Genomic DNA, 140,907 nt, shown 5'->3' with positions numbered 1-140,907 from the left:
AGTGCGAGGGTAAGGAGAGCATAAGAGGAAGGGGAGAGGAGCGGAGAGCGTTTTCATAGAATGTCATCATGAGTGAGTCCTCGTGAAAACTATCAGTTATCCACCAAGACACGAGCCGACACAGTGAGTGTATGCACATTTCACACATTTAAACAGTGCCGCCAAGAAACTGGAAACGACAACCTCGGACCCCCATACCCTCCAGCCACCACCACCATTTCTCCATGGATATATTCTGAGCGACGTGAGTGCAGCCCATTAACACCAATAAAGCTTTCCCTCCCACCACACACTGACATTTTAGGGCCTCTTCATTTTTGGCTCTCATGGGACCTTATAAATCTTCTTGGCTCCGTGCCTGCCCACTTTAAGCGACCCAAAATAATGTTTTGAATGGGACTCTCTGCGGCTTTTAAATGCAATTTGAAAAAATGGTATAAACTGTGAAAATTCGGCTCGGGGGCTTGGTTTACACACACACACACACACACACACACACACAAACCACACACGCACTCAGCATGAACAACTTCCTGGGAAACGAGTGGGAGTGGAACAGGAAATAAAAGTCAGTCACGTTTGATGTGACAGAAGCTGGAGGACTTTACAGATTGAGACTTTTCTCTCCTCAGTAATCACCCTTCAGCTTGAAATGAATAAAAGGAGGTGCTTTTATCTGTGTTGCTCAGTCTGACACTTTGCCATTTCCTCTTTTTCTTACTGTTGTTTCGAAAGGTCTAAATGCTGCAATCCTTCCACTTTTTTATTTAGTTTTTACCAATAACACTAGAATCAGCCCACAGAGACCCACCATGACTAATAACTGTAGAATATAAACTCCTCCAAAGTTTGCTCAAAGCCTCTGCGCACATTTCCCTGCTCTGAAACGCCCTCAAATAATCTAGGCCTGATCATCAAATGGACACAAAAGACTGTTGTCATTGAACATACTGGTCATGGAAAAGGCCAAGCCAGAGGTAAGTGCTCAACATTCATCAGTGATTTCCAAGTTGTGATTAAATTAAAGATGGGGTATTATGCTGTTTCACATTTTAAGACAAATATATATAATTTTACAATGTTGGATGTCAGTCAGATGGAGTTTCAAATCTGTAGGTCAAAGTATGTTGGAGTAATCCCCAGGCTCGTCAAGTTTCATATAGTTTTTTCTACACTCTGGACTTTGTGACATGTGCAGTAGAGCTGGCCAATCAGGAGAAAGTGGGGCTTTTAGGGGCGGGGTTTCTTAAAGGGACAGAGGCGACTGTGTGGAGTTTTTTTAACTGTAAGTTATGCTAAGTTACTCCACAGGTATCACAGAGTGAAATATGAAGCTTGGAATTTGCATAACCCCCCCCCCAAAAAAAACTGTATCACCAGAGGCTGTTCTGTGCTATTAAATTGGTTGTTTCCTTGATTAATCATAAAAGCTATACATTTAGTTTGTTAATGCTTCTTCAGATAACCACAAGATGATTGATAATGAATAAACAGCAGTTTCAGTGAACACATCTGACTCCCCTCCTGTGTCAAACATTACTTCTTCATCACTGCAGTTTTTCTGACAGAAGACTTTGGCCAGCTTCGTGTACACCATCATCTCTAACTAACCATATAATTCACCTCTTGTGAACCCTAGTTCTGTGACCACTCGACGAGGCGTTTAATGACCTCTAAAGGCTTCACTGGCTCTCTCTTTGGGGCAGTGGCCTGAAATTTGCATATATTTGGCTTGGCCTCTTTTTTCTCCCAACAGTAAAGACCCTGTAAAAAACTGCATGACAAAGACTGTATTAAAAATGATTCACTGTGCTAACTGCATGTGGTTGATGACTGGGTCCTGGTCCCTGTGACCTACAGTCGTATTCAGCTGGAGACCAAATTGAGCACTTAAAGGTTAAAAGGTCACGTATGATAATTGTTTTGTTTTCTGCACCGCATAAGTGGCTACATTAAAAAGGAAAATGAAAAAAACTTTACTGAGAGTATTTCTGAGAGCACAAACCTCATTTGCAGGAACACCCTGACTACACTCACACAGCTACTGACATTCACACCTGGAGGCTGCTCAGTACAACCACAGTCTGCTCTGTTGGCCTCTGAGCAGATTCACAGGACTTTGATAAAGTACACCTCAGTGGTGCTAATGAAGGAGGCGGAAGACCTGCTGTTTCACTTTCCTTATTAAGATTTATCCTAGAAGTATGGTGGAGCTCCATCAGTGGTTCTGGAGACAGACCTTTCACACACCTCAGAACAATGTACTTGGCACAGGACACAAACAATGCACGATATTCTCCCTCTTACATCATGGGGGAGAAAAAGCAGTGAGCAGGACACGCTGTTCCTGAGGTAAAAATAATGCACTTGGCCTGAGAGTACCACGTCTCTACTCCCCTCAAATGAGCAAACAGCTCCAGTGGACTGATAGCACTGATAATGAAGTCATATCTCAAGGTCTTAGTGTATGTTTCTGCCATCATGCACAAAAAGTAAACTTTGGGTCATTTATATTTACTTAGCACAGTTTCATTCTTAATTGCTTGTTACAATTCACTAGATTATTGCTCAGTAATGAAGCGTTCAAGTTACCACCAAGTGTGGGAAAAGGTTTCAAAAATCTATCTCAAACTGTTTTGTAAGATGTGTTTTCAACTAGATATAAAAAGTAATTCCAATTCATGAATCTCACACCACAATCCGGTCCCGTTGGAAAACGTCCTCCTGTGACATCTGGGTCTCTCTTTTTGGCTAAATTAATCAAGTTCCACATCCAACCGGAGTCGCCAACAAACTGTCAACAACAGGGAGAGAGGGACCCAAAAAAGCAACATGCTTGGACGGAAAAGAACTCGCTTCTCTCTCTCCATCTGTCTGTTTTTATATTTGCATGGAAATCTCTGACACAAAGGCAAGCGACCTGTCTGCAGTCTGTCTTCATTTGTAATTAGGTGGAAGCGGCATCACAGACTGGAGTTGATTGACATGGATTAAATGTGTCATTGTTTTAAGGATGCACAAAATAATGTATGCCTGAAAATTAATAAATTGTCTCTCGGTGTCGTTTTGTAAATAATTATTCACTAACACGTTCTTCTGCACCATTTGGTTTTCTTTCATTCAAGATGAAGAGAGAGAAGAGCCAACAGGGCCACTTCACTTTGATAGATCAAAAACATGTGGTCTTACCTCTGATCCATTTGAATGAAGGGCTTTTGCAGAGCTGCTGACAGACTCTGAATAATATAACGCCACTTCACTCGATGCAGGAAAAACAACACTTAAGTAGAAAGCCGTGAGAGTTAAGCTAAAGAGCACTTAAATGGTTCCATTACTTTTCAGCTCATGGTCATTTAAATGGAGTAGGAACATGAATCTTTAAAAGTGGTAAGAATGAGGCGCACTATTGCAATTAGAGTCAAATGTTACATGTCTACAGAGTATAATGGAGCAAAATTGTGTCAACAGCAGGTAAAAAAAAAGAAGAGGACCATTATGAACCAAATGCATTATGTAAACACGTCTTTCAACCCAGTCTCAAGGAAGTTCAGGAAATGGTTATCTGTAGATATATCCATCCATCCATCCATCCATTCGTTATCTATAGCGCATCCCTGGACAGATCGCCAGTCAATCACAGGGCTACTACCGACAGACACACAAGTCACACCTACAGGCAACTTTAGAGTCACCTGTCAACATAACCAGCATGTCTTTGAACTGTGGGAGGAAGCCGGAGTACCCAGAGGGAACCCACGCATGCACAGGGAGAACATGCAAACTCCACTCCGAAAGGTCCACTTTGAACAAGCCACCCACCTGTCAACATGTGAAGTTTTTTTTGTAAAATAAGCAAAACTTGTCAGGTGATATAGTGTACATGGAGTGTGCCATGTGAAACCCTAAGACAATATTTATTTATTGTTTGAACGCAAGCCTGACCAAAAAATGGTCAATGTTTGGTTCGGTTAAATATTTAATACCAAAATGTAATGATCAAGTAACACTTTTACTTGATCAGGAAAAAAACAGACACACAGAGAGCCTTTCTATTTATCTATTTTTTACTAAAAGGAAAAGTTTTTTAATCGCAGTCCTTCCTTCAGCCAAAAACTCAAATTAGTGGACTTTACAGGCCAGGGAGGACAACAGGAAGTTAACAGATGACTAACACATTCTGGCTCCAGGCCACATAAAGGTCTGCACACTAAGCTACTGTGGGAAATAATACTTTGGTTTCTGTGATTAGTGGCTGAATTGTACATGGCCGGTAGCTGAGCTTAGTCATGTAAACAGCATTACCGTCATCAAGACTAAGGTCACGGTGTCGGTATATAAAAATATACAAAAGGCTCAGGCTGACTTTAATGAAGAGTTCAACATTTTGGGAAATTTGTTTACTTTAGGGAAAGAGATTGAAACCACTCTCATGCCAGTCTGTTTAATACTGTATGAAGCTACCGTTAGCAGCTGCTAGCTCAGACTAGCTTACTTGTCAAAATGTGACTAAATCTACCTGCTAGCATCTCTAAAGATCATTAATGAACATATAAGCTATTTAGTTTAATAACATGGTTTTGTAGTTGTGGTCTCCCTGTCTGTTACATGTAGGGATATGAGTCATCTAAAGGTACTGCTAGCTGCATGGCGATCAGAAGCTACACTGAGCAGCTGCTAGCTCAGACATTAAGTGGAGACAAGGGGTTTAAGCTAGCTTGGATGTGTCAAAATGTGACTAAATCTGCCTGCTAGCACCTGTAAACATTACTCATGAAAATATGTTATATTTGTTAAATAACATAAATAAAGTGTGAAAGTTTTGTAGTTGCGGTTCTCATGCATGTTACGCTTAGCTAACTAGCTAAGCTATACGACATACGACGACAACAATGATTTTTCAATGCCTTCCTATAGGAGGATATGCAGCGAAAACAGTCCTCTGAAGTTTGCAAGACAAATCATCTGTAAAACAAACCTGCCGCTAAATGTTTCAGGAATATAAAGGCCACTGTTCGCTGTGTGATGTTAAACGAGCAGAAGTGTCCAAGGCCGAGCCAATGCAGAGCACTCTCCAGAAATACCACAGCAGGGTTTCTCTGATCCTCTCTCGCTGAAAGAAATACTATACATATCTTTGATCTCAATGAAAAACTGTACTTATGACTTGCGACTTTAGCTCATGGTTATAATTTTGCTGTTACAGAGAGCTCTGAAATATTAATGTTATAATTCAAACCCACCCAGGAGAGAGAGACTAGAGGACTCTGAATGCTCCGGTGGAATTAAACATGCAGCACTAATGAGTTACTGCTCTACTTGAAATTTGACCATCAGGCCTACAATGAGTCAAACTTTTGTGTGTGTGTGTGTGTGTGTGTGTGTTTGCGTGTTACTCGGCAAAGTGAATGGGTGGTTGTGTGTGTGTTAGAGACGCCTGTGATAAAGTGCCCATTTATTTCTGATTGAGATCCTGAGGATAAACAAACACATTGTGCTGCTTTCCTTTCAGTAATTTGATGGATCATTTGGTCTGCCTTGTACGTGCGTGTGTGTGTGTGCGTGTGTGTGTGTGTGTGTGTGTGCGTGCGTGTGTGTTTCCATGTTTTGGTATGCTTGATTGTGTGCATGTGCATGTGATTAGAGGGCAATCCACCAAGAACAAATGAGCCGAGGAAAACTCAACCATGACTGCTGGTCACGACACAGAATGAAGAAGTCCAGTTCACACAGCCGAGGACCTACTGGGATTACCTATTTAAGAAAATGGGAACTTTAGTGAGTTGAAAAATAATAGACAACATTAAGGATAAGAAAAGATGATAATTGTAGTATGGTGTTCCTCTAAAGACCTTTAAAACTGGCACTTGATGCTTCTGTTGTCACATGCTGGCACAGCCGACTGTGAAAATCAGTGCTTTGCCAAGATTCCTGTTCCTGTTGCAGACATCGCCTGTTTTTATATCACAGGTTTTTTCAAAAGACTTGTTTTTTTCAAAGAACAAATGTACAATGAGACAAAAAAACTGCTGCTCGGAGTTGACAGACATATTTAAAAGGCAGAAGGACAAGAGCGAGTGTCTTTAAAAAGAGCACGGCTTTAACAAAGCCTGTTGTGGAGAAATAGTCCGACAAACCAGGAACTCTGTGTTGTGATAACAGGAAGTCAAATATATCAGACATTTCAGGACTCTAAAGGTTCAAATAAGCATTTCACTATCACACATTTTATGGCGGATGCACATTTGATTTTACGACTTAGTATCTTTGTGCTCCACTTTGGGAGACTGTTGGCAGTGTTTGACTTTCTGTGTTTATTATTAAAGATATTTGGAGCTAGTGGGCAGTAAGTAAAATCCAACAAAAACAAACATTGCACATATAAGTCACAGTTGGACAGGTCAGCCTATGCTGCCTCCCTTCAGCCAAGTATTTATCAGACTGGCTGAGCAGGAGGCGCTGCTGTTCATCCAAAGACAAAACAATAAATCAGAGTTTATGTTACTGACTGACTGCTGGATTGTGTTTCTTTTACTAAAGCGTTCTGGATCCTATATAGTAGCCTTCAAAACCGCCTTCTGTGTGTCTGATTTACAGCCAGAACTAACAGGACGCCGGACGTTAACCTTGGTCATTATTCTGTAAGTCGTTGTCACTCTCACTACAGAAACACTGCTCAGTATCATGGATTTTGGATCAAGCTAATCCGTCTTTTTTTCACATTAAAAGCCCTTTAAGAATCCTCTAAATCAGTTCCTTAATGGGTGAACCCATGATTAAATTCCTTTACATCAATTATTCTCACCCTCAGGTACATCAATCAATATGAGATGAATGTTCATTTAGTAGAGAACATTTAAGACATAAGCATTAAAGTTAATTTGGGTGATGTTTAAGACATATTTCCATTTAAATTAACTCCGAGTTGATGCGTTTCTTATGTTTTAACGCAGATTTAATTAAAGGCCCACAAAAGTTTAATGAAGTTATATTGTGGTCCGTCGTGCTCCAGCCGTCCTCCATCTTCTTCAACACTCACCAAATGACAAGGAGTGTTCTCAGTGAGAGCGACAGGTTTAATATTATGTGGCAGAAACATGAGTTCTCTTCACTTTTAATTAGGGACTTAATAATTTTCAGATTGGAGAGCCACCACTCAACCGTGTCATGAGCACGGGGTCGCTGAGTTCACGATGCAGCTCTTGTTAAACTGAAACCATCAGATACTTTCAGCTTCTTGGATGTGTTCTGTATAACATTTTTACCGTCATAAGAAGTGTGAAATGTGATAACATTATAATGAGAAATGTTTGAATTTAACTGTTCAGGTTGAGTATTTTATTGTTTAAGTCCAGGTTGGATTTACAGAATGAAAAGTAGCCTGATGTACAGCTACATGTCTGATTGGCCTGCTTGAAATCAACGTGGGTTTTTGTCTTGTCTTGTTGTCTGGAAACTTGCTGCTGGTCTGTTGTTGTTTTATACTTTGCCCTGCCAGTCCTGCTACTGATAACTGAGCAACACGAGGCTTCTCAGGCAGACTTTTCAAAGTAAAAGCCGACCTGTTATGCAGATTTAAAGGAGCAATTCGCCCCTGGAAAAAGCCACTGTCATTCAAAGCTGGTGTTCTCTGTAATCGATAGAAGCAATAATATTTCAAATTTCGCCCATTCTACATTCCTACAACACCCAGCATGCATTGCGCCCCTCCCTCTGAAGGAATGGCCCAGCGAGAGACGCTGGAGTGAAAAGCTACCGTTTCACACTCAAGGACATTGATTGCTGTAGGCGCGGAGCAGTACAGAATCTGAAATATAACGAGAATATACCGGTGGATCATCTCAAAAATCTTCAGGTCTGCAGTCTACATTTCAAACCTGACAATTTGGAACGAGACATGACATCGGAGGCGGGCGTCTTAGATTGAGGAAGTAAAGCTTAGCGAGCTCCCTGGCCTCTTCCAGATGACACGTTTTACGTAGCCTGGCGGAGGTTTTCCAGGGCCCACTGGAGAAGCAGATAGCAGATATCTTCTCATTAACTTCAGCTGAATTACTTGGAAAACACTCGTCTAATTTTTGTCCCACGTCATGCAGAAAGAAAAGCCCCCTGTTTGATTGTGGTTGTTCACACACCTACTCAGAATGTTACACGCTGGTTTTTGCTGCATTTTTATCTTCATGTTTTCTCAGCGTTTGCATGTCTCCTTGTGTAATTGCATGTTTAACGGGGCATGGAGGCCCCACCAAATAAACATTTGTATTAATGGAATGTATCAACACATTATGCGAGATTTATTGCCAACCTGATGCTTGATTTATTTCCAAACAGAGCAGAATTGCAAATGCCCCAGAGGTTATGACAATTCCAACTGCATGTACACACACAGAGCTCTGTTATTGTATCACTGACTCAGTGAATTCTCATTTTCATCATAGTGAGAAATCTATGAAATAGTTCCAGAATTATGAACCTTGACATGATGCAGCATTAAATATTGGTCACAAATCACTCAATGTAAGGATAATAGTGTAGCCTAACTTCCTGTTTAAACACACAGATTACACACTCTGTATTTAAGTAACTGATAAGGAATATGACTGCATTAGCTGGCATTCAGCACAATGCTTTAAAAACGCCCGTCACTGCCAGCCTGCACACAATATCAGCAGCAGCACAGACAGCATTAACGTGCATATTTAAAATCAACCACCCACCTCGCCCTGCAGGGAGAGAGCTTGTTTTGCCCCAAAACCTCCGTCCCTCTCTCTCTCTCTCTCTCTCTCTCTCTCTCTCTCTCTCTCTCTCTCTCTCACTTTAGCTCTCTTCTATTTCAGCTGCATTCAATACAAATGTGTTTGTGCTGCTAAGGAGGTAATTATGTGAGTGCAGCACAGATAAAGAGGGGTGCTTAAAACTCTGAGAAAGTCTTCTGTTCTGTGAAAGGTGTTTGGATTCACTCCGACACCAATCATTTATATTTATGAGACATTTTCAAACTATCTGAATGCTTTTTAAAACGATTTAAGTGAAGACAACTTTTGAAACTTCATGATTAATTTTTCTGTTTCACTTTAAATGCTAAAACTTTCTACACTGTTGTTGCAGAGAGAAGGGACCTGGATTGCACTGAGAGATGCTTTAAGTTTCACCTTTATTAAAAGCTATGGACACACCTCTCCTAATGCTGCCTCTTAAAGCACTATGGGCTTTTAGATATTACCCTGTAACATACTTTAATACATATTCTTTCACTCTGCCGAGGCCAGCGGGTTCTGAGCCTGTGGCAGTATGTGCAGGCATGCAGGTCATCACATGACGTTCATACAGGTTCTCATTCACATGCATCCTCACGATTCCATCAAGCACAGCCATACCTGAGTTATTAGAATAACAAATGCAAACACTTACAACGATACGTGCATTACATGGATATTACAAGTCATGAGCAGCTAACTGGACTCAGAGTAAACTGAGAGCACGACGGCTCAGGTTTGGGTAAACATGTCATCCCAGCAGGCCCACACAGCGCTGACTTCACAACAGCCACCGGCCATGAGAGAACAGTTTGTTTTCACAGCAGAGGCTGAATAATATTTGAATTTGAATAATGAATAATAATAATTTGAATAATGAATAATGATCTTTTTTTCTGTTCTGATACTGTGTTTAATCATTTAGTAACAATTAAAAGGTAACAAGAGCTTTTAGTTTTATTTTCACTGCTTTAATTTGTGAAACCTGCACGAATCAGTTGTTTTTGAATGAGTGGATCAGGTGGCAAATTGTTCGAAAGCAAGTCATTTCACATCTGGCTGAGTTTGTGGACACAGTGAACACGTTTACACCATGGTGCTTATCGAGAGCTTGCAGCTGTGTGTCTCCTCAGAATATTGTTCGAACAGTTACAATGTTTCTGGGTACAAAAAAGGGTCATTTTGTTGGACTTTAGGTCTGTGTAAGTTGCAGCTAAGAAGCTAAATTCAGTTTGAAAGAAACTGCATTTGATCTTTTTTGAAGAAAAGGCCATTTGTGAGAGCTAAAACTTTTTAATTATTCTTATTTGTGGAGCAACTGCTGGTTCAGCAGCAGTCTGACAGCCTGTGCTTTGTGTTGATGCTTGCTTTAGGCCATAAATCTTAATCCTTTAGTTGCTATAAGACAAACAGTAATCTAATGACTAATGCTGCTGCAAATCTTTTATTGCTGAAGCCATTTGTAATTATTGCTGAAAGTAGCATAGTCAAAACTTTTGATGCAAACATTGCCACCCAAAGGGAACCTTCCACCCACTGTTTGGTTTCAGGATATTGTAGATTTCCATTTTACTGAATGAACACAGTCTACAACGCTTTATCACGAAACTCTCAGTAATGATGTCTCCGGATCATAATTTTAATTAAGTAGAATCACTCTGAAACAATCTGACTACCACTGACACAGCAAGAAATGGCTGTTGTAAGATTATTGCAGCATCAGCATCAGAGTAGTGAAGCAAAATGCTTTGGAAGCAAAATCTGAGGCACTCGAGGGTTGAATGGGTTCATTGAAATAAGCTTTTGAAGAATGTGGTGTAACTTCAGCTCAACATGAAGCAAGTTGTGCTTAAATGGCAGACTGAAATGACTTTTTTAGTCTCTGCAGGGAGTAGCTGCAGGATTTACTTCCTCGTTCTGTGAAAACACAAACACTTACACATATAACCTCATGCCACCTGGAGAGGGAGGTACAGTAAATGAGTGTGAGTGAGTGTGGGCTGGGAAGTAACAGATTCTGCAGGGTTCACAATAACCACACGAGAAAAAATAGTCACAGATTTACAGATTCTGCATAAGTGACGAGGAAAGGTTATTTAGCATTATGTACATGTGAATCAGTGTTAATAAAATGCATTACTTTTTAATGTAGTGATGTAATAATGATGAGATGCATTGTCAAAATATTTGTCTAAACACTAACCCTACCCACCCTACCCCAACCCTACCCAAACACTACCCAGGCCTGAATCACCCCAACCCTACCCTAACACTACCCTACCCTAAACCCCCCAACCCTACCTTAACACTACCCTACCCTAAACCCCTCAACCCTACCCTAACACTACCCAGGCCTAAACCTCTCCAACCCTACCCTACCCTAAGCCCCTAACACTACACAGGACTAAACCTCCCCAGCCCTACCCTTACACTACCCTAGTCCCCTTTAACACTAGCCTAACACTCCTTAACCCCTCCACTACCATTACCATAACCCTATAGATGACAGCACAGACTCCTGGCAGATCCAGGATGCGAGGTCATTAAGGGACTTCGTCTCGACCACCAACAATCATCACTTACATAAACTCTCACTCAGAGAGTATTTTTGAGAGAAGTGCCACGGTACGTTCTTATCTTATTTCTATCTCCTCTCCCCTTCTTTCTCAGTCTGCTCTTGAATGCCTCCGGCGTTCAGATAAGACTCAGCAGGCTGATGCAAACTCCGTCCAGACTGCCTCGTCTGCTGTTGGAGACGATTGCATCTCATTTTAGGCGCTGAAACTTTAAAGAGCATGGCAGGAGCAGAGGAGTATGATGAGAGGACAAAGAGGACACATCATCACACTGAGAAGTCCTTTCAAGTAAGACACAAAGGAATGAACGTTTGTTTAAAAAAGTACTTTTTTTATTCTAAAAAACAAGCAGTGGTTTTTCACCAGAAAACAGGGTAGTTATTTCATTCATGGTCACTTTGATCCTGCTCGCAAAACAGCCTTCAAAGTGTCATTCTGCTGTCTGTCACGGTATAGAGAAAAAGACTGACATTATTCTCTCATTAAATCAAAAGACTTCAGAGACTCAACATTTACAAAAAAATGCATGATCAATTGTTCCAGTGCAACAAAGAAAAACACAGCACATATTCACACATTCAACAACACCTCCCGAGTATGCATAGTCTCCCACTTAGACAAGCAAACTAAACCAAACAATAGAGCACTCACACAATCACACACACACATACAACACATTCATACACTCTTTTGTAGATATCATAAAAGCTAATGTGATGATTCTTTGAATCCTTTGTTGTGTCTGTGTGTATTCAGTCGCCCACTTACACTTACATAACAAGTGAATACATGGTCTTTAACTCAATGATAGAACAATTATCTACACAGTAATGTTATTGTTTCATCAGCTGACTTTGGTTTGGTTTCCTCTCTGTTCTTGTAACAACACAAAAGGCATGACTGTTGAATCCTGGGAAATTTAAGAGCTATTAATGACTTGTCTTATACTTCATGTATATGACTAGAAACCCACTTACTGTGGTAATTGAATGATGGTTGACCTTTGCAAAAGCGTGTAAAGCTTGAGAGCATGGTGGCTGTTCTGTAAATGTCACATCTCTTGTAAATGATCCTCTTAAACTGGTTTATGAGCATATTTGTTGCAAGACATATTGTAATATTGGCTAATAAAGCTTCCGTGTAGAGTTTTTTTGAACACAAATATTAGTTAACGAGTAGTTATGTTTACATTACATAAATATTGGATTGTGTTAAATGAGTTTTGGTTGATGAAATTGCGTGAAGGCAGCAGAGAAATTTTGCCAATGTAAAGTCAGCGACTCTGTACAAACTAGCATCAACCGGCTTTTACATGCCTGTGCATGCAGAGGTTGTGTCCGTCAGGAGCTAATGGCCGCCACACTAACAATCCTAACTGTAATGATAACTTTAGTAGTATTTGAACATTTTGCCAGCAATTAAGTGTACTTATTGGAATAAACAACTTACCAAGAGGCTTTGGAGCCTAAATCACAGCAGACTGTAAATGTTGACCATGTCTTTGAAAGGTTTCATGTTTCTCTGTGTGCACTTTGCATTGGCAATGTTTCCTTTAAAATCCTGCCTGCTAGCTTGCCTTCTTCTTGACTCCTTTGTCTTGTTGCTGTGTAACTGAAATCAACTGTCAATCAGCGGTATTAAATGAAATGTGAATCTTGTTGCCTGCATGCACATACATTCAGGCAACAGAGGGACCGTGGGTTAATTTCCATAGCAATATAAAATGGCTTTATTAATTTCTTCTCTTGCCACAGTATGAAAAAATAAACAAGTAGAAAACACTCTACTGTAAGTTTGACTACAGTGGAGTGCTGTTGCACCTCTCTAACCCTTTCAATTTAAAAACCCTTACACCTGGTCTGCTCTCATCCAGGCAGTCCAGGACGGGGTTATCATAAGCCAGTTCTGCCTTCCTGAAGGTGGACACTTTCTTTGAGTCAACAGAGGCCGTCTGTGTCGATATTTGCTCCTCATCGTCTTGTCCCTGCCCCTCCTCGCATGTGGAGCTGCAGCAAACAGTTGCCTTGGCGATCAAACGGTCAAGCGGTTTGAGAGATCGCATCCACCGGGGCAAGAAGTCCCAAGTCTGGAGCTTAGTTGGAAGGCGACCTGGGCTTCGCGCCTGCATCACATTTACCATGGCAATGAAGACCGTGATACCCAGGAATGGACCACCAACGCCAGCCATCACCCGCCAGCCTGCCAGCGACAGACCCAGAACCAGCGAGGGCAGGAGCAAGAAGCAAAGGAGCAGGTACAAGACGGCAAACCAACGGTACTTAGCAGTGCGCTCACCCAGGACACGAGCCATCCTTATCGGCAGACGCATGAAGGGCAGAGGATACCACAGCAGAATGCCAAAGATGTTGAAGAAGAGGTGACATAGAGCAATCTGAAAAGAGAGGATAAAGAAATACAAATCCAGAAAATGCTACCCTGTGTGACATGGGCAGCTATCGTATTATTGGTGGTACTCAACGGCATCAACCCAAACCAAAGTGACATTTGTGGGTTGGTTTATATGCTTTTTTATGTGCTGTAGATTAGTAGCTAATTATCTGTCCTGCATAATGGCGTTGGTTGTGTACTTTTGTATGTACGTTTGGTCCCTCATTTAGCAAGCCATGGGGCTTCCTCAGATACTCACTTCACCACCTCATCCCTTTACTTCGACCCGTCGTCACAGTGTCTGACTCATCGTGTTTCTTTTTCACACCATGAAATTGTACGGTACGAAACAAAAAACTATACATTCCTTAGCTCAAACTTTGTTTTACTTCAAGGTCCAATCACCACTGAAATATTTTAGGCCCATTGGAAACTTGCAACTCTTTTAATCTTCAATTTTTGGACAAGTAGCTGTTGCACTTCCATCAAACACTTCTGCCTTCTACAATGGCGTATGGTAAGGTTGGGGGGGTTAATGTAGGGTTAGAGTAAGGGTAGTGTTACGGTAGAGTACTGTTAGGGTAGTGTTAGGGCAGGGTTAGGGGGGGTTAGGGTAGGATTTATGTAGCACCTTGCAGACAAACCAACTGCGACTCTAGCCTGGTACATAGCGCACATACATAATGTTTTCAGAGTGCGTCATACAGGCACACAGGTAGTTGATGCTGAAGGACGTTCTACATCACAGTCAATGTACATCCTTCGTAAACGTCCACATAGTTTTGACATCATGTAACACTTGTACCATTAACATAATCCTGTGACATGATGTGGTTTCTGATTTGTTCCCTAGACAGGACTAACAAACAGCAGTTTTTCCCAGGAGCGTCCACTTGGTTGCCATCAAAGCCCTTACGCATAAATCCATACTCATAAATATATATACAAACATTATTGTAATCCGCGATCTGTAGATAATTCACAGTAACTCCCCTGTTTGTTACGTGGCAGGGAAAAGTAAATCTACGCTCTCCGTTATTGCTGTCTCACATTCAGTGTTCATCCTCCTTCAGGGAGGCATATCAGTGGAAAATATATTCATGAGAAGGATTTCTCCCTCCAAAGAAGAGGGCAGCGGTGCTGTTGCTTCACTTTCCTGTACCTAACCCTTTTCCCTGCTGTTTTAAACTGGCTCTTTTATCTGATAAAAGAACTGGCTTACTTGTATGGCAGCTGCTAGCTTGTTCCCAGGACTGGCCAGAGCTGCCAGCAGGGCCGTGGCGGTGGTGCCTATGTTTGACCCGAGGGTGAGAGGATAGGCCCGCTCCAGACTGATAACGCCGATACCTGAGGGAGTCAACAGAAACACAGTGTGTGTGAGATAGGAGATGAAGTGTCAGCAATGACAAACTGTATCTTTTATCTGTGTACATTTATCCCATTAAAGTACATAAATCTATCTTTTTGATGCGGAAATCTGTGATTGGTATTCTATTTCTGAGCCTCTGATATAATCTTAAATTACTGCCGTCACAAGGACGAGAAGTAGTACAAAAGCTAAATGTTCTGAGAGTCCTGAAAACGATTCCCTCAGTAGGTTTAAAAATAACAGTTCTAAGCACTGTTATCACTCATATTTCGATCACACATAAACTGACTGAATATAAAATTCATTTGGGAATTAGAGTTAAAAATGAACAAAAGAAAAATATTTCACGAAGCAACAATAGAATTATAGACGGAGTAATACACCTTGGCCAGATAAGACGTCTAACGACTGCCAAATGAGTGGCTGCTTCTGAAAACCAAAGTAGGGCAATGCAAGTATACAGTATATATTAATGATACACTGACATGGTTACAGCAAGTAACAGACTGAAAAGGCTAAACTATGGTTTGTAAACAACACCTCATATGTATGTGCGCTTGCCTTTAGGCTGATTTAATTAGTCCCGTTTAGAATGAAGAAATATTCCACCTCACATTTATCACTGTGTAGCAGGCTGATGACTCACTCATCTCTGATTTTACATGCTTCATTTAGCCCGTGGCATACAGTCCCGGTTATGTAACATTTTCTTACAAACTCCACAAGACTCGATCAGTGGAAATAAGCAGGTTTATCTCCTTATTTGGTGCCGTTTAGCTCACAAATGAGCGATTAGCCGACAAGGAGCTGAGGTATCCTTTTATAATATGAGAACACATTTATTTTAATTAGCCATTAAATGCATGACTGTAGCAATCGGTTAAACTTTTACTCAATGTACAGTTAGAAATTTATCACTGTAGCAGTTAATGTCTCTAGAGGCTACAATTTATAACTTGGTGCATGAACCAGCGGCCTTGGAGGCAACAGCCCGGTTTACGAGCTGCCAGAGTACTGTGGTGATTCTTACTGTTTTGATTTACAGTGGAAAGTGTATGCCACATTCTCCGCCACAATTAAACGACACAAAAAACAACTAATCATATAAACTTTATCTCTAGTCTATAAATGTAAAACATGAAGAATTGTCTGGATACAAACAGGCAAAGGCTGTGATCTCAAATGCCCGCAGCAGAGTCCAGAGAGTACCGTGACTGACATGCAGGTCTGCGCCCACTCACGGGTAAGATCTGAATCTGTGCACAGTTAGAGTCGAGTTTAATAAGACATTACAGGAGACACTCTCCCTGAGGGTGTGCACCGAATGAAACAGAGTCATAACTGAAGGGTCAGGATCAGAAGAGGCTTCACATCGGTTCAACCTTCAGACTGGACAGATGCTGAGATCGCCCCCGGACTATAAACTGCACTTTCTCCGAGATCCCCTGACACGGACTGGAGAAGACTGAGAGAACAGTCAAGGTGGACGGTTAGAAGTGGGTGTGTTTGCAATAGAAGAAGAAGAGGGAATAAGAAAGGCTTGTTTTGATTATTTTGATTCGCTGTGAGAATAATTATTGTTTAAATGAGTTATGATCAGTGAAAGTTTCCAGAGCTCATTGGATTATTTCTCTGTTTACTGTCTAAGGCTGTGGGCAAACTGAATAACCAAAGTCATGAGGATTCATTGTGTGGGAAATATGACGACGGACGGAGATCAGAAGAAGAAGAATAAACTAGAGTATCAGCCTTTAAAAAGATACGCTCATAACAACAATGTAATCTCACTGCTTTGCCACAATGTGAATTATGTTTCATAATTTGCTTTGTCACTTTGTGTCTGTGAGGGGATCCAGCCATCTACAGGGCCATGACCTTTGATCCTACACCCATATAACTTATAAATAAGTTTTATATTCGATGTCTTTAAATCACAAGGAAAAATAAAAAAATATTGTGTATGATAAATTATATTTGGATTAGAGTTGGAATTTGAATATGCTATACTAAAGTATTACTAGCGAAAGCAGACCTTTGACCGATCAGGCTGCTACAATTACCTGTACAAAATAATTTCCTTTAATCAGTAAATTCAAAGAGCTGTAAAATGACGGCACAACAGGTGTTAGGCACAGTAAGAGGTGATGATAGTGTTTAAGGTTATGTTGATTTGATTCTATATTTAAATGGCTGTAGGTGTTACAATGTGCTGTCTGGTTCAGACTCCTGTGGTCAACATGTGGGTGGTGGATTAAGATACTCATACAGGAGAATCAAGCACACAGCAATGCCCTGCTCATACTGTACTCTATTAGCAATCACTTGTTAAATATGGTCACTGACTGTGAGTGCAGAGCCAACAAGTACTTTAGATCAACAATGATTTCAGAATTATTTATTCTGAGCCAGTCCGACAGCACAGAGCTGTGGCTGCACCAGTTCACCATGTATATACTGCAGGATACTGGTCATTGGTGGTAACTGATAGGCGGTGACAGGTATCAGCGCGTCTAACTATAATTTTGCTCTGTATAACTTGTTAAAAAGGCTGTTGGAAAACCCCCCACAAATGTTCCATGTTTACACTGTAATGTTTAATTTTTTAATCAGTTGTGGTGTTTTGCAATTTCGGTGAAAGTAAGGCAAGGAAGTGTTGATAATATACTTAAGTAAACTTAAATTAATTACAATTTATAAAACTAAATTACGCTATTTTTTAAATTTCCGAAGCAACAGCTGTCGTGTCACTGATAACAGCTGCTGGCGTTGTGTAACACTTTGCAGAGTACTGTGTCGCCGGATGTTTTTACTGGTGCAAAACTAGATGTCACTCACCTACAAGGGGAGTCATGGCTGAAGTGAAGACGGAGCTACTCTGGACCACAAATGTCACACCTGCTCCCACAAACATGGCCATGTATCCTGCCAGCCACCCAAACGGGTAAGGCAGATCTACAGAGAGGAAGAGAGAGATAAAAAAAACCTTACCATCTCAACACGGCAAATGTGTGTAATTTGCATCCAAAGCAGCCTGTAACTGTCTTGTTGTTTGTTCACATCCAGACTGCTATGAGCTGACCTGCTGTGTAAAAGCCCACCTGTGTTGATGACTTTATGGATGACCTGTGCTACTTGGCCTTTAAGCAGAGAGTTGAGCAGCTTGACCAGAAGCAGCAGACAGGTACAGAGGACAGCCATGGAGCCTGCCAGGAGAATCAGGCCCACTGAGAGGTCTGACAGTTCGGTGGACACAAACAAATGCCCACCTGCAGAGAGACAGGACAAATCATCAGGATAATATCCCCAAAACAAGGAATTTAATTACACATTAAATCCTTCTTCTCGCCTACGCAGGCACCACCATGTCTTAAAGCGCTCCCAGGATGCAGGCCTGCTTGTGGTGCCTAAAGTCTCTAAGAGTGGAGGGAGAGCGTTCAATTATCAGCCCCCTCTTCTGTGGAATCATCTTCCATTTCTGGTCCAGGAGGCAGACACCCTCTCTACTTTAAAGATTAGGCTAAACTTATAGTTAGGGTTGCTATTGACAGGCCGCTAGTTATGCTGCTATAGGCTTAGACTGCCAGGGGACTTACACAGAGCTCCTCTCTCTCCGTACATGCAAGTTACTAACTTTATATCTTCCCTCGAGTTGTTGTGCTTTCTCGTCTCACACTCCTTTTTTTTGTTGGTGCAGCCTACCTGCCGCCATGGGCCTGACTCCCACTGCTACTGTTATTACTATTATCACTCATATTTCAATTATTATTATAATGAGTCTGATTCTGCTGGAGGTTAGGGTTATCCCTTGCCACTGTTGCCAGGTGTTTGCTCATGGTAGAAATAGTAAGGTCTGTACAAATAACTTTGTACAGGGTACAGTCCACACCTGCGCCACAGAAAGGTTTTGTGTTTAAAAAAAGTTGACAAGAGTGGGTGAGTAACAGATATTAGTTCTTGTTCTAGTTTAAACTCACATTTCACTGAAGATTGGGACAACTCATGTCTGGGGCCACAGTTTTCAGTGCTCACGTTGCTACCGGACTACAGAAAAAAGACAGAATAAAGAAACAAGTATGTGTGATTAAACACAAAGTCGCAGCACAGTCTTCACTGGCAGCAGTGACAGGCTCTATTTGGCGCCAGTGTGTGACACAATAGTCTGCATGTGCAGGAGACGACGGAGGAGACGATCCATTACCATAACACGGTCAGTCTGGCACCATTCTTTCACCAGGCTCCTGTTCCTCATGTCCTCATTTCCCATGGCGATCCCCATGATCACGCACTTGTCTAGCTGAGGATGACAGGAGGAATATTTTTCATCTTTCAGTCCAGAGAATTAAAGGAAAGCAAGATTGGAATATTAAACCTGAGGGTCTTCAACCTGATAGCCGAGGTTAAATTCCCATGATAGCTCCCTCAGGGAATGTCTCTGTGCAAGACACATGGGAACGCTAAAAGGCTGTTTGTTAGCGGGAAGCTAACTGACTGTTTTCGTTAATCCACCTGCCATAGTTCCTGTTGCTTCTAAGTTTCTCCATGGTTGCGTGGTAAACATGTAATATATTTTAACAGTGGCAGTCGATTTACCACTTGAAATTGTAACTAGTTTCTTTAAAAAATGGCCTCTTCATTTGGTAGAAAAAAGTAGACCTTACTCTTGGCCAGCGATAAATAAGCTTTAATGTAATGGACACATTCGCTAGAACATTTTGTCAGCTACAGCTAGGTAGCAAAAAGCAGACTTTAATGAGAATGTTGTAAAAGAGGTTTTATATGAACTAAAAGCTGTAATAGGTAACATTATTAAAACTAACCTTTTGTCATATTTGCTCAAACTGTCTCTTTAAACATGCAGTAGTACATGAGAGAGATTATCTGTGAAAAAATCCTGTTCATCATTTGTAAAAATCCACGCTCCCGAAACACATCAACCAATCAGAGCCGAGCAGTCTCTCAGGCTGCTGTCAATCACACGCTGCGCAGCACCACTACTCCACGCACACTCACACGGTCAAGCTCGATTTCTTCAGTGTGCGCAGCGTCAGCCGGTTTGTGTCCACAAAGGTTAAAAAAACAACCACCAAGAATGAAAAAACTGCCCATCCCTCCATTGCCAATTATGGCTTACACTACAAAGACTGTTAAACTGAAGAGGAGAAATGAGGAAAAGCAACCTAAAAAGAAAGAGTAGGACCGAGGCAGAAACGAGAGTAAACATCAGAGCGGCATGTCCGAGGTGCAGAGAGCTACGGAACCTGAAAGGATTATAAAGTGATGCTGAGTTAGACAGCTCAACTCGACAGGTAATTACCCCAGCTTAATTTTTGCTGTATTTGTTTTCAAAAGATGTCTCCACATTGCTAAGATGTCTGCGGTTACTGTGATGTTACGTTGGTGTTGCAGTCGGGCTAACGTTAGCTTGTCCTCAATGTGCTGTTCAGCGTTGTTTCATGGCAGTGTGGCTGAAAATATGTTTGTGAAGTGCCCAGGCAGTGTGACCGTTTCTGACTTTCTCCTGATAGTTCTGTGTGCCTGTGCTCTAATGATCTCAACATCAGTGTGTTACTGCTTAGTTGCCGCTGTTTTTTACACAGTTTCTGTTAGCAAAACACTGCAAAAATTTAATGAAATTTGATGTGTATCTGCTTCGATAGTGTTGGTGGTGTAATACAACGACTGCGGTTGTTGTCATTTCACGTTTTAACCCGCGTGTCTGCCATATTGTATACCTGGCTTCTTCAGTTGCCATGGTTACTAGCCTGCGCGCGCATGACAGCCTCCTCTGTGGGGAGGGCTGTGGAGGCAGGACTGAGCATCGCGGAGTGAGGGGGAGGGACCTGGAGGTTGTAATGTTTCAAATTTTGAAGCAAACGGACTGTACTTATATATACTTATATACTTATATATCTTTGCGACCAGTCAAAGCTGCTTTTACACTACTTATCACATTCACCCATTCACACACTGATGGCAGAGGCTGCTACGTAAAGTGCCCAACTGTCAATCAGATATCACATTCATACCCGTTGGCTATGCCACCGGGAGCAAATTGGGGTTCAGTGTTTTGCCCAAGAATACTTCGACATGTGTATTGTGCTTTTAGTTTTGGGAAGATAAAAAACGATACCACCCTCCAACTCTTTAAAAGTATTCTTCTTTTATTACAGATATCTAAATATTGGCAGACTTGCAGGTATAGTTTCTAAGCAATGATTGGACCATCACTTTTTTGCATAAGATCCATTTAAAAAATGCGATCCTGGTATTAGTTTTACCTTTATGATGATCTTGGTGACTGGCTCGGTGATGACTTTAAGCAGCTCAGGGGCCTCCTCCCCAGGTCGAAGGCTGAAGCTGGTGACCAGCAGGTGTGACAGCCGGGTCATGAGGCCACTCGCCACCTCCAGTGGCAGCAGGACCAGGACCGACAGCCAGTTGAAGCAGTCGTGGATTGTTGCCCCAGCAAACGCCCTGCAGTGAGTCACAGTAATTTTCTGGGTTAACAAGGTCAGCCATTAGCATGATCAACTACTCAGACTGATTGCATGTTAATCTGCTTTTTTGGTGGCTTAACTTTATTTGAATGTTTGTGATGTAATGAGCATTTTAGTTCTGACTAAAAGTGTGTGACTATTCTGTGAGAGATTAATTTATTGTTTTTAGCAGACACAGATTAAGTAACAATCCATCTGCTCAGTGCGGTATCTTTCACGGCAGAGGGTTACTGCTGTGGGATCAATGTGGAATGGTGCCATCATTGTCAGTGTTTTAGCCTCAAAATTACACTGAAATAGAGGCAGGAGCAAAGAGGCAGTGAACAGCTGCTAATGCCTTTCTCTTCACCCTCGTCTGCTTTCTCCCCGCACTCTTAACACTTCTTTCCTCCATCTCTCCACTTATCCTCTTCACTTTTCCATTTCTTCCCTGCTCTTCAGCTTCCCCTCCAATCACCCTCTGCCTCGCCACCTTTTCTTCACTCACCGCTGAAACTCGCTCCTCTCTGCCGCCTGCATCATGGCCACGATGGTGTTTGTGACTGAAGTCCCAATATTGGAGCCCATGATGATTGGAACGGCTGACCTCACTTGTAGCACTGCGGGGTGAGACACATTAAACCATGAAAGTAATCTGGATGATTCTTAAAAATATATGCACACATTAATTGGTATGTTTCTGCTTTAATTGTGAACAATAATGCATCACACTTCTAATTACTCATCATGACCTTCTGCAAAATGCCACAAGAGTTTTAATGGAGATGAAAGGTGATTGTAATTTGCAGGTAAGTGACAGCATGCTCAGCCTTCACACTCTGCAGGCGCTGTTTATCGTTGAGGACGCCTCTAATGATGATGACCTGGAGCACGCGCGCACATAAGCACACACTCGTACTGAAACACATCCGTGCCTCTGCATCTCTTTTCTCTTTGATAATTACCCGTAATCTTTCTCTTGGCTCTCTTACATAAAGGATTTGCAAGCGGAGAGGCAGCTCCTGCATACTGATATCATTCCACTTAACCACATAGATGAAAGAGAAGGGACCTTGGAGCCTGCGTTCATTAGAAACCGACAGGTCGTAACCTTACCATATAATGTTCTTATGAGGAACGGTAAACTGTAGACTGAATGGGATGGTGGGAGATTACGGGGTGTGAAATGGTTTGATTTGATTATCTTTCTGACCCCCGGTCCAATCTGCTAGATTACAATTACGCTTAGCTGCTTTTAAAAATTGGCCCCTGGCAATATAATCTTCAAATGGCAATGTCAGGTCAGTCAGTCAGTCTGTGTGTGGGAATATAACACCAAAGAAAGTTTCATCATTTCGTCTTTTTACGAAGAATCTAACGTTCAGAGCTTTTAGAAAACCTAGTTCGAAAAATAGTTTGTTTAGACCATTCCTCAAGACTGAGTGGCCATGTCCACTTACATTTTGATTGACAGCTCCCTGGCTCCAAACACAACAACAGCACATGACAATCAGTGTAGCAGCTCTTAACTGAATGTTTGACCCACCTGAGCCAGAATCAGAGGGGGAAGCAGAGGTCTTGAGAGCCCTATAAATGCAATGCTGGATGATAGCTCTGTAGCGTAGCGCACAACATCACTGGGACTTCACTGTATCACTCCGCCTCAGTCAGGTGTTCTGAATACTGTTAATTAACATCACAGCAGACTGTGTATTTTTTACATTAATCAAGCTGGTACCTCTGAATCACACTGGAGACTTTTATTTCATTGGTTGATAATAAATTAAAACAAATGATAAAAGCAGCTGATCTGTGGTGACCTGTAGACACAGAGTGCAGGAGAATGTGTTTGTGTTGCTTGGCAACAAAAGTCCGGTTTCAGTTAAGTTGTGGAGCTAGTTGAGTTTGTGGATCAAAAAAAGTAATCTGTTGTTGATTATTACTTTTTACTACTACTTGCCGCTTGTATAAGTGTTGTATAAAAGCAATAGGGAGTGATGTAGTACTGAATATCATCACGGCTGTCATTCAGTTGCAGGCATGAGGCCGCAGATAATATTCGATACAAGAACAGGACATCCAGTTTTTAATTTTTGCTTAAACAACTGCCATTGTCACTTGGCTGAAGAATTAAGCTAACATGTGACTTTTCCTGTGTTTGGTACTCAGAATTATTTTCCTAATATAATAATAAATAACCGAGTGTAACCACGTCCAATTCAAAGCCAATTTCAGAATTTTAGGAAAGTTTACAGAAACAATTTTTTGGTTTGGTTTGAAGCTAATTTATGATTTTTGTAGATGCTTACAACTTACAACAATTATGTGAATGGCCCCTAATTTACATGGTTAGAAGGCTATTGTGGATTTGGATTTTCTGGCACTTTAAAAGACAATGGTGTAAAAAAAAAACTATAGAAAGACTAAAAACAATAATGGGCACAATTTTTTTTTTTGTTAGTTAACACCACGTAAACTGTTCGGCTTCAAGAAATACCTTTGAGAGCACCAAATGTGTGTGAATCCGCAGACAAAAATAGTCCCAAACAAAATGCACTTATTACAACTGTTTGAGATGTTTGCTAAAAACAGTGGCTTCCTGTTTCATGAAATTAGTTAGCCTATTTTTAAATAAAATACTCATTTGTGAGACAAGATTTGGTCTTTTGTGAAGATGAATGTGCTTTGCTCTGAGAACCACAGGCGGAGTATGATATATATAGAATAACACCAGCCTTATTCTAAATCATATCATAAGATCATAAAGTAGAGGAACATCCTCCTTGGCTCTGCATGTCCTACTTTACACTTGACTGCTGGAACACAATAACTCACTCTGTGTTTCTACAGAGCTCTATCTTCCTCTGTCCTCACACACACTGATCTGCCTACGTTTATGTATTTAACATTAGCTTGGCTTATTTAAGCCTTAATGCTTAGATGTAAAACAAGTAGCATAATTCATTGCATCCTCCAGTGAACACAGCATGTCACTGAGCTGGGAGCCAGAAAAAAAACGATCAGAACCACGAATTAATTACGTCTATTTGTTACAGCCACACTTGCACCATGGGAGTTTTCTGTTTTTATTGCTCTGCTGCTGTTTTTCTGTTTACTGTAATATCTATGTGTGCACAACAACAGCCCGCAGAGACACACAGGCTTACAGTACACACACACACACACACACACACATATATTTCAGACTAAATGAGGTCAGCGTGGCCGTCTTTCCATTTCAGAGTCTTGTTTAAAACATTTACACGCACTGTTATGCGCCTACTCACATCCGGAGGCCACCAGGCTGACAACGATGGAGGTGGAGGTGGACGAGCTCTGGACCAGCACAGTCACCAAGATCCCCACAACCAGCCCCGCCACGGGGTTAGAGAGCACCGCACTGTCCTGGAAAATGTCCCCCGCCACTTTACCTGGTTCAAAATGCCACACACACACACACACACACACACACACACACACACACACACACACACACACACACATACACGCCACAGGTCTCAGACATGACAGGGTCGCCAAGAGCAATGTTAAACACGAGTCAGCCTGCTTGTTCCCCCAAATCCAGAAAGGTCACCAGATGAAGCTCTGCAGTAAATTACACAGCAGAGCTCCGTTGGGACAGCGTGAACTGTTCAGCACTGACTCACTTATTTGTCAAACATCAGCGGCCTGAGTCACTAAAAACCAGCCGAGGGGGGCAGAGGGCGTTAAAGTACTCACCCCCTGCTAACTGGAAGGCTGAACTCAGGGTGTCCAAGGAGCAGACAAAGAGGAAGAGGAGGACGAAGAGGAGGGGGATCTTGCATAGATTAATAAGGAGCTGCTTGGTCTGGTCTGTGGTCTGTGGAGAGCGATCTGTTCAGACAAAAAGGACACTGTTAGTCCAACATTGTGCCCTAAATCTGGAGTCCGAAGTGTGGCGAATTTAAAGAACACGGCACATTTCTGGCCGCTACATGAGCCCCTTATTCTTGGGCTTTCTGTGCTCCTCAAAACAAGCACATGGAGAGAGCACAGCCATCTGATATACTACATTACCCATACACAGCCGAGCACTGCTGAGTGACAACAGGACATTGCCTTTGTTGCCCAGACTGTGTGTTTCCACCGGCCCTGTGTGTCTGTTGAAGCACCTCCTTATCTAATGAGCTTCTGCTTGTGTTATTTGCCGTTACAAAGAGAACAGACCTGCTGCACACCCCGGAGATGGATGTATGATTCTCCTCTTCTCTGTAGGGAGTCCGCCTGCCTCCCCGGGCGAAGGTGAGCCTGAGCGATGATTGGTGTGGCGGTTGTAGCCCTCAATACTGCTGCTGAGGTCGAGGGTGGAGCCGATGCCGGACTCTCTGTCCTCCTCCAGCAGGAGTTTGGGTTTCGAGGGGAGCTGAGCGCCGTGCATCTTCATCCCTGATAACAGAGAAGGAGAGTACACACTCAGGTGGGGAAGATTTGCTCTGGAGCATTTCAAACACAGAAAGATGGGATTTGAAGCTTTACCATTGTAGTCAGGCCCTGTGCTCCTTCTTGAAGACACTATGGTTATAGATCGAGAGGACATTGCTGCGTGGAGACAAGAGATAATTAAAATCACAGAATGACACCATTGTTGGGGGAAGAAGAAGTCAACGGACACTTAACATGTCTGTATTAGAGCTTGTCTCTCTCTTCACGTCACTCAGATCAACAGACAAGCACGAGACGAGAACAAAGGATGTTTGTAATTGGCAGCTCTGCTTGATTGGAGGTCAAATTGCACACGTAAACAACATACACCGCCTGGTGTCGTACAAATGAACGCCTTGTCAGAATCAATCAGGAACCATCAGCATCCATGTAACTCGTCTCATCCTCCGTTTCCTGCAGCTGCAAGTCGCCTCTTAAAGGGACTCTCCACCGTCTATAGAACTTTGCACACTCGAGCCCGTTTCTCGCCCTTTTCATGTCACCCTCTCTGCCATATTTTGGGGACTCCAGCCGAGGAGGGAGTGCTAATGTGTCTCTTAAAAGCAAAGGAGGATGGAAGTGAGTTCAGTAATTACAGCAGCCCAAATTACAGTTATTACATGCTTCTCATTCTGTGTGGCATCCTCCTGTGCAGAGCGGCCCTGTTAGCATATGTGCGTCTATCTGCATGTGGGAGTAAGTGAGACATGGTCCATAGATTGCAGCTGAATAAACTCTGAATGTGTAGTTTGTGAGCGTGTGTGCTGAATGTTATCCTCTAATCTGTCTGCCCCGCGTTCATCTGCGAGCTGTTCTGCCGCTCTCTCTGTCTCTGCTTTTTGTGCTATTTGTGAGATGGTCTTTGCGTCACTGTGACTCACATGTGCCTCTCTTAGTTGTTTTTGCTTCACCAAAAATGCTACTAAATGAGTTTTACTGGGGGTAGAGAAATAAAAGGATTAATAAAACATTTAGAAAGTGTTGTCAGTGAGTGACAGCTGAGTAGAAAACACTTTCTAAGAGCTTTGAAGGGATTTTTTAATGAATTTTTCATCGCAAATAAAACCAGAGAGTATAGAAAGGTTGTCGTATCCTGAATTATTTGACATGTATATCAGCCGTAAAGTATCTTACCTGGTCTGAAACAGTCTTAGGTGTGGCAGTGTGTGACCCCTCTGGAGAGGAAAGTGTAAAACTGAAGCAGGACTCATCTTTAAATATGTCTGCAGGTGTCCCGGGGGAACACCTCATCTCTTGTTTATTAACCAGCTCCACCATCAGTGACCTCACTGTAAATCAATTACTAAGGCTCTTAACTTAATGATGCATATATTAGGAGAGCACATTGTGTCTCAGGTGATGGATTATGTTTGCTCAAGCGGTTGTTTTTCTCCTGATCTGGAGCCAGAGAAATGTTCCAAGATGAAGAGGACTGTTTGATGTGATTTATGATCCTAGATGTCGGAGGGTCTCCTGGTTTCACGTGGAGAAATCTGACACCTAGTGGTTAGAGCTGGAAGAAAAAGTGTCCTTAAGTGTGCTCATACTCTCACACAGCTGTTTGCATCACGTACTGCAGCCTGCCACAGATTAAAGTCCGGGTTTTAAATGATGATTCAGTCCATGAGGTGAGTCAGTCTGCCTGACTCGTGCTGAATGTTCAGGTTGCTCTGCCGGGACTCCAGGTGAAGCATGTTGTGATTGGAAATTAACTACAAGATCTGCGATCATCTCGTACACACATTCACTTCACACACTCCACTACACACATGCAATGTCCTCCTCAGCACGGGAGAGCGCCGTGATGTTCCGAGAAACTGGGTGATTGTTAATAATTAGTGCTTCTGCGGTTCTGTCATATCAGCAGTGCTCTCAACCACATCTACCAAATCTGCTGACCTCAAGCTTGCATCCAGAGGAGCAGAACTTAATAACCCCGCAGACTGAATTGTTACTTTCCAACTGTTATGAGAGCAGAGAGACAGATAACAGCTCTCTTGTTGTGCAGGCAGCAGCTGGACAGGAGCCGAGGCTGCTGCTGCTGCTGCGGGAGAAATCCTTGAGATGTGTTGCAGCATTACGCGCTGAAAAAAAAAAGAAACACTTATGGACACACACATATTGCTAAATCTCTCTGGCGTGGTTCCAGCTCTCTCCGTGATGCTGTTAATCCCCTCTCCAGATGTGCGAGTCAAACAGAGACCGCTGAGCTCGGGGATAAAGCAAACAGAGGCCACCGGGTCGCCAGGCGCCGTCCTGCCACTCAAACACACCTGCCAATCAATGAGCTGTCGGTAGCACGCTGTTAGCCCTCCTCTGCTCCTCGGGAGGCCGTGTTATCCTGTTAATCTTACACTCAGGCGAACCATATGATGTTTCAGTGAGCTCTCAGGCTGTAATATGAGGGAGAGTAAGTACAGAAGTAGGTCAGTTATTTATCTGTGGACATATGGCAGGTGATAGTGTCTGATTTTAAAGAGAGTTTTTGATTATAAAATGTTTAATACATCAATGTTGTTGCAAGCTGTCATATTGTAACTGTAGCTAATGCAGAGGTAAAGCTAATACATCTCATTCAATCTTGTCACGGGCACTCTGCAGGACTTTTTCATACTTAAAACTAAGGGTGCAAAAGATGCCGTTTTAAGTAATTAATTAATGCTGTTTTTAGGTAATCATCATTGGCAACTGTCTTTGTACTGTAAGGTGTCAGTTAGAGACTGGATCAGAGTCGTGGAGCATCACCTTGGGCGAGAGGCGGGGTACACCCTGGACTGATCGCTAGTCAATCACAGGGCTGACACAATAGAGACAAACAACCTTTCACATTCACACTCATATGGGCAAATTAGAATCACCAATGAACCTAACGAGCATGTCTTTGGACTGTGGGAGAAAGCCAAAGTACGCGGGGGAACATGCAAACTCCACACAGAAAGGCCCCCTACATCCGGGCCGGGCTAACCACTGCACCACAGTGCAGCCTTTTTTGTCCTTCATAAAAGTAAAACGTATAGCTCTGGTTTTGGTCTGTTGGTTGACATACATTTTAAAAAGGGATGTTTTTCAACTCTTTTTTTCTAATATTTTTTAGATAAATAAATAAAACAACTGGCAGATCACATTATATGGACAGATGAAGCAGTTGATATGATAAGTTAGCCTGTTACTTGTGCTGAACAGGATTTCTCAGCAGGTTTTTTTTTATATATGTTCAGCCAACTAAAGCTGCATCTGTCAAGTTTTAAATATCTTTGTACAATTGTACAGAGGTGACTCAGAAAAGCTGAAGCTTCAAGCATCCTGACAGAAAAAACCTTTTAATCCCTCAATTTCAGACTCCAACCACTGGGAGGCGCTATAAGGTCACACAAAGCATAGCAATCTAAATATATAATAACATTTTCTGCAATTATTGCCCCATGTATTTAAGTTTTATGCTTTTTTAAATTATTATAGTTTTCCCTTTTTTTCAATCTCTTATTATATTTGTTTGCTATGTTGCATGGTTTTCTGCTGCTTTTATTTTTTCCGTTACCTAAAGGCAATTTTAAAAACTAAAAGTTGATCATAACCGTGGCTGTAAATGTAATAATAAACGTTATTATAGGTGTTCTTAGCCTCATTGCTGCTCCTCTTACCCGCATCACAACCCAGTCTGAGGTTCACCAGAGGAACATAAACAGGGACGACGCGTGGTTATGTGCACACACATGATTATGCGCAAACATCTCTGCAGGTGTTGACGCTTTCACAACTGTTTTTTCAACTCACATCTTTTACTCCATTTGTCACAGACGTGTTTTGATGCTGCAGTAAATACACCACTCAGACGTTTGATGTGAATGAGAGCCGAGTGAAGACAGATCCACTTTATTGTCAACACACATTTAGTCTGATATGTTTACAATGAATGTGAGTGTGTTCACAGCACCCTTCAACACATAGTGATGTCATTTCTGCATGTTTTATGATCCAGAATACCATTATCCTCACTACTTTGTATGTTTCCTTGTGCATGTATGTACATTATTATGCTTGTGGTGTTTATGATGATCTTGTAACTTGATGACGAATCTAATGTCCCATGGGTCCTTCTGTTTATCATTTGAGCTCCTCTTTGGAGGGCGACGGCATGTCAGAGCCTTCAGGACACTCCTGGAAAACACAAAGACACACATACACATACATTTGGAAAACACATCTCCACTTCAGCTTGCATTTCCTTGTTTTAAATATATATGATGCTTGCATAAAAGGATTTATCTAAAATGATTCCACAGGAAGTGTTAAAGACTGATGACAAAATAAATACATTAAAGGCTCATATATATGCACGCAGAAAAAAGCTGCATTCAAGTACAGGAACACTTGTGCACAGCTCACCTTCACTTTGTCCAGCTCTGGTCCTCCTGGGAGCGATTTTTGTGAGGAAAACGTCTTCAAAAAGGTAAGACAGGAGAGTCACATTAGATATGACGAGAGTGAAAAGCACAAGGATGAAACGTTAGAAGAGAAGAGGTTTTAATGTCAGACCTTCTTCGTCTGTTGCATCTCCTCTGTGGATTTGGATCTGTTCTTCATGTGCTTCTGGGGAGAGGTGTTGGTGGGACACTAGGACGACAAGGACAGAGGGAATAAGAGTCATGTTACACAGAGTTACCATGGCTACAATATTTTGTGTGTCAGACTTTCACGCACCTCATTAGGCTTCTGATCCATGGCTGATTTAGAGATGTTCTCTCAGGAGACAGTCAGGGCTGACGCAGGTATGGGATTTAATTCTCTTGATTATTTGTTGTCCAACTGTTAGAGACAAAAGAAAAAGTTTAACAGCTGTGCACTTCAACAATAGTTAAATGCAAGACTTTTTACTTTAGCTTCAGAGCACTGATAAAGTCAGAGAGATCACAGACAAGCATGCTGATCTGCAGTTGTGGCCTCTTGGCACTAGATGGCGACTCTGACTCAGGGACTCATGTTTGCTGCTGATTCACTCGCCTGAATATTTTGCTGACTGATTTCCCTCATCAAACTGGGTTTCATACTAATTATCACACCCAGACATGCAATGGAAAAGGCTCTGCTTGATTATGATGTTATGATGTTGTTATGATGAACATTAATTAAAGGCTTGTGTGAGTCCTAAGAGCAGAGATGCTCACCCATTCAGTTATAGACCCAGCGGTCACCAGTTCAATAAAACTGGAACAAAAAGAATAGTTCCGTCAATAACCAGAGATGCAGATAAAATGTGTTCAAGAAACATCAGGGGTGTATAAAAAGGGAAGAGCCTCCTTTGAAAGACGTTAAAGTCGAAGAGAAATCGACACTCTCGCTCACAGTTGGAGCCGTGCTATACAGACAACAAAAAGATTCAATGATTTTTGTAAGGTCACAATGAAGACCAGCCAACAGTCACAGCCGGGTCCACAGCTGGTGTCAGGAACCCCGGTGGCCAGGGAAGAAACACCTCCGTGTCTGGGTCAACTTGAAGGAGAGAGATGTTTATTCTCCACTGATCTCAGTGCTGCCTGTCAACGTCTGAATGTGTCTGACATCTGACCAGATAGATCAGATCAAAATGCTTCCTGGCTTCAGAGTTCGTGGGTGGTTCACTGACTTCCTCTTCTTCTCGGCCCTGAGACAGGCCAGTTTCTACAGGCAGGGTACGATATGAGAGTGTACTGAAGTCTTTTTAACTCATGTTGCTGATAACAAGGCAGTCGTGTGCTAAGAAAATTCTTTAAGACAAGGTAACGTAGTATGTAGTGAACTAGCTACTTAGCCTAGCAGCCTACTGCATTGTTGCTCTGGCTGGTAGTAGCATCCAGAGGCTTAATGCCTAACTCCTAGCTAACTCCTATCTGCATATGACGGCAGATTTTTGGTGTCAGAAGCTTTCTTGTTGGCAGTCCTTTTTTGGTCCAAGGAGTACCGTCCAAACCAGTTTCATCAGGCTTTGGCTGTAGTTTTCCACAAGGTCCATTTCTCCTGCAAAAGTGACAGGCCGCATCGGGCATAGTGCAATCGCTGAACCCAACAGCCATCACCCAACAACGATTAGACATTTTAATCATCTCTATAAGCAGACATCAAGTGCAGGTACAGGTCTGTTTGTAGTCTTCATCCCTCCAGTGCACCCCAATCTCGTGTCGTCTTGTGTTAGTCAGATTGTAACAATGACCAGCCCAAGGACGAGGAGGTTTTGGCTTGGATATCCTTTATCCAAAAAACCTAAAAAATTGGCCATCTCCTCCAGAGGCTTTATTGCCGTCAGATTAAAGATGATTTTGAGATGAGTCTTTGAGGGATTTTGCGCCTTACATTACTGAAGATAAGTTGATTTCTTCCTGACACATTTGTTGTTTTTTCAGATCTTTCCAGAACAGACTGATTAGATACCATTTATGCTGTAGAGAAAATCCATTAGAAGTCCCACTTGGATTGAAATATACATGTATTAACAAGGCACTCCTGCTAGCAAGCATTTGCTCACACAACTGATTGATCTGTACCCAGTGGAGTGTGCACGCCTTGATTCATACATCGGGCCTGATATACATGAACATGTTACACACCCAGGGGTATAACAAGACTGTTGCACTCCATGCACTTACTCTAAAATGTGCATTACAGACCTCTGAGTGGTAGGAGGAGGATAATCTCAGTGAATGCATACAGGGAGTCCTGAGTGCTCTTTGACCAGCCCACTAAGGAAAATGCCTTAACTGAGAATAATGTCCCTGTCTCACCCCTGACTGTCTGTCCCTCTTTAGTTAGATAAGGAGTCACTCTTTTGTAGACAAAGAAAAGGAACAAAGGTAGGAGGTAGGAAAGCTTTGGCTTTAAGGAAACACTTCTCCACTTGAGTACGCCAACAACAGCCAAGGTGACTCATCCAAAAATACTTGGATACTTGCAAAAATTGTACACGCACGAACAGTTATCGTTATTATATGCACGCACAAAAGCAACGCCGGGACGTTTGCCTTAAAAGCAACTATTTCTGCAAGAACAGGCAAATAGAATAGTTTGCCTCGCAGACCTTTTCTTCCTTCCTACATCACTTTGAGAGAGAGAGAAAGAGAGAGAGAGAGAAAGAGAAAGAGAGAAAGAGAGAAAGAGAGAAAGAGAGAAAGAGAAAGAGAGAGAGAGAGAGAGAGAGAGAGAGAAAAATCTGGGGTACAAAAGTTTAAGTACTTAGCCTTTACAGTCCAGAATAAATAATAAATGTGAGCATCTGCTTTACGTAAGAAGAAACTCAGTACCGGAGATTTGGATCCATAACACCAGCAGAGGCTGAGATTGTCTCAGCTGAAGTCTTAAAGTGTTGGGTCAACACTAATTAACTCCCAAACTGAGAAGCACAGTGTGACAAGAACTTCTTAATCTTCATTTCAGTGTGTGTGTGTGTGTGTGTGCGCTCGAGTTTCACAAGCACTGAAGAGATATGAAAGAACAGTAGCAATCATGTTGCATTTACATCATCACTCCTGCTGTCTCCTTGAACTTCGCACTTCAAAAAATGGTCTCCAACTGCTCCTCAACGCTCATTCATTCATTTATTATGAGATTGGATAGTTTCCACTCTTCTGGGTCATCTAATCCTCATAACTCCTGCCTGGGTGATGAAATTGAAGCCTGGCCTGTGTTCTTGAACACGCTAACCCCTGAAGATCACACGCCCAGGATGTGTGACAGTATAAAGGCTGCTCTCAGAGGTGCACATATGGACAGTAGCTGCACCGTTAGCCGGGCAGAGAGACATTAAGACGACTCCCAGAGACAAGGACATTATGTCCTGTAATTGATGATGATAGGCTGTCTGTTCTGCTGCGCTCAGGTGTGACACACCACACATATGCAGCCCAGCTGGGTGAATTCAGTCAGCAGTGGACCGTCACAGCTGCCACCAGCCTGAATCACAGCTCGACCATGTGTATCCCACCTGATAACAGAGTCAGCACTAATGAATCTGCTGTCGTTTTCAGATGCTGTCCTTCACCAGCTGACCAGAACGTCTTAATGCGCTGTAATGTGCGAGCATTGATCTGATGGATGGGTTTTGTTTTACAGCACTTATGTATTCCTCTGCAGGACTCTCAAAGGCACAGAGTCCCTTCAGAGCTCCCATTAGCAGAGGATTGAGTTCAGACGATAAACACTTCCAGATATACAACGCCTGTTTGTTATCGGACCCTGAAAGCAGCAAGTAACAAAAACAGCGACAGGAGGAAGCATCTGCACTCGATCTGAATGAAAATGTGAGCTTTTGATGAAGAGGTTTATCTCGAGACGGCATAAGACGTTTAATGAAGCGCAGAAACGCAGTGAGTGACAGCCAGGAGGGGAGGATGAATGATGGGAGAGACAGAGCGAGAAAAGGGCAGGTGAATATACAACGATCAGCTCCTAAAACATATAACATTAGTGAAACGCCCGGGGAAATACACTCACCTCCTTTTCTCCCCTCTTGCTTCTCTTTTCTTCCCTCAGTGCAGACGTGCAGTGGAGTAGAAGGCACTCTTCATCTCACTGCTGCTATGGTGTCTGAGAGAGCACACCCCTCTCTGCCCATTCATAGCTCCGCCGACGCACCGCTCATGCATGGACGCACACACACACACACACACACACACGCACATAAATAACGGCAGGTGTGCCAATCATACTTCTGTATGCGTATGTCTCCAGCCTTGCAGTCAAAACTGTGGGTGTAACAAACATTAACATTACTTATAATTATCTCAGGGTAATGACTTCAGTGAAACATCTACAAGGTGATGATGTCAGCAAGGTGGCTTAATGAGATGCGTCCTGAACCTCATGCTGTCATGTACTTTGAAATCTTCATGCTGCTGACATCAAACGTGTGGACGGATCCCTCTATGACTCATCTGATTTGTTTTGTAACCCATACAATACCCTAATGCACCCTATAATAGTCCTCACAGGCGCATCAACTGGAAAGCACAGTCCAGCAACAAGTCTGAGGACAAATGAGGCAAATCATTGGCTACAACCCCTCACAAAGGAGCCAATCACAGCGCTGCAACGATCCACCGTCACCGTGCATTAATGACATCACGACATGATGGCATTTTAGAGTGAGGTTTCACTACCAGAGACACAAAATACAATTAAAGCTAGTTTGAATCAGATCAGACTTGAACATGAGTCATACAGGCGGTCCACGGGGGCACCGGGTTCTGGCTGCATGGCATTTAAAAACCAAATCACGTAGCGTTTGTCAAACCAGAAACTGACCTCAGAGATTTATCCCCAAAAAAAGATCCTCACTGAGGTTTAAAAGCTAAAAAACAAACACATAAAATAATTCAATCATAAAACACTTTAATGCGTTCCGTTGGGTTATTTATAGCCATCACATCATCTGATTGATTCCCTGTTTTATCACATTACTAATTCATGATCCGGACCCTGAGATGTAGTCTGACAACAGGACTTGACCAGGGTTTCTCATAGTGCCTTCACAGCAAACGAGTGACTTTTTAAGTACCACAAACATTCCTTTTTAAAACAGCAACCGAGCACACGAAACGAAAAGTAGTTATTTAAAATAGTAAAAACACATCTCAGTAAAAATATTCAATAATGTTAATTCAAATAAAGAGAGAAACAAAAGTGCAACACACTTGAAAACACACTTCTGGACAGTCCTGTGAAGAGACGCGTTAGAGTTCAAAGAGAAGCAATGAGAGATAATGAAGCTGCACAGCATGAAACGGGAACACGTCGGCTTCAGGGTGAAATGTTCGGCTAAAACTTCTTTTCAAACATTTTGGATACATTAAACAATTCATAGCAAACATTTTACCCATTCAGATGTGTAGTGTTTTGAAATGACACTAGAAATATTTGCCATGATCATCTTCTTCTTTATATATTGCCTCAAGTGTCCAATTATACGTGGCAGAGATGGTCGCACGCTGCAGTCTCTGAGCTTATCTGTAAACTTCTATAAAAGTGCTTGACCATTTTTAGTCTTCTAACATGACTGGTCCCGTGATGGGGTAGTTTTTTTAAATCATGTCCACACTCCACATGAATGTCTTTCAAACTGCCGTTTCCTTTAAGTCCTTGGCTTCAGATGCAGCAGAAACAGGGGATTCGGCTCCGCCTGAACTTAATGATTTCTCTTCTTCTTTGGAGTCTGCAGTGGAGGAGCTAGTTGTGCTGGGCTCGTCTGTCGCAGCGTCCGGGCCCTGGTCGGAGGGAACCTGCAGGAACAGCGGGATCTCTAGCTGCTCCTTGGTCAAAAGGCCTCGCTGGTCATCAACCCTGTTGCACTGAGCCCTCGACAGCATGTCCAGGAGCCCTGACACACACAGAACAGCATGCTAATTCTGACATTTCTGTCAAATACACACAGTGCTACTTTAATCTCTGCTCATCCACCCTGCCTGCGATACAAGGGTTGGGCTCATGGATCAAATATCCTTTGATGCGTGTTCAATTTGATTTGCAACATTAATGCAAACCACACTACAGTTCATATTAATGAAATACTAGTGAGAAATGACAGATCATTATTGACCTTTACAGCTGTGGCTGATAAAATAATGTCACCCACGGCTCCATTTAGTAGCTTCTATTCAGCTTTTAAATGTATCACACGCTCTCTGCAAATGGCCTGATTTGAGAAACAGGACAACTTTCATCACAAGGTCAACATCCTTTGTGCTCGACCTTGTCTTCTTATTTGGCCTTTACTTCCAAGGTCAAATAAGAAAACTCCAAAGTTCAAATTAAAACACTGTTTAAATAAAGGTATGTCTCTGATGGCTCTTATTATCATCTTACGTAGGTGCATGTGACCATATCGCCCGACCCTACTAGATAACATGTCCTACCCTCTATGTCGCGGTTCTTACTGGGCTTGGGTTGACTCTTGGCTCTGTCCGTCTGCAGTGATGATCGTGCCTCCAGACCTCCCGCACTCCCTGCTCCTGCCTGGAGACAAACCAGATCACAGATTGACAGATTAAAGAGATATATGTTGATACCTTCAGAAGCCATTACTGTGTCTCCAAACCATTCCCCATTTTCTCTTCAGTGCACCATCTTTACTGTGAGCTATTTCACTTAGGTGTTTGACTTCAGAGTAAGAGAAAAGTGGTGCCCAAAGTGTTAACGTTACGTCCTGCACAGCAATCGTACAATGCAAGTGTTGCAGATCATTAAATATTCCTTTGACCATTCCCTCCAAGAAAATGGTCATTAGCACTATGAGCAACAATACAGAGAAGATGCTGACCTGCTCTTGGTTAATATCTAAATAACAAGTTTGTGTCCAAAACTGTCTTTAAATGAAAATATTATACTGTCAGCTAGATATCAATAACAAAGAGCGGTTTCCCCTCTTTAACATGACATTGTTGAGAACGTACAGAAGCAGAGAACTACTATGCTTGCAATAATCTTTTTAATGCTTTAATCTCAAGATAACGTGACGATTTAGTTATTAAAGTTATGTTGTGTGAGAAAACAGGCTAATTTCTCAAGGTAATTAGAGAACGTAACGTAGGGGGAAAAAATCAGTATTTCTTAAGATGATTACATGACATAAGAAGCCCAAAAATGAGTGTCAGGTTTGTTTGATCTTGACTTGACTAAAATTAGTCACTGCGGCCGTTAAGATACCAACTATGCATGCTGCCTCGGGACTTCAGGGGGGTAGACTACGAAGCAGAATTCATGGTTATCGAGGTAACTTCAGGGTCAACTCAGAGTTTTCAGTACTATGAAGGTGGTTCACTTCTTAGTGGGGTAGATCGCCATGGTAACTTATGCTGAACAACGAACCTGCTCCGGAGCAGTTTATGTTCGCGATAAGAGATCAACCTGAACTACACACCACCTACTGACCAATCAGGTCTCTTGATTCAGGAGCTCTGTGAGCTGATGGTGAGAGGGAGGAGGGAGAGAGAGCGAGAAAACACTTCCGCTTTACCGTCTGATTTTATGAAATAGGTCATGAAAGATATTCATCGAGCTTTACTGATATACATCTACAACAGAGACTGAAGAAAACAATAAAGCCTGAAGTACTATTGTACTTATAAGATATGAAAGTACGCATTTGTACTGCTTGCTCCATAGTTTGATACGGCTGGGCTGAGCGAGTAAGACTAAATCTGTAATTAACGCAACAAAAATACATCTGATTATGTGTAATTTCTTCATATCTTAAATCATAGTTTGCTCTGAGTTTGTAAAATATGCCGATCAGCTGATTGCAGACTTGCCCGTGTTTAGATCAGTTATTTGCTCTAAACAACGGCCCTTTAATGTGAACGCGCTCACAGGAACCCTGGGTTGACTTATCCAGTTGATAACCAGCGTCATGTGACCAATCTCCTTTGTCAGGTTAAGTGAAGCCAGATCAGGAGCAGATACCGTAGGTATGATGAACTCGCTTCGTAGTCTCCTGATCTCTGATAAACATTACAAGTAATCAGAGAAAATCGCCTCTTGTGATAAAAGGTCTATTACCTTATCTGAGTTAGGACATAATTAACACGTGGTCCAGAGATAACTGCATTTAAAATGCAATCACAGCCGCTCACCTTCTGTAAGAGAGCACTTTAAGTCGTATTTATTAAACAATATAAAAAAGCCAATAGATTCATGAGACGCAGCAGTATGTATGGCTTTGTCAGGATCATATCAGAGCAATCTAAAGTGTCCTTATGATGGATGATGACATTTGTTTGCTGTTTGCTTAGCAGTAACATTTCCTCACCTGTATGGCTGCAGCTGAACCGCTCGCTCTGGAAGCATCTCTTCCTGCTAAAAAAACAGAATCAGTTCTATCAGTGCTTTTACTTTCAGAGCAAGATTAGTGAATGCACTGCTCATGATCCTACAGCCTCTAACCTCCCCCCTGTGTTAAACACCGACATCAGTCAGATCAAATATTCTTGACAAGGATTAAACTGGTCCTCCTGGGATACAGCCTCTCTTATCCAATCTACTCCCTGCTTCCTAAATGCTGCGAGTGGAGCCGAGGAGGGGAGCCCTGATCCAAAGTGAAGTTGGTTGTGTTCTCTCAGCGTTCGGGAAATGAGGTGGGTGAATACAGCACTCAACAAACCAAATGGACTCTGACGTTTTAACCCCACAGAAAAGGAATAAAGAGGCTCAGAAAGAGACACAAAGAAGTCAGAGGAGGAAAAAGAAACATGCAGACAGCAACGCAGAAAAGGCTTTCCCTTCGCCTCCAGCTCAGAGCAAGCGAGGGCCAAGACATGCAGAAACACTTTCTACGACCCATTAAGAAAGCATCAAATAAAAGAAGGCACACGGAGTTCAGACAGAAGAAGAGAACAGACGAGACATTATCGACGTATCACACACAATAATGTCAACAAGCATTGGAAGGAGGGCTAAATGTCCTTAACCTGATTTAAAGTAGTCATTTCATTTACTCATTGGCAAAGAAAAGCAGGGTAGTTAGTATCAAATGTTGTAAACATGATTCCCTCAGGTGCAAATAAAGTAAAACACTGGGGTTTAGAAAGGTCACGTGTATTAACCTTTGCCTTTGTCAAGCCGCAGCGTCTTGTTGGCCAATCTGAACACGGAGCAGCTCATGCTCAAAGGCTCGTCGCTTTCAACCTGAAACAAACGACATGAAGGAATACAGTTGGACAGATGCTAACACACAATAATGCATGACTTCATAGATGGAGAGAGAATCCTTACTGTTTATTCTACATATGACTGAAAGATGAATGTGTTACACTGTTTTATAATACTACAGGTTACATTTTTAAACAGGTCTGCAAAGTAGATGTAATGAAAGATTATGTCAACGTGACAACTTCACAGACACTCTGCTTTTGTGATTGTGTCAAGCCAAGACATGAGGCTCCAGAAATCAACTCACAATCAAAGAGGTGTAACAGAACCAACCAACCAACTTTATCCGGAGATCAGCTCAAGCACTGGCCACATGTAAAAGTCTCGATCATACCTGCAGACACTTACCAAGGTGATCAGCACCTCTTGCGGCTTGAGATGGTGTTTCTGAAGCACCGACGACAGAGCTTCCTGCAGCGTCTTACTGGACTTCACCACGATCCCCCTCGTCTCACCAGTGAAGGCTATCACCAGCCTGAAACATAAGTGTTTCAATAAGCTCTCAACACAGTCAGCACAAACAACAACAAGGGGTTAAATGTAGTGGACATCATTAAAAAGCATGTATTCACAGAATAATCTAATCAGGAAATCCGAATCATGTGATAATGTATTCACTGCAAATGATTACAGAGACTGTCTTCATGAGGTGTTAACACAAGGACTTCCCTCTAATATGACCAAGAGTAGCCTGCTGTGGTGTGGACGGGAGTGTGAAAGCCTCCTCGGGTGACACAAACGGAAGTGAAGGAAGTTGACTCACGTAAATGTCAACCTGAGCTCCAGAGAGACCGTCTGATCCCTCAGTACAGAGCAGTCCTGGTCCAGCGTTAAGCGCTGCTGCAGAGAGAGAAACAGAGAATCAGGCAGAGAGAAATGAAAGTGAATCTCAGAGATGTGGAAACTTTACATTAAGTTTCAGAAACAAAAAAAGGCATATGTTGAGAGGATGTAACAACAGGAAGAGGGCCGTCATCTTTCTCATGCCGTCGGTTGCAAAACAACTTCTACACTCTTTTGATTTAAAGTCGTGTTTGGTGCTGCAGACAGAGCAGTAAAGTGCTCACCTTGTCTTTGCCTTGCAAGTAGATGATGACATCTTTCAGCGGGAAGCCTCTCTTCTCACACAGGCTGGCCAGCATGTCTTTGATGGGTTGGCCATTAGGTGTGGGGGCCAGCGAGGCACTGCCATCAGGTAGGTATACACAGCAGTAGCCCCCCTCCACTCCTATCCGACCCCCGCCTCTGCCTCCCAGCTCTGGCGACCGAGGGCTCGACCGGCCATTCTAATTACAGATGCAGAAGACAAAGAAAGAATGAGTGACTTTGTGGCAGATTTTCCTTTTGACATTCATGTGTGCCTCTGTAATCATAAGGTCAACATTGATTTCCCCATAAGACAGCTCTCACGTGCACTGACCTCTATCTGCCTGTAGAGGGAGCCCAGCTCCACACTGCTGCTCGACTTGACCGACAGATGGGAGTCTGTCCGTAAGACTAAGTCACGGATGTTGGATGGGTCTGTTGTTATTGATAGAAAGGAAAGAACAAAAAGAGTGAAGTAAAGTCATAGGACGTACACGACGCATAATTTAGAAGCACAAGTAACATCTGACAGGCCTCACCTCCCCAGGATCCTCTTTTCTGACGCTGTTTCTCCGAGGCACTGCTGGAGTCTGACTTGTTTTTCTGTTTTAACAGTGGTGAAATAAAAGCCAAATTAAAACCAGAATGTATTTTTCACTTCCCCGCCCCTCAGTACATCTCCCTGTCATCATACCTTTTTGTCACCTAACAAGGGGCTTCTGGTGGCTACGTCCTCCCAGGACCCCATGCGCACGGGCTCATTAGAGAGCTGAGGTAGAAGTCTGCCTCCTACGCTTGCAAGGGTGCAGCTCTGATAGAGAGGAGAGCGCACAAAGCGCCTGTAGCTGTCCATCTTCATCAGTTTAAATATCTGACACACAGCAGGGACAGAGGTGCAAAGTGTCAGCCAAGTCACACATAATACTTCACTGTACTTTTGAGCTTAAATGGGAGCACCAAACAGACCTGTGTTTGAGCCTTGTTAAACATGTCAGGTGTGGGCTGCTCCAGGTCCTTCTCCTCGGTTTTGGCCGTGTCGTCGATGTTGACGCAGTCAGGTGCGCTGTCAGACAGGTAGGTGTCGTAGATGGAGCGCGCTGCTGCCTTCAGCTGGAAACACAAGAACTCCATTAGACTGATAAAGGACCTAAACTTTCATTGTCTCTACACTGATGATACTTCCTTTCAGAAATAATAGATTCAAACAACACGCTGAATCAATTTCACAGTGTGCATACATCTATACGCCAGCTTGGTGTCTTTCCTTGTAATAGTGTACCACGAATCAAATCAACCCTTGCTAAGTATCCACTGTGAGTCGTACAATCAATAAGTCACTAAAAGGTAATTCATTCTCTGGCAAGCTGAGCAGCTGCAGAAACTCAGCTGCTGTATGACCAGTCCACAACCCCATCCATTTCTGCACTTCCTGCTTCATTACCAATAGATATTAATCGAACTGTCTCTGCCTAGAAGGTGAAAAATAATTAAGGATGATTCAAGCTTCCTAGAGGGCCGCTTGTTTCAAGGATTGTATAAAGGCTGGCGAGCATCTAAACAGAAAGGAAAAGAAACAGCTTCCAGGGTTTTCCCTACCACATAATCTCTTAGGCCCAGCGCTTCAGAGATTTTGCGCCTAAGCCGAATGATCACAAAACAGGCTGTGAGCGTTCTCACGCTGTCTGTGCGCTGCAGGTTCAGCCATTAAAAGTAAACAGTCCGCGGCACATCCGCTCGTGTAACTGCCCGTTTGCCTTGATCAGCCCGCAGGTGCATGTTTTCAGTTTACAGGCTGGTGACATGCAGACTCTGCATCAATGACTGTCTATGCTCTGCATGCACAGCGGCCAGTCCACTATGTGCTCTCATAAAAAGCTGCACTAACGTGATATCAGACTTTTGCTGTTTTTCTGTGTGTGGGAAACACTGCTTTGGGTGTTACGTGGGTCATCAGCGTTGGGGGAAGTAAATCTCCCTCATGTGTGTACGGTACTGCAAAATCCATGTCAGTGGCTGAACGAGTGAGGTACATTTGGTTGGATATTGGATATTCAGACTTTTCACGGCAATAACTTTTAAACGTATCGGCACAAAATCAAAAGGATGGCATATTCAGAAACGGCTCATGATGGACAGCCACATAGAACCTAAGCTTATCACGATCAGTGCTGTAGCTCCCGTTCTAGTGAACGAATGAAGCCGAATCTCCATCTTGCTGCTGATTAAGGGACTGTCAACAAAGTGCAAAGGAAAACCCTGGCTTCATCTGTTGTCGTAATTTACTTAGTGAATAGACGATTAATGATACTTGTTAACTACACATAAAAATATTGCTACATCACATAGATCATTACATGGAAACAAGTTCAAACCCCCATTTTAAACATCCAACATCTTGTCTACAACTACAAAAATAAGGGGGAATAAGTATTTAGAAGACAAGCAGAAAAACATAAAAATCATAATGAATCACAAAGTGCAGGCAAGATGATTCACTGTGTGAGAGGTAAAACGTGTCATCATACCTCAGCCAAGGAGGTGGACGGGATCTTCCTGAACTTTTCACAGTCTTGCCAGAATAAAATGTTCTCTGCACTCACCTCAGACCTCAGAAAGGCCTGTGGACAGCACACACAAACACAGTGCATCAACACATATGAAAAAAGTGAGAACATCAACACTTGAATTACTCCTGAATTTGTTAAACATAACAACAAAACACTGTGTGGTAAGCGTGTCTCACCGTGAAGTGACGGACTCCACGGGGGTCCTCCAACAGCTTCTCAAATGACACGGCCCAGCTCATCACGCTGTTGGCTGGGCCGGCCTCTCCGCACGGAGTCCCTGGAAGACTGGAGCTGCTGCCTCCACAGCCCCGCGCGGACATGTTCAACTCTATAACACATCCAGACACAAACACACCCATTCGTCAGAGAAGAAAAGAACGGCGAAGAATGAGACTGAAACTTTCTTCTGACGTGCACCGACATGCTTCAGTTTGGAGAAATGTTAGACGTGCAGTGTATGCTGGTGCTGTTCTTGCTTACCTCCGTCTGACACTGCCTGGCTCTGTAAAGGCAGAGAGAAATAGAGAGATAAGGTAGGGAACAAAGATAAATAACAGCTGATTGTTAGAATACACATTTAAGGCCGGAGGGAGGCTTTCCTGAAGTGTGTGGCATTGCTGGAATATTCTTTTGGTAGCAGTTTGGAAAATTAACTACTTGTAATTTTATTGCAATTGTGTAAGATGTGGCAATAACAAACAGAATGGAAATTAACTGAGAAGAGAAATATAAAGATTATCAGTACATATAAATATAACAGTATGCTTTAAAATGTATGCAGCACAGTGTCTCCAAACGGCTTAAAGAGAAGCTTCACAAATACTGTATACTGAAACGCACACATTTAGGAAGTGAAAAGTGAACACAGCTGCATGTGTTTTGCTGTTTTCCTCTCTGTAACAATGTAATGCAATCAGTCAAGCCTGCCTTCACAGGAAGTGGTTGTGACACTGATGACAAAGACTCTCATTCAGCTTTCAGAGCTCACATCTCTTTCTGTTTGAATCCAGTTATAAAGACTAAAAACTGAAAAGTCAGACCTGCGTGGAGTCATGTTTGCATGTGATGCAGGTATCAGCTCGATAGTAAGATACTGATCTAAAACGGGCCTCAGGGACGCATTTCAGAAAAGAGGATCAGCCGGTTACCTGCATCTGTTTGAAGTGAAATTGAGGGAAATCTTTGATGTTAAACGCCAAGAATGTCATTCACACAGGACGTCTCCTGCTAAATTCAAGTATTATTTATGGGAGGCACCGAGGCTCACAACACAACAGACCGTGGGATTACATGTTCTTCTGTCTGTATGGTTTCAACTTTAAAATAACCGAGAGGTGTGAATGCGAGAGTATTTTTCTGTCTACGAAGTGAGAATCCACCCAGAGTGAACACTGGGTGTGAAGTGTTCAGACGTGAACGTGACAGTGACATTGTCACTTCAAACACTCACACCTTCAATGACATGTGGGCAATTGTACAACATAGAGTAGGCTATCATTCAACATTATAGTGATAATAAAAATTGAAATTGGACACAATTAATCTGAAGGGTCTCATTTTCAATGAATGGAAAGTACTGTGGCGACTTTTAAGAGGAATTATCTGAGTGTTTATCAAGAATTTTCTTGCTATTATGTCCGCACATAAACATGTCACTGGCATAATTTCAGCACTGCGGGACATCCATATGCATGATGTCAAACAATCAAACACGACCATGGAAGCATAATTATTGCATATTTCCCTGGCTTGCACTGTAGCAGCTCTTCAATTGCTGCTGGCAAAAATTCTGCCATGTCACTCAAAGAGGAAATCATAAGCAGAGCCTCTAAAGTGGGGTCAATTAGTCCTCTTTCTCATTGCCTCAATCAGACCCTTCCCTCGTTATGTGCCTGACTGATCCGTCAATCATGCAATCATTGCAGTTAATTAAGACATGACACTTTAGTTAAGCCCCTTTCCCAGTGGTCAAAACACCTGCTATGCATTCAGACTCGGGTTCGGTGACTCTGCAGCAGACCCAGGTAATTAACTCCTCGGCTCCGATCGGTAAAATAAAATCTGGGTTGTTGTTTGTGGATGTAGTTTTTGCTTTTATGTTTTGTCTTTCTCTAGATTGTAGTAGCCCTAGGTTGGTTTTGTGAAAAGTCTTTGAAAATCTCAACTGTATTAAACTTGAAGATTGATTCACATTCTCACAAACTTCACAACGGCAAGAATCACAGAGCCAACCGTTCACACTGAGGCGTTTATGTCATAAAGAGAGCGAGAAAACTTCTTTCTCAGCATCCACTGATGTAAAACTCAGCAGAAAACATGGGGCTAAAACAAGGTCACACTTTTAACAGAAGTTGTAGGAGGTTGTGAGTTAGCGTTAACCATGAGACCGAGAAACTTCCTTGTAGAAGGTGATGGTCAAAAACTTTATGTAACACAAGGGCAAAGTATTTGCAGAAGGGTTTTTTTTTTTTTTGCTTTGGTGCATGCTAGAAAGAAAGTGTGCTAGTTCATCGGTTCTTGACAACAACTCAAAGACAACTGATAAACTTTGCCCATATAAGGCCGATATGGGCCGGCTGTTTCTGCAGGTGCGAGCTCCACCTCTTCACTTTTCTGCTCCACTGCTCAAACTCAAAAACACAACATGTCAGTGCCTACAAAACTTGCCAGGCGAAGAAAACAAATACTTCAACAAGAGTTTTCCAAAAACTGTTATGAAAGCAAATGATGAATAGTGTGTCACTTGGGCACCATTCGAGAGAACAGTTTCTGAGGATGAGGATTCTCTGCTAATCCTTTCCAAGGAGAGAAAAGATACGCAAATACACTATGCATGAAAGGGTGTTTCCTCTTTCACAAATAAAAAATACAGACAGCTGCTCTTTTAAACCTCTTTATAGACATGTTTACACCTTTAGCAGGGTTGAGCCGGTTCAAGAAACCTAACAGTCTCTCAGAGCGTAGACCAAAGCCAGCTCAGCCTACACATGACAGATTGGCACACAGACACAGCATGGTTTCCGCTTCTGACTCAGGCAGGCCCATTCTGTTTTCAGTGGCAACTGTAGCCACACAGCCTGATTGGTTCTGGCACTGCTGAGGACAGAAAACACAAGCCAACACAAGAAACTGTTCGACCGCACCTTGGGTACTCTGACCAGGATGTCAGCAAAAGTTTAAGTACGGTTAAAACAGCACACTGAAAAAGTAGCTCAAATGATCTGTTATCCAAAACCAGTCAAATCAAAAGGACAGCTTCAGAACTCACCATGTGGCCAACAGGAACCCCTAAAGCATTGCAGTTCTTCGCCATGGTGGCCCAAACGCCAGACTACAAGCTGAAATCTTAACTCGATGCTCACACTGTCAGGGGACGCAGTCAAGTCAAGTGCTCCACCCAAACATGATATACAATCTTCATACACACACCGCACACACAGAGTCATCACTTGGGTCTTCCTGTCACTTCCTGCCTGGAAGGGAAGTCTTGCCATAGCAACATGCCGAAAAGAGGAAGTATGGTTACTATGATCAAACTGTTCTCAGCCCTACGTCTTGAGAAACACTGTGATGTGGGAACACAAGAAAAGACAAAATGCACTCACTCGGCTTTTGATGTACAGTCAACTCCGCCAGTTATTTGGCCCAGCTTTCAACCAGCTCACAGTCTAGAGAGGAAAATCGCAACAGCAGTGCGGCATTCGAGTGTTTTTTGTAGCACTTCAAAAGTTTCTTCTCTTTTTTAGTTTCCTGAAGTTTCTTTTTACATGGAATTTACAAAGTTTTCACACTAAAAAAAGAGAAAATACAATGCCAACACCTGATATTTACTTATTTAAAGATGTATGTTCATGATATCCCCCCCCCAAAAAATCACTAAACTTTTACAAGATATCAGGTAAGGTAATTTTAACCTTGCGTCTCTCAGTTGTAATGAAATGTAAAGCAATATTTTGATTCTTTAAGTGTATTTTGATGCAAAAACATACATTACATACACTTACAAATAAGTCGCATACTTTTACATAACACATTTGCAGAGCATTTCTACACTATAGTATTGTTACTTGTACTTTAAGAAAAGATTACAGACTTCTTTCACCCCTAATATATAAACAAAATAACTTGTAGCCAGATTTCCATGAGGTTTATAGACTATCTGGCACTTTGCTAATACTTTCTGTAATGATGAACACTTTAATGCAAGTATACAGCGTCCAATTGGCTTGTGTGTGAAATGAATCTCATACCATGTTGTCGACCATGATGCCAGTGGTTAAGGAGCACCATTTGTCATATTTCCGGAATTGCTTTTGCGAAGCAACTTTTGCCAGGCGGGAGAACCTGTGATAAAGTCCTCTGAAAGCGACCATCGTCAGGAACGAACACACTACGAGTCAAAAGGAGCTGGATGACGCGACAAGTTTGCAGGTGAGAGTTAATTAACAGCTTCCATTGCTGACTCCTGACATGCGCAGTGCGCACAAGCTGAGGACACAGGTGAGGCAAGGCAATTTAATCAGCCTAGCAGTGCACCTTTCCGTCCTTTGTTTTAAATATTGTCTGTCGACTATTGCTTCGATATAGAAGTGTATTCACATTTGTACAGAGTTTGGCCTTCAAACTAAAAACGTTAGGGGCAGCTACATTGACCACTTTTCATGTTACTAATTAAGATAACTTCACACTGAAATAGGATGAAATACACCAGAGCTAGCTTAAGAAGAGGTCAAGTTTGAATACTAGAGTTAAGATAATAGAGTGCATGAAATCTTGAAGAGGGAAAGGGGTGTCAAAAGAAAGGTGATACTGTTTCTGACATTAGCATTCCATTATAACGATCCTCTGTTGTGCAGCGTTGTTGTTACCACAATAGTTGCATTGCCTTTGGACACCATCTGGTCTGAAGAATTTGACAAACAAGGAGGACATTTTCTGAATGTAACACACCCAGGAAGTTTGCTTTGAATTCCCATAATGTTACCTTTAATAAGTATTTGTTTGTTTTGTTTTTAAATAATTTTGGGTCAGCTGTAAAATCTATTACTACTTACTTCACATAAAGATTAGCATGTTAATATGCAAATGGTGCTTGTTTGCTAACAGTAGCTACATTACCATGCTTAATTTTGGAACAATTTGTGAAATATCGGCATGCTAACAGTAGCACATCTTGGGTTTAACATGCATTAGCTTGTAAACATTATAACGTGTATGGTAGCAATTTTGTGTACCATGCAAAACATATAATTTCACAATGCTAAAACCAATGTTAGCATGTTACAGAAGCATATCAGTATGTTAATACTTACATTGTCATGAGTGTTGCTTCAAAATTATGATCTGAAAATTGAGATACAACACACCTATACACATACAGTACCAATTTTGACCTTCTGGTGCCCCTAAAAGAAGTCAGGGGATCAACGATGATCAGCATAATGTAATTGAATCTTATCCATTTGCTTCATTGATAAGCAAGATGAAGAACAAAATATAGATTGCTTTTTCTAACACACAGCTTAAGTGAATGCAATAATGTGTGAGAGACAGGCAGAATAGCTCAGACCTTTACTGTGTTAAAGCCCCTACGAATAGTGCTTCCTCATACTTTGTGGTTGGGGTTGAGTTTTAATAACGTGAAATACTAATTAATAGTTTAACAACCAGATTTTTATTTCAGTGTCATAGACAAAATAACGATGTTTGGTTATTTCTGTGTTAGATTTGCATTTTAAGGTTGTGCCAGAAAGGGGTGGAGGGTGTTTGTGCTGCTGTTTTCCTCCACAGTCCGAATAAATCCAGATTTTATTAATAATGTTAGGTTTAGGAGTGATTGTGTTTCACAATCTGACCAATGGGCACCGCCTCTATTACAGTCGTTAATGATTTAGGCTTTTTAGGTTCCCATGACCCTGAACATGATAAGAAAGATGATCAGCAGCACTCTCTACTGGCCTATGCACGAATAGATACTGTGCAGTGTGCAGACTTCAATTAAAGTTAATGTTATGTTTTCCTGCTTCTAATCTATTCAGTCAATTTGACCCAATTAGTCCCAAACATTTTGATCACATTCGCATGGCATTCTGTGTCAGAACCTGTAGTTTGCATAGGTAAAGTTATGTTTTACTGATAACAGGCTATACTGCAGGATACATTTGTTTATACTGAATGGCAGCAGCACCCAGCAGCAAAACATACAACAGCAGCCTTGTTTGTGGAATAAAGTTCCAGGAATGAATTTATTTGCATTGATATCAGTTTTTATAGTCAGCACTGCTGTTCCTTTTCTGATGAAAAGACCATTAGCTTAGGCAAAGCAGAGCACGTCACCATTCAGCTCTGTGTGTCAGGAGACAACACCAACACAGGTAAGAAGAAGAATATATGAGCATGATAACAATATGTTTTAGCTTTATAATTACATCAAACACTAGAGCACAAGATGTTACATGTCTGTGCTATGCTGTTATTTTCTAATTTGTTTAAATATTGTTTATTTGAATATTTGTTTTGACCTCATTTTGCTGTTAAGCATTTTTAATGAGTCTTTTCCAACAGAGAATGGTTATAAGAGAGATACCCCTCTGTCTTTTGCTCGGTCTTCTACTCGCAGGTAAGGAGCCACTTTGCACTTTACAGTTATATATATTCATTTTACCTCCTAATATGTCATATTTGTTCTTTATTTTAGCTGGTTATGGCTCTGCTTGTGTTCCTGCCCAGTGTCTGGTATGTAAAGACGCAGAAGAAACTCTGCCAGGTAAGAAAACAAATGAAATAATTAAAAAAAACTTTCAACTGAATCTTCTCTATTTAAAGACTCCATGTGGAAATGTTATGTAGCAGCAAATGTACCTGAACATTGTCTGAAATTAAATATTGTGATGAGTTTCAAAGGAAAAACGTCCTTAATGAAATTCCCTCCATCTCTGTTTCTTTATAGACTCTTGTCCACTCTGCTCAGAACCCTGCGTCAACGGTAAGTGCCATCTTCCTTTCCATTTGTTCACTTGTAGATAAATCCTATAAGTTTTCTATGTGGTACATGAGGTTGACTTTAACACGGCAAACATCGAACTATTGAAAGTACTCTCAAGCGCTCATAAAGCAGATCATTCTCCTTTCACAGTAGAGTAGAGTTGAATTAGATACACTGGGTGTATTCTGTTGTACACTACTTGCTCACTGTGACTTTATTCATTTCTTTTCATGTTTACTAGTCTCTCAATGGCCTCCAGCCTGCCAAAAAGGTAACCTGTAACATTATATTTGCCCTTTTACAGTGCACTCAAACTGATGAACACAATCACTGTTGCTTTCTGCTTCTTAAATATTCCCTCTTCCCTTCGGACTTAGAGGTGTTTATCAACAGTACTGGATCGAAGGTCAGTGAAGGAGACGACATCACTCTAACATGTGTGCATGACCTTCCTGATTTGAATCTGACATTTGGATGGATGAAGGACGGGGAAAAGCTCCTTGAAGGCCAGAATAAAAGCCAGCTTTTTCTTAAAAATGTGTTGTCAGACAAAAGGGGCCAGTACTCCTGCTCTGTGAATAGCTCATGTGGCAATTTTGAGTCTTCGCCACACGGTGTCACTGTAAACAGTAAGTAGCGTCTAAATGATCGTTCACAGCCACAGGTTACCTCTGCCTTTTGTGGATTGAGCATTTTAACACATTAACCAGGGGCTTGAAAATAACGCATTTCACAGATTTGAAAATGGAATAGCACAAACATGAAATAACTTTTGATATTTGAATAATGAATGAATGTTAATCTGACAGCCTGTGTGTCCACTGTTTGTGTTTCTGTCTTTCTAACTGTGACCTCAGACGGCAGTGTGCTGATCCTGATTGTCTGTGGTGTTTCTGCTATAGCCCTGGTTCTGATTATGGGCGTCACTATGAAGTGCAAGCTAAAAAGAGACAACGGTAAGAGCCAAACTCAGGTGGTCTGTGGTTTTGGACAACGCCTAATAAAGTAGAGAACACATTATTTTAAAAGCAATTTTTGTTTTAAAGCAGTGTTTTAAAGGTATTTTCTTGAAGATAAGTGAAGATGATAGATTCTGTATATGTAAGTCGATGTTATGGTGCTCAAATCATGTATTTTAAAAACTTTTAAAGATATAATCTCAAAGTTCTCAGTTTTGTTCTATTTGGCGGCACCTGATGGTTTTGTTTCGCGGAAAAACCAGCCCGAGTGCTTTACATAAAAATCAGCCCACAGGCTGTTAGAGGCAATTGAGGAAGTTGGGGAAGATCTCAATTTTTAAGGTTTCAACAGCATGTTTCAACCACTCCCTTAATTCTTGCATTCTGCCTAACTTAGAAATACAGATTTGACTTGTCTCCATGTGTGTAACAAGTGCGACACCTCCCGTCTCTCCTCCTCTATCTCTGCAGCTAAACACAAAGAGAGGATGAAGCAGAGAGCACAGGATCAGCAGAGAGCCAATCCAGCTCCATTCACACCGAGAGAGTCCTAAATAACAAGCAGCATATCATATTCAAAAATAAAACATACTAATATTGTATTTTTATTTGCTTTTGTAGTGTTTCATAAAGGAATAAAATCAATGTAAGCTCTGTCTTTGAGGCTAAGTGTGTGTTATTAGGTGATACCTCACAACCGTAAACCCCGCCCACTGACCACAACGCATGTTCAGTGGAGGAAAAGAGCCTAGAAATGTTTTAATCCAAACACAGGACAGGCATGCTCAAACTAATCCCACTGAATGCTCTGCTCACAGGAGCGCACACCACAGACGACCCACACACAGCAGATTTATAGCAGCTTGCATGTAATGGATATATGGCATGATAATACCATCAAGTCCTCTCAAAGAGAGGGATGGCTGCAGGATTTGAGAGTTGACTTATGAGCACAGAAATGATAAGTTCCCCGGTTCAACAACATGATATAATCCTCTGAAGTTTCTGTGTTAAGCTCTTTTACTGTCAGTCCTCATGCTGTCTTTGTCTCTCTGCATTATCAGCATGTTTCTCCTCACATAATGTTGAACTTTTTTCTGTATTTCTCCACATTAATATCTGTATGTATGAGTAGTCAGGAAGGACTGTTTTCAGTTTCCTCCTGCAGCAGGTGGCTAAGGGATAATCCAGGTAAAGCCACTGCAAAGTGGAGATGGAGGGATGGACAGACGAAGGGGGGAGGGTGGATGGGGTTGCCTTTGCATGGATGACTAGGGCTAATTCTGGCCTCCTAATCCCGGTCCCATCCACCCTCCCCCTCTTCCTGCTTACGAACCCTACAGCGGCAATTGACGCCCAGGTAGACATTACTATCACATACACTCATAAGCACTTAACCCACCCAAGTTTACCGAGGAGGACGAGGGAGAAGACAGAGGCTGCTGGGACCTGTTCTGGATAGCTACCTGGGTGACCTGGATAGCTAACTCACCTGTGTGAGCTTCACTGGAGAATGTAGCTGCAGCCCTCCAGCCAAGCCACAGGAAACCCGCCACCATGGGAGAAGCTCAAAAGGTAAGAGGCCTGATCTTAGTGAACCAGACTTATACAAGCAGACGTGGACCTTTGGTGTTTGTTTGATATAAAGTGATACTAACAGGTGGTTGTGGCTGGTAAAGTGTGCGCTAATATGTGTCTAACAGTCGTTCAGCAGAGGTGCACTGCAGCTCTGCTATGAGGGTCGTTTTATCTCAACTGCCCTGCTTGTTAAATAACATTGATATCATGATTATACCTCTGAATGAAACATCTTATTCCCCTTGATGTTCATTTAATCGCATACACTCTAGTTCCTGTCACCTTGAATCAAATATTTAAAGCTGCAGCGCCTCTTTTGTTGGCAGTGCAGCAGTCTGTGCTTGTGCAACCTTGCTTCAGACTAATCACATTACACGGCGCACTATTATGTGAATGGAGGCCTGATCGGCACCAGTGCTTTTCTACAGGAAGCGATGGATTTATCTGTTGCAGAATGGGAGTGGGAGCTGCAGAGTAGCTCCAGAGCAGGAGGGTGGGTGGGTAGGTGGGTAGGTGGGTGGTGCAAGATGGCCACGCTAAACAGGGCTGTAAGTAAGGGGAGCTTTGACCTCAAATGAGAATGAGGTCAGTGAGATCAGATTTGAAGGTGTAAAGTTTGTCTAGAGGATGTTTTTGTTTATTTTTGTATGTCTGCTTATTATTTTGGATTCTCCAGAGTATTTGCGGCCCTGAGGAAAGAAAGGAATCTTATTAATATACTGTTTTTTTCAAGAACATTACTTGAAAACAAAGCTTCACCCCCTCACATGCTTTACTATTCGAAACCATGACATCTCCAATGATAAAGGACGACTCCATAAGACAAAAGAAGTATATTCTAAGGCTGCAGTAAGTTGATGGTCTGCCCTCTCCTAACACTCCCTCCCATTCATGCAGGGCTTACTCTCTGTCATTGAGAAGCTGAAGGGCTCCACAGAGCAGGAGGTCAGGATAGTGCTTCTGGGGTTGGACAACGCCGGCAAGACCACCCTGCTAAAGAGCCTCGCCTCTGAGGATGTGAACACCATCACACCGACACAGGTGAGGGGATGTTAAAGCTCACCCTCGCACACATCCTGACCTTAAGGAAAGTCACTCGAAAACACCAAATACTGGCATGCTAAGAGATGATGTTTTTGTGTCCTTCCTTGTAATTAATTTGTCCTGCAATGAACAGCTGAGCCACTTTATAACATCATTACCTGATATTTGTTATTAAGTGTATTTTAGATAAACAGCATCTGCCAGAAATATGCTGTCAATGTTTGTGAAACCAACAAGTTCACACTCTTTAGAGGACAATGCAATTTCTCTGCTGTCACTGGATCATGCTGCATAAACGGGCGAAGGATGGATATTAAGTATTGTCATGCTACTGTAACAAGCGTTAAAAGGCACAGGGGGGATTGTATCTAATCTCATGAGACCAGCTGGACCAGTGCACGCTCTTGCTCGAAGTAAGGGGATTCAGATGACCTTTGCTTTTCTGACACGCTGGGAAATAGAATCATCGGGCTTACAGTACACACGCTTAAACCACCAAGATAATTAATTGATGATGCCAAATTATCCATCGGTGTTAAATAACCTTTCAGAGATAAACCTTGGCATTAGCTGCACATGACCTTCCAGATTTACATGCTCACATTTTTTGGATGTTATTAACTAACCTCTAATCTTATAATACAGTATATTACCCCTGTATTACTCTCACAAGAAAAGACATAGAGAAGATGCACTGGAAGTTTTTAGGCCAGTGTGACACCCATCAGACACCACACTTAGGATGCAGTCCACTGTGCCATGGCGGTACTCGCACTTAAATCTAAATCAGACTTGACACATACACACATACTCGGCACTTGATCCTCCGTGTCTTATCCTCAGATTTGCTCCTCGACAGGCCCTCGGGATAAAGATGTTACACAACCTCGCAGACTGAGCCCAAAAGGAGCCGTGTTATGAAAAACGTCTGCAGATAAACACCGCGATCATTTCCTTAGAAAGCACCCTGAGCACATGTTGCACTCCCGCTGATACATAACAAGGTTACAACGCACACTAACCAAACAGTGGTTCAGTTAACACACACACCTGCGTGCTCTGGTACATTGCCGCTTAATGAATTGCTTCATAATCATTTGCGAGGCTTTCCAGGTGCTGCCTATTGGAACTGTGTTAAATTAAATGTGCCGAGCAGTGACTGCAGCTCTGTGCTCCACTTCAGGGCTTCAACATAAAGAGTGTCGCCTCTCATGGCATGAAACTCAACGTTTGGGACATCGGAGGACAGAGGAAGATCAGGCCCTTCTGGAAAAAGTACCTGGAGAACACAGACCTGTTGGTAAGTGAATGAAATACATTTAGATGAATTTTAATTAAGTTTTTACTCAGGAGACATTTGCTTTGCTCTGTGATAGTCAAACTGGAGTGACACCACAGATGGCATGCAAGCCAATACATGACATTAAAGTCTATTTAACTACATACAGTTTCATTCACTTACAATACAAAGACTTGATCTCATATACTTGCACTAATTCAAGCTTATCTTGTTGCCAAACCTTGGTAGTAAAACCAGGATATTGAAGTAATAATCTTGAAGATTGTCATTTAAATAAACGTCACTATCTATCACCGAATGAGGTAACACAATGGTGATTGAGCCTATGGCCCACTGATGAAAGCCTTTGTATCTAAAAAGGAAAGCGACCGTCAGCGAGGAAAATCAAGAGTTACAACCAGAGCCAACCATGGACGTCACACATGCAACTCTGTTTGGATATCTGTGAAGTGTGCTCCTGCAATTACTGTTTATCGCCATAGGTGCCGCCACAGAGGACGAAACTGAGAAATCTTCGAGTTTACCGCTTTAACTTTAACATGTCTTTATGGCTGCTGTACAGAAGCAGCTGTTAACTTAAAGAGTTGCCTGCAGGAGTCAACATGCAGACAGCAAAACATTGAGTCCAGCAAAATCTTTTCATAGACAAAATAATTAATTCCTACATGTTTGTTCTTTCAGATTTATGTCATTGACAGCGCAGACAAGAAGCGGTTTGAGGAGACGGGACTGGTAAGAATTTAAGCTTCATTAAATGTTGATTAAGTAACAAATAAAAGTCATTGTTTTGTTTTGTTTTTTTCATCTATTACATTCTTTATGTGCAGGAGCTGTCCGAGTTGATCGATGAGGAGAATCTAAAAGGCGTCCCCGTGCTCATCTTTGCCAATAAGCAGGATCTGGCCACAGCATCACCTGCCAGCGAGATCGCAGAGGGACTCAACCTGCACACGTACCGCGACCGTGAGTGGCAGATCCAGGCCTGCTCGGCTGTGTCTGGGGAAGGAGTACAGGTATGACCTAGATTCATCTTTGATTTATTGATTTCTCCTTAGAAGGAGCCTATCTAGCCCTACAAAAGTGCCCTCTGCCTTCCTGCTGTATAGTATTTTTATTAGAGCTGTAATAATGTAGACTTTATGACTATCAGCAACCTCCTTGGAAGGCTTAGTCTGATAGTGTGGACTATTTATCTTCTGATTCATTTGGAGGAGGATTCGGGACAGGAGATAAATGTTTCTGATTTCTGTGTGTATTGAGAGAAAGTCGAGTTTATTCTCATAATTCTGACTTTAATCTGAGGATTATAGATTTTAGAACTTTATTCATGTAACCAAAAAAAGACATCTAATTTAGAGTAAGTAAAACAGTCAGTAGTCTGCGATTAAAGTCAGAGTTTTGAGAAAGAAGTCAGATTAATGTCCGAATTCAGAAAGAATAGTACACGTAAAGTAGAAACAAATTCTGATTATAAACTCACATGTGGTGCTTTTCCTCTTCTGTATTTCTCTCAAACTAATGTTTTGTTCATTCCCCGGCAGGATGGCATGAACTGGATTTGCAACAACATTGTGAACAAGAAGAAGTGAACCAGTTTCCGGAACATCGCCGACCCGAGTCAAGCAGATATCCAGCGTCTCATAAGGGATTAAAAGAATATCTCAGATTATGTCACATCAGCACACCTCACCTATGACAGGTCCCGCTTCCCTGACAGATTGAATGATGATTCTGTTTTTACAATTCGTGTCATTTTTATGGATATTTTGCAAATTTAAAGATTTTAGCTACAACATGTGAATTAGGCACAATGTATGTTTTTGTCCCCCTCCCCGTCTCCCAGGGATCTTTGTCTGGTGTTGTGTGTTTTCTTTAAGTGTGAGGAACCAAGCTGAGTGTGTAGACGTGTAGACATGTTGGGGTTTGTCAGATACATAGACACCTGTTCAGCGTGAGAGTAAAGTGTGTGTTTTGAGGTTTTTGACAATAAAATAGTCATTTATGCTACTTTTCTTTCTGGTTTTTAAATGTCTCCAAGCCATCAAACTTTCCACAAATGCATTCAAACATACTTAAACAATCACATTTATGGCCATGTAATAAAGACTGAAACATGCAAACGTGACTGTAAATGCCAACGCTTGTGTGAGTGACAAGAGGAACAATAACAAACTGATCCGCTCCTGCCCAGCTGTCAACTCGCTTTATTTCCACGCCATGATCACAAGCACTTACATAGTTAGAGAGAGTCTGAAAAGCAAGAGTGAGAGAGATTACAATTACACACTTGCATGGCAGAAGCAGAACAAGATATAAAATCTTCAAGGCTCTGCAGAACAAACAGTGCAGGAAATTACACGCAGAGAGGCGGACTAATTTGAGGCGGGGAGACTTTTCTCTCCAAATCTTTGTTTTGTATGTTAATTCTGGCACCCTAACGTTGCGTGCAGGCGTGCAGCAATGTGTTTGTCTGTTAGGGGTCCTTTTCACAGAGGTATTTGGCCATATGATATGTTTAATGTCCTGCTGTGAACGCTGTGTTCTCCCTGAAGACTTACAGAAGAGTCCGCTTTGTGTGGGAAACTTTGAGGCTAAATCCTTCTTCAGCTTTTGTTCTTGGATCCAAACAAAGATTGTTCATATTGTTTTCCTCAGTTTTCACTCATCTCTTCTGGGACACGGTCAGGACCCCCCCCCCTCCCCAAGGCTTGAAGGCCTACACAGCCCTGTGCTCCTTCTTCACATATTTGTCCTTTAAAGTGACTTTGGTGTAGGCTAAGTCCTCCATTCAGCCATTTTGGCTCTACTGGGCTGCAGTTGGATTTAATGGATCTTTTGTGCCTTTTGTCTGGAGCTGTAATTAACCATCTGAAAGCACTCTGAAATCACATCAGCTAGCAGGCTTTGTTCACTGTCCTCCTCTACATGAAATTATGCTAATAGATATTTTTTTTCTCTCCTTTTGTCTGGTATTTATGAGAAAAAAATAAAAACACAGCCCTCTGGTTTATTTTACTGTTAGTGTTAACAAAATGAATGAATATTGAGTCATTTCCATGGCAACTGAATTTGGTGCAAGTCCTAAAACATTTTTGAGGCATCAGCTCCTGTTGAGGGAGCACAGCAGGGGGTGTGGGACCAATTACAACTGGTACTAAAGGATCATTATGGCTGTTTGAAAGAGACCAGACGGCAGAGGAGCCGGGCTGGCCGAGAGATGAGCTTGTTTTATGTTGGTGTTGATCGATGCTGCTTCTTTTACCAACAGGTGGCAGTATTACAGAGCCTGAAGAGGAGGCTCCTCTTTACAAAGACCTGACACACTCAAAAGCATGGGGTTATTTGTTCTGATACTATTTGTGCACAGTTTCAGGAGAATACAGTAAATAAATGAATAAATGATTGTAAGTACATATTGTAGCTTTAGTTCTACACATGCTTTAAATATATTGCGCTGTATTCCCCCTATTATCTTCATCTCCATACTGTTAAACACGCTCTTTAATGGTAAGGTGCCGTGATGTCAGCACGCCCATGATACTGGCCCTTCAGCAGGAGTTGCCATGGTAACCCTCCCTGTTATTCGTGGTCCACCATCCACCTCTCTACCTCACTCCATCCCTCCCTCTCCTAGCCTCCATTTCTTTCATTTCCCCCAAGCCCTGCTCATCAAAAAAGAGCGTGCTCAGAGAGGCTGGACCATAAACACCACAACCACGCACTCCAGGTAAGGACAAAAGAAGCGTCTGTGTTTGGAGGAAAATAATTAACATGTTGCATTTGTAAGATTTGTAGAATGGTTAATCATTGCACAGTAATGTAATTTGTTAAGAATTATAAAGTTCTGGTTCCTATCTGTTTCAGCAGGTTGAATTATCATAATTATCTTTATCTCCACATGAATTGTATTTATAACTGTGTCTTATAAATGTGTGCTCAACCTTTCTTTCTCATTAAAGCTTCAACAAAGAATCCCAAAGCCACTGAAGGCCCGCATCCTGCCATCATGACAGAAGTCACTCACCTGGCCTCCTTAAAGCCACACGTGCCCACAGTGACTCAACCTCACAGTTTCAATACATCCTTGAGGATCTTCGACCTCCTGACCTCCTCCACCACGCTGCTCCCCTGGGAGGAGGTCCACATGCAAGTTCACACCATCCTGATCGTGGTCATTTTTTGTGTCGTTTGCTTCCTGCTCCTGCTTGCCTTCTTCTACGCCTTCTGCCTCCACTGCTCCATCAGGTCATTGCCTAAAGACACAGGCAACAGAGGCAGCCTGGAGCGCGAGGACGCCACCTACAGGTGCAGTTCCTCTGATAACCAGTCCGTGGGGAACGCTGTCTGACTTTGACACAGGACCAGGATGACTCAGATTTGACTGTCTATCAATTTATTTGTGTAAGACTAACACTGTTGTTGTTGTTATAGTGCCATGTATGGATGTGTCGCAGCACCCTAAGACAATAATATTTAAACTTTCATTTAACCAAGTTTGTAAGCTAACAGTTGATTTATTAGCTTTCTGAAAATATATGAACCTACAAAAGGCCAGGGAATTAACTGAGCTAAAGTGTAGCCTATTAGCCATTTATCATGCTAATTAGCTTACGAGAAACTTTGTAGTGTTTTGGTCTACTTGTTCTACCCATTTGGACCAAAAATTAGCAAACAAAAGGTTGCTAACAAGCACATGAATTATGCAATTTACTTACCAACATCTTGCTAATTAGCATGCTAAGAAGCTAATTCACATACAAACAGTTGGCTTCAAAGCTAAATCCAAAAGGTAACTGGACTTGGGTGAAGTTCTTCTTGAAGTTTAACCTCTCATGCGAAAAGGCTTCTTTTGAGGTTCCAAAAAAGGTTCCAAATTGACTGGTGGATGGAGCTAGAAATATAAGCCTCTGTAAGCCTCTGTGTTGTAGCTCCATCCACCAGTCAGTTTAGAACTGAATTTAGGGATTAACCACAGCAGGAAACATTGATGTTTTTTAAAAGCTGAAACGGGAAAATCAGCTCATTAAGTTAATATCATGATCTACCAAAATAAATGATCAAATATAGTTTAACAAGACTAAGTCAAAACCTAGTATGTGGCTGACCGCATCAGGTAGTATGTTACAAGGACTGTCCTTCTGAGGCCGATGACAACGTGTTTGAAAGCAGGTGCGCGCTGCGGACGTAGGTGAGGACAGCGGACGAGCAGCGGAGGAGCAGCCCCGCCTACTCCCCAAACAAAATATCCAGAGCCGTACAGACAGAGAGTCACGTCAGTGGAGGTCCAAGATGCTCCATGATACGCCATCGCGATGTTGCAACTCTCTCTCTCTACGGCTGTGAGAGTACCTTCACTCACCAACTCACTCACTCACTCAGCTACTCAGTCAGTCACACACAGACCCATGTGTAGGGCTGACCCCAGCGATCAGCCAAAAAGTATAATATACTTTAGAAGGTGGACAGTTTTCACTCAACTGGGTGGCGGCCATCTTGGATTTCTGGGTTAAAATGATGTCATAATGTTAAACTGATGTCAGAATTGGAATCTTAATCTGAAAAAGTGTCTTCATACATGATTCTAGGTGCTTGGGTTCAAAAGTTAACTTCTCCAGATGGCGCCGGCGGCCATCTTGGATCTGGCCCTCTGCAAAAAAATCATGGTATATTTGTGAGGGACCTTGGGGCTAAATGTATTTTACAAAGGTCCATAGAAGTCAAATCAATCATCAGAACATCTTAGCCAGGGAATGGTCACAGAACTGAGATTCTTGACCTCATTAACAAAAAAAATGTTTCTTTTGTCATGTGTAATTTGAGTTTGAGTTTGAGTTTAAACCAGTTAGCTTTATGTTAGCAACACTGAGTTCACATGGTTTAATTTGTAATATTGATATGATAATCATATGTTCCTGTTTTTTTAAGACTTGGCAAACACAAAAAATGAAGCTTTAACATAAGGGCATAAAAGGATGTGTACTAGGTTCTTGGACTTCTCTGGAGTTTAGGTGTAATGAGGGTGCACGTGCATGCATGGAAGCCACGTGAGCAAACATATACACAATAAAATCTATCCACATCCATGAACCATTGTCTTGGATATAAAAGTGTCAAATGAATGCTAATATAAACGTGAGTCTGACTGCAAATGCCTTTGAGTGACAGGACAAACAATAACTAATGGATCCACACGCGGCTCAGCAGTCATCTTGCTTTATTTTCACTGAGCTGACAAGCGTTTACATTGTGCCGGGGCCGCGTGTTTGACGAGACTGATATAGAACAATGAATTCAGACGTGAGATGAAGGGAGGAGGAGGGGACAGCGACTGGGGGGGAGATAGAGAGTGATTCTTCTCACAGGATGAAACAAGATGTCATATCTACAAGGTGCAGCAGAATACAGCAGTGCAGGAAAGGACTGAGCACGTATCCAGCTGAACCATGTGGCACTGAACATTTTATAAACTTGTTTAAACACAATGAGTAAACAGCAAAGTTTAATTTGGCGCTGATTTGATGTATTAATTTGAGAAGTGTCTGATCACTCATGGGGCTGATAAAGCTCTGATTAAAAATTTCAAACTCATCTAAGTGTAAAACAAAAGCAATCGCTGTGATTGATTTGTATTGAGCTACATCAGCACTAATGATTTGGCAGTGTGGTATTACACTAGCCTGGCATCGCTACATGAATTCAAAAATGCAAATTAGTCTGGAAACTCTCAGTCCATTTCCCAGCAGCAGGAGCACACCAAAATGCTACTAGCGGTAGGCTAATAGGCTTGCTAGCTAGTCAACATTCAATTCATATGGCTTCTATATACAGTAGTTCAACATTACACAAAGAAGTTTAGCGTGACGTGACTTATACCAAACATTTTTCTTTTCTATGTTAAGTCTACTACGGTTGAGTTCCGATTAAACGTAAAAGATTCAGATTCCACATCAGCGGCAGCCATATTGGTTTTATTCAAATACCCTGAAGGTGCTTAAACCTGCACCACTTTAACTAAACAGTTGTAATAGGCCTGTCCTGCATTTATTTGGTTCCCAGGCTAATAAAACACCACGCAAGGCCACTAGAAGCAATCGACTAGTCCAAGTACAAACAAGGCATCATTAGAAATGATCATGGCATCACCACAAAAACTCCCTCAATGAGGCAAAATAACAGCAAAATCTGCATTTCTATCTGGCATGCGGCCTAACATTCAGTGCTTGGAGTGTTTTTATTAGAAGCTCATTAGAAAGACTAATTAATTACTGCTTTAAGCATCATTAAAATTCATGACAGGGTGCACATGGCACTCTTGGAGCAGCGGGAGTCACAGGAGCTGCTTCGGGACTCCAAGATGGAGTCTCTGCCGTCAAACTCAGGTGAGTCCATTTCCAGGTGAGAGTCCTGAAGGCCGTCCTGCAAAGCATCCTTAAAGTGGGACTGTGGGTGAAACAGATTATTAATTCATGCTGATAATAAAAACAACAAGAGCACAAACAGCTTAAAATAACCCCAAAGGGAGCCAAAGGGATGAGAAGAGTAAGAAGTTCAGAGGAAGAGGAAGTAGTTATCTATAATCCTGGCACTAGATATTCCCTCTCACCTTATGAACCGACATCTCCTCCACACCGCACTCCTCCATCGACTCCTCCAGAGAATGGCCCGATATCTCCATCTTTATTCGATGTGAGCGAATAGACTTGACATCATCCTCATCCCCGCCTGCCACCAGCGGGAAAACCTGGAGGCAAAGACAGATGGAGAGTCAAGGAATCAAGAGATGATGATGGTGGCAATGAAGCAGATGAGAGTGTAAACCATTCAAGCATTTGTTCGAATTGAAATCTCACCAGTTCCTCCCCATTCCCTGTTTCCTCGGGGGCTGAGATGGTGGCCTTGCTGATGGTCTGGGTTTCAAACTGAGGACATGCTGCCTGAGCGTTACCGTCTTTGTCCCTCTTTCCTTTCAGCCAGTAGGTCTCAATTTCAACATTCCCCTGATTGCAGATGAGGAGAAGAAAACAGGACAACACAAATATTCAGAGACATACGCTTGTAGGAACATTTTTAGTTATAGAGGGGAGTAAAATGGCAAGTGGCAGATTTTCTGTCGGCAAATAAATCCCAAGTGAAACATTAGTCAACCTTGCTTTCTTGTCACTTGTAATCAGCTGCCTGAGAAATCTTTGGGAGTCACTTAGCTGTCATTATCAGTGTATGTACAGCCTCAAAGTCAGACGCGGTGATAAAATAAGCTGGCAAATCAACAAGGGGGCTACCCGCTCTGAATACTAAGTGTGCCGACTCCTGAGCCAAGACATTGTTTTTGTTTCTGTATTTTTTAGATTCCAAAATGCTTATTCTGCCTGATTTAAAGTCTCACATTAACACAGACTGCAGCCTTATTGTTTGGTTTCAGGCAGTATTTGTATAATGTGCAGATAACATGTATCTGTGTCTTGATTTATCATGGATTTATTTCATGTGGAGGCGTCGAGAAAGACAGACTGAAGACAGACACTTAATCGCTTTGTTACTCATGTGTTACAGCAAAGCATACTAATACCATGTTGTTGAAGTGGCAGAGTGAACGCAATTAATGTGTAGAGTGTAGTTTCTGTGGCAACAGTTTTGACCCCTCACCTTTATGGTAATGATGCCCCTCCTTTCGAAAATAAAGTGACTGCCTTTCAGGTGCTCGTAGGTGGCACTGCTGAGCTGGATGTGCATCTCCTGATTGAGATAAAGAGGAACCAGGCAGTTATAAAAATATAATAGGAAACTCTATTGTTTCATATTATACAATCATGGCTTATATTTGTTGGCATCTTTCACTGATTATCTCCCCGTACCTTTCCATTGCTCTCCATGGCAGACGCAGTGTGGACTGTGTCACCATGCAGACCGTAGCGAGGCATCTTGTGTCCGACCACACCGGCCACAACCATCCCAGAGTGGATCCCTGCAACCAGATCATGTTAGTTCACTCATTCAGACACCAACATAAACACACAAACAGATCTACACATGTTCTACCCACCAACACGAATCTGAATGTGGTTGCCATTAGACGGGTCTTTCAGGTGATCTATGGAGCGCACCATGTCCAGGGCCATGTCACAGATGTTATGAGCGTGATACTTTGTCTTCTCTGGAGCCCCGGCCACCACCATGTATGCATCTCCAATGGTCTCAACCTGGATTATAAGAAAGACAGTGACAGCTTTAACACAGCAGCATTTATTGATAAAGTATGTCAAACGGATGAAACACACAAACCTTGAAGACGCGGTGCTTCTCGCTGAGCGTGTCAAACAGCGTGTACATGGTGTTCAGCATGGAGACGACCTGCATCGGAGTGATGTGGCTGCAAATGCGAGTAAATCCCACCACATCACTGAAAAGAATGGTCACATCTGGGAACACCTGGGAAAAGAGATAAGGGAGTGATGAGCTGGCAGTCTTGATGTACTGCACACGCAGAAAGAAGGGAGATTGATGAGACATTTTTATGCTTTGGCCGTTTTGCTCTATCAGGAAGCCACTGTCAATCCAACTGAAACTAACTGTAGCAAGAAGTCTTTAATGTCTGACAAGTTATAAGAACGTGGGTGTGTGCATGTGTGTGTGTTTAGATATATGAATTTGTTAAATAGTGAATTTGTTAGTCACAATATGACTGATGTGTCTCTATACTGTATGTCTCTCATGTCTGTTCAACATATATAAAGTTAAGTTGGGATATATCTACCAGTAAACTTAGCTTAGCATAAATATGAGAAACTAGGGGAACAGCTAGCCCCTGTAACTAGCTTAGCTCTGTCAAAGGTAACAACATCTGCTTAACGGCGCCTAAAGAGCATAAACACGTTTTAATATCTTCTTTGTTATCTTATTTATCAATGCTAGATGATACATTTTGTTACCTTTGGATGGAGCCAGGCTAGCTGTTTCCCTTTGTTTTCAGTCTTCATGCTAAGCTAAGCTAACCATCTGCTTTAGCTTCATATGGAACATAGCTAAGAGTGGTATCAATCTTCTCGTCTAACTCTCTGCAAGAAAGTGAATGAGCTCATTTTTACTTGTTTTGAAGAGCAGCAAAAGTTGCTACTGTTGTTTTTGGTACTTGTGGTTTTTATTCACGGTGGCATATGAAACTATGTGTAACCCTGACCTCACAAGTGTTCACAGCTGGCTCTCCTTTGCGCAGCCTTTTAGCTACTGGCTTGGGAATCATTCTGTACAGAAGGTCATCCGTCTTCTTCATCTCATAGTCCAGCATCTTCATGCTCTCCTCCAGCTTACTGGACTTCTTCTGCTCCTGTACTCACAAAGGGAAATTAGACAAAATAACACTGTAAGTTGCATCTATTCCTTTCATCTCACGTCAGCAGGGGGTAGATGATCTGTGGCTGAAAGAAAGGCCTCAGTGCTACTTTGCATAATGCAGGGTGACAGATGAGCTGATCACACATATAAAAAGCAGCTGCATTTGTCAGAGTCAACCTGTATGAGAGCTCTCTTCAGCTCCTCTGACTGCTGGGTGCCTGCCAGCACCAAGTCTCTGCTGGAGTCGTGCATGCTCAGGTCATTGATGTACAAGCCGGTCCTAAACATGGCACTTAGACTCTCCATCCTAAAAACACACACAAACAGAAAGGTGAAGAGAAAAATAAAAGACAAATAACATTGTTAATAACATGCACTCAACCAACTAGATGTTTTAGAAACAACAATTGTAACTATACAAAATGAGGAATTAAAAGGCAGAAATGTCCTACAATATAAATAATGTAAGCAGTGTCATGTGCTATTTAACATTTTAGTAGTTTTGTCAATACAGACATAAGAGCATTTACTTGCAAAACAAAATGTTTCAGAAGAGGAGGGAGATGTTTTGGTAATGTACTCGGTGGAAAACACTCTCAGTTGCAAATGGGTTCCCATTAGGCTCACAAGAGCTGCACTGTCTGATTACAAGCTAATTAGCAGCTCATTTCATGCATGGTAAGTGCTGTTCGAATGGGCCCCTGATTTGATTCCCTGCCCAGCCTTTTATTTCCAGCCTCGTAATTCAGTTTAGCTCTCGGTGCTTTTTCAGAATGTTTTACTTTTAAACTGCAGGGTTTTAATAAAGATCTGTGTCTTTTGTGTGAGTTTGTGTGCATGTGTGAGTGTGTGTGTGGGCCTTACACAGGCGTTCCCAGGAAGATGATGGACTCCCACTCTGGCATGTATCTCATTTGTCCTTTTAGTTTTAGGCAGCGGCTCCCATCGCCCCAGCTCTCCATCGCATTAGCACTGTTACCGTCTAAAAGGGAAGCACGATTAAATGCCAACGAGAGAAACGTACAAAGAGGAGTTTCAGGTTTAATTTAAGCAGTAGATACTAATTGCACTGTGTCAACAATGTTATCCTAGTGGATTTAGCAGTTTAGCATTTTTAAAGGGATAGTTTGACACTTTGGGAAATACGCTTATTTGCCGTCATGATGACAGTTAGTTGAGAAGATTGATAACACCCTCATATTCGTAAACTTAATATGAAGCTGAAGTTAGCAGTTGCTTAGCATGAAAAGCTAGCTACTCGGTTCTGTCTAACGGTAGCAACAATAAATGTCTTTCTGCTGGTATATTTTAACATAACTTTAGTTACAAAAGTTCTGTTTAGAGGTCCAAGTAGGAAGTTACCTTCAGCTATAGCCAGCCATTACCCTTTGTTTCCCATCTTAGTGCTAATTTAAGCTAACCATTGCATGCTCTCGCTTCATATTGACTGTGAAGTCATGATAGTGGTTGTGAACCCTCAATAACTCGAATATTGTTGTATGGTGAGATTGTTTTGTATTTTAATATGTCTTTAACAGTTAGATCGTGTGTATTTTAGCCGGACTAGTTCAGTTACTGTATCCTCAGGTTTTGCTATGTGTCTTATTAGATAAGATAAGGTCACGACCTTTGTAATCATCTCCAATGATTGACTGGAAAGCCATGAGCTCCACATCTACATCAGCAGTGCGATTGGCATTTTCATAGTCAGAATCTGTGGAAAAACAGGACAAACAATTAGAGCCATAAACATTTAGCAACATTCAGTTCCAGTAGATTAAATTAAGACATAAAGCAAGTTTGCAACTGCAATACTTCCTTAAAACTTAATTCAGCAACATACTCAAGGTTAGATATTAATTTTTCTAGCTCTCATTCAACAGCGCACCTGCTCTTTTTCATGTAAAGAAAATGAAAGTGTCTTTTGTAACCGACTGCAGTGAAATTGATTTGACCAGCGAGTCTTTGCACACCAGACACACACCCCTGTGAGTGTTTGCATGGCTCCCGCTCTTACTCTGGACTCGGTTGTGGAGGTTCCTCTCTCTCTTCACAGGCTCCTTGGACATGATCTCAAACAGGTTGTTTGGGTGAGAGATGATCTGTGAACAGAGTACTCAGTCAGCACTCATCATCAAAGAATTGGCTGCACATGTTTAAAGTGTCCCTGTCTGAACTGTGGACAGGTGGAGTGATGTGTTACCATGTTCCAGGTGAACTCCACTAGGGGGCGAGCCAGCAGGAAAGCATCATTGATCTTTTTCCCATCCAGATCAGGGAAGACTGTGGACAGGCCTGAGCCAACATTGTGCACCACCATATCCTAAAGAAGCAAAGAATCACAGTGACTGTTTGTTCATTTAGGGCTTTATTTTACTAATTTACTATTCAAAGACATTACCTGTCTGAAGACGATGTTAAAGGGGAAGACCTCAAAGAAGAAGTCTGAGGTGATGGGCAGAATCTCCTGCTCCTCCTCATCCTCCTTCATGATGTAGCGGTAGGCTGAGTTGTCAAAGTTCAGTCTGCACAAACATACAGATCAATATGTTTTCTGAAGTTAAAAGCAAAGTGTTGTTGAAGAAGAATATTCACATCTTTTACTGAAGACAACAGTAAAATCACTCTGTACTATTTAAGATTGCTCAATAAAAATGGTAAAAGTAAACATACAGAAGAATATCAGAATATCCTACTTAAAATATAAAGTAAAGGAAAGGAAAATTATTTATTATTTAGAAAAATGTCCTCTGTGGCTCATAAGTTATTGTATATTGCATTACTAGATTGATAGCACTGATACATCAATACGGCGGTGTTTTACCTTTGTTGTGGTTCAACGCGATAAAGCGGTAACACTTCATATTAAGGTCCTCGTAATAAGCTTTAGTTAATAGGTAAAAGGACTCTTATAAGTCCTCATAATATGCTTATTTACATTAAATATGTGTTAATGATAATATTTAAGTGCATAATAAAGGGTTTATTAACCTAAATAAGGCACTGTTCTCGCTTTAGATCCACTAGGTGCAAAAAAGCATAATTAACTTTTAATAAGCACATAGTTATTTGCTAATTACTGCATAATAAAGTATGTATTCATCTCAACAAAGCAACTGTAAGGCTTCGTAAAGGCTTAACAATGGCATAATAGGTAAGTGAGTAAGACTTAATGAATGATTTTGTTATGCTATTAAAACATTATAAGAAACTTATAAGGCTTTTATTAATGCTTTTAAGCTGTCTATAAATTGTTTATAAGTTTCTTATAGGAGCTTATAAATGTTTTATAATCTAACAATAAACATGATTATGATACTATTATTAACACTTATATAGTCTTTTAATAAGCATCTTATAAGGACTTATAAGGGTCTTATTACCTATCAACTAACGCTTATTACAAGGACTTAATATAAAGTGTTACTGGTAAAGCTACTTCTAACCCCATTATAAACCAGAGGCCTCCTGAGATGATGAAAGAAGGGAAAACATATAAGTTCTTTTGCATAGAAATTGATATTTTTGGGATGTAGTAATGTTTTCTACTTTTTTTGGTGCTTTTTTTTTTTTTTGGCCTCTTTTGGCCTCAACTTTAAACATCTGAGAAGTTTTGGAGGAAATGGTCTTTTGGTTGCCAAAAATATAAGTAACCGCTGGTCTTATATGTTTGTAATAGTAGTATCAAAAGCTGCAAAAAAGTGTAGTGGGGTAAAAATGACAATATTTCCCTGTTAAATATTGTGATATGAAATGGGCCTCAAAATTTTACAATGTAATTGTACTTTCTACTTTGCGTGTGTGTTGGTGCGTGCGTGTGTGTGTGTACCTCATGGTGACATGGGAGTAGTCTCCGACCATCTGCTCAGACAGGACCTCCACATGGATGTCGGTGTCGTAGAACTGCTTCCCCATCTGCCTGAGCTGACCCATGGCGTAGTGCAGGTAGCCTTTGCGCTTACTCCTGCAGGTCACACAGGAAGAAAGTTAAAGATCAATCTGAGGAGTTTAATCACAGGAGACAGCTTTCTTTTCATCTAGTCTTATCTCTGATGTCTGGTCATCTATCAATCTCCCCCCTCAGCCCTCCTCCTGGCCTCAGACCTGTAGTGCAGGGTGACTCCGGTGGCGGACTCCTCCTGGCAGAAGAAGGTTGGAGGCTGCACCTTGGGGTAGCTGAAGCGCAGGTACTCGTGGAGATTATCAAGGCCGTTGACAAAGTCACGTACATGACGACCCAGCACCTGGCAGGAGAGACAGAGAGGTCAGGTCTTGTTTATAGTTACTCTACCTTTTTATCATAGTACTTAGTACTATTATAGTACAGCCTGCCACTCAGCCCATTATAAAATGTCCTCTGTGGTTTATTGTGGTTTAAGGGCAACAAGTCTTCAACATTTAGGACTGAGCTGGACCCATACAAGGAATGTCAACCAAAAGATAAGCAAATATTTCCATAACCATAACTATAACTTTACACTTGCACAGTGTTAGGTTTAAGGTTACACAGCTCTCTGGGTTTTTAGTAGTATTCTCACATATCGACCAAAAGACAATAGAGTTTTGACAGTTTGGAGTCTGGGATCTTTTCTCACCTTGAGGATCCTGTCATAGCCGTACTTCCCCACAAAACCCAGGAAGTAGACACCCCAGGAGTTCATCAGCTCATTGTAGGGCGTGCCTGTCACTCCGCTGGCTGCCTTTGCAATGCGAGGTATCACACTCTCACTGTAAACCTGCAGACACACACATAAGACTTATCATGAGGGAGGAAAATATATGTTTTGACATCAGGACTGGGAGGCTTCAGAGGAAAGCAGACAGTGTGACAGGCAGCAAATGTAAAACCATGCAGAATTATACTATTACTGAAAGATACTCTGTACCTGGTGGGTGACAAACGAGTGCAGCCTGACATCTGCTCTCTCTCTGACCAGCTTCCACACGTCGTCTCCGTACGACTCCTTGATGAAGTCGTGCAGACTCTCGCACAACAGCCCGTACATTGTGTCTCTCTGGATTAAAGCTCAATCTGAGCACTTTCAAGGCAGCTCCCCAACTGATTGACTTCAAACAGTCCTCCCAAAGGCACCTGCAAGCGAATAAAAAAAGTTCAGAAAGACGACTTTTTCAGGCCTGCAATCTGAATTTTAATGCATTTAGCTTTCAGCGTAAAGCTATAAAAAAAGCTATGAGTTGAATACTGCTGCTTTTGTTTCTCTCTCTCTCTCTCTCTCTCTACACTAACCTGTGGAGTTCAACTTCCTCTGAATAGACAGCCAAATAAAGTTTCATCTGAAAGCCAACAGGGTTCATGCTTTTAAAGGTGCCCTAATTGCACAAGCTCTTGAGAGTGAATGGGCCTCTATTGTCCTTGTGTCAGCTGTCAGTGCCGGGTGGCTGTGCTCTTCTCTCTATGTGACATGAACACACTGCAGAGGCTGCCTCTCAAACACAGATGACACCAGTCACAAGTATTTGTCCTGTTTCCATTCATCTTTTATTGTCCTTTTATAAGAAAGTTACTTTTTATACACCAAAAAAACCCTATTTATTCAACTTGTAATGAGTTAAAACGTCAAAGTGACAGATTGATTTTCATCACAGAAGCTCTGTGTGATACTCTGGTTTCTTTTTCTAAAGCTGAGGTTTTTTTTCCATTCAACAAACACTTTTAAGTAAACCCATAACGTTGAGCAACTATTCAACCTCTGTTGTGTGTCTGCGGATGATTTTCTGTGACTCAGGATGACTCCGCTTTTCCTTTCAGAGTCCCAAAGGCTCCCCACCGGGGGAAAGTGGTATTGTGGAGCAGGGCGGGGGGGAAATCGATATCCAATCTCAACAGGGATAAGGAAAATGTGTTTCTTCCCTCCAGGCCCCTGCTGAGCTCAATGAATCAATTTGTAGGGAGGAAAAAAGCTGCTGGATAAAGACTAAGTTGAGTTCAAAAAGGGCACAGGAATGAAAAGTGAAAGGGCATCACTTCGAGTGTGACACAAAGTGCGACATTATATTAAAATATTAAATTCACAACTGGAGTTTCCCAGCAGTCGGTTCGCCAGAAAATGAATGAAAACACAGAAGCAAAAACATGTTGTTGCTATTTATCGCAACTTTTTAACACTTCTAAGAGGCATGTAGAGCGCCCATAAGTCACAGCAGTGTGAAAGGAAAGGACGTTAATGGTCTCACACTGTCATAACTGGTAGGGTAGAGTTTGACCTTTGACCCCAGACTGCAGAACTGTACCAAATCCTCTGATCACGGCAACCTCGTCCATTTTAAAACTGCTAAAAAAACAAAACATGTAGAGGATATACACATCATTTATACAACAATTGCAATTGTACAAAGAATTAAAGGTAAAAGATTTAAAGGTCTAATAAGTAGGATTATTCTAGAAAAATAAAATATAGACTTTTACAAATATAAAATAATATAAATCATCACTTATGGGCCTCTATACATGTGTGTTGGTGAGTGTGTGTGTGCAGACCCGTGTGAGACCCTTCCCTCTGCATTTATTCTGTTGTTTTGCTTTGCATGGGACATTTTCAGGAGGGGAGCTGTTGTAGCCAATCACAGCGTATAGGTGAGTGTGGGAGTGGTTTAAATTAGAAACTGGGCCCCATTCAGACCGGCGAACATGGCAAAAGACCGTCAAAGAGTTGGCCTTCTTTCTGTTGGACAGGTAGGTGCCTCAAACTGGATAGGACAAGCTGGCCGGCGGTTAGCATGCTAGTGCAAAGGTAACCGGTTGTTAGCAGGCTAGTTCAACAGTAGCGCAAAGCTAACCGTGATTCCTGTCGGTGTTACTTCGGCGGGGTGGGCGTGTTCTCGCGCGAGCGAGTGAGAGTGAGCTTCTGGTGACGAAGAGCCCAGGAGGAGGGGCCCAGTTTGAATGTGTTGTTGACAAAATGCAGGAAAAATCCTATTATATTATCCTTATTATACCTTTAAGTAAAAATAATACCAAAAAAAACTGTAACAAGAAAAGGAAAACAGAAAAAATATCCTGACACAAACAAACAAAAGGAACACAGGTCAACCAGATGAGATAGTACAGTCTGTGAAATCCTGAATGCTGTACACATCCCAGGCCTCTAGAAGTACTGTGAGCAGCATGTCCTCACCTCCATCAAGGCAGAGAATTTACACAGTGTATCAACGAAAGGAGAGAAAATACAGGTTGTGTTTGTGTGTCTATGTTTGCAGTGGAGAGGTTGGATGCTTGGCCTCTGTGAGAGCTCAGTGTCTCTGTCTGGACAGCAGCTGTCACACACAAACAGCCAGCCACACACACACACACACACACGCACGCGCACACACACACACACACACACACACACACGCACGCACACACACACACGCGCACACACACACACACACACACACACACACACACACACACACACAGAGAGAGGATCAGGTTTTTATTATCAAAGAGTCTTGCGGTCAGGATGTAGATCTTTATTCTCGCCCCTTCGCCTCAATCGCCCTTTTATTCCCCTCCCCGCCCTTCGTCCATCCTCGCTCTCTTATCCCTCTGCTAAAATAACCTGTGAGGTCAGCGCCCGAGGCATCTTGGGATGAGTTTTATACGGACTGTTGCTTCTCGGCTGAGGAGTTTCAGAAGGGAGCGTGGAGGCATCCCAGCTCCAGTGCAGGATACACCGCACGACCAGCTCCAACACAGACAGGAAGACAGACAGGTAAGGACTGAGGGGAGGCAAATTTACTGTGGCGACAGGAGGCTCTGATACTCTCTGACTTAAAAGAGTCCTTTGTCCTTAGATGAATTGGGAACAGGGAACTGACTAAATCCTACATTTCTGTAATGCTGCAGAGAGAGCTTTAAAATGTAAAGATGCACTTTGGATTCCTTGCAAGGTGACTAAAAAATGGAGCTGCACTAAATATAACTTATAATTTAGCACTTAAATGTGCAGAAATCTACAGAGGTGCTTTCCTTTCTTCTGTCACAGAATTAGTAGTTGTATTGGAATAGATTTGCAGGGGTAAATGACAAATTAAAGTAGTAGAAATATAAGAAAATAAGCTGTAAATTAGAAAAACTTCATAATGATTCATGTTGAACTGTGTGTCCATCAAAGGAGGATGATGATGATGCATGCGGGCCTGGATGACGTGACCAGGCAGCGGATGATGCAGGCTAAAGCTCTGTCTAAGGAAGCCAGAGGAGGTAAGAACACATGGAGTGAGATTGTTGCTGTCAGAACTGAAACACACATCATGTTTGGACATAAACTAACACACATGTTAGCTGACATTAATACCTGTATGCAAATTAACACATAATCCAGCATTACTTTACATGCTGGTTTACACATTGCATCAACAACTTCGTACACTCTTGTGCGTATTTACACGCATATTCAAACTGTCACTGTGTGATCACAGCGGGGGCTGTCAGATATAATTGAGCCGAACATCAAAGAGTGTTCGCCCACAGCCTGAGGACACATGCCATGTGCTACACCCAAATCCCAGGAGTGCCGGTGTGTTGCTGAAATACTCCGAACATTCCAGCAGGGACCATCCCAGTCGCACTGTTTGTTTTCCAGCGCTGTCTGCCAGCTACACTCAGAAACCAAAGTCCCCTAAACTCAGCAAAATGTGACTCCCACCACTGAATTTTACACAGGCCGATCAAAGGCTGCTCCTCCAGGGTGGCACATGCCTCGACTTCTCCCAACACTTTTCATGTTTGAGAGAAGGGGCCATGCTGCTCCTACATGACGCTTTCATCCAAAGATCCTATTTATATGCCCAGTTACCCATGCAACCCAGACCACAACAAACATTACGCACCCTTTGACATCATCTCCGGGCTATTTCAGACCCTCTGCTGTGCCATGATTTAACACGAGAAGAGACCCTGAGCAGAAGCTGCGCGGATATCAACTTAGTGATGCTGCACATGCTTTGGATTTCTTATATCGGAGCCCCTCAGCTGTTTCATGTCGACAGAAACAAGAAGATCAGAGGAGACATTAAGATTTGCCAAAGGTCCTTATTAGTCTGTGTTACTTTCATTCTCTTTCCAAATGTCTGGAGGTTGCTATTATCATTGCATTTGCACTGATAACTAAATGCCATGATGTGTTTGTGCAGGGAGAGAGTCACCGCACAGCATACATTTATCTACTCTGATGTTCTGGGAATGCATTGGAATATAAAACATAATCACATAATAAAGCGCCTCTGTGTGCCCAATGGTGCTGTGCAGGAGGTCTGAACCTGGGGAAGAAGATGAGCGTCCCAAAGGACGTGATGATGGAGGAGCTCAACCTGCCGTCCAATCGAGGCTCCCGCATGTTTCAGGAGAGGCAGAAGAGGGTGGAGAGGTTCACGCTGGAGAACGCCGGAGCTGTTTACAACAACAATGTAAGGCACATAGAGATGACGCACAGCACACTGTGAGTCATATCCGCTGAACTTACTGCAACAGACATCTAAAATAATGAACCTGTGCTTCTGATCTGATAGTTAATTACAGCTCAGCAGTGTGCAAAACTGATCAAAGAGCAGCGATTAAAGGCCAATGAAGTCTGACCTGTCTGCGGCCTCATTTACAGCTACAGGCATTTAACATCTTACCTCAATGATGATACATGCACATTAGATCACCTGGATGATTATAATCAGACAAGACTATCCTTTTAAGAAGAGATGTTCTGGGGGAACTCCAGCTTAAGAGAACGAAAAAAAATTGGCAACGTAAAAGCAGCAGAGGCTGAAATATTCTAACGTCTTTGGGACAAAATCTAAAAACGCTGCAGCTACACTTCCTACAAAGCAATTTAATGCAATCTTTTACTGCTTTTTTCTCCAGCCCCTGTTAGTAAAAAAGGTTTTAAGTCTCAATTCCAAACTGAAAAAACCCTGATAACATCAAAGAGTTTCTTTTTCTAACTCTTGAGATCTTCTTCCAGAGCTTAGAAAAGACATCACTGCTCATGTTTAAATATATAGTACAGTAAGTGACAGATAATCTGTCCCTTTCCCAGGTTTATTCAGAGTCGGTTCCTCCTCCGCAGATCATCCTCGGGCAACAGGGAGGAAAAGAGAACCAGGCTTTCTCCATCCCTGGTAAGCATAGCCTGGTCGTGAACCTTCAGAAGACTGTAGCAAAGAAGGGCAGTCCTGACGTCCTCGCTCCAGGTAAATGCTAACACAAGGGGAAGAAAGAAAGAACAGACTGCGATGCATGGGCACTATATCCCCCTCTGATCTGCTAGTGTTCACTTCTGAAATTGAAATGTATTGAGTAAATAAATTGGTTTTATTATTGCCTGTGCCAGCAGAGTTGGCAGTCTGCAGGAAGCGTTTATCTGCGCCGAGTGCTGTTGTGTATTAGTCCTGACAGAAGGCACTGCCGCAGTCTGACTGACAGGGAGCTAAGCTCTGTTTATTATGGGGGATTCACACTGAGATATAATTACTGTACTTCCTATTGTTGACAGGAGTGACATCAAAGAAATTTATAGTATATCATGTCTGTTTGTGCTTGGCTGGGGTTTGCTTTTTATAGTTATATCTAATGGGTGTTGTAATTAGTTTCACAACTCAAGGGGATTTTATTTTGCTTACTTTGAGTTTAACAGATAAAATGCCTCCAAATTAAAGACACGCAGCTTTCACCTCACTTGTTTTTACCCACTGACAATACACCTCTGTTTCTGTCAGGATATTCTGGCCCTCTCAAGGAGATTCCTAAAGAAAAGTTCAACGCAACAGTAATCCCCAAATCCTACTGTTCCCCATGGACGGAGGCTTTGAGAGGCAACGAGGACCTCCTGAACGCCCTCAATGCGCAGCTGCCCGAGCTCCCGAAAAGGCTACAGCCTGCCAACTACAGGTGCTTCAACAGGTAACTGTCCACAACTCAGACACACAAATAAATCCTGAATAGTTCAATCTTATTCAGTTTGAAGTCAACCCAGCCCATCTTCAAATAGACCCGCAGATAACCTAACCGCGTTATCCGTCACCATCATCCCTTCCCTCGGCTCCGCTCCATGTTTCCACAGTTTGAAAATAAATTCAGTGTCTGGCTTGCACCTCCTTGGAGTGTGGCTGCGTGATGGCTATTTTGAAGCCTGGCTCTTGAAAGATGATCCACTGGGGGGCTGCAGGCTTTTAATGCCCCCACAAGACAGATTGCGCACGAAGAGAATCATCTTTCTCGCAGCACACAAGGAATTGCATCACAGCAGCGAGGCAGTACAAAGGTTAAGCTCGGGCAGATGGAGAGTGTATGAAAGACAAACTCGGGCTTTGCACAATTTAAGCTGTCAATCACTCGCTTCATGACAGCCTGTCTGGAACTGTACCTCCCTGTGGAGAGATCTGATTACACCCTTAAGATAACTATGATATTATGGTGACTTAACTCGATCTGAACTCAGCTAATGGTTCGTCATCCTGAATCCCAGGCGGTTTTCTCCTGCTGACCGAACAAACTAAAATCAGAGGGATTAAGACGGGGTGTCATGTGTCATCTAAAAGTTTTACCTCTTTATGGGAAGGAGCCATATGACACTGAGCCTCATGTGCTGCCAGGAAAATTAAACGCACTCAGCCTCTCTTCTTTTTGTCCCTCAGATCTCCAAAGCCGTTCGGGGGAGCCATGGCCAGTAAAAGGGTGATCCCAGTGATAAGCTTCGAGGCAGTGGAACCCCAGAAGCTGCCCAGCGTCGCTCTGGAGAGCATGTGTCGACGGCCCAACTTCAACAGAGCACCCAAAGGATGGGGGCTTGATTACAGCCCCGAGTCTAATGAACTATGAAGAGAAGGCCGCTGAAAGACTGAAACACTGGCCTAAGCTTACTTTCCTCCCTCTTACAGAGAAGACCCCTCTGTTAATCAGCAGGCACTGTAGGGGAGGGAAATAATAACACTCCTGCTTGATATATGAAGTGGTTTGTTATTGCTGAGTGTTTTGACCAGCGGAGGAGACTGCAGATGCTGGAATCAAATCATTAGCCCAGTAGAGTCCATGAAAATGCTGCCACAGGCTGACCAGCTCACCAAAAAGCAATATCTGCGTCTGCATCCAATGCTTTTCACACTGTGGCTTTACATCTCCAACCCCCCCTTTGTTCCCAACTAACATGTAAGAGCAACAGTAGGACCCAGTCTGCTCTGACACAGTAGTTAAAACAGCTTAAGTTTTAATGAATAATGTGCACTTGAAATGACAAAACTGCGTCACTTTAATGGTAAGTGAAAACAACATTCAAAGAAAGCTTTACAATAAACTAAATCATTATGCTGTGGAATATTAAAATTGTGTCAAATAAAAAAAAAGAGTCAATGTAGCTGAAAATTAACAGGTTTAAAATGCTCCTCTGAATCTACCCCATGTGATGCTGTCGCACAATATGACAAATACAAGTTGAACCTACAGTTTACATTTCTATATGTACAACGGCTCCAACCACAGGAGCCTGTCAAAACCATGTGGCCCTGATCAGCGGCCATTACGCTCATGTTTGAAGTCTTTTACTATGTTAACTGTTCAGATGTTTTCCGGGTTCTTTTTAACTGTGAGTGGTGACAAAATCATCTTATAAAGGTACGAGTTGTCCACTCTCCAGACACAGAAGGTGCTCGTTCAGTTCATCCGCTGCGCTGTAGGTGGCAGAATACATCAGATGTTATCCTGTGAGTTGAAACTGGGCTCTATGTGGTGCGTTTCTCCGAGAAGTCTTTGGCAGGTTCAAGCCTGCTGAAGTGAAAGCACCTGCCCAGGGTCGACATGAGGAAAAGAATGACACTTTATCACAGTATGACTTCACTGCAGCATCTATTCGCCGTGACGTGAGCCATGTGCAGCGTGGGCGCCCATGCGCTGAGGATCCTGGGAGGGGTAGTGGATTTGACCAGGAGGTCTCATGCTCATCGGAGGGGGCATGGGTGGAGCCATGGGGCCCATGGGGTGAAACATTGGAGGACCAAAACCTGATTACACAGAAGAAAAGGAATGCAGCATTAGGCATCCAGTTTCTCACAGCACTTAAATCATGTGCATCACGCTATATGATGACTAATCTAATATACATGTGATGGGATTATTCTAAATAACCATTTCAAAATAGCGTATTCTATGTAATATAAGAAGCATTTGTAAGATCATGGTTAAAGTTTTACCTGGAGGAGGTGGGTTGATGCCGGGAGGTGGAGGCAGAGCTATGTTCATGACTGCAGGAGAGGTGCCAGGGTCCAGGTTGAAGTAGTTTGCAGGAGCCTCCTCATCTAAAGCTGGTGGTGGAGGCAGAGCTACGGCATAGAGAGAAACAGAGTTAAGAAACAAACAAAAACAATAACAATAAATCCAGAATTGTTCTTGTATGTTGGGCCAAAAAGAGAGACTGAGCATGAGAGATCTGCAGACTCACCTCCAGGCAGACCAGGTACAGGATCAAGTCTGGTGCCCATCTCACTGACGCCATCTTTGATGCCCTCCTTCCCTCTTGCTGCCTGAGACCTGAAAAGACAATCCATATAGGTTTTATATATGAATCCCTTCCTTTAATAAATACAAATGAAGGGTGTACAGCAGCACTATTTGGTCCAGAGAAAATTTAAAATGTCCTGCCCTGCACTAATTCTTTGTGATGGTAAAGCTCTTACTGTGTCATTCATAATATTTTAAAAGCGCTGCAGTCGGTAGTTTACTTTCAAATGTGACTGTGATGTTAGCATCACTCCAGGCGGTTACTTTCAAACACGCAGTCTTTGAACACAGCGTTTAATAAAAAATATCACTATAAATCGCCACATCTCCTGCTGTGTGGCTCTGCTCAGTGGGGCTGTATGAGAGTGAAGAATTGTTATCAGATGAAGAGCAGCTTATTTTTTGTTTGCATTCACACAATGCATGGTCTCACTAGCATTAATTACATTTTCAAGGATCAGGTTGGTGAAGGACCCCCCCACTGCTCAACTGTTACCTTCTTTATCAGCGTCTTACCTTCCCCACTTAACAGTGAGCCTCCGTCCATTGATGATAAGTTTGTTGAAGGACTTCTCAGCAGCCATCTCAGCCGACTGCCTCGTGGCAAACTGGATGAAGGCACACTGCTGCCTCTGGACGATGGTTATGGTGCGAATCTCACCAAACTGGTAGAAGTGACTCCTGGAATCAAAGAAATGAATGTCTACTAAATCTGAAACACTGGCAATCAAGGTAAACATGCAAGAATCCTTTTATGTCTCTTAAAGTACACTACCAGTCAAAAGTTTGGACACACTTTCCCATTCACTTGTATGAGAAAATGTGTCCAAACTTTTGACTGGTAGTGTACATTAAACACCAGAAGTTGTAGTTGAAATAGTAATGAAATAACTCCTTACTTGAGATCTCCATCTGTAACAGTATCTCCCAAACCGCCTATGTAGAGGGTGCTGATGGACTTGTCCTCTGGTGGGTCCAGTCGTGGCATAGTCGAGGCACGTTTCAGTAGCTTGTCAGCAACTGGGTCATTGATGCCATAGTATCGATCCTTAATGTTCTGGTCGGCTAGAGGATCATCGGGATCTGTGGGCTTCTCGTGCCTGTGAGAAAAAAGAGAACCAGAGTGGATAAATGCTCACAGGCAAACACAATCATACGGCACAAATTTCTATTTTGCCTGTGGCAAAAAAGTACTTGAAAAATTATATTAAAAATCATTCAAGACAAGAAGATAACCAACTGCAGCTGTAGCCTGTTTGTTAAAGTTCCACTCACCTATAGGGACACTCCTCTCCTCTCTTACACTCTCCCTTCACCCAGAAGGAGCAGATGTGCGGCCGGTTCCTCTTGTAATATGGAGTTGTCCGGGCCAGCTTTAGCAGCATGTCACTAGAACTGGGTGCTTTACCAAGCTGGCCAACCGGCCGTGTGCCGTCAGAATTGGCTATCTAAAAACACAGAGGTCCAAACAGATATGAGTGGCCATTCAAGGGGGGGAAAAAAACAACAACAACTGAGGGATGTCCTAATTTAATGACAACTTAGAGGTGAACTGAAACTCTTTTGAGCTTGTAATGTTAAATTTTTTTATAAAACATACAATGCAGGTGTTATTTTCTAAACGCAAAAATATTCAGGTATCAAACATATCTAAAATGCTTTACCAGGTTTAATGTAAACCAAGCACACACTTAAATATGAATTGTCTTGGAAAAAATAACTAAATACAATAAGATGGGATTGGACTCAAATGCTCATTATTCAGGACATGAAATTGGGAACAAAATAAGTGCTCAGGACCTCCTTACACACTGATCATTTACATTTTTTGTCTCCATCAAAAGCAATTTTACCTCTCTCTCCATGTTCTGCGTGTAGTACTCTTTGTTCACATCTGACCTCGGAACCTCATCTTTAACTGACAGCCCAGTGTCTCTGACCTGGATGGGCAAACCTGTAAAACACCAGGTATGACAGAGCGTTTAACTCACATTGCTGTATGCTTCACAGAGCAGTAAACAAGTACACAGGCCAAATTACAATAAAATATTACAGGAAATCAGCAGCTGAGACTCACCATATTCCAGGTCCAGCAGACACGTCTGACACACATTCTTCATTTTACTGCAGGTCTGACAGACCTCAGTCTTCTTGAAACGCATCCGTGTCCCAGGACACCATCGGAACACGGTAAAGGGTCGAGCACAGATCTGATCGGCAGAGAATGAAGAGTAACATTTTTTAAATTCTCATGGGGAAGATCGTGTTAGGTTTAAAAGTTTTAAAAAAAACTGTAGTCCCTTTTACACTGCCAGTTCAAGGCGGATTATTACGCCTCGGTTACGTTTTGTATTCTATGTAGAACGCACAGAGGCGGAATGGTGGGGTGAAGTCGTTCTGACTCTGAGCCAGCATCGGCGTTAGTAACAGAAGCGTAAGAGAGGCAAAATAGCGTGTGAGTAAACAGCCGAGCAGGCAGGGCGTAACAGCGCCCTGTGTGTATTTGAAGCAGGCCCCTACTTGTTTACGCACTCGCACACTTTTTGCTTCTGCAACGGCATGTAAAAACACTCTGGTGCGGCTTAATGCTGCCGTGGCTTGGTCCAATGTAAAATGGCAAAGGCTGCATGACGGCGGAGCTTCTTTACGGCGCTGAGGCAGAACTGCAGTGTAAAAGGGGTTTGTGTTATGTGCTGCTTAACCAAGGTATAAGTATTAATCCAAAACATACCTTGCATTCTTTGCCATACTTCTCCTTGGTCTGAAAAAAACAAAACATGATCAAATCTGAACCAACACTCAATTTGTCTCAACACATCAAGAAAATTAGCTCTTATTCATAATGATGCAGTAATGCTCTCTCACCATACGGATGTAAGGGTTTTCTCCTAAACATGTCTGACACAGAATTGGGAAATCCTGGAAGACAAAGGAAAACAGATGTTCATTAAGTAAAAAACAAGCATTATTTCTGTTATTCATCCAGCAGTCGTCATATTCATGTTATCTGAAACAGTAACTTCATCCTCTGGTCCACTGTCTGCTGTGGGCACTTTGGCAAAGTTACATGTGTGAATACACAGTGCAATGGGACGAGCTCACTCCTACTTTGCCATCTGTTGAAGGATGCTGTTTCAATCCAAGTGCAAGCTGCTGAAAATGACCCCTGACAGCATCAGCCAAACAACTAATTATAAGCATCTCTTGTGGCTCTAACGTCAACTACATAGTCTAGGGTTGCAAAGTTTATAGTCTGGTGTCTTGATAAAACCAACATTGGCCAAAGGCCCTGTTGTGTCATGGCTCAAGAAAGGAACCTGATTTGTTGCCTTATATAGTTGGAGAACGGATGTTTAAAGATAATTCGATGCGCAAATGGTATTTTGTAGAGGAACGATTCGGACATGAATGGATAATTCAGTTTAGTTGAAATATAAATATAAAATTAGTTAATGTTGCAAAAATGAAACAGCATCTCTAGACAATGAAGACTAAAAAACAATTAGAGCTAATAAACAAACAAACAAAAAAGTTTTGCAATGGTATAGAACAACGCTGCTTATAACAACGCGACTTTCCTTCTAATATCTAAACTAGTCCTAATGTAAAGCTATGATGTACTTGTCAGGCGAGCGGGTATGATCATCGTCTTCAGGCGCCTAAGCTAATGCTAACTACACAGTTCATTTGGTATGTAGCGTGCTTACATTACCAAAGTCCAAGTGAAATAAGATCATGTATTATTGGATAATCTCGGTTCTGCTTATCCCAGTCAGGGCTGGAGCGTATTAACTGGTTAGCGTTACGTGATGCACAACGGATTCACTACCGACAGCCTGCTATCGCTAGCTATGATTAGCCTGCCTTGCTAACCTTAGCATAAAGCATGTTATGGTATAATTTGCCAAACAAAATCGCACTCGTACACCATCTGTAGTTCACTGCTGCTCAGAAAGGTGAAATTGTGATGTTATATGAATTAACGTTGACATCTTAGATAACGTTGACAAGCATAGAGACGTTAGCAGCCACGCTTCTTCTAGCTAGCTACAAGCTAACGGAAGGCTAACATGCTACCAAGCAAACGCGCCAGGTAATAGTAGAACAAGAAATCTTTTATGGTCTTGTTGAGTCATTGAATAAATCAAAAGTCGTTGTATATTAGCCATGCTTTCCAGACTTAAATTAATATCCTCTGGATTAAACGTACCGCGTCTTCCCAGTTCTGTCTATTGTAGGTGTTGGATCCGAGGGACGTCGCCATTTTGGAGAATGTGAGCCAAACGGGCCAAACAACCAACGACACAAGAGGTGTCAGACCACAATGCACCGCGCGAGACAGCCACGTCTCACCTAAGGATGTCGCCCTATTTCAAGAAACTATCACACATATCTTATACTACATTATGAAAATGTAAATAAAGGGAAAGTAGCTATATTAATCTGTCATCTGCATCCGAGGTGGATAGGTGCGTGTATGCTTATATCATTAACTGTATTCAGTCTCTTTGTCTGTATGTTCAAGTGAAGAAAATAATGAATTTGCCCTATTACTCTTTCCACCTGTTTATTTTTTTCTTTTCTTTTATAACTGAAGCAACAACGTACTTCAAAGGTTATTGTTTTTTAAAGAAACATTTCTTACTTTTAACCTCACAAAACTGTTGCAGCTATAGCTACTCTTTGGCTTATAGATAAGGTTAGGCTACAATCTTTGTATAAAACATGAGAGGGTTATGGTTAGATTAGAGATTCTAGTCGTAATCAGTTAATGATGTGTGTACTTTTGCCATTACTTCCTGTGTGGATGAGAATGACAAACAGACAGATTGATTGACTGCTGTGTGTGAGCTTGTATAAGCCAATTGTGTAGTCCACTTACAGTTTATCTATCCACCTGTTCCCGTTCAGGTCAGGGTGTCTTTGCTGTGTGAAACTCCAATTAGGGAGGCAAAGCATGCTTGAGATTACGGATGAGCATTAAGGCCCTAATGTTTAGTTAAGGTCAGGGTGAGGTAGTGGAGTCAAAGGACAGGGATTAGAGCAGTCCTGAGGAGCTGGCAAATCTTTCATAGTGCAGCTTCCCCTCAGGAGGTCAGGGAACAAAGTCTGCTCTACTTTTAGACTTCTTTGAAGGGAAAAACTTCTCTAATCTCTTCCTTTAAAATTACTCCAAGGTATAATCTGATACATTGTGCTCATCAGGTAGGTTACAGTTTACAGATTATAATTGCTTCTATGACCATATTTCCACAAGAAAGGGTTAAAGTGAAATCCCTACACCTCTTTCTCGGCCTGTCTCCCTTGCAGCCGTGTGCACAGTCTGTGCCTTACCCTGTGTTTAGTGGTGGGACACCGAAGTAAATCTTCTACTCATGGCCTTCCTTGTCTTAATGAGTCGTGTGACCCATCTCCTCACTCATGTGATGTGGATGAGACAGCCAAAACTATTTTTGAAGGAGGGCTTTGTCTTTGATTTAGCCTCTCTGTAACCAAACACACAAACCTCAAGAGTCACAAGGTCAGAAGATCTGTAGGTGTTGTACTACCTCACAGCTGCACCGTGTTTGATCTCCATTTAAGAAATTATTGTTCAAAGAGTTGTGTTTACATGGTTATTGTAATATATGTGGTGTATGTAATTTATGCGCAATTTATGCAGTTGTGTTCTTTTATAATCATACTTTCATTTTATAATAACTTTGGCAAAAAACAAAAAAACACACCAATCAGTTTCCTACATGTTTAATTAATGGAGTTTGTTGTGTATTATCTACAGCAATAATCACTGACTAAAGTATTATTATGATTTTGATATATGCCAGCAGAGATAACCCAATAAAAAGATAATAACAATATCATAACAACATGTCAATTACTGTATAGTTTCTCAAACATAATAGCAGCTCTTTGTAGTAATAAATGAATACTGGAATTAGTTTTTCATCAGAAAATAGAGATTTCAGATTTTGAGATCTTTGCCCTTTGATAACACTACACGACTACACAAGTTTAAATAAAGCATTTTATTGCAAGGGTACTTGTTGTGTAATCTGCACAGTGAGATGACTGTTCAAAATCACGACTACCCCTAAGCTCGTGTTTCAAACAAATATGAATCAGAACAACTTCAGGTTAATCTCAGTATCACTACCACTCTAACCTTACCACAGAGGAGCAGGGATGCAGAGATTCCCTGCAGGAATATGTGATCACAGTGATTGTTTGACGACTTATGTAGTATATGTATGTATGCGCATATATGAGGCAAAAAATGCGCCGTGCTGGCGCCCCCTGTCGACAGTTATGGGCCACCGCCGGTGCACAGAGCTGCAGAAAGAGAGGGGCATTCTCAGATTTCCCGATTTCTCCCAGCCGAGTCCGCTGTGCCGCTTCCACATCACGGCAACAGCAAACCGAGACGACGACGACGACGACATGCGCCCAGCGTGCTTCAACCCCGCATTCATTTCAACCGTTCCGTGTTGTCTCAAACACATCTAGACCCAAACAAGGTGAGTACATCGATACACACAAGTCTCATCGCGGTGTTTTCGCACATGTTTGGTACACGACCGAGAGCCCCGCCGCTCGGTCTCCCAGGCCAGGCTAGTGAACGCTGTCTGGCGCAGACGGAGAATGAGGCCAGTTTTCGGCCTGACTCCCCCCCGACTGGAAACGTAAAGCCCCGGCTAAATAGCGGAGGGTCTCTCGGTGTAGCTTTCAGCTCGTCCGTACGGCAGCAGAGAAAGGAGGCTAACGTTATTTTTGAAGCGGGTCGGGGGGGAAGTTTGTGCTCAGGATAGAGCTGTGTCCGGCTGCTCTGCTCTGTGATTTAATATCGGAATTCCTTTATGCAGTCGGATACCATAATGCAGCCCGGCACCAGCCAGCAGGGACTAACTTGTTTTTGCAACTTTTACACCACTGTTAGATACAGTTTTATAAAAAAAACTCACTTGAGTTTGCTTCTAAAAATTCTGCAATAATGTAGCAGCGAGCCCACACGTTTTCTCGTCTAATGTGTCTTTTGCAAAGAAAAGGCCAAACGTTTTTGAGTGCAAATTATAATTAAAGGTCGATATGACTGTCTGCCTCCTAATCTAATAGCACTGCACATGACAGAGGCGAATAAAAGATCAGCATGGGATTGCATGCAGCATTACTCAAGTTGTCCAAATGATTTCAGGGAACTTGGGTTAATTATTATCAGCAGTGATGGCAGGCTCTGTTGTGACACATGATGCATCAGACTATTGTGTAGCTACCTGTCGGAATCATGTGCAGGCTATTTTGTGCATATACTGCTCTTTATAAGCATTTTTTCCACAAACTATAAACTATTTGAGGGGGTAAACAAAAAAGATACTGCTGATTATGCCATATCATACTCCAATTTCAGCTGTTGGGAAAAGTAGGACAGGTTGGAATGCACTAAAGATGCTTCAATGTGTTTTAATATGTTGTTTAAATGTGGCACAGTTGCAGAATGCACCAGTGCAGCAGCGCCTCTTCGTAAATAGTTCCTGTTTTTAATGTATCAGGCTGCTTTGTTACTCTTTGTTGTGCAAAACAGAGCAAATGTGTGTCTCAGCCCAGATAGCTGCATCTATTAAACACTATAAACACTTGACTCGGCTCTGGAGCAAAAAGGGGCAGTCCAGACCTGCCTAAAATCTGTTGCCTTGGGGTGTATGCGCGTGCAAGCGTGCACCTATGTGAGTAAGAGATTACTAAAAGAGAATGACTCACGCTCAGAATGTGTTTGGCAAAGTCATAAGGACTTTCCCTGCCTTTCTCCTCAGCTGCAGAAGACATTCTTGTGACTGTAACTGAAAGAGTGCTGCTCCTCTGGTTTTATGTGTCATGAGATTTATTTGACCAATGCTTCAAATTTTGCTATTCCCAATGCGAGCCATGTGTTGCTCATCACATGTCCCACCCATCATTTGTAGAAAAAAAATGTCTGGCTTATTCCATTTGCAGATTGGATTATAAAAAGAGTGGTTGCTGTCATTTGTTTGTCAAATTTGTGGAGAGCTGAATCTTAAGTTGCGTTCTGTTTATCAGTGCCAACTGTTTGTCTGGTTGTTCTAACCCTCCATCTGACTGCTCCCACTGGCTGCCAAACATGCTGTGATCTAGCGCTTTCAGCTGATGAAGGCTGCCACTGCCGCCGCAGCCATTTGATCATATATCAGCATCCCTTCGCTTAGATATGCCTGTGAAACGCTGCGGCTGGGTTACAATGCCATACACACAGAGGTTGTTAAAATCCTGCAGGCAGGACTGTATATGACAGATCAAGTCACCCGGCGGTGTTTGGCTGTTTATCTGAATGAGGCACGATCACAGACGATTCATCACTTCAGATTTTAGTCTTGAATGGGACACGGCAAAATAATTCTTATATTTGTTGTCAATCACAGCTTTCACTGCTTCATTGCTACTTATCTTCACATAAAGGATTAATGGTGCTGCAGTGACTCACAGCTACGATACCATTTAATGCTACACAAGGTAACTGTTGGGAACTGCAGTGCCAAACTACATGCCAGCTCTTGTATTTTTCCATGTCAGTGCCCCTTGTGTCCACACTCAGTGTGCGGGGTGGCAGACCTCTCTTTAGAGGAGGGCTGAAGCCAGGCATCTTTCCAAAACTCAAGTCCCCCCAAGCCTCTATGCTGCGTATAAGCACTGCTTTGTGCCCCAGTACTGCTCCCTATGGTTCTTATTCATATACTACTACAACACCACTGGCTCCACTAAATACTGGAATCTACAATTGGAAGTGTCCCCAGAATCGCCTGCTGTTTGACAGACAAACTCAGATGTTTCCTCATTAAGTCGAGCTTTTGGATTAATACGCTCCGACTGTAGCATTTGTAGCCTGTAGAGTAGTTTGTATTGAAGCGTCTCTTTCTGCCTGGAATGTGGCTGTGGCATTTTTTGGCTTAGGCTCCGCTATCGTGAGGGGTATTGGAGAGCAGGAGCGGAGTAAATACATCTCAAACAGCCCAGCAAAAGCGAGTATTAGCAAATGATCCGATAGCATCAGTAATCCTCGGGAAAACCTGGAGAGTTGTTTTTGAATAGTGTTAGCCTCCATCAGATAGTTGGCAGGCCCTGGGGGTGTCCACATGTGTGACTGGCTGGCTAGGCTAGCGGCGCGGCGGACTACAGTATGCAGGCAGATCAGATTACTGAACGATTAGCCATGGCCTCCTATCCCCGGCCCCGGGAAATGATTTTCCACTGTCATAATTCCCTAGACTGAATTACGCAGGCCACTGACTCAGATACTCAATACTACAGTTCTGAGTAGTGCAGGGATAACTGTTGCTGTCTGGAGAGGGGAGATAGGTTGAGAGTGTTGTACCATTGTTGAACTAGAGAACAAAATAGTGTCTAATTTGAATTTCTTGTAGAGCTCTTGTGCTCGCTCTCAAGGAAGGAGGGTAGTGTGACCCACCTGCATCATCTGTGGCTGAGGATAGCGTTCATTGTGATGTTTTTACCCTTTTAATTGGGACGTCATCATAAAGAAGACAGCTGGGAAACAGTCCTGAAACTCAAAACTGCCCCTCACATGTCCTTCTATTGTGAGACGTAAGTCAAAAATGCGAGCACATGTCAGACAGGCGATGAGGCGGTGTAAATCAAGCAGGCCTCCTGTGGAATTTTGCTGAATGGAAACATGGACGGATAGAGATCAGGGGAGAGAGGAAAAGAGGGAGAGGTTTGCGGGTGGAGGTAGGTAGGACCATGTTTCCAAGGTGCTCACCCCCTGAGGCAGGAATCCGATACATTCCAGAGGCTCCTGTATCCAGACGAATAATGGTGACCGGGGTGTAGCGTTTCATCAGATGACACATGATTGGAGCGTAAAGTGCTGGGAAAGTAAGAGCTATGTCATAGGCTCAGAGGTAGCCAGCTCCGGTTGCCTGAGGGATCGGGAAGTATGCCAGAGGAGCGGGACAGGTTATGTGAGATATGGATTTATCCCTGCAGAAGACAGCATTGCTTTTATAGCTGTTCTTGTGATCACACCCACGCCCTCTCGCCACCGTTTAGACACAGGCATTTAGGCTTTAAGGTGACGCTCTGATCCAGGACGGGTTACAGGAGGAAAACCTTAAATGTCTTTGCTCCATGTTTTTCTGATGAGGCCTTTTTAGCAGTTAAACTAGATCCTAGCACTTTGATGACTTCTGAAAAATGATTAAAAACTCAGCCCATCCTGCTCTGCTACTCCTTAGACATGTTTCGGCACAACACTGTTTTCTAGGTCGTTGATTGTTTGAGAAGTGTGTGACATTTTCACCTGTGACGCTCCTTTATCAGAAACCCAATCCATGAGTTCAATTTTCTCCTCGGAGTCGAGTTTTTTTCGACCTCCGGAAATTTGCTCTCACCAGCTCTTAAGCTAAAGGCTATTTATACTGCAGACACAGAAAAAATACCCTGTTTTATTTAGTGGTCAAAAAACAAGCTGTCGAGTGTTAATGGACTTCACCTCAGCCTTTCCGGCGGACCCTCGGGGTGCAGCGCGTTCATACACTCGGCAAGGGAGCTCTCAGCACTAGCCTGTTAATGAAGCCATTTCCAGAGATGGAGAGATGCAGTAATGGGAACGCACCACTTCACTGCGGGATATTCTAACCCCGTCCTCATCATAAGTGCTATCAGTCATCGGATACGATTAGTTTTTTTTTCTCCTTTGTCCACTTAGCTGTACAGAAGGCTCTCTTTCAGACGCAGAGTCAGAGGTGTGTTGTCTTTGAGCATGGTATATGGGGCGCAAGGTTTGGTACTAAAACATGTACAGTTGTTCCGACGTCTACATAAATGTTGCTAAAAGCTAACTGTGTGCGCACGGAGGGGGCAGACAGGTGGGTGCGTGTGGGGTCTGTGTGTTTACCCAGTTGTCTGGTGGCCTCGGCGGGGTCTGACTTCACCACAGATACCACACACACACTCTCACCTACTGCTGTACTTAAGGTGTGTACGCCCACGCTCATGCGTGCCGCAACTTGTGTACTATGTTGCTCTATATAATATAAGAGGGAAGTGGAAACTGATTACATGTTTTACACTGAGAAACACACCCTATAAAATTACTTAGTACACATGAATTCAAGCTGCAAGAAGAGTTTCTTGTATGTTATTTATTTGGCGGCATACAAAAACAAACTTTATTGCACTAATTAATTGTATCTTGCTTAATCTTAAACATGAATAACATGCACATGTATTATAAGACAACACAATTAAATATATGCAGTCTGTAATTATACGTATCACACTGATTTAGACATTTGACCTACTATCATGGAGGCTACAATAACAAAGTAATATGACACTATGAGTCACAACTTTCGGTATTCAACAGCGCCACAAACTAATAATGACCATAAACATGAATCAGCATCTCTAAAGGAGATAAAACGAACACTAAGTTTGTGTTCTACCTTCTGACCTGTCGCTGTCTTTGTGTGCTTTTTGACCGTCCCTCCTGAAACTTAAACAGAGGCCCTGATGCCGCCTGGAGGACCCTGTTCTGTGTTTACCATGTAGAGTTTACAGTGCCGTCATGATGAGCGGTGACATTGTAGGAAAGCGAGGAGTGAACACCTACACAAGGTCACGTCGATATGTTCAGTTTTTCTTTGTCAACCTGTGAGGATAGAAACCATTGTTAGCCAGCACACAGTACAATCTAAAAACATGTGACACGGCCTCTGTTCGCCGCCCTGATGCTTGATATCAGACCAGGCCGGAGCATCAAGGCGAGTAACTTTATCACGGCATCTGGTGACCAGTGCCCTTGTTCTCCTCTCCCTCCTCTCTTAGCCCCAAAGCAGCCTGCGCCACCACACCACAGAAAGTCATCTGGTGTCCAGTCGGCTCCCATCTGTGAGCGCATTTGGCTTCTCTGCAAACAAAGCATTGCGGCATGCGAACGGCCTCCGCTACATGTAAACAGCTCAGCCCGCCTATCTAGCTTAATCTTTGGGTGGAAACTATGAGTGCATTGCCAGGGTTATGGGTCATCGCCATTTCAATTCATTAAATTGTATCGAGGGGATTGAGAATCCACCGTAACGAACTGACCGCAGCGGACGGCATACCTCTTCTCCATTTTGAATTGCTGATGTGGAAAGAATTGTAATGGTGCCGACCCGAGGTTTAGCTGCTGGCAGCTCCAAGTGTAGCCCTCCACTGATCCGCGGCGGTGCCGTGTCTGCCCGGCCTGCTGTCTCTCATCCATCCTGGGTGGTAGGGAGGTGTGTGTGTGTGTGTGTGAGTGTGTGTCCCTCTCTGTGTGGGACAGGTGTTGGCAACCCTGAGGTCATTCCAGATGCAGCTGGGGCACCTAGACATGAGGACGGCTGGAGACTGCAAATGACAGCAGGATGAATGAGCTTTGTTTTTCCAGGGTTTGGACAGTTTTATTCAGAGGGTGTAGCTCTGAGGGGGGTCAGTTGTGGCGGTCAGGTGGTGTTACGGCTGGCTGCTCTCAGCGGGATGGTCACAGCCGCTAGCACTCGGTCCTCACAGAGAGACTCGGGGGCTGTTTGGGTAAAGAAGCAAAACTAAAGGAACCATAGTGGGAGTGCGAGCCTGCAAACACAAACACCACCCAACCCCTCGTGTGAAGTGTTAAGTGGCTGGATATGTTTGGTGAATGGGACACAGGTGTCTGGGCCGGGCTGTGTGAGTCTGGCCAGAGGTCTGTGTTTGTTTTCTCTCAGTAATGGCCCCCAACTTGACCAGAGCTCGTTGGCTCTCAATGGGCCGGGGTGGAGGCCCCTTTCTTATTTTTCTCTTCCGCTGTGGGACTGAGCCGTGGATAAACTTAACTCAAGAATCTGATAATGAAATTCGAGTCATCCTACAACACAATGTCGAGCAGGCCTGGTGCTTTTCAGATTCCTCTTTCTTCCTTTTATTCTTGCCTTTATCCCAGCGTTGCCTCTGATCTACCCGGGCAAAGCAGCCGTTTGAAGTTGTCAAGACTCAGGCATTACCGTTGAGTCCTCAAAGTGCTCGTGTGACAGGTAGAGAAGAGCTGGAGGGGAGTAATGTGACTCCCACATAGTCCACAGCCTCCCCAGTCTCCATCCTCCACACCCTGTGTCTCCCATTTCCCTCCCGCGCACAGCAGGCTGAGTCGCTCTGCTGATGTCACTCCGTCAAACTCCCCTTTGTTGAATAATAGCCCAAAGGTGCGCTTTAGGCCCTAAAGGAAGACGCCAACACAAACCCATACTGCGTGTCCCATGAGGGCGCAGTCGGATGAGGTAATGGGTTGTTAACCCTTCAGCCACCTTCATGTTTGGGCCTGGTAGCGTCAGCAGTAGCTTCTATCAGCCCCCTGATCTGATCTGATTGTTTGAGTGACCCTGTGGCCTCCCTAGATGGCCAGGCCTCTGAGCCGGGTTATGATAACCATACAGTTAATATCTGGCCCACATAACTCTCCCCCCAGCTCCCCCCGCACACACTCCACTCCCCTCAAACTCTGCTCTCATTTCTCCCTGCCACCCTCTGTGCTATTGTCTCTGATGCCTTATCCTGAGTGCCCCTGTTTCATTTCTTTATTTCACTCATCTTTTTAAATTCCAGAATCCATTTCTTTTATCCCCAGGCACAGAGGGCGATGGCAGGAGACGCTGTTGCAAATTAAATTTGCTCCCCTCGGACGTGGGCACGATGGAACTGTAGAAGGAGAACAGGAGCAAAGAAAGCTGGAGGAAAAAAGCCGTATTTCCCATGCATTACTGTCTCTATCCTCGGGGTCCATAGTGGAGTAACACCAACACCTCCATCGCCTTTTTTGCTCTCTTTAATTTTCTTCTTTTGCTCCCACCTTCCCCGTCTCGCTCTCGCTGCTGCTCTTTCTTCTCAAGCGGCCTAACCTGAAGGTCTCCCTGCTCTTGCTACCGCTGCTAACACAATCTGACCCAGTTTATTAGTTTGGGTCTAGTGAATCATTAATCGAGGTTATCTAACTGTTCCTGTAATGATTCCGCCGTGACTCGTGTGTCAGAGCGTCTCTGTGTTCGTACCGATCACGCCGTACCCTTGTGCTTCTTGCTCGGCACACATTTGTTCTCTATCATAACCATCGTGCAGGAAAAATCATCGTCCCTCAAGCTACACTATATGTTTAATAGGTGTGCCATGCACTGTAATATGTCATTGTGTCAGAGCACAATACGAGGACTAAGTGCACTGAATGCAAATTAATCTTGTGGGATGGCAGCAGCTGAATAGAGTGCGGTTTTGGGGAAAGGAGGGGAGCAAAGGGAGGGACAGAAGGAGGGCTAATAGTGGCGACAGAGAAGAGAGGGAGAGAAAAGAGCATGTGAGGGGGGAGGCGAGGGAGGGAGAGGGATGTGGGATGTAGTCATCGCCAGGCCCATTCATCATGCAATGCCTGCTGGGATGCGCCGGGGTCAGTCCCGCACAACACAATTACAGCCTGTTCTGGTGTGTTGTGCTGGGCTCGGCTGTGTTCGACTGTGTTCTGTTGCCTTTTGTTAGATTTCCTCTGTTCTCGCTCTCTTGTTTTCCCCTTTGCGTGTTTTCTTCAGTGCTGTGCTGTGTTCAATGGCACATTTCTCATCTTTTTCTCCTCTTACATAGTTTTTGAACCTGCTGCTCAAGCTATCACTAAATGATCTGCTGCAGTTGTTCTTTGAGCAAAACATCTCAATTAGCAGAGCGCTTCTTTTGTGTTTGTTTTGGTGCTTTGAATCTTAAACTCTCTACTTTGTCCGCTGCAATTAATTGCCGTATTTTTTTGCTCATGCGGTGAATCCACTCGCCCGGGCTGTTCTAACATCAGTTTGCAAAAAAAGCCTTCTTTCATCCACATCTGACTCGCAGCCGCTAGCTTGATTCATGTGATTGACAGGCCTGGTTAGCATGGGGGTGTGAGATGCTAGGGAGCATGCTGTTTACCCTGCCTGCCTGACAGTCCTCTATGAGCCTACAGATGTTTCCAGAAAGCTGTAAATATCCGCTGTGTGCTCTAATGTCAGCTGACAGCATATCCAATCATAAGGATTTCTCTGTCTTCCTGTCCGTGTCTTTTCTTAATGCAGCGAAAGAGACTTTTCCCTGCCAGGAAATCTTCTGGTGGTCTGAGGGCCTAAATGAAAACATCACGCAACGATCCGGCAAGAGCAACTTTCAAATGTTTTTGTAACATCACAGCACATGGCAGGACTTTATGTTCGCACATGTTGTGTCTTCTTTTTGTCCCACTTTGCTGAAAAACAACGCATGAAAGACAGCACAGAGTCTAACTGTAGAAAGAGGGATGATCTGATTTGATGTTGGAGCAACTTGGTGGATATATTTAGATTGAAATGTTTGGCGCTTTAAGGCACAACATTTGGATAAAAAAACAAGCACTTTATATTTCAATGGTCGTAGTGATTTAAACATGGGGTATTATGCTGTTTCACATCTGAAGACATATATATAGTACGTATATAAAATATGTATATATCTGTAGGTTCATCTGTACAAATCTGTAGGTAGCTTTCACACAGTTTTTTCTACACTTTGTGACATCACAAAGTGCAGCCTCAGTAAGAAAGCGGGCTTGTAGGGGCGGGGATTCTTAAAGGGACAGAGCTGACTGAGTCTTTTCAGGCAGAGGCTGTATGAGGGGCTGCTCAGAGCACCAGTGTGAGAACAAGACTAGGAGAAAATCCAGTATGTGGCAGACTGCATCAGGTCAGTGTGCGCTTTTGCGGGCAATGTGTTACAAGGACTGTCCTTATGAGGCCGATGACGACGTGTTTGAAAGCAGGTGCGCGCTGCGGACGTAGGTGAGGAGCAGCCCCGCCTTCCCGAACAAAGTATCCAGAGCCGAAGAGACAGAGTCGCGTCAGTGGAGGTCCAATATGCTCCATGATCTGCCATTGCGATGTCGCAACTCTCTCTCTACAGCTGTGAAAGTACTGTCACTCGGTCGGTCGGTCGGTCGGTAATTCTAAAGCTGCAACTTACTAGTTTCTAAATTGATTTATCCGATGATCGTTTTCAGATTGATCAATAATTTGTTTGGTTTATAAAAGGTTAGAAAATAGTCAGATATGCCCGTCACATATCCCAAACACCAGATTACCTCTTCAAAGATGTCAGTCCAACAGTCCTAAACTCCAAAATGTTATATTCATAATCATGTCACCAAAAATGAGAGAAATCCTCCCTTTAATGAAGCTGGAACTTAAACACGACTTGATCAGTTAATCAAAACTAACTGCTTAGCTGAATAGCTTCCTTATAAAACCCTAGATGTAATATATAAGTCTTATAATAATACAATAATCTGTCAAATGAAGTTGCTGTCTATAATAGTTTATGTTTGTTTTGTTGGGGCTGTTTATCCTTGTTTGAGATTTATAAGATCCTGCCTTTAATTAATGACATGATTAATGCACAGTTAAATATGTCCTAATATAAAACGGTGATAATGTCGGAAAATGAAGTTCTTCTCCGTCTTTGTAAATTGTTGTTTCTAAGCCTCAAATGTAATTTTGACGATTAACCTGCCAAAAGAAAAATCCTTGAAATGAAAAATACTCAGTGTTCTCTTTAGAAATGTATTCTTGGCGTAAACAGGCTGTTTACTAAACGGCATGACAGGACTGTGGGGAATAGTGGATTTTTCTTCGCTCGAGTTTTTTTTAAAGCAGTGATTTCCAGTAGTTGTTGAAAGATTTGGTGTAACAGGACAGAAGACGAACCCAAACCAGAGGTCTCGGGAGTACACTGGCTCGCTCAGGATGCGCTGGGTGGAGGGCTTGTTTGGCTGAGGAGGACTAATAGAAAGCCCCAAGATTGAGTGAAAGAATGACAAATCATGGCCAGAAAATGCAACAGTTTAGAGTATGGAGCATCTGGGAATGATTTGAAACAATGGATTGTCTTCAGCAGGCTCCCTGTCAGACTTGCCTCCTTTTCCTGTCTTTCAGGAGATCAGCTTCCTGAGACAAGTTGGGAAGGAGTTGGATGACATAGAAAGACTGACTTAGCTAGCATCCTTTTATTGGATATTTACCTTAAAAATTATAGCTAAAGCTTGTACGTATACTCAAAAACATTTGGTGGATTGTCAGTACTTTAAGGCAGAATCAGGCAGGTCTTTTGCTTTCTGACAAACCCCCATCTCTCAGCCTGACAGTAAACATCATATCATCATGACATTGGCCTGATGATACTCCAAACTTGCTGACTTGTCTAATCTAATCATTGACATACAGTGCAAAGGTCTAACCCTGATTGGAAAGATAGAAACAACCCTCTAAAGATTTTCAAAACGCGGCTGAATTAAACAAAAACTATATTTTTAAGCTCCAAAAGAAGAAGTTTTAAATAATTGGACGACCCTCCGGTCCTCCCTGCTGGCTCCAATCAACAGATAAGTCAAGTGAAAACCACAGGAGCCTGCCCTTAATTGGAAGTGGCCTTTTGAGCTCTTTTTATAACCTCGACTTCCAACAATAAACCCGAGCATATTGTGGTATCTAGGACAAGTTTTAAACACATCCCATGGCGACAGTCTGGGTTGCTAAGTACACCTCCCTACCTGAAGACGCAGCGGCCTGTCTGTCGTCGAGCCCTCTCTGGTGCGCCCTAATGAAGCTGCGGAGATGTGACGACACGCCTTACATTTCACTCTTCACCTAATTGTGTTGATATGGAGCCTGATATTAGTGTTGTGGCGGTTAATCTTCCCAGGGAGAGGAAATGGCGGAGTCATCAAGGGATACGACGCGGCTAATTAGACGTGTGTGTGCGAGAGGAGATGGGGCTGAAGTGGTGCAAAGAAAGAAAATGGCTTTTTCCCCTCTTTGGAAGTTATTTTTGATTGAATGGGCGCTGAAAGTTACTTCAAAAACCTGTCGTGAATGTGCTGCATATTCTTTAGATTCCATGCCGCTTAATGACGGCACCCACTTTCTGACAAGGGACAACGAGGGGAAAACCTCAACATTCATTACAGCCTGACATCTTTGCACCACTTCACAAATCACCATCTTGGAGAGTCTGGAATTAAAGTCATTTGAAGTTGCACACAAAGCAAATGACCTACTGGTACAATAATGCTGTTTTTTGACTTCATCAGCCCCCGAGGAAAAGCTGTTAGTAGGTTTGACTGATTAGGGACTGAAGCCACCGGCTCTCAATTAGACAGAAGACAAAGCTTCAGCCCTCGCCGCTGCTGGAAAATCACAAGTAATGAATTAGTGATAAAGCTTTAAAAGACAACACCATTAGCGGGGAGGAGGTGGGCTGTTTCTTTCCCTGCCATTTGCAGAGGAGGTAATTTGGAGTCTAAAGGAATACAAGTGAAGCGCTTTAGATTTCCTTTTTATTTCTCCTCTTATAACTCCTCCATCTCTTCCCCTCTCGCTGCCACTGACTGTCATATTAACCTCCTCTCCGCCGTGCTGTCCCCGCGTGACCCTGAAGTCCTCTCCTGTGAGGAGTGGTCAACCGTCCTCGCCGGAGCTTGTAATGCATAATGACTCCATCGCTCTGGGGCTGGAAGATCAAATAATATATTAAGATTATGTTGCGGGCTGTCGCGCACCACTCGGGTTGAGAAGTTCTATGCCAGCAAAAAATCTTGCAGAGTCATACTTTGATTTTTTCTTTCGATGGCGGCCTGAGGGCTTGTTTGATTTAGTTTCAGATTACGACCTATTGCCAATGACATCCACACGGCTCAGGCCCCATATTGACCGCCATTATCACACACAGGGCCTGGAATTATAGGGTCACTTTTTTTGCCAAATTGCCCACCACCCCGTCTGTCTGCGTCCATCTCGGCCCCTGTCACCTGAGGAAGGAAGTGTACCGTGGAACTTTGCACCCTCTGAGGTCTGACTGACACGTGCAGATCCTGTGTTGCTTCAGCTGTTGTGTCGTGCGCCCACAGGGAGGATCCAGCATGTCTCCGTCTCTGTTATTATAGGCGCTTAAAGATATTTACTGTGTGCAGGGAGGTTTTATGCCTCTTTTAAATCTGAATTTAGCCTCACAATTGTCCTTTTTGTGGGGATGCATTTATGTACGTTGCTTTTTCCTTTGTAAACACCCGCTTTCAACTGCTAGGATTTGTTGTGCTGTCTGCTCCACGAGCGTGTTGTGTGACATAAGTTGGTGGTTATGGTTTTGTCGGACGTGGTGGCTTGAGGTCAGCCCACTGTTGCTGCAGACGGCTGGGTGCCAGATTTTTTTCCCACAGCTTTAAGCTCTACCCTTGGTCGCTTTCTGACCTACAACTGTTTGACTAAGTATTTTTTTGCCCGTGCAGATTGGACAAATCCAGCCACTGATGAGCTCCCAGGAGTCACAGTGACTTAATTCATACAGTACATAAACAAACAGGATGAAAACTTGATTTATTAAATAAACAGGATGAAATGAAGAAAACAGATTCCACTTTATATTTGTACTTTTCTTATTTTAGAAACTTTGGGAGGAATTTTAACTGTACCCTGACCTCATTATACAGAAACAAAAGGTTAAACTTGTACTAATGAGTCAAACTGTTGCGTTCACTGCCCTCACATTACAGCCAAGCCAGAACATTGTGTTTCTAGCTGCTCCGTCTCATCTCCGAGGTCTCTCCGTCTCTGGACCTAGAGGCCTTCACTTCCAGTGACCTGCTGATGTTCGCAACACCCTCTGCACTCTCCCTAACCCGCCTCTGTTACATTAGCAAAACACAGCGACAGGGAGCGAACGGATGTTCCTGTCAGAGCGATGTGTGTGTGTGTGACAGCTGCGTAATGGACATCACGCTGTCCGTCTCTCCCTCACAGCCGTCAGTTCTCCGCAGCGTCCGCCCTTACAGTCGATGTAACGGTGACCTCACCGTCGCATAATGAGATCCAACCTTCCTTCCCGCCCATCTCTGCTCTCATCAGCTTCTTTGCTCTAATTAGATGAGGGTGATTTCAATAAAGTTACTGTCGTCCTCACTCCATTAGTTATATTAACACTCAGATTCCTGCCCCGGAGTCGTCTATCTATCCTCCGCCTTTCACCGGGGGGGCCAATCCTCTTCTTTTCATGGATCTGTGTAACCTAGTTACTGAGGCCCAGCGGGGGAGGCCAATCAATTAATGAACAAAGGAGCCCGCTCGCTGAGCAGCGGCGCGAGTCTGGGACTATAAACAGGGCGCTCCCAAAACATGGTCGCTGTCAGTTCGGTGCTCATCTGATGGATGTTGTTTTGCTTTGTTGTTGTGCGACTGTGTGTCTTTTGGTGCTATTTCAGATAGGCCGAAGCCAGAGGATACTGCAGTGTAACCTGTTTGAACACTCGGCCAGCCAGGTGGCTCTCAGTGAGAGTAAGAGGTAACAGAGAAATAAGGCACATAACATAATAAGTAAATGGACTGATGCATTCACTGACATTGGGAGTATAACATTTAGATTTTGTTTAAAACCTGCCTCCCTTCAGACAAAATGTAGGGCCGAGCTAACACATTAGGTATGCGGTCAAAGGTTAAACGTCCGTATTCAGTGATTCTGATCCGTCTCCCGCGGCAACAGGCAGATTTAAACGGACAGCCCTCCTCTTCTGTCCACCTGTGCTCCCTCTCTGTCTTTCACCACTTTCTCATCCTTCCCTTTCCCTCAATACCTCTTTTCATCCTTTCAATCCCCCTTTTTCCTCGCTTCACCTTTTTTCTTTTTCAAATCCCCTCCTCTCTGCCCTATCTCTCTCTCTCTCTCTCTCTCTCTCTCTCTCTCTCTGTCATCCCCTTTTTTCTTAATCCGGCTCTCCGTCCCCAGCGCTCCCCTCCCAGGAGTTTCCAGCTCTCTGTCTCCCCGTGTGTGAGATCAGGGAGCCGGCTGTTGTAACAAGCTGTTGAATAATGTAAGCACAGGGCTATAGGCCAGAGTTTCAGTTAACCCTTTGATCTCTGATCACACAGTGGGTGAGGCGGACACATCATAAATGACAGCTCGACAGCAGGGCGAAGCAGCCCCAAGGCCTTTATGCTTCCGTCTTCTTCCGACCTCCACCTACAGGCTAAAGTTCCCCCATCCGGTCTCATTGTCACGGCCTTTGTACGCAGGAACACAGCGCGCGTCCCTCTTTGTTATCCTAACATTGATGTATAATTAAAGGGTGAGAAAAGGCAAAGCTGAATTATTGATACCGGAGCAAAGATGTCATGGCATCCTGAACCTTCTCGTACTCGCTGTGTTTCCTCGCAGTGCGGATAAAAGATTCACCACTTTGCTTGCTTTCTGGTCATCTTCGTCTGACTTCACTGATTCAATCTGGCACCTCGCTCTCGCTTGTATCATTATTTCCTTCGGCCCTGTTTCACCTTTGTGTATACTGTGTCAAAACAAGCCTGCAGAGTAGTCTTATTAAAACCTCAACAGCAGTCAAGTTTGTGTCTCTGTTACCAATTTGTATCAATTAACAGAGCAGGTCGGGCATTTCCAATCAAAAAAAAAGTGTAGCCAGCGCACAAGGTCCCATTAACCCTTTGTAATCAATACAGATTCCCCTCTCCTTAAGTGCTTCTAGTTAGCTTTTCGAGCCTCATATCCTGAGGGTAGGGTGTATTGATCTGCACGACTGATTGGAAGCTACCCTTCAGGAGGTGAAGGATAGCGGTGGGACCGGGGATGTTTTGGCAGTAGAGCGAGAGGGGAAGGAGTGGGTCCTCATGGCTGGATCGGCTTACTACTTCCAACCCCCCACACACACCTGTTACAGCCAGCAGGAGGGAAAACACTCCACCAATCTGTGCGAGGAAGTGTGTATCTCTTTCTGCATACGCATTGATTGTATGTGTGTGTACGTGAGAGAGTGGAAAGTGCTGTTTGTGTGCTCCGGAGAGCAAATGGCTGAGAGGCGTAGCAAATGAGAAATGTGTTACATGGGGTTTATGGTGACGGCGTGTGCCTGAACCGCACTGACTTTGGCAGCTGCTGGCCTTTTATGGACGGGTGGCAGGAGACGGATTCAGGGTTTAACATGGCCTGCACACCGCGGCACAGTCTGCTTCTCAGATTGGGTGTTTGCGGCCATAACACACCGCCAAGCTGCATGCACACAACAACACACGCATATACATACACTCACCTAAATCTGTCAAGTAGTGTGTGTGTGTGTGTGTGTGTGTGTGTGTGTGTACGATGCAGCACTGTGGTATTTAATCCATAACACTGACAGGCTTTCCTTGAACTGACAAGGAAAAGCATTGCTCTCTTCACACATAAACACACACACACACACACACACACACACACACACACACACACACACACACACACACACACACAACTCTCGTTCTCTCTCTTTCATACTCTCTCTGAAATCAAAACAATATTTCATTATTATTTAAAAATGTTATGATCCAGGACCATGCATGCAGCCTTTTAGAAGCATGACCCTGTGCACAGTCCCCAGCTACCCCCTCTGTAAACCAATACTCCTGTACCGTGTGTGTGTGTGTGTGTGTGTGGTGTCACGGTAGGATACACAGCAGCTGTAGAGGCGGCAGTGAAGAGGGGAAATGGGAAGCGCCAGCACAGTAGACAGAGCACAGATAGACCTGTCAGCTCCGTGACACCCACACATGCTTCACCCTCTAGTCCAGGGCGAGAGCGGAGGAAGGGAAAGCCGCTCGGGCTGAGGACAGGTAGAGCGCTCGTACAGCGAAATAGAAAGCCTCGATCAGTGGCGGAGTTAGGACTACAGCTGCAGGAGGAATAACCGTGTCAGGTGTGTGTTTATTTTGGGGAGCAGTGGGGGGATGGGGGGGGAGTTTGAGGGAGAGGGGATTGGAAACCTGGCAGGTACAATGCCTTTTGGCTTTTCGCAGCGGATATAATTAAGCATTTTTAACACTGATAAAAACTCTTATGTCAAAATAAAACTCAACCTTAATTATTCTCCTACATTAAGTGCGAATATTAAGCACAAAACAGTAATTGCATGAGCATTTAATCACCTCAGTATTTAGTAGTAGTTTTGTTTTGGCAGCCGTTCTATCTGTTGGGATAAGTCTGCATCAGCGCAAAGAGACCAATTACAAAATTTCACAGGCTCTGTCAAGTTTCACGAGCAGCAAGTTTCAAGTCCTGCAGCTAATTCTGGATTGGATTCAGGTCACAGTTTTGTGTCGTATATTATTAGGATTACATTTTTCCACCTCCCCGATTCCTCCAGAAGCATCTCCGAAGCGTGTTCCTGCAGCGACCAGACTTCACGGTGACGATGGCGAGCTTTAGGAGATGAATCATGTTTGGCCAAAGATAGCATTTAGCATAATGGCTCCTTTTTTGAATCTCTCTTCACACTGTTAAAAATCTTCATCAACTTTGTTTCAAACTCTCCCACATGCCTTCTGGCAAACACTATCCGGGATGTCATGTGAGTTTTTTTAATAGCGGCTTTCTCTTTATGTGGGCTATAAAACTTTGACTGCTGAGTCCCCCCCCGGGCGAGAGGTGGTGAATGCACCGTGTCTCCCATCTCTCTGCTGTGGAACTGTGCAGACACTTCAGAGCTGCTACGGGCCTCGTGGTGGCCTTCACGCGACTGTCCTTCAATACAGATACACAGCTGAGCCGGATTTAGTGCTTCTATGATGACTGACCTCACTGCTTTTCAGGGAATAATTCAGCATTCACTTTCTCTGCATTTTGCTTAAAATAGTTCCTTTTTTTCCGTTTTCAGTAGGGCTGTCATGGTAACCACATGACCGCAACACCGCGGTTATGTGACGCCAACCACGAGGTTTTAATATCATAGACCCAGTGATGTTGCTCGATACACGTCCTGCATTTCTGATGCATTAAAAACTAAAGGGATGCAGTAAACTCACGATCCCAGGAAAGCACCTTATCTTTGCATATGAATGGTAAATGGACTGTGCTTATATAGCACTTTTATCGTCTTATGAGCGCTCAACGCTGCTTTTACACTACATGTCACATTCACCCATGATGGTGTGCCAACCTCCAATCAGATCTATGCATTCATACCCGATGGCTATGCCACCAGGAGCAATTTGGGTTTCAGTGTCTTGCCCGAGGACACTTCGACATGTGACTGTAGCAGTCAGGGATCGAACCCCCAACCTTCTGATTGAGAGACGACCGACTCTACCACTGAGTGCCCGTTCTGCCCCATACAGAATGATACATTATGAACATGTCGTTTTAAAATCACAGTAATCAGCAAAGGAAACCTGGCTGTCAGAGCAGTGCTGTTTCAACCCTCTGCGCATCTCATCGGCGCAGACGAGCCCGTGTCCAGTCTCACAACATGCTAGTTTAGCCGCAGCAACAACAACTAGCCAGTCATCACTGATTACATTTCAACAATTAAGTATACGAACTTTGTTGTGGTTAATAAACTCGTGTTTTCACCGCTCATGCTGTGTTCACTCAGTCGATGATGTGTTACCGTGTGGGGGATGCGCTGTAGTTAAATACACAAAGCATCCTCCGGCAGCGGGCTCCGCAAGGTGTGTTACTCCGCGGTTAGAAAGATTCCATACTGTGACAGCCTTAGATTTTCTAATGGAGATCTCCACAGGGTAAAGACTGTTTTATTGTCCAGACAAAAAAGGGAATTCAATCAGGTATGTTTTCCCGCCTTCTTTACACACAGCTGCTCTCCATTCAACCTATGATAACAGGCTTACACAAACAATTATTCAATCAATCATTTTAAGAGTTTCTATTATAAATATTGACACACCAGATACAGAGCTAATAACTTGCCCACCATTAAGGCTTGCCTCCATCCTGAGCCATCTCTATCCATCTTTAGAGCAGTCTTAGGAGGGTGAATACTGCCACGTTGGAAAACCGGGCAGTTATAGCTGAGTTTGACTTTGCCTGTTTGAAAAACCATGACAGAGGCACAAAGCGAGAGAGAGCAGAAAAGCTGCATCTGAGCTTAAAAAAGAACCACGCAGGATTTGTAATAGGATTCATGACTGGGGCTACAATTGGGAGGGTAATTATTGTTATTGCGATAAGCCAATCATGAGGCTCGGTATTTCGCTGCAGTCTGAGCGTTCACACATTCACTGCCTTAAATTACCACAATGGGGGCACGTGTCAAGTGTGTTCTGTTTGTTTATGTAGAGCCTCACTGTATACAGCCCTCTAGACAAATTTCCACTTCTATCCACTTATCTGTTGTTCTTGATTGCACTCTGAAAGCGAGCTCATGATTACGAGTGCGTTTTTCATGCAGGGAGGAAAAATCCTATCCGTTTGATCTCGCAGGCAAAATATGGGCAGCACAACAGAATCTCATCTCTTGTGTCAGCTATTCTTCCGCACCGTGATATTCCCATGGGAACGCATTTCTGCTGCGCGAATCACAGTCGGATCAGTGCGGGCCCGTTTCTTATCTGGACATGAAAGGAGGGAAGATGGAAGAGGGAGGTGTGAAAGGAGGGGGGGAGAGAGGAGGGGGCTCCTCTGGGAATAATAATACCTGAAATTCGCTGGGCGGCATCTTGAATCTCGCTCATCATCAGTTCATGAGCAGGTATTGTACTTATCACTATTATCCTCCGTGATACAACCTCTGCTCGGCTGTTTCCCCTCAATCTCTCCCAGATTGATTGAGTAGATTGGACAGTTATACTGTTTATGTGTGTGCCACTGCCCGTGTTACAGCATGCCTGGGGGATTTTATTATGAGTTTGATGGTTTTCTTTTTATTCATCTGTGCTCTCTGTGAGCTGCGTTGTTGTTTGATAGCATCCCTGGTTCACATCGGGTCAGCAGATCTTTTATTGCCGTTCCGCTGCAGGTGTAAAAAGTCTTAATAAAACTGTTGTGCTTTAGTCAGAGCTTCTGCACAGCTCGGGATGGGTTTCCTCCGCTGAATGGGAAGTTGATTTGATCGGCAGACCCTGCAGCATGAAACCACGCCGACAAGTGCTGTTATCTCCGCTCGCCCCTTCCACTCTGAGCCCCCCTGAACTCCCACGCTCGCTCGCATATTCACACACATAGAGAATTGCATTATCCGCAAACAGTTTGACTTTCACCTCTGAGTGATGCCCATTGTCTGCATAAGGAGAGACCCATTACGAATGCTCAGTCCCAGAGGAGACATTGTGCTGCTCGCCGTGCTCCCTTGTCCTTCAGCAGCGTCCTGAGATGACGGTAGATAAACAATGGGAACAAACAGTCACTCCCACCAGCATTGATCCGGCTCCCTTTCCCCCCCTTCCTCTCACCAACCACGCCACATTGATTCCACCTACACTCAATTTATATGAAAGCCCCCTGCCCCACCTCCCTTTTCTACCACACTGACAAAAATGATAAATGACCAACCCTGTCCTCCCTCTGCCACCACCTCCCTGTGCCGCGCGTTGGCTGTCTGAGGCACTACAAGCCTATTTCTCCCCTCAGAAATCCAATAGAGTAAGCTCCCCGCTTCGCTCGGAAGTGAGTGTTTTTTTTATTTCTTTGCACGAGGAGGGTGGGGTTTCTTTTTCCTTGCTTCAGGTTCTTGCTATTATTTCCGCACATAAACATGTCACTGGCATAATTTCAGCACTGCGGGACATCCATATGCATGATGTCAAACAATCAAACACGACCATGGAAGCATAATTATTGCATATTTCCCTGGCTTGCACTGTAGCAGCTCTTCAATTGCTGCTGGCAAAAATTCTGCCATGTCACTCAAAGAGGAAATCATAAGCAGAGCCTCTAAAGTGGGGTCAATTAGTCCTCTTTCTCATTGCCTCAATCAGACCCTTCCCTCGTTATGTGCCTGACTGATCCGTCAATCATGCAATCATTGCAGTTAATTAAGACATGACACTTTAGTTAAGCCCCTTTCCCAGTGGTCAAAAAACCTGCTATGCATTCAGACTCGGGTTCGGTGACTCTGCAGTAAACCCAGGTAATTAACTCCTCGGCTCCGATCAGCGTTGATAGGAACATAAAACCTGTGTCAACCCGCGAATCTCCGCCCCCTTTCCAGCGCGATCCTATGCTCAGTCTGTAACTTCTGCGCCTCCTTGTCGTCTCAACTACAAACGCCGCCTGTGTCTGTCCAAGCAGCGCTTGAACATCGTTCCAAATGTATCAGCGCCGAGTTTGATAAATACACTGAATGAGTAATAGATACAGTAAAGACCTAACCACGTAACATCTTCACTATTTACTAACCCTGTGTTCTGCACGTTTGTGACGTCAGACGGTGACGCAAAAGAGACCGTCAGGAGTATACTTCACTGGTAATGGGAACAGAGACAAGTGGGAGCTAATTTAGGTGGGAACGAGGTATTACTTGGATCTGTTGTTATATGCAGATGATGGTGGTTTTAATGTAGCAGTATTTTCTATATATATCTGTCCTCTGTGGCGTCTTTGTTGCCTATAACCGTCTGCAGTATACAAATGATGTCTTCCACGGTCTCAACGTTTTTTTATTGTACAGATCCAGTGTCCCCCTGCCTGTAAATGGGGCACAGAGTGTCTATAAATAGATATACTGTGGTAGCGAGCCGCTGGTGGTTATCAGCAGGAGCGGAGGGGGGGTGCATATATGTATGATGTGCTTTTTATGTCCTGCGTGGAGGTGATCGAGGCTATTGATGAAGGTGTTGGTTCCTCTCTCGCCGCTCTACCCCACCACCCAGGGGAGTAATACCAGCCAGGAAAGTCTCCTCCATTTCACCGTTCTCTAATGACCCCCTTCCCCGCTCTATCCCCACCGTCGCCACAGTACTCCCATTGCTCCCACAGCTCATCTACGCGCTGCTTTTCACACTGTGAGGTAATCCATTTTACACTTCCTGCCGCTCTCAGATCTCACCCGCTCGAGATCCCGGATCTAAAAGAAGATGGAACGTTTGGGAAGATAATCTCGATGAAAGTCTCCTGATGAGAAAGATGCGTCTTTTCTTCTCCCCTGCCCTCTTGTGTTTTTACTCATCTCATCACTTAATCGTCCCCACGTAACATGAATGTATAATCATGCCATTATGCCTGTGCCCGCTCGGGTTCCTTCTCATGGAGGATGATATCTGGGTTGATGGGATCTGACACGATCCCTCTAATGGAAGTCTAAGGGTTGAATCTTGCTTCGTCTGCTGCTGAATACACAGTACAGTAGCGATATAGAAATGCCCCAATTCTCTCTAATTGTCATTGAACACACTTTAGCCGTCTTCCCATTCTGCTCATAATTGCTCTTAGGAAAAGATTGCACTCCCTTGTCTGGATTTGAAGACGCGTCTCTGCCTCTTTTTCCCATTACTGTGTCAACGAATAACATTGCAATCATTTCAATTACGACAGTGCTGGGCCCGAGGTCTTCAAGTAGGGCCTTGAGATGTAATTGGAGGGGCACGGGCGAATTGAGGAAAGGCATTTTTCTTCTGTGAAATTGCCTCAGTCTTGGGGACAGTAAATTGAGGTGCTGAAAAATGATGTGATAATTCAGCCGCATGGTTTGGTCGGGGGAAATGGTCTGAAAGTCACTTTCTGGAGAATTAGAAGGCAAAACTACATTTCCCTCCCGAGTCCTCTGTCCTTCACGCAGTGGCACGAAATGAATTGATGAGACAGAGGGAGAGGAAAGTGTCGCTGTAAATGTTTGCTGCTAAAATGGAGCTGCCTGCTTGTGCATTCAGATTGGCTGAAAGGGTGGGAGGCGGAAGCTGGAGTGAGGATTCGGGGGCTGACGCTATTTCACGGCCTAAGCCTTTAATCGCAGCGGCCTCAATGGATGCATAAAATGGAATACAAATTTCAGATTGATTGATTCTGTATCGATGAATGCCAAGGCTAGCTTAAAGGGGCGCTGGCATTTGAGTGTAACCTCTTAAAGAAGGCGAGTCCTCCTTCCTTCTCTCATGTGCCTGTTTGTTGCTTCAGATGTGCTTCAAAAGAAATATGAAAATTCTCGCTTTTTGAAGTTTAATCTCTCACAAGTAAGGGTAGGAGGCTGAATGCAAATACAGAAATGGTCTGTAGCTTTGCTTCTAGCTGCTTGTGCTGCAGAATTCAAAGTCAGTCAAATACAAAGTGGCCTTGTAGCCGGTGACAGTGGTCACAACGCCGCCTCCAGCGTCTGGATTAGGGTCCTCAATAAGTGACACATGGCTCATCTCCGGACGTAGCCTTTCAACCTCTCTGTGTAATGTTCAGCCCTCGCCATCATCATTCTATTGTGTCTTTCCTCTTAATCCCTCCAAGGCTTCTCACACAGTAACACAGCTGGCATAAGCACATTTGGAACTGTTTGCAGTGTCGAGATTAACAGGATTACAAATTAGGGATTACATCGGCGTCATTCTTACCCGTTTAACCTTGACCCGCGCCCCGGTGTACAATTCAGACACTTGGACCGAACAGGTTTTTGTGTTTGTAAGGCCAGAGTGTTTGCTCAGCAGCTCAGTATTATTTGTTCAGGAATGAATACAGAGAAAACACACGTGCTTTGTTGTGAGATAATTTAGATTGTAGATCTTCTAATGAGTCTCTCGGGGCTGACTTTGCTGCGATTGAGCCACTTTGGTACATCAATACACAAAAGTGACAACAACAGTAGCCTTTTGATGAGCGCTGTATGGATTACTGCCCTGCCTCTATTTCCTTCTGCACAGTTTCCGTGCCCCTGAACACATCGTAACTCTGCCGTTTCCATGGAGGACGTGCGGTTGCCAGGGCCTGCGGTGATTGAACACAGAGGGTCATCGTTTATTTCTGTCAGTCAGGGGTGAGGGGAGGGGTTGGAGGGATGCGCAGCAAGGGGAGAGAAGGGGACACTGTTGGATCCTGAGGGTCCGGCTCTCCATTAAAAGTTTATTTTACGAAAGGAACACCTACGGCTAGTCCGACTGTGGCGCACAGTGTTAATGTACTGACTCACCTCTCGAGCCCTGGGACACTCGGTCTCATTCACACTTTGCAACAGCAGCGTCGGGGAGGGAGAGGAGAGGAGGGAGCAGGACGTGTGAAGCTACATATGGCCAACCCTAACGTTGTTTATCCACAGAGTTGTTACAGCTGAGCACCAGGCTCCGTCCCCCCGGCTCCTCATCGTCCCTCATTAATCTAGCAGTATGCTTCTGGCCTGCTTCCCGTGAAGAAGAGGGAGCAGGTTGGAGTGACCACCCACCCTGAGGAAAAGCATTAGCCCGTCCTCTCGGCCGTCACCTGCTATTGTTTATGCCTCCACTTCATCCTGTCGCCATCTTTCAGCTGCTATAAAATACAGAGGAGATATTTTAATTGATGTTTGTGAAGCTGTAAGATTGATGGTCGCCTCGGGGGTGAATTTCTCACTCATTGCTCCCAGCAATCTGTTTTTTTTTTGTCAAGGTTTGGTAGTTGATCATCTTGTCCTTGCCTCTGCTTTGTCTCCTTTTCTTAACATCCTTTTCCGCTTATTGCTCCTTCTGCCGCCTCCATTTAGGGAGACTTCTAGGCCACGTGTGCAATTACAGAGCTCATATTCAGCCTGGGATGTTTCCATCGTCGGGAAAGAAAAAGGTTGGCTATCAGATACGCATTTGTCTCCATCTGCCTCCCCCTTTATGCATGAGTTAAGACACTGACTCTCCTTGGCAGACTGAAACAATCTGGTTCCTACACACCTTTTGGCTGCTCTGTACCTTACGGATATGTCTGCTGGCTATACCTCTCATCAGCCGCTGCGGAGCATGAAATATTCATGTCCTCTTTCCTTCCTCCTCTGCATTTTTGCATCTATTATTTTGTTGGAAGCGCTTGTATGTTGGCTTCTTTTTAAAGGTATATATGGCACAGAAAGTAGCAGACACATTAGGTGAGATGGGCGTGCAGACATTTGAGATCCATTAGCTATTTAGTAAGCGCTACATCCACATCTCCATTATAGTGTAATGTATTGTAGTATTCTATTTAGCCGGCCAGATCTCAGAGCTTCACACTCAGGGCCTTCAGCATTCTCTGTGTGTGTGTCAGCTGCTCCCTAACTCCCCCAATCAAACCGCCACCCTCTCCCTCCCTCTCCCCTCCTTCAGCTCTTTGTATCTCAGTCTGAAGGTCAACATTGGGAGGCGGTCATCACTGCTGCGAACTGGGCAAGAAGTGAGGTTTTTCTGAGCCTCTGCTCTGTTTGTGTTGTGTCACCATTTAATCTGCTCTCAAGCCGTGTCAACAGTGTCATTAGAGTCAGGCCAGAGCTCATTGTGTCCCTGCAGATGGAGATAACATGTCTTCAGTCTGATAAACCATGGAAAGAAAATTACTTTAAAATAGCCTCTTTAAGTGTGTAGCTGTGTGGCAGAGTTAGAAATCATTATTGCATCATTAATAAGGTGATTCCCTTAATATTCCACATTATGGGGGAACATATGCAATGTAAGCTTGTGATGGTTCTGATAGTTCTGCACTTTTTTGCCGTGTTTTTACGAGTGGATATGTGTGCTTGTTTCATGCATGTGCACAATGGTTAAACCGTACACATCCAGGCTGTGATGGGCTCTCACTGTTCCATGGATGATCAGGTAGGAGGAGAAATGCAGCAAAGCTCCAGCACAGGCATTGAAGAAGAAGAGCGTTGGCAAGTAAACAATGCGGGTTTTAAAAATTAAAAAAAGAAATCTGCTTGGCAAATGTTTTGTGAGGAAAGGGCATTCAATCGGTTTGTTAGACATCCAGGATCCACCACAGCCACTTTAGAGAGAGAACGCAATGTTATAACTATAACGTGATGTCCTATACTATACGTGTTGTAACGAGTGAAGCGACTGAAAAGGAACGAAATGTTATGACTATAACTTCTGTTCTCTGAAGGAGAGGAACGAAACTATTGGTTTATAAAACAAGGAGTTTGAAGACTTCAGAGATGGAACTAACTGACGTAGCAATTTCTGCAAATATAATTAACTTCACTAAAAAGTACAGACATTCATTGTTTTTTTCAAAGAAATCAATGCTTGCCGTCTGGATTCTGTTTATTGTCAGGAGATGATAATCTTGAACTTTTGCCCAGAAGGGGAGCAATGATCCACCGATCTGAATCGATACACAGATTCAGTGATCAATAATCCAATTTCATTGATGCAAAGTGAACACAAGTCTATATCGTCATTTAATTTATGTGATATGGGTTGTTGATTAGGGGTGGGACAATATATTGATACGGCAATATATCGTTGTCCTGAATCGTACAATACACTTATCGATAGGCACTGGCAAATATCGATATTTTAATTTACAAATATATGCATGGCTTCATTACTTCATGACTCCTCGCAGTGGCACGGCCATGACAGGAATGAATGTCACGCAAATGGAAATTAATTGGCCGAAGAAGTTAACCAGATATCGTGATGCATCATTATGATTGTATTGCAATATATCACATTATTCGTATCGTAATGTAACGTATGTTATTGTGAGTTACCCTGCAGTTTCCAACCCATATTTATGATATGGTCTCCTATCATTCGTCTGTGAAGGTTCTCAGTCATCCAGGTCATGGTAACTCTTAAGCTTAATCCAAAAGGCAACTGGACTGAAGTTCTTGAAGACCTACGGAGACATAGACCAGGCAGTTCAGAACTGAAGAAGCCTTTTGGATGAGAGGTGAAACGTCTTCAAGAACTTCAACCAAGTCCAGTTGCCTTTTGGATTAAGCTTAGAATCTCCGAACATTTGCAGGCCCCAAAGTTGAATTGAATTGAAATACCATTGTGGCAGACTTAACGATAACAGCAAATATCTTGTCCGGAAAAAATATATATTTTATTGTGACGAAAATTGTGATTTAAACCCCCGCTCCCCACTTAATTCATGGCTAGAATTAAGAGATGAGAAACCTCATTTTTGGAAGATGTTTTTTTTTAATCCTTACACAAGCCCTTTTCCCAAAAGACCTAAAAATAAAGTTTCAGGCCTCAGTGCAGTGTTAAAAGTTGTCTCCCCTGTCTTCTCCTCTGCGTCCCTGTTTCCAGCAGCAGTCACTTCCTGTGGCTAATCATGCTTTGATATGCCGTGGCACGAACCCCGGCTCCCTCAGAAACGAACAAACAACGTACCGCGGGGATCTTCAAGCGTCCAGGGCTGTTGGTTTTTGTCTGCTCGGCTGTGATACATTCTGTGAACGCCCACCGTTTCTTCACGGCCTCTCTTTACATTACTCCGCCACCCTGTGAGGAGCATTTTTGGACACGACTCAGAGGAAAAGAAGTGTCATTTCTTTTGCTACACTCGAAGGGAGATTTAAGGCATCCTGTTAAGCTTAGCTGTAGGGCCAGAATGCTGACCTTGATTGCATTAAAGGGACACTATATGGGCCTGGTTTCCCCCTCTGTGTTGTACTGTGTGTTCATGAATGATAAGTTCAAAGATCAAAGGATTTTCTTTATGGAATTCTTTCAGAAAATGTGTGGCATGTCCTGAAGATGATCTCCTATCAGGGTGTGGAAACACAATAAGTTATTGATCGTTATGCTTCCAGATGGATGATCACAGCCCGTAGGATCCAGTGCGCTCAGCATTGTATGTGCACTCTTTTATTTTTAATGTCCCTCACCTTTAATTACCTTAGTTTATAGTGTTCCTGATAAACCCTTTGATGGCATCATCAAATCCACGTTATGTCTGATTTGTGTCTGATGAGCCTTGATGGGTTTGGTGGTCACTGTGTAATGTCTTTGGGTTGAGAGGGTTGTGACTGTACGCTAATGGCTATCCAGGGTGTGTGTGTGTGTGTGTGTGTGCGCACCTCGATAGCTTTGTAGCCTAATGGACGGAGCATTTTCATGCAAAGGTAATGATGCTCTCTCTCATTCCTCTAAATGGAGAAGTGGTGTTTTTATAAGTGACTAGCTCACACTGTTCTCAAGCCGTATCGTGTACATTTCACACTTGGCTTGAAGGACATTGAATGAAGATCTGGTGTATTATGAGAGGTATGGGGGTGTATATTAAGTGTGATAAGGGGTTTTCTCCCCAAGTAAAGCATCCCACTGTTGCCAGGTCTGTCTGTCACTGTCACATAACTCCTCTGCTCTTGGATCGCTTCCCTTCCACTGGCTTACTTTTCTCCATTCTCCTGCACTTCATTTCAGTCTTGAGACTTTTGAGGATTTGAGGGAAATAGAAGGCGAGTGTCCCCGCGGGTGATGGCTTCACTATGCAGTCACACTACTCCGGCTGGACTGAATCGAGAATTGGCTCGCCTGGAGGCTTTGTTGTCACTCACATTCTGACTATTGATTGTGTGGAGGCTGCGTGAGCGAGCGATTTTTGTGTGTGTGTGTGTGTGTGTGTGTGTCTGTTTGCGCACACAGAAGTTAGGTGTTTGTGTGTGTAGGGGGGAAATTGGCAGCTCTTACTTTGTGTAGGTGAATGCAAGGACTACTTTGGAGTGAACTTTTGGAGTGTTGGCACTGGCAGGATAACGCGCATCTCCCACACACGGCTCAAACCCACACAACAAAGGAAGATGCTGTTTGTTCTATAGGAGCTGAGGCTGTGCTCCCTGATTTTAACGTCATTCTTTTCTTTTTTTTTCTAGGTCAGGAGATTCGATCCTGAGGGAATGGTGCTGCTGAGATGACCTGCGTGACCTCACTTTTCTCAAGAGATCATTCTGCAATCAAAAGAGTGAAGGGAAATCAAGGCGGGCCATGGTTGGCAGGTTCACATGATGGACAGGTGATGGAGTCCTCCATCATCTTTCTTCACCAGTAATTCGGCCCGCCAGCCCTCCCCGCCGAGGCAGAATCGTGTACCAGCAGTCCAAGGCCCCCTATTTCTCTGCCATGGTGACATAAGCAGTGCTGCAACATGAGGGAGAGCCAACGTGAGACCGTCTCATTTCTTTCTCCAGTAGCTGTTGCAGCTGCTCCCGTAACACTGTTTGAATTCAGCTCCTTAAAATAACTCTTGTGAATAGCCCCTGCTCGCCGTTTTCTTCAGAGACTGTCCCTCCCCCAAGGCGTGTTGCTGGGCCGGCGGGGCGGAGCGGCGTGGCGTGAGACGATGCTGGGATGCGTGACACGAGTCCGTCGGCTGGTCCGTCTCCTCCCCTTGCAGACCTCCCTCCTCCTCCTCTTCCTCTTCTGCACCGTCAGCGTCTTCATCTCCGCCTACTTCCTCTATGGCGTCAAGCGGGAGCTGGAGCCATCGTCGGGGAGCGGCGTCTCCGGGGCCGAGGGAGCGTCCGCCGACTCAGACGACCCGAGGGTCACTCCGTCCCGGCTGCTGCCTCTGCGGAGCGTCTCGGGGGGCCCCGGGGTGGATCCCGGAGGGGCCAGGACAGATCCTGTGGTTCTGGTGTTTGTGGAGAGCCAGTATTCTCAACTGGGTCAGGAGATCGTGGCCATCTTGGAGTCTGGCCGGTTCAGGTACCGGACTGAGATCTCTCCCGGTAAAGGGGACATGCCCACACTGACGGACAAAGAGAGAGGACGCTTCACACTGGTGATTTACGAGAACATTCTCAAGTATGTGAACTTGGACGCCTGGAACAGAGAGCTTCTGGACAAATACTGTGTGGAATATGGAGTGGGCATCATTGGCTTCTTCAAGGTTAGGACAACACCACACTCCCTCTGCCTCCTCCCTCCTCTCACTCCCTTCCTCCCTCCTCTCCCTCCTCTCACTCCTCTCACTCACACCTTCTGCCCTGTCCATCTGGCTCCACCGTCTCTAAGGAGATGGGATTCGCAGGGTTGGAAAGACCTGCCTGGTTCAATATCACTTAGTCCCACTGCACCGTTCCTCTTAACTTCTATCTATTTCTTGTTATTCCTTCTTCTGCAATCTCTCACTCTTGTTTCTTTTTTGTTGTTTTCTCTCTTTTGTTTTATTTCCTCCAAAGTCCTCAGCCTCTGTTCTTCCTCTCTCTCTCTCTCTCCTCTCCTCTCTCTCCCTCGCTGTAATCCCTGGCTGAGCCTGTTTGCCCAAGGCCTGTTTTCAGGTCTTATGGTTTTAATCACCATCTCTGAGCCATGGAGAGAATATAGAAAGAGATGTGGAGGCATGGATGGTGGTGCAGGGATGTTAGGCGGTGTAGGTGAAGGTTAGGAATGAAAGCGGGAAGGGATTTACTGTCTATTGGGAAAGGAGGGGAGAGAGCGAGGGTGTGCATCCCAATGACCTGGACACACTACACCGCTGCTCTGCTCTCTGAACCACACAGTTTGCAATAACAGATCTCTGTAGGCCAATGAGTAAGAAGAAGCTGCACAGAAACGCTGAAAATATTTGTGAGGGGGTAGAGTTTCAGTGTTTCAGCACAAGCTTTTCAAGCGTACACGATCCTTTTAACAAATCTTATTATTTGTTTATGTAAACTATTGTGCTCTTATGGCGTGTTGGAGATCCTGAAGAACTGAAGTTATTTTTACAGCTGAAAAAAACATGCTGTACGATGTTTTGTCAGCTTGGTGTTGGATGTTGTTTCCAAAGTTAATGAAGTCTCCTTCAGAAAACGGTGATAAACCTGTTGCGTCATGTAGAGATAGATAGATTTCCGCATGCTTTCTCACTGTGGTCATTGTTGACATTATGCAGCACTACCCTCCCAAAGTCCCACTAAGTCTTTTTAAACAGTTTGAGGTTAAACTGACCCAAACGAAACGTCACTTTGTAGGATTTTCTTCCGTGGAATTCTTTGTCTGTGAATCACTTTTTAGCAAAGAAAATGAACGTGTATTTGTGAACTAATAACTCGTGAAATATATATTAAAAAAACCCATAAAATATCCCCTTATCTGATGGATTTACAAAACATTATGGTCATTTTGACAGTCGACACCTTCATCACTTGTTCAGGCCCAATTTGGGGCAATGAAATATTAGATATACAATACATACATATTGGGGGTGGTGCTTGTTAAGCTCAATGACTGTATATATATAGATGGACGACGTGTCTCCATCCGATCTCATTGTACGAAATTGAAGTTAAAATATTCCCTGTAATTGGCGCTGCCATCTTGTGATGGTGACATCATTCGGAGCCAGAGCTGGGCAGCAGAGATCAGCGTATTTAACAATAGAACAGCTTCTTTGTGTTGGTCTGAAGCAGACGTTCACGGATATGTAAACTTCAATGACTGTAGTTATTGTTTTAGTTACGTCTCCTCTCGCCGTTCCTCCTCTACTCTGCGGAACAGAACGGCTGCAGGAGCCGTATTGGTCAACAGAGCTGTCAATCATCCTTTTTACAGCATCAAATAACTAATAAATTAATCAGCATAATGAGAACGAACTATAATGATAGAAATCATGTGTCAGAAAAATGTATTTGGCGTGTATTTAGATTTTATCGTTTGACTCATGTCCCATCTGTTAACATGCAGGAGGCCGGCTTTTTGACCTGCAGCCAGTCAGCGGGGGGCCCTTGAAATGTTTTGGCTTCACTTTCACTTCCATCTTTTTATACAGTCTATGGTTTAACTCACTTACTAGAGCAGGCGCTCCATTTGCGGAGGCTACAGTCCTCGTCGCACTGATCACAGGCTCTACTCCCGGTCTGCTGATCATTCGCTGCATGTCATCGCCTACTCTCTAGTGCCCACACTTCCTGTCTCCTTTCCATGTGGAGTTTGCATGTTCTCCCTGTGTATGTGTGGGCTCCCTCCTGGTACTCTGGCTTTCTCCCACAGTTCAAAGACATGCTCGTTAGGTTCATTGGTGACTCTAAAAATGCCGTAGTCGTAAATGTGAGCGTGAAAGTTTGTCTGCCTCTGTGTGTCAGCCCTGTGATGGACGGGCGAGTACCCCGCCTCTCGCCCAATGACAGCTAGGGTAGGCTCCAGCCCCCCTGCGACCCTGAACAGGATAAGCGGTATAGATGATGGATGGATGGTTTTTAATAAGAGAAGAAGAAAAAAATAAGACTTTTAATAAATAATAACTAAGTAATGATTATTACTGTTTAGCATAAAGCAGTAGGGTCTGTAGGACCAAAAGCAATGAGGCCTCTTGTTGGCAGATCACAATAAAGTAGAGTCATTAGCCGTCACAGAAACAGTGTTTACTTTGTGGTCTAGTACCTGATTTAGACACACACAGTGGTGAGATTTTAAGTAAGACTTAAGTCGAAATGCTGCAGACAGTAAGACTTGCTGATCTGTTGCAGTAGAGATGTGAGAGAATCGCAGACTGATAAATTTGGGAGGGGAAATTTCAATGAATAATCACTGAACCCTCAGTCTTTGAATCTTAGAGGACACAGCAGGAGGTTATTCAGTCTGACTGCAATCTCGGCACACAGCAGATTGAGCGTAGCAGGTAGAAGCTGCCACATGCCTTCGCGTCTGAGTGGCCCTGACATTCCTTATTTCACACATGAGCGCAGAAATTGAGGAATTATATCCAATACGTTTCTGTCTTCATCACTCCCATGTATGATGAATGTGTGTCATTCCTCTCTCGTCTCTGTCTCTGTTTTGATCAGGCCAATGAAAACAGTCTGCTCAGCGCGCAGCTCAAAGGCTTCCCCCTCTTTCTGCACTCCAACTTGGGTCTGAAGGACTGCACCGTCAACCCGAAGTCCCCCCTGCTCTTCATCACTCGATCGGGGCAGCCCCTGCCAGGCCCTCTCCCGGGGGATGACTGGACTGTTTTCCAGTCCAACCACTCGACGTACGAGCCCGTGCTGCTGGCCAAGACCCAATCAGCTGAGAGCATTGCATCGATGGGGCAGAACGCCGCTCTGCTCCCGTCGGTGGTGCAGGATCTGGGGCTCCACGACGGCATCCAGAGGGTCCTGTTCGGCAACAACTTGGTCTTCTGGCTGCACAAGCTGGTGTTTGTGGATGCTGTGGCCTTTCTCACCGGGAAGAGGCTCTCCTTGTCTCTGGAGCGCTACATCCTGGTGGACATCGATGACATCTTTGTCGGCAAAGAGGGAACACGCATGAAGGTTCCGGATGTAAAGGTGAGTGCGTGCATGAGTGAAGAAAACTGGCAGAATAGAACTGAACCCACTTATGTATTCACAAACCAGTGTTTTCAACAAACCCTTTGACGATTATATGAAAATTGCCTCACACATAGCATGCGCTATCCCCTGCCAGTCTTCCAGAAAGCCCTTCTTCTCGCTCCTCTTCTCCTTTTCAATGTGTTCGTCCCAGTAGGCCGCTCAAAGCTGACAGGCCCCACTGCTCACACTGTCACACAAGCTCCACGGCGATGAATATTTCAGGGGCCCAGAGACATACAAAGAATGTTGAAAAGCTCCGTGCCTGCGTCCCCTCAGAGCTCAACAGGCCCCCCTCACATGTGGAGGCAGAGGGTAGAAGAAAAAAGTACGGAGGAAGCATCAAGGCCTCCTCGTGGCAGCGAAACAGCGAGCTTTTAGGAACGAATCACACCCTGACAAGATGGAGAAATGTGAGAGAGGGTGTGTGCTGAGAGTCTCATCCAGCGCTGAGATCAAATGAAACAAACACCCGAATCAGAGGAGAGAGAAATATCAAACAGAATGAAAGAGAGGAGTGAGGCAACTGGGAGTGGATGTTGGATGTTTACCGAAAGAAACTTGCAGAATGAAATATGTATGTGGGCACGCGTTCGCCGGGGTGTTCACGCTTCCTCATTAATGCACTCGTGCAACAGCATGAGCACAACGTGCACTGACTCACTCTTCTTTTCCTCCCACTGTTTCAGGCCCTGCTGGAGACACAAAGGGAGCTGCGCACGCATGTGCCCAACTTCACCTTCAATCTGGGCTTCTCAGGGAAATTCTTTCACGCTGGTAAGAGGCAGGCTGAGAGGAGAAACTGTGGGAGATATTAGAACACTAAATAAGATAACGTTTTAAAGATTGTGAAGTTTTGATTCATGATATTTAATTTAATTTCTCCTCTTCTTTATGCCCTGACTTTATTATGTGTCCCAACATGCCTCACTCTAATATTTCTGAATCTTCCCCCTCTGACTTTCATTTCCTCTCTTTCTTATCGCTGACCTCGTTTCACCTTTGCCTCGTCTCCGTCTACGTTCGTTTTTATCCCCTCCATTTCCTCTTTAACAATCACCCCTCCCTCCGTCTCCCCTCCTCCCTTGCGATCCGACTCTCATGTCTGTCCGTCTCATCCAGGATCTGATGAGGAGGACCTGGGAGACGACCTGCTGCTCTCCTTCGTGAAGGAGTTCTGGTGGTTCCCTCACATGTGGAGCCACATGCAGCCCCACCTTTTCCACAACCAGTCCGTGCTGGCCGAGCAGATGTTGCTCAACAAGAAGTTTGCCATGGTGAGTCACGGGGGTCAAATGTCAGATTGTGGTTTTTGGTGGGCGCTGAGATCAGAGCTATCGTGTCTTCCTTGTTTCACTTTCCCATGAATGCAACAGAAGAGGAACAGTAACGGCTCACAGTGCAGCCTAATAAAGAAGTCGGAAGAGATAATTGCGATCAGATTTCATGCTGCAGGCGGCACGTGACTGTGTGAAGGTGGTTAGCTCGGGGGTGTGCAGCCTGTCGCCTACAGCTCCTCGTTCTTGAGCCCACTGTGCCCATTAAAACTGATCCGCTGACAGAAAATGGATGCAAATGACTGCATGAATATGTAGACACGTATTTGATGAACAATCGCCTCGGTGTTAATCACAGTAACAAACACATTGAGCTTTCTGTGGCTCATTCACAATAAAAGCCAGCCTGTGTTCGCCTGATGAACATGTTGATTGTGACTCTGCCACAACCAATAACAACTACAGTTTATAGCGATAATTACTCAATAAAAGCACATGACATGGTAATTGCTTAAAGGATATCGACCAAACATAAAGGATTATATTGTTGCTGTTTTATCTAAGGGACTTGATTGGTGTTAAAGACCCCCTCCAGTGAAAATCCAGTGTGTAACCTCGTAAACATCTCCATGTGGTGTTCTTCACCTGCTACAAGACATATCAGGGACAACATGAGCAGTCATCTCCATGGCTGGGCCTGTCTGCTTTTAAACTGCAGTGTACCAAGGACAGGCTGAACAACACGTCTTCAGATTGGCAGGGTTTGTGACGTCACAAACCCAAGGAGCCAATCCCGTTAATGGAAGGGGTGACGCAATGCATATCAATATGTGTAACCTATGGCAACCACTTCAGTGATGCGCGAGCCAGCTGTATCCGTCGTCGTAATTCTTGCAAACTCACTACTGACTACTAATGTTAACGTTACAGCTGCTAATTACCAGAGATGGACCGATATGGTTTTTTCAGGGCCGATACCGATTATTAGTAGTCAAGGAGGCCGATAACCGATATTTGAAGCCGATATTCATTTGCAGTAAAAGTGAAAATATTGGCGTCAAAATTTTGAATAATACAAACTCCAACACTTAACTTTGTTTAAAGTCCTTTAAGCATATGCATCAGAGCCAAAATAACCCAGTTTTAAATTGATCTCTTATCGGCCTTCGGATTTAAAAAAAAAAAAAAAGGCTGATGCCGATATGCGTCAAAATGCCGAATATCGGCACCGATAATCGGCCCAGCCGATAATCGGTCTATCCCTACTAATTACTACATTTCAATCTAGCAACACATTACTAGCTGACTGATATCGTAGTCACGCTGTTGCGTTTCTAACGGTAACATTGTAACAACTTGAAGAACGATACATAAAATACATTACCATTCTGATACATCCACTTGTATGCGACCCAAGTTGCTCCTCTTCTTCTTCTGAATTGCTTTCCGGTTCGAACATGTATGGCTGAATTACCCCTGTATTACCACTTGCAATAGTGTAGCGTACAGAAGCTAATGTAGCAAAAGAGAAAAATCAAAACAAGCATTCAGCTTTCTGAGTTTGATCGGCAGAGTTGAAGGTGAGCTACAGGCGCGCGACGGATGGGCGGTTGGAAATTTGCGTAGTGGGCAGGAACTCTGCAGATTGAGGAATTTTTAAAGAGGGAGAAGGAGGAGATGCCTTTGGAGGATTTTTACAGGGCAATTAAATGTATTTGGCAGAAAAAAAATATCAGACACAACTTATTATTTCAAGCAGAGCCTTTTATACGTATTTAATAAACCTTGATTTCTTGTGACAGCTTTTAATTTGCCTCCTAACTCTCATGTTTCTCTCCAGGAGCATGGGATCCCCACTAACATGGGCTACGCGGTAGCACCCCACCACTCCGGTGTCTACCCGGTCCACATGCAGCTGTACGACGCCTGGAAGAAGGTGTGGGGCATCAAGGTGACGAGCACGGAGGAGTACCCGCACCTGAAGCCTGCCCGCTTCCGGCGAGGTTTCATCCACAGCGGCATTAGTGTAAGATCACCTCTCTCACACACTGAGCGTCCGAAAGGCCTCATTATCTCGTTACCTCCAGCCCATTGTTTTTCCCTTCACCTGGCTTCTCATCGTCCATCACCTTCTCAGCCAATAATCCCTTTCAGGGTTCTTCCTCCATCTACAATCCTTCACTCATTAATTATCTCTCCATCTCCTCCTGTTCTTTTGTTCTTCTCTCATGGTTACTCTCCATCCTGAATATGTCCATAATTCCCCCTCCGCCTGACTCCTCCTGAGTGATATCCCTGCGGATGCAGAGCAGAAACTAACAGAAGTCGTCAGAGAGCCAATCATCTCATTAGTTTTGCAGGGTATTCTTCTACAGAGTGGGAGATGATGATATAGTCAGGTCTTGAATGAGTCACCCCTCTGAGTAGTGCTGCCTGGAAGCCCTCGGCATCATAACTGAGACCGACACCTCTGGCATAGCAAGTGTCTCCACAAAACCAATCACCAAAATGTCAACAACCAGAGAAACGGCACTCTTTTCAGCTTCACGCAGCCAGCCGGTGCTGAATAGTAAAGTTATGAGAGCAGAATTAAAGTTAAATAAAATACATTCAAGAGGTTCAAAAGAAGGTAAAAATTGTATCTGTTCCTTTCCCAGTGTGACCTTCAGCGCTGATAGGAAACAGTGCAGCCTCAGTCCGGTCCCTTTGTTGTGTTGGCATTCAGCCGGCCTGTGTGGTCTCAGAGCTGCGCTCCCGTCCTTGAGATAGCGCGGTCTGAATGGACAGTCTCCACTGCTTACTGATGATTGATATTCAGTTCCCCCGACACTCCAAACTGTAAACGCATTTCCATGAATTTCCATATAGACTCAGAGTGAATAAGAGGTTTGCTTTGGCTAGATGAGCTGCATAATATGAATGTTATTGAAAGCAAACAATGTGTGGGGTAACTGCCTGGAGTACTGACAGCTCGGCTCTCAGTGGAGGGCTGATGCTGCGTGTGTGTTTGTTTGTGTGAATGCGTTTCTTTGTGATTTTTGTTTAATGCCTGTTTGTGTGGGTTTTTGTGACTTTGTTTATATCACAGGTGCTGCCCAGGCAGACGTGCGGCCTTTTCACACACACCATCTTTTATAAAGACTACCCGGGAAGCCCGAACGAACTGGACAAGCTCATCAACGGAGGAGAACTCTTCCTCACTGTTCTCCTGAACCCTGTGAGTCAAACAGACGTCCACGCAGCTCTGCTTTTGTCTCGCACATTTGGAAAGGCATTCAACTGGTGGTGCAAATTGAAATTTAAACGAGGGACAGGACAATGAGTCACACGGTGATGTCTGCATCGTGCGTCTCTTTTTATACAACTGTGAAAGCTTCTATTATTAGAGGAGAAATGCAATGTTGAAAATTCGTCAACATGTTTTGTGTGGAGATGATGCAAAGAGGGTTAGTTTTGTAACCATGTCTGAAATGAATGTCAGTACAGATAAGTACATGCTTCTCAGTCTAAAACCCTAAATGTGGGGCGCTGGTTTGGCTCAGTTGGAGCAGGTACCCCATGTACAGAGGCTACAGTCCTCGACCACTGATCACAGGTTCGACGCCCAGTCTGCCGATCATTTTATGCGTGTCGACCCCCACTCTCTCCTCCCCACATTTCCTGTCTCAAGCAATGGTCTCCCCTATATCCTTTTTCGCCACAAGTGAAGCCTTGAAGAAAACCATGAAACCATATTGGACTCTTTAGAAGCTTATTGAACAGGACTGAGGTTGAAAATCTGTGAACTGGCCCTTTAACAGCTGCTCTGCCCACTTATCAGACAATTAAAAAATCCATTATACTTTATAACTTACAAATGATCAAATTAATCTGCTTGTTATTTAATGTATTCATTGTTTAGTCTAATAACTGTCAGAATATAGAAAAATATTCTTTTAATTTTTTATAATATATGACCGATAAAATCATCAAACGCCCATATTTTTCATTTTCTGTCGTTTGGCGAATCAAGTTAAATCAAGTTTGGCTCCAGTTATATTCTCATCACGGCACATATTGCTATTAGTGTGCCAATTACAGTTTAAAACACCCATCCCCCAATTCACACCAGAGGCTTGTTTCCCCCCGTTCACAGATTAGTATCTTCATGACCCATCTGTCCAACTACGGGAACGACCGCCTCGGCCTGTACACCTTTAAGAGCCTGATGATGTTCGTCCAGACGTGGACCAACCTGAAGATGCAGACGCTTCCACCTGTTCAGCTGGCTCAGAAATACTTCAGCCTGTTCCCCTCCGAGAGAGACCCGCTCTGGCAGGTAGGGACAAGATGTTGATGGTTATATTTATTTATCAGACTATAATATATTTGGTACCATAATTAGCTTTCAGCTGTAATTTGTGACAGCTTATATTCCTGTAAATGTCCTAACACATTTTATGAGCTGCCTCTCCTCTGGAGTGCATGATGGACATTTGAGAAATCAAAGGTTTAGCTGCTTCCTCTTGTATTTTTAAATGTACATACTGTATGTGTTTGAATTCTGTAGTAACAGCTCTTATAACAAAGGGTTGTTTATCTTTTTCTGGCTACAGGATCCTTGTGAGGACAAAAGGCACAAGGACATCTGGTCCAAAGAGAAAACATGTGACCGCTTCCCCAAACTGCTTGTCATCGGGCCTCAGAAGACAGGTGAGACGCTGCAGGGCTTCAGCGCCCCCTACAGGAGGAGTCTGGAAATGAATAAATCTGTTTATCGGTTCTGAGCAGACGTGTCATGTTTAAGACGGTCTGATTGAGGTTTTGATTCTTTGAAATTAAAGAGACAGTCGTCACAATAGCTCTGTTATTTGTCATTGCTGTGTTCATGTTGGCTGCACTTATATTAGCAGATGCACTCTTTCAAACCTCTTGCTGTTCTCTCTTTTTCATTTTCATTATGTCTACCCTGCTTGTTCTTTCTTCCTCCTTTCAGGGACGACCGCTCTCTACCTGTTTCTCGGCATGCACCCTGACCTGACCAGTAACTACCCCAGCAAGGAGACCTTTGAGGAGATCCAGTTCTTTAATGGACACAACTACCACAGAGGCATCGACTGGTGAGAGACGTCACAGACACACATAAGCGATGTAACAGAGCTGCCTACTAACACCATTATTTTAACTACTCAGAAATTATAATTAGATTTAATTTGCTTTTTAATGTTATGTTTATTTCCTGTTGGTGGTGGTGTTCCCTTGTTGTTTTTAGCTTCATTATGACCCTTTTTTTAACCTTTCAGGCTTTGAAAACAACTTATTTTAAGCTAAATAATTTAGCATTCATAATCAGCTTATAACCACATTAAAAAACTGTATGTGTATAAATGTATTTTATAATCTGAAACTCGCACTGTGGGCCCTCATTAGTGGAGGCTGGTGTAAAAACATGTAATGAACGTTGATGATGATGAAACGCTGGTGTAATAAAATAAAATATGTCTTCATGGGAGAAGTTGGAAGTACTGATAAATACTTTATTACATTATACAATACATTATGAAGATATTTAAAATCTCCTATAGCTATTAACAACATAAACCATTTAATGTGTGAACACTGCTTATAACTTCTAAATATGGGAACTTCAGGTAAAACAATCCTGATGTTTTCTGTATGTAGGAAATGATGTGAACATTTAAAGTTACAAGAACATCACATATAATCATTGTAGTTTATACTGACTTTCTCATTAAATAACAGACAACAAGACAATGGGGAAGTTCCAATTAATCCAAAAATTTATTATAAAATTATAATAAATTAGTCAAAATTCCCAAGAGAAATACAAGAACTGGGAATTCAGTATTTCGAGTGTCCTGTCACTTTAATTGATTTGAAACCTGCATCAATGAGAAGCTTCATGCATCACAGCACCAAAGGTCCCAGCACAACATTTACTTGGCAGGCTTCACATCGATGCGAGTGGGTTGCCCAAATATTCACATTGTACCGTGTTGGTAGATAAGTGTTTGTGTGTGAGGTGATGAGCTGATGCACATGGTCGATCACCCACACAGCACGCAGAGAAATCACCCTTATCTACGGAGAGCAAACTGGTCCAGATCAGCTACGGCTGCTAGTAACACTCTGCGTGTTTGTGTTTGTTGTGGTCAGGTACATGGAGTACTTCCCTCTGCCCTCCAACACCAGTTCAGACTACTACTTTGAGAAGAGTGCCAACTACTTTGACTCTGAGGTGGCCGCTCAGAGGGCTGCGGCTCTCCTGCCCAAAGCCAAGATCATCACCATCCTCATCAACCCGGCGGACAGAGCTTACTCTTGGTACCAGGTCGGTCACAGGAAACAATAACATCATATAAATAGTGTCAAATGTGTTCTTACGCCACCCACTTCTCTCTCTCTGCACGAGCACCTTTATAAATAGTGTATCTAGAGACTTGCCTTACCTCTCTGTCTGCCCACAGCACCAACGAGCCCACGACGACCCAGTGGCGCTGAAATACTCCTTCCATGACGTCATCACTGCAGGCCACGACGCTCCGGTCAGACTACGAGTCCTCCAGAATCGCTGCCTGGTGCCGGGCTGGTACGCCATCCACCTGGAGCGCTGGCTCAACTACTACCACTCCAGCCAGGTACTGTGGGTGCATTCATGCACATCGTGAAGGGAAGCATGCAGTCAGTGAAATATTCTCTGTTGGCTGAAGTTGACAAAAACTTTCCCCAATGTGTAGATCATGCTTTATGGGTGGCTGGCGGGTATTTTCTTCCAGCTAGGTTTAGGGTGAAGGAAGCTTGTTTACTTTGAAAGTCCTTAAGGGCAGTGTTTAAATCCACTTGATCATGAGGGATGGGAGCTGCCCTGTTGGGACACTCGGAGGAAAACAAGGTCCCCAAAAAGACTGAAGTAGTTCCTGTAGAGTCTTTACTTTAGTTTGGTATCCTATTAAAGAAACAGAAGGGAGCCTTTGTTGTTTACAAAGAAAATGTTTTACTTGGAACATCTTTTAACGAATATTAAGATTGTGATATTTATGTGACATTTGGGAATTTGTGTGTGTTACCCAGTTGTTAGTCTTGGACGGACAGATGCTGAAGACTGAGCCTGCTTCTATCATGGATAAAATCCAGAAGTATTTGGGCCTGGCCAACGTCATCAACTACCACAAGATCCTGGCGTGAGTATCAGCCTGCACTCCAAATCCCGCGCAGCATAAATTCCCGGTTTTATTCCCAGATAGATTGATAGCTTTAGGTGACAGGTTAGTGAGTTGTTGTTTGGAGCTGGCAGACATCGCTCCCTTTTCACCACATGTGTATGCGACAGAACCGGTTCCAAACCAGTTAATGTTAGAGGCAACAAGGAAGATATGGAGGATTTAATTTAACCACCCTGTGTGAGTGAGTTTGTGCTCTTGTTTTGTTACAGGAACTAACAATCAGTTGTTTATAAGACTCGGGTGAAAACGTCAACATTGAATCGCAGCATCAGTTCAAATCTGCACATGTTCCTTTTTTGCATCTTTCCTTTGTTTCTTGCAGTGTTCATTTTGGCAGCTATTTTAAATGTAGTCTGAGTTTTAGGCTTAAGACAAAAATGCTTATAAGTTCGAGTCACATTTTTACCTTTTATAGTTTTAGCCCAGTTTTAGTGAATAAGAAGTAAATATATTTTACTCATCACTTTCAGTCAAAACATTTTCTCTCTTTAAACTAACTCAAGTAGCCTGATACAGGTTCAAACTGTAAGGTGCAGTCCTTTCATTCATTATTTCCTGACGATGTTCTTTGCGGGTAATATAGATCCTCACGAGGTTATATGTGTAAATGGAAACTTCTGTAACGTAGCATTCCACATGTAAGGCCACAGAACGAAGCCGTGCAGCAGTAGCACATACTGCACGCTCCTCTCTTGCCTAACAGCAGCAGCAGCGTTGGTTTTCACTGTAATAACTTTTTTATATTCATCATCACGTCTCATTTAAACAGTCTGACTGAAGCAGATGGCTGGTGATCGCTCATTTTGTGCACAAGAAGCGTCAAATGACGCGTAAAACGCTCCTTTTTCTGAGCCTGAGGCAGAAAGCCTGGGTTAACAGAGAACGTTCATAACCACCTTCATCATACCTGTCATCTCTAACTGGGGCTTCAGGCTTTGTCGAGCAATCTTACTTGAATAAAGCCTGACTATGTTGAACTTGCTTTGTAGAACAGCCCTCCGTTTTGCGTGGATGCCGCTATGTTAAGCTCTTGTCAAGCTGCCGCTTTGGGACATCATCACCTGTGTGGTTGGGTTGGATTCAGGGGGATCTGCACACACCCCTCAACCAATTCAACCAGTTACAGGAATACAGTGCTTGTATATTTACAGATTAGACGCACAGTGGGGGAAATTAGACATTTAGTCTCATCTCGTTAATGAAAACAAAACATACTTGTCGTCATCGTCTCGTCATGGAAAAAAGTTTTTAACACTGATTTCTTGTCATCCCTTTACTGGCACTGTCTAAAAAATAACTATTAACTATTCATAGTTTTTTTTTTAAATGTCAGTATTTATGGTCTAAAAATTCAATTAGTATTCTGCAGTTCATGATAAATTCTTTTGTGTCTGTTATTTACAGGTTCGACCCTAAGAAAGGCTTCTGGTGTCAGCTGCTGGAGGGAGGAAAGACCAAGTGTTTGGGGAAGAGTAAAGGGCGCAGGTACCCTGACATGGACCCTGAGGTGAGATCATGTGACAGAAATTGTCATTTGATTATTTTCTCTGTTTTCACTGCTTTTGATCATTACTTTTTATAACGCAATATCATCTTATGTCCTTTCTCTCCTGCAGTCCCAAGGGTTCCTCAGGGATTACTACAGGGATCACAACATTGAGCTGTCCAAGCTGCTCTACAGGATGGGTCAGCCGCTGCCCAGCTGGCTCAGAGAGGAGCTGGTCCACACCAGGTAGCAGCACCACAGGGGAGAGATCATAGCTCCACGTAATGAACCATTGCTCAACCCTGCTGGGAGACACTGACATGTTGAAGACCCCAAACAGTTTTTTAACAGAGACTTGAAGTCAAAACTTAACTGTGATCTTCCCACGACAGTGGACGGTTAGTGAGACAGCATAGTTGCTTTCAGCAGCTGCCTGGGCTTTGAGATGCTGTTACTCCCCTGCAGGACAAACCAGGACCACAGCGATGGCCTCCGCTGGGTCCTGAAGAAGAAGGAAAGGCTCGGTGATGCACAGGAGGGACTCTCAGTGTTTGATAATCACACCTTGCTCACATGAAGTATACCTTCTTTTCTGGCATGGACTTCATCTTGAAAATCAAAGGAAGGAGGAGAAAGAAGTTTGAGTGAGACACAGCACTGGTAAACAGGTGGAAGAGATGGAAGCATCACCTGTGTCTCCTTCCACGAGCTGTGGAGAGCATAAAGAACAGGCAGCATTAATATTGACTGCATGGATGGCAGCCTGATTGACAGAGAGACGTTGGTTTTAGATGCCTTTGATGTAAGGAGAAATGGGACATCTGGAGTCTTGACTCAGGCTGCATGTTGTAGCCTCACTCGATAGGCCTTGGTAGAATCTAGTTATCGCATTTACAAGTGCCAGGACAGAATCTTCATTAAAATATTACCACACAGACTTTTGAGGGTTCTTTTTTTTTTAAAGTTTTGTTTTCTTTACTCAGATTTTGTTTTTAGCGTTTCTATAATGCTGACGGCAATGCATTAATGTAGAATGTACCAAAACTAAACATCACAGCTCAGTTTTCTCGTATAAAACTGGTGTACGGTCAAATGGTTGGTGAAACTTGTTCGCCTCCTCTGTGGTCAGTTTCATGACCATCGATTTGGCTAAAAAAGCAGGAACAGTTGGAAAGACGTTGAAAGCACAATATTCAAGGCACTCAAGCGAGCATTAATTCTGAACATAGAGGTTACTGGAAAAGCACACTACCGAAATGGATCCTGCTACAATCTGTGAAGAAGATCATAAGCTAGCTACTGTATGTTCAACTCAACACTCTGGTCCGTGCGATTCAGAACGTGTACAGAACAAGATTGTGCATTTCAAACCTTTTTTTCACCATTGGGATTTCTTATTTTATTTGTCAATCCTGTATATTTTGTTTTATATTTTATTTCCTTTCAGTTACTAGAGGGGAGAAAGGCTGTCTCTGGGAAACACAGTTGCCAGGAACAGTATGCCCAGAGAGACCATACAGACGTTTGGTTGTCGATCAAGGTGTCACCACTGCAACTAGATGTCAAGCATAGATAACAAAAAGCTGCTCTTATTGCAATAGTTTTGTACAATGTTCTGATGTAATAACAATGCACATGTCGGTCCTCTTATTTCCTGACTTTGTAATGTACATAAACGCAACCCTGGGTAGACCTAAATTATTGAATGTGTTTGGGTTTACACGCTCCATCAGCCCATTCCCGTAGTGTGAAACGTCAGTGCTGTGCTGAGGGGAGTCTGGATCTTTTCATTGTGCGGAGGTGTGTCGCTACGATTGTTTTTCCTCTCACTGCCAACTATTGTACACAGGTACTGAGTCTCTCCATATAAAGTATTAAGTGATAACACATAACAGCAATGATGGTACTAATCTCCTGGACTGTATGATAAAGATTTGTAATTGTTGTCAATAATTTTTACAGTGTAACTAATATTGTCGGTGCTTTTTAATTTGCAAATAAAACACCACTGTATTTTTCAGTAGCTGGATCTGTTTTCCTTCCTTTTACGATTGAATTGTATTTCTTTTTATTTAATTAGGCGTCACTCTTAAGTTCAAAGCGAGCCAGACTGGTTTGACTTTTGGTTTCACTTCAGGTAAGGTTCTGTTGAAGGAAATTGTGCTAAGCTCATAGAAAAGATGTTTTATTTTCTTTATTTTAGGACAGTATGAAGCTCTGAGGATCAGAAGTATACTGCAGCACACATACAGAGAGAGAGAGAGCAAAGGTCATTGGTCCAGAAGAAGCCCCATGTACCTAGCATTGTTGTCACAGGGGAGTTAAACAGTGAAGGTCGGTGTTTCGAGTGTTGCATGTCCTTAAATGGAGCTTCTTTTCTTAGGAATAGGGATAGACAGGTATTTCACTTGTCAAAGGTTCTAATGAACAATATCTTTGTCTATAAATCATACTGATGAAATACTTCCTTCAGTGTTGGATCAATGACCCACAAGAAACCCCCTACCCCATCAAGAAGAGCATGAGAGGTTTAATCATTCATACCGGGATAGAAGTCTTGTGTGCTGAACCTTTTGTATTCCAAATTACTGTTTTACATACATAACTAGGAATAAACTACTTTGTCCTATAGGAATGGGCCGGGCTTGTATAACGTTTATTTTAAGTTGTACAAGCCTTGACAAAAAGGAAAAAACACCTTTATGTGTGAACTACTGATGTGTGACATAAACCAACTCCCTCCCTCAGCGACCTTGGGTGTCCTGAAAGGCGCTTATAAATAAAATGTATATATATATATATCATGTCATCTTTATTTGTATTAATTGTTGGGGAAAGCACTAAAAATCCATCAGAGAGGCACTTCTCCTCTTTTAATATAGGAAAAGTAGGCGTTAGATACATTAAGATGAATTGCTGCATTTAGAACAAAAGTTGTTAAAATACTTTTATCAAATTCTTGCTTAGTTTTAGATGGTGATACTTTTGGTGTATTTTGCCGGTATTATTTGCTTATTCATTTTTACTTTATGTAGCTCTGCTAATATTAAAATTACAATACATGTAAACCTTTTAAGTATCCACTTGTTAGTAGAGTATCCCTAAGTATTAATACACATAACGTTGTATTTTAAAGGCCTATTAGTACTGGGCTATCAAACCTACATTATGTGAATACACCATGATAGCTTAGAAATGGCACGAACAAACTTTATGAAATGCATTTGAACAGGTCCTAAAGCAACACTCTCACTACAGTCTGCCTCTATCAACAAGTGATGGTGTTATAATCTGACCAATCACAGCTCGCACGCTCTCACCGCTTCACTGAGCCACCCCATATAACACAGGGACTTTCCACATCCCTTCACCTTTCCGAGGAATCTGTCTGCGTATACTTCCTTATTTTTCAGAGCATTAATCTGTGCGACTTGCCAGACTTTCTCCAGTTTGCTGCTTTGAGAGGAGAAACTACCAGGACACATGGACAACTCTCCAGAAGATGCTCCCCTGGGCAGGGGCAGTCTGGCCGGCAGCGAGGAAGTTCTTGTTCAACCTGCAGCACCTACAGGGTGAGAGGAGATAGCATACATGTATAATCGTATCAACAGGTGTTCATTAAGTTCCTTTCAGTACATATGATTTAAATAAATATCAGTACAGAAATATAACTATTTTTAAATCATGCTTATAACATGAAAAAGATTCTTGAGTTGCACTTCCCTTTGCACTAGCAGAAGGAGTTTGCCTGGTAACTGGTGATGCTTTCATTCTATTGGTTCGTAACTCACAACAGAGAAAGAATATTGTCCAATATATGTGATTTATAGGTGTCATAATTTAATGATGTCTTTAATGTAGGTCACTTAAAATATTTTTGTGTTGGAAAGGTGAATAAGGCAAATGTTCCACTAATATCCTGGATTATTAAGTTTTTATAAATGTACTTTAATCATTCTCTCTCTTAAAATGAACTAATAAATATCTTGCACGACTTCAATAAAGTTGCACTAAAATATATTTGCACGACTAGATTTAGTGACATCGTTTACATTCAGGCCATGAAAATGCATCTAATATCATTTGAAGTATAAGGTAAGGTAAGTGCATGTACACTAGAAGTGGCCTCACAACTTTTAATATGTATAAAACATGTTTTACAACCGTTAATACATCTTAAAGAGGCTCTAATTAGTGGTGGTATATTTACTTCCTCAAATCGGAGAGAGAAAACGTCTGCCTAGTAACAAGTGATGCTCACATTCTATTGGCTGATTACAAAATAGCTAACCTTATTTTTGTCTTGTCTTGTATTGCTTTAAGTACAAATATAATTACTCATTATATTATACCGATAATATCAAGGTTGTTGTTTTACATATGGGGACTTTTTTGTTTGCTGGACAGTCCAAACTCTGCATCAAAACAAATCACCTTTGCTTCAAAACTACCCCGCACAGCACATTTGGAAATCCCCTGAGTAAGTCGGATACCGAAGGATAATTTTTAAATGTAAGAGCCCACATTTATCTGAATTTGGCTATGTGTCATGTTATCCCCTCTACCCTGCTGCTTTATCCTCTTAAGGAGTCACATTTATCCTATTTCTCTCTCTCTCAGGGGCTCCAACAGCCGTGCTTTGAAGATAGCAGGCCTGACGACCCTGGCATGTCTGCTGCTCTCCAGTCAGGTCTTCACTGCCTACATGGTGTTCAACCAGAAACAGCAGATCCACACGCTGCAGAGGAACTCTGAGAAACTAGGCAGACATCTGACCCGCTCATCCAATGGTAAAAGGGGGCATTAACGTCCTAAAGATAAGACAGGGTGGTCCAAGTAGGACTATGATGAGGAGGAGGAGGAGGGGGAGGCTGTAGGAGGGGCGAGGTGGAGGAGGAAGTGAGAGTTCGCTTTAAGGAACTTTGTCTGAAAGCTGAATAGAGAAATGAAATATTTGTTGGTGATTCAGAAAGGGGGGAAACCAGCCGTGTGCTATACTTGTGCTAATTTCATCAGTTCAAGTTGAGTTATATTATAATCATAATGATTTATCTGGAACTCAACACATCTGGGGCAGCAGAGTAGCTTTAATGCAAAGCAACAAAAATCTCTTCTTTTCTTTATTTGCATGAGCTTTCAGTTAAAAATATCTCTCCAAAGTTGATTCTTTTTTTAATCTCATGTAATGTTTTTTTTGTTTTGTTTTGTTTTGTTGACAGTTGCCTCCCCAATGAGGATGCACATGCCCATGAACAGCCTTCCTCTGATGAAGGACTTTGCTTCAGACAGTGCTCCTGAGAAACCCAAGACACCTTTGATCGTAGGTTTACAGCTGCATCCTGGGGAAAAAAATGCTTTTATAACTTAAAATAATTGTCTTGAATGATGTTACATTTCAACATTTTAACCAAACAATCTGAATTATTTGTCTCTTCTGTTTCCTTCCATTAGAAACTGCAGGAGGCTGTTGTCAGTGTGGAGAAACAGGTGAAAGAGCTCATGCAGGTATGTTACACTCTGTATCCTGTGCATCCTCACAGTGATGTCATTATTTTGTCACTAAGCTCTGGTCTCATGTGAAACAGGACTCCCAGCTGCCACAGTTCAACGAGACCTTCATGGCCAACCTGAAGGGCCTGAAGCGTCACATGAATGAGAGCGAGTGGAAGGTAAAGCATCAAACACATTTACATGGCAAATATAAAACTAAAGGAGAAATGAGTGAAATTAAATGACGTTGTCTGCACTGTACAGAGCCTTGAATCCTGGATGCGCTACTGGCTGATCTTCCAGATGGCCCAGGACAAGCCTGTTCCTCCAACACCTGAGACAGGTAACTGCAACTTTCCTTTACAGTTTAGTGTTTGACTGATGTTCTCATTCTGGTGCTGTGACAGTAGATGCTAGCTTTTCTACAGTTCAAGCAGGAGATTTAAGGATTTTTTTTTTTTGGGCAGAAAGTTGCATTAGCATTTCCAAACGTAACTTTAATGTCCCGATGTCCTCTACTCTTTAAACCCCTCAGCCCTTGAGATCAAGACCAAATGCCAGTTGGAGGGAGCATCTAAGACCAGCAAGCTTGGTGGCTACAAGCCCCAGTGTGATGAGCAGGGCAAATACAAGCCCATGCAGTGCTGGTTCCCCACTGGTTACTGCTGGTGTGTGGACGACTCTGGCACAACCATCGAGGGCACCACCGTGCGCGGCCGCGCTGACTGTGAGAAAGGTATAACACACAGATTAATTGAATGCCGCACATGTTGATTTTCATGCAAGGCTAGAATATATGTTGGAGGAAACTTATTTACATCATCTTTTTTCTTCAGGCTACGCTCCTCGTCGCGCGATGGCTGCACCCCTGCTGATGCAGAAGACCATCAGCTTGGATGGTGAGGGCCATTTGTAATGCATTAACAGTTTACTTCATAAGCATTTGTTTGTTCACACTCGTGATCGCTTGTTGTTTTTTTGATTTTTCCAGATCAGTGAGAACACTGAAGCAACAACACGGGTGTTTCTCCCCATCAAGCCATTTCTGCAGACATGAGAAATCAGATATTTTAAGCTGGATGCTGAATGATGTGCTGTAATTGTCTTATTCCTGATCTCTTATTCTTCCATGTAATCTCTCTATTTTTATGCATTTTTGCTGACTGCTGGGATCAAATCAATAGAGGCCTGTAACAGTGTATTGCTTGTTAATGTTTAATTTTTTATAACAGTTAATAAGGGGTGTTATCACTGAGAGTCTAACATAGATATTAATATAATCAAGACAAATTGAAAATGTTAGTGTTGATGCAAAAGTGCTGGTTTTCAGATGACATATTTTGCTCTTCATCTCCAATAAAATCTACACACGGTGATTCGTTTTTAGTTTTTATCCGCCCAGGTTTCTTTAAAACATCATCACTCAGACTTCGGCTACAGTGGAGCTGTGTTGAAGTTTGTTTGTGGTTCATGTAGCATTGAGAATTTACATTTAAAAATGTTAACAGAAGTCCCCTTTTCCTTAAACAAATTTCCCTGTTCCTCTGAATTATCCTCAGACCACAGCGGTGACAGTTTCACTTGGACTTTTCTTATGTAGCATGTAGTTCTGATAACAGCTGTTCACAGTAAAGTCTCTGGGTCATTCAGAGTAGTGATGCCAAACTTTAATGTAAAGAGATGTTGCCATTTTTATATCGGCATGTTTGCACCACAGCTAGATAATCATCAGAAGATAAATATATTCTGCTTGTAATTTGGGAATCAAAAGGATCTGACTGTACGAAGAAATTACTTTTCTTTGAAGGTTTTCGCATTAAGAAAGCTAAATAAAGTTTTTACAAACTACACATTTGCTTCGTTTTTCATTAGTTCAACCATAGTGTTTAAGACATCTGAAAGGTCAGTCTGTTATTAGAGAATGAAACACTTTGATTAATTACTGTCTTAAATGTTTTTTTTTACAATACTGACACCAGGAAACAGACCCCAAACAACAGTGTTGGCATGGAACCTTACTTACTTACCTACAATCTTTCCAACTCTGATAAACAAAAAAAAAACAGGTCACAGGTGGAGTTTGTGTTTTCTTTATCTGATCCAGAGCCTGTACATCCGTCCTGCATCACGAAACTTTGCTTTTCGGTGTGCTTTTAAGTAACTATGACACTACTTCATACCTTAAAATACTGTTCAACCAAACCTAGCCAGCTCTGCTGAGATAAAATAATGAATTAACCTATAAACAAAACAAGGTTAGAACTTAAACTTGATGAGGTGCAAAGACACAACTCGTTCAGTCATGAATTTTCTGGCATCTGTTTCTGGTCTCACTTTTCATTCTGGCACACGAGACGATACCAAAGACATTCCTGTTCACAAACCCAAACATGGAGCATTTTCAATCACTTATAAATTAATCCTCCTTTAGGTTTTTAATTGTAATTCCCTCCTGTTCATGACTCTACAGCCACTTCCTCTTTCATCATGCGTGTTCTGAGATCATCACAAGGGAGCGACAGACTGACACAAAAGACTCAAAGTTAAGCCAGCATTCAATCCAGTTTCAATGGAGTTTCAGAGTCAATACAATGCATTGATAGCAACGTTACACTCACTGCTGCACCTTGCTGAGGGCAGACTCAGCAAGAGAAAAAGGCTTTGTTTATTGAATCATATAAAAATGCTCAAGTTAAATGAAATATCTGAGGCTTGTGACAATCATTTCTCAGCTGATGAAAAACAAGGGAAACCATGGAAGGAGAAAACGGTCAAAGGGCTCACTGTCATTCCACTGGTCTAAGGTCAAAGGTCAGCTGCATCAGATGTTGCGAGGCAGAGCAAAAAACAGTTGCTTTCTGTCTCATGCAGATGACCCCTCCTGTGGCGTTTCCAATGCAAGTGAGAGCATGGCGTTATTTGCTCTTAAGATAAAGGGATGTTTATCTACCCGTGTAATTCTGATCATTGCAGAAGTGTTGATTTCCTCTTCATGTCTGTGGTGACGTGCAAAGACCATAATTATTAGATTACTGAAAGGGATTTTAGAGTTACTTCAGAGCAATCTCTGAGCTTCCTCCCCCCTCGAATCGGGTCTTCCTCTATTTTTTTAGAGGTGTGAGGAAAAGGAAGGGAAGTAGCAGAAAATCAGAAGTCAGGTGAGAATAAAGACAAAGAAGTTCACAGAAGGTTTCGCATTATTTGCAGCTGAACTGACAAGAAGGTAAGTGCTTTAAAAATTTATTTATTTTTAAAAAAATAATAATTTTATAATAGGAGCCAGGCTGCAAACCAACATGCAAAAATAACATGTTTTTGTTTTTGGTCCATTCTTAAACCACATCAGAATGTATCATTATGTAAGCAGAGTTTCTTCCAGTAGATCACAAGGTTTAACAAGATGTCGTTCTTTCATCAGAAATCTATTTAAAGCCTTACATTTATTTATTACAGTTATGTCTTTAAAGAACTTGCTAAAACCATGATTTTAACGTTTCTGTGATCTGACACATTTCAGGGTGTTGCCGACAGTCCTCCCTCCCACCATGGCACTGAACCAGAACCTAATTCTTCTCCTGCTTTTGGGGCTCTCTGTCTCTTCAGGAGCAAACACTCCTCTTTGCCATCTGAGTGATGGGTCTCGATGTGTGTGCAAGGTTACGATCATACACAACCCACAAAGTCTGTTGTTATGCTTAGAGGTTTCGGAGCTGGAGCTGAGAGATGGCAAACTGGATGTGTCTGGGATTGATTTGGCCTTAAATGAAAATTTACTTTCCAAGATAAGTAAACTGATTATCAACAATGTCACAGTCTCCTATTCTTTCATCCATACAGTGGTCCATGTTCTGTCCAAATTAAAAGTGACAGAAATTAACATCCTTTCATCCACCATTGAAGCTGCCGAGTCTATTCAGCCTTCAGAGTCACTGAGTGCATCCCAAATAAAAACCCTCAAACTTGAGGACATAACAGTGAACTCCTATCTCCTCCGGCCCTCCTTCCATGCGCTCCACCACTGGCTGTTTGGCTCCCTGACATCCCTCCATCTTATTCGTTCTGGCCTGGTTGAGTTGGACTGCTACTGGGCTCAAAAAGGAGAAAACCTGATAGATCTGGATCTGTCAGAAAACCCCATCTCTCCCACCAGCCTGCAGAATATCTCACAATGCTGCTCTCTTTCGTACAAGCACCTGAAATCTCTTCATCTGAGACACAGCAACCTCACCTCCCTGCAGCCTCTCTGCGCGCTCCTGAATCTCCCCGTTGCCCTCACCGAACTCGATGTCAGCTGGAACAATTTCTCCATCTTCCATTTTCCACGCTGTCTCAAAGTGAAGGAGCTCCGAATGCTCAATCTTTCCCACTCAGGGGTCACGGAGGTTAACTCGTCTTTCTCTCCTTCTCTGGAAGAACTGGACCTAAGTTATAATGCTCTGGAGGTGTTTGATAATCCACCGAAGACCCTGATAAAGCTGAATTTGTCCAATAACCGCCTAAAACATCTCCTATTTGTGAGTGAGCTGTCTCTTCTCAAAGAGCTAAACGTGGACAGCAACCAGCTCACAGTCTTGATAGATGAGAATAGGGCCAATTTGAAGACATTTGAGCAGCTGAAAGTTCTCCATGCACAGAGGAACCCCTATCGGTGTGACTGTGGTTTAGTAAACACCTTCCACTTCCTGGAGAACACAGTCAGCATATCTAAGGACACATTTCTGTGTGTCACACCAGATGACCTGCGGGGGACTCCAATAATGAAGGATTATTTTAAAGCATGTAAGAATCCAAACGGTGGGGCACAGCTCCTCCGCTCTCCTCTGTGCTTGACGCTCTTTATGGGCTTGTTGTCACGTCTGATTGATTTTTGCTGATGTTTGCAGCATCATTGTTTGGCTACCACTCTCTAATCAAGACACACTTTGTAACAGCTTTCATTGATTCAATTCAATAAAAATGCATATATATCAAGAAAAAACCTTTTGGGTTGCCAGGTTTTGAAAAAACTACCCTTTTACTGATTGGATTGTGTAACCAGCTACACAGACAGGTGCAATCTGGACCGAAATCAAGTTGTTGACATCTTATTTATTATTTTTTTAATGGATTAAAAATGTATGACTAGAGGACTTTTATAGAGAAATAGAGATTTTTTACAACCTGGCAACCCCAAATTTGCTCTCATTCATGGTTTACTAATCTATAAAGCATTGTAAATGATCCAAGCATGTTAAATACGATTGATCAGGGGTCATTGACATTAATAAAGTAATTATTTACAACTTGTAACTTATAATCAGTTTATAATGAATTATGAATCAGTTCCTATTACATTCTTTTTTCTATCACCATATGTGTATCTACATGATTTAAACTGAATGATCGAATAAATCTGAGAAATTCACACGAGTCTGATCTTCTTCTCTTATTCCAAATGACATAATTAAGATGTGAGAAGGAACCATACCAAAACTACTAATGAAAATCCTTAGTTATGACCTTCCATCCTTGTAACTGCACCCTGATCATCTGCGCCAGTGAAAGCAGACTCTGGCTCATGAATATTTCAGGGTGCTGGTGTAATGAATCCAGATGACCCAGCGGCTATGATACACATTAGCATGGGACGGCCACTGTGAACATGAACGCAAGTAACTCCTCTTTACCTTTACATTAGTGTGTTTAGATGTTTATTAAGGTCTGACCTATTTCTATGTTTCCCCAGTCGTGTGGCGGAGCTGAGGCAGTAAGAGTCGGACTTGTACTCACTACAGTCCCAGGTACAGCAAGGGCAGAAATGTTAAATCTGTAAGTTTGCCGTGCTGTCGCCGGGTGTTTAAATGTGTTTTCTTATGCACAGAGGGTAAAGACTGTGTGGTTATTAGCGGAGAGGGACGTGGCGTGGACTACAAATCGGGAAAGAATGAGGTAAAACATTTAAATTCACTCCCTCTTCGATCAATATGCAGCAATTTGCTTTCTGAAAACTCACTGTTGAGACGTGTTTTCAAATCAGGAAGCAAAGTCCTTCTCCTTCGACCAAGTTGTGACTGTGGAAAACATTCAGGTACAAAAGAGCCTCTGACATCTGATTTATACTAATGTATCTGTTCTATTAGAGCTGTGCTCCACTTAGCCTGTTCAGCTTTTCATCACCAAACCCTGGGGTGTGTGGAAACTTAATGTCTGAATATTTGAATATAAATCTGCAGAGTTTGCACCCTGAGCTCCTACAGCCTCTCACTGAGGCTGCATCCAAAGGTTATAATGGAGCCCTGCTGATATGTGGAGCTTTAACAGAGAAGATAAGCACTCTGACTGACAACATTATCATCAAACAGGTGGAGCCGAAAACAAAAATACACTTAAACGTCATCAGATTTGATGTTTCCTTCTAATAATCTAATTCTTTCTCTGTTTTAGGTCCTCGAAAATCTGTTTAGTTGTGTGACATCCCAAGTAAAAGAGGAGGTGTTCATCTCTGTGTCGTTCCTTCAGGTTTGTCCTTCTATGAAATGGCATAAACATAAATCATAGTAGAGAAAATAGAGTGCATGGGAAACATCTGTTGTTTGTCCATGTCAGTTTTATCCAGATGGCAGTGCGGTGGACGTCCTGAGCCCCGACAGACAGACTCTAAAACTTGTAACACATCCCGTTCTTGGAAGGTGAGTCTACTTGAGTACCTTTAATATATTAAGACAGATACTACATTAAATACAACACATGTAAGTGCATTACATGTAAACTAATTGATGTCTTGTGTCTTGTCTCTCAGTATTGTAGCAGGTTTGTGTGAGGTGTGTGTGTGTTCAGCAGAAGAAGCCGTCACTCTGTATAAAACCTGCAGGGAGACACTGAAGGTGAACGCAGGCTCCATCTCCAGCAGGTACATCAGATCAGGCACAGGTCGAACAAACTCTAGCCTTGTAATCCATTAACTAAAGTACTCTGAATGGATTAATTACAGTGGTTTAAACAATGGAGCTCATTGTCTTACCGTCACATGAGTGATCGGATTGTCACGCAGCAGATTAATCTGTGTGTCCTCGTCAGGCTGCTGTACACGGTGTATTTTCTAGTTCCTTTTCCTACAGTTTATTAATATAGGCTTGTTATTGTCTCTACATGTTCATGTAGGTGTAGTTCCCTTTTCTCAGTGGCTGTTGAGTGGAAACTTCAGCCAGAGGAGGCGGAGTCAGAGGTGTGCCGCAGCAGACTGCAGCTGTTCAGCCTGGCAGGTGGAGCCAGCAGGGCTGACCTCCGAGGGTCAGTCATGCACTCAGATACAGCGAGCCGTCTATGACATGGCAACTAAAAATGATCTTAAACTGTAATCAATCTAAGGGGGGAATGCTTTAAAAAAATACTAAAGCATTAGTTACAACATATCAATAATTTTCAGTGT

The 140,907-nt window shown here is 43.1% G+C and overlaps 9 protein-coding genes and 1 long non-coding RNA gene across 13 annotated transcripts; 5 read left to right on the top strand and 5 right to left on the bottom strand.

Moving 5' to 3' along the window:
* Window positions 1-13,127: 13,127 nt before the first annotated feature.
* On the bottom strand, window positions 13,128-26,141 carry LOC138598145 (sodium-dependent phosphate transport protein 2A-like). The gene is made up of 12 exons (XM_069669850.1): window positions 26,081-26,141; window positions 25,772-25,990; window positions 25,304-25,417; window positions 24,850-24,993; window positions 22,071-22,182; window positions 21,365-21,560; window positions 19,285-19,380; window positions 19,061-19,127; window positions 18,185-18,352; window positions 17,922-18,038; window positions 14,940-15,064; window positions 13,128-13,721 (listed from the first exon to the last, which is right to left on the bottom strand). The coding sequence occupies exons 1-12, from the start codon at window positions 26,139-26,141 to the stop codon at window positions 13,128-13,130; spliced, it is 2,013 nt and encodes a 670-aa protein (XP_069525951.1).
* A 3,752-nt stretch (window positions 26,142-29,893) lies between these two features.
* On the bottom strand, window positions 29,894-34,618 carry LOC138598665 (uncharacterized). Its single transcript, XR_011308647.1, has 5 exons — window positions 34,487-34,618; window positions 30,728-30,832; window positions 30,563-30,640; window positions 30,413-30,466; window positions 29,894-30,184 (listed from the first exon to the last, which is right to left on the bottom strand). It is a non-coding gene; the product is annotated as an uncharacterized lncRNA (long non-coding RNA).
* Window positions 34,619-35,385: 767 nt separating this feature from the next.
* On the bottom strand, window positions 35,386-46,711 carry LOC138598187 (regulator of G-protein signaling 14-like). Of its 2 annotated transcripts, none has more exons than XM_069669903.1 (15): window positions 46,616-46,711; window positions 43,828-43,849; window positions 43,524-43,675; window positions 43,306-43,398; window positions 41,747-41,890; window positions 41,475-41,651; window positions 41,320-41,383; window positions 41,115-41,215; window positions 40,762-40,980; window positions 40,458-40,534; window positions 40,043-40,169; window positions 39,589-39,670; window positions 38,796-38,842; window positions 36,904-37,003; window positions 35,386-36,368 (listed from the first exon to the last, which is right to left on the bottom strand). In XM_069669903.1, the coding sequence occupies exons 1-15, from the start codon at window positions 46,658-46,660 to the stop codon at window positions 36,106-36,108; spliced, it is 1,713 nt and encodes a 570-aa protein (XP_069526004.1). In that variant the 5' UTR covers window positions 46,661-46,711; the 3' UTR covers window positions 35,386-36,105. The 2 variants fall into 2 exon arrangements, with proteins under 2 accessions (XP_069526004.1, XP_069526005.1); XM_069669904.1 differs by having other exon boundaries at window positions 36,925-37,003.
* Window positions 46,712-49,664: 2,953 nt separating this feature from the next.
* LOC138598719 (uncharacterized) lies at window positions 49,665-51,947 on the top strand. Its single transcript, XM_069670553.1, has 8 exons — window positions 49,665-49,721; window positions 49,912-49,966; window positions 50,045-50,113; window positions 50,297-50,332; window positions 50,574-50,603; window positions 50,710-50,961; window positions 51,190-51,288; window positions 51,763-51,947. The coding sequence occupies exons 2-8, from the start codon at window positions 49,915-49,917 to the stop codon at window positions 51,843-51,845; spliced, it is 621 nt and encodes a 206-aa protein (XP_069526654.1). The 5' UTR covers window positions 49,665-49,721; window positions 49,912-49,914; the 3' UTR covers window positions 51,846-51,947.
* Window positions 51,948-52,848: 901 nt separating this feature from the next.
* arl3l1 (ADP ribosylation factor like GTPase 3, like 1) lies at window positions 52,849-56,802 on the top strand. The gene is made up of 6 exons (XM_069669965.1): window positions 52,849-52,866; window positions 53,767-53,910; window positions 55,097-55,213; window positions 55,895-55,945; window positions 56,041-56,226; window positions 56,755-56,802. Exons 1-6 carry the CDS (start codon window positions 52,849-52,851, stop codon window positions 56,800-56,802), a joined length of 564 nt encoding a protein of 187 aa, XP_069526066.1.
* Window positions 56,803-62,500: 5,698 nt separating this feature from the next.
* On the bottom strand, window positions 62,501-70,548 carry LOC138597829 (soluble guanylate cyclase 88E-like). Its single transcript, XM_069669350.1, has 18 exons — window positions 70,429-70,548; window positions 70,138-70,278; window positions 69,647-69,786; window positions 69,372-69,506; window positions 67,944-68,067; window positions 67,746-67,865; window positions 67,560-67,644; window positions 67,170-67,256; window positions 66,407-66,524; window positions 65,720-65,849; window positions 65,388-65,534; window positions 64,493-64,639; window positions 64,254-64,410; window positions 64,066-64,175; window positions 63,857-63,946; window positions 63,064-63,210; window positions 62,817-62,954; window positions 62,501-62,653 (listed from the first exon to the last, which is right to left on the bottom strand). Exons 1-18 carry the CDS (start codon window positions 70,546-70,548, stop codon window positions 62,501-62,503), a joined length of 2,289 nt encoding a protein of 762 aa, XP_069525451.1.
* Window positions 70,549-73,148: 2,600 nt separating this feature from the next.
* On the top strand, window positions 73,149-77,950 carry LOC138598360 (myozenin-2-like). Of its 2 annotated transcripts, none has more exons than XM_069670141.1 (6): window positions 73,149-73,257; window positions 73,660-73,748; window positions 74,796-74,953; window positions 75,577-75,730; window positions 76,256-76,439; window positions 77,174-77,950. In XM_069670141.1, the coding sequence occupies exons 2-6, from the start codon at window positions 73,664-73,666 to the stop codon at window positions 77,355-77,357; spliced, it is 765 nt and encodes a 254-aa protein (XP_069526242.1). In that variant the 5' UTR covers window positions 73,149-73,257; window positions 73,660-73,663; the 3' UTR covers window positions 77,358-77,950. The 2 variants fall into 2 exon arrangements, with proteins under 2 accessions (XP_069526242.1, XP_069526244.1); XM_069670143.1 differs by having other exon boundaries at window positions 73,151-73,257; window positions 75,577-75,658; window positions 77,174-77,928.
* On the bottom strand, window positions 77,761-83,298 carry rbm22 (RNA binding motif protein 22). Of its 2 annotated transcripts, none has more exons than XM_069670139.1 (11): window positions 83,239-83,298; window positions 81,894-81,947; window positions 81,760-81,789; window positions 81,106-81,238; window positions 80,882-80,982; window positions 80,304-80,476; window positions 79,928-80,128; window positions 79,545-79,709; window positions 78,970-79,058; window positions 78,722-78,850; window positions 77,761-78,532 (listed from the first exon to the last, which is right to left on the bottom strand). In XM_069670139.1, exons 1-11 carry the CDS (start codon window positions 83,290-83,292, stop codon window positions 78,378-78,380), a joined length of 1,284 nt encoding a protein of 427 aa, XP_069526240.1. In that variant the 5' UTR covers window positions 83,293-83,298; the 3' UTR covers window positions 77,761-78,377. The 2 variants fall into 2 exon arrangements, with proteins under 2 accessions (XP_069526240.1, XP_069526241.1); XM_069670140.1 differs by lacking the exon at window positions 83,239-83,298 and adding an exon at window positions 82,955-82,993.
* Window positions 83,299-85,444: 2,146 nt separating this feature from the next.
* LOC138598162 (bifunctional heparan sulfate N-deacetylase/N-sulfotransferase 1-like) lies at window positions 85,445-130,029 on the top strand. The gene is made up of 15 exons (XM_069669873.1): window positions 85,445-85,543; window positions 113,605-114,620; window positions 117,499-117,981; window positions 118,713-118,800; window positions 119,146-119,300; window positions 121,141-121,326; window positions 122,389-122,517; window positions 123,436-123,618; window positions 123,896-123,992; window positions 124,276-124,399; window positions 125,457-125,631; window positions 125,768-125,938; window positions 126,372-126,481; window positions 127,928-128,030; window positions 128,140-130,029. Exons 2-15 carry the CDS (start codon window positions 114,072-114,074, stop codon window positions 128,257-128,259), a joined length of 2,673 nt encoding a protein of 890 aa, XP_069525974.1. The 5' UTR covers window positions 85,445-85,543; window positions 113,605-114,071; the 3' UTR covers window positions 128,260-130,029.
* A 1,338-nt stretch (window positions 130,030-131,367) lies between these two features.
* Window positions 131,368-135,349, top strand: cd74a (CD74 molecule, major histocompatibility complex, class II invariant chain a). Its single transcript, XM_069669788.1, has 9 exons — window positions 131,368-131,581; window positions 132,630-132,799; window positions 133,229-133,329; window positions 133,461-133,514; window positions 133,595-133,678; window positions 133,764-133,842; window positions 134,035-134,235; window positions 134,336-134,398; window positions 134,491-135,349. The coding sequence occupies exons 1-9, from the start codon at window positions 131,493-131,495 to the stop codon at window positions 134,496-134,498; spliced, it is 849 nt and encodes a 282-aa protein (XP_069525889.1). The 5' UTR covers window positions 131,368-131,492; the 3' UTR covers window positions 134,499-135,349.
* Window positions 135,350-140,907: the final 5,558 nt, after the last annotated feature.

This window comes from Semicossyphus pulcher, unplaced genomic scaffold, assembly GCF_022749685.1.
Source record: "Semicossyphus pulcher isolate SPU_LCO1_2020_fin unplaced genomic scaffold, fSemPul1.0.p SCAF_2, whole genome shotgun sequence".
Lineage (NCBI taxonomy): Eukaryota > Metazoa > Chordata > Actinopteri > Labriformes > Labridae > Semicossyphus > Semicossyphus pulcher.
This window is presented reverse-complemented; position numbering and strand designations above follow the sequence as displayed.

What these genes read in the sequence shown, in the direction of transcription:
- LOC138598145 (XM_069669850.1), bottom strand. Translation starts at nt 26,141, where the DNA reads ATGTCCTCTCGATCTATAACCATAGTGTCTTCAAGAAGGAGCACAGGG. An exon ending in TCACCAAGATCATCATAAAG is followed by an intron (nt 19,381 to 21,364) that starts GTAAAACTAATA and finishes TGTCATCCTCAG; the next exon opens with CTAGACAAGTGCGTGATCAT. An exon ending in AGCTAGCAGCTGCCATACAA is followed by an intron (nt 13,722 to 14,939) that starts GTAAGCCAGTTC and finishes CTCTCTTTTCAG; the next exon opens with ATTGCTCTATGTCACCTCTT.
- LOC138598187 (XM_069669903.1), bottom strand. Translation starts at nt 46,660, where the DNA reads ATGGCGAAGAACTGCAATGCTTTAGGGGTTCCTGTTGGCCACATG. An exon ending in TTAACAAGGCTCAAACACAG is followed by an intron (nt 41,652 to 41,746) that starts GTCTGTTTGGTG and finishes GCTGTGTGTCAG; the next exon opens with ATATTTAAACTGATGAAGAT. An exon ending in GAGCTCAGGTTGACATTTAC is followed by an intron (nt 40,170 to 40,457) that starts GTGAGTCAACTT and finishes CTTATGTTTCAG; the next exon opens with GCTGGTGATAGCCTTCACTG.
- LOC138598719 (XM_069670553.1), top strand. Translation starts at nt 49,915, where the DNA reads ATGGTTATAAGAGAGATACCCCTCTGTCTTTTGCTCGGTCTTCTACTC. An exon ending in CGCAGAAGAAACTCTGCCAG is followed by an intron (nt 50,114 to 50,296) that starts GTAAGAAAACAA and finishes GTTTCTTTATAG; the next exon opens with ACTCTTGTCCACTCTGCTCA. An exon ending in GCCTCCAGCCTGCCAAAAAG is followed by an intron (nt 50,604 to 50,709) that starts GTAACCTGTAAC and finishes CTTCGGACTTAG; the next exon opens with AGGTGTTTATCAACAGTACT.
- arl3l1 (XM_069669965.1), top strand. An exon ending in TGGAGAACACAGACCTGTTG is followed by an intron (nt 55,214 to 55,894) that starts GTAAGTGAATGA and finishes TTGTTCTTTCAG; the next exon opens with ATTTATGTCATTGACAGCGC. An exon ending in GGTTTGAGGAGACGGGACTG is followed by an intron (nt 55,946 to 56,040) that starts GTAAGAATTTAA and finishes CTTTATGTGCAG; the next exon opens with GAGCTGTCCGAGTTGATCGA.
- LOC138597829 (XM_069669350.1), bottom strand. Translation starts at nt 70,548, where the DNA reads ATGTACGGGCTGTTGTGCGAGAGTCTGCACGACTTCATCAAGGAGTCG. An exon ending in TGGAGTTCACCTGGAACATG is followed by an intron (nt 67,645 to 67,745) that starts GTAACACATCAC and finishes CTCTGTTCACAG; the next exon opens with ATCATCTCTCACCCAAACAA. An exon ending in TGAAGAGAGCTCTCATACAG is followed by an intron (nt 65,535 to 65,719) that starts GTTGACTCTGAC and finishes TTGTGAGTACAG; the next exon opens with GAGCAGAAGAAGTCCAGTAA.
- LOC138598360 (XM_069670141.1), top strand. Translation starts at nt 73,664, where the DNA reads ATGATGATGATGCATGCGGGCCTGGATGACGTGACCAGGCAGCGGATG. An exon ending in GTCTAAGGAAGCCAGAGGAG is followed by an intron (nt 73,749 to 74,795) that starts GTAAGAACACAT and finishes GGTGCTGTGCAG; the next exon opens with GAGGTCTGAACCTGGGGAAG. An exon ending in GAGCTGTTTACAACAACAAT is followed by an intron (nt 74,954 to 75,576) that starts GTAAGGCACATA and finishes TCCCTTTCCCAG; the next exon opens with GTTTATTCAGAGTCGGTTCC.
- rbm22 (XM_069670139.1), bottom strand. Translation starts at nt 83,292, where the DNA reads ATGGCGACGTCCCTCGGATCCAACACCTACAATAGACAGAACTGGGAA. An exon ending in AAAACCCTTACATCCGTATG is followed by an intron (nt 81,790 to 81,893) that starts GTGAGAGAGCAT and finishes TGTTTTTTTCAG; the next exon opens with ACCAAGGAGAAGTATGGCAA. An exon ending in CGCAGAACATGGAGAGAGAG is followed by an intron (nt 80,477 to 80,881) that starts GTAAAATTGCTT and finishes CTGTGTTTTTAG; the next exon opens with ATAGCCAATTCTGACGGCAC.
- LOC138598162 (XM_069669873.1), top strand. Translation starts at nt 114,072, where the DNA reads ATGCTGGGATGCGTGACACGAGTCCGTCGGCTGGTCCGTCTCCTCCCC. An exon ending in TCATCCACAGCGGCATTAGT is followed by an intron (nt 121,327 to 122,388) that starts GTAAGATCACCT and finishes TTTATATCACAG; the next exon opens with GTGCTGCCCAGGCAGACGTG. An exon ending in CATCGGGCCTCAGAAGACAG is followed by an intron (nt 123,993 to 124,275) that starts GTGAGACGCTGC and finishes TCCTCCTTTCAG; the next exon opens with GGACGACCGCTCTCTACCTG.
- cd74a (XM_069669788.1), top strand. Translation starts at nt 131,493, where the DNA reads ATGGACAACTCTCCAGAAGATGCTCCCCTGGGCAGGGGCAGTCTGGCC. An exon ending in AGGTGAAAGAGCTCATGCAG is followed by an intron (nt 133,515 to 133,594) that starts GTATGTTACACT and finishes CATGTGAAACAG; the next exon opens with GACTCCCAGCTGCCACAGTT. An exon ending in CCGCGCTGACTGTGAGAAAG is followed by an intron (nt 134,236 to 134,335) that starts GTATAACACACA and finishes TTTTTTCTTCAG; the next exon opens with GCTACGCTCCTCGTCGCGCG.